Source organism: Perna viridis, chromosome 11, assembly GCF_037379345.1.
Source record: "Perna viridis isolate PV_CMFRI_1.1 ecotype Kerala chromosome 11, ASM3737934v1, whole genome shotgun sequence".
Taxonomy (NCBI): domain Eukaryota; kingdom Metazoa; phylum Mollusca; class Bivalvia; order Mytilida; family Mytilidae; genus Perna; species Perna viridis.
This window is the reverse complement of record NC_142455.1, coordinates 21,024,301-21,168,479: the sequence shown is the minus strand read 5'-3', so window position 1 is coordinate 21,168,479 and position 144,179 is coordinate 21,024,301. Positions and strand designations below refer to the sequence as shown.

The window sequence follows — 144,179 nt, the reverse complement described above, 5'->3', positions numbered from 1 at the left end:
GATTGGGTGTACATTAAATGATGAAACAATGTACTACTTAATGGAAAGTTCTGATTTACTGAACCAGATTGAATTTGCTTTCTTTTGCTTAAGCAAAATTATGGTTGACACCAAAATACGTTCTCTTTTATATTTTCGTCTGTTTCTTCGTTTTGTAATCAAATTAGGACTCACTTTCATTGTTTTTAATCGAATATTGATATTTTTGTATTTAACCGTACTTAACAAATAAAAATTAACAAGACTTATTCGAATAGGTTCACACCTGCTTTATTATATAGGATTTAATCACTCTGAAGACAAGACGATGTATTGTATCTAATATTTCTAAATACACGACATCACTCCACTCGCTATTCCGCCAATACCAGCTATAACACAGAAAGCAAACGAGAAATGGAGATACTTAACTTCTGTTGAGTCTATTGTAGCGAACAGGATTACTCCTATCAGAGCTAAGACACCTGCAAGAAAAAAGGTTCAGATCATCATGATGATTTTTTATAACCCAAGTTTCAAGCGAAAACAGGTAAACTATGATATGTTGTACATCTGTTTCAAGGAGTTACTTTTCATCAAAAGCAGTAGAACCAAATACGTAAGAAGTTACTACTTAGGGGGTTTTTAACGTCTTTGACTACCCTGTCGGGTCTCACACGGACGGTACTCAAAAAGTTTAGATTCAAAACTATATTGTATACAGGAAGTACTCAAAACTAAAACTTATCGAAACAAGGCAAATGATACAAACTGCACTTGCATTTTTGTTATCAATCAAAACTGTTTTTACCTCGTCATATTTTTCAGTCAACTTTCCACATATTGTGGTCGACAAATGTTTGATTTACCGAAAATATCATAGACTGATTAAGGGGAAGGGCAGAGTACCGGTCACCTCTCTTATGAAATTTAAAATAAAAAATGTAGTCGATGTAACTGTTTTTGAAGAAGAAGAATGGGTAATATAACTGAGTAATTCTATATTCTACATTCTATAATTGCATTGATGCATACAATTAATAATGCTTTAGTTCTGATACATTTTAGGAACATGGTCCGGTTTCATGAAATAATCCTCAACTAATGTTTTACCAATCAAATCAATTGAAATTGAACATTTGAGGAAAACCTTTATTTGAGAATTTCATTAAAACAAGGCCAGATAATCAAGTTCAATTATAACATTTGACTATGCGAAGGTTTGTTTGAATTTTGCAATTCGTGTTGTAGACTACTTTAATGAAACGATTATCATTAAACGAATTGTTTGTGAGATTTGGTGTGTTGTTCAGACTAATAATGATCTAAGAACATATTCACTTACCTCCGACTATACAACACACACCACCAAGCTTCTTTAAAGCATCATTATCTTTCATAACAAACATTTTGAGAACAACAAGCACGACTCCGACAAGGATAAGGATGAATGCTAATGTCTCCATGGCCTGGGCACCTTTGAATTGGGAGCATGCACTACCTGCCGCTAACAAAAATTAAGGATAATCAAAATTAAGTCTTTTTTATTTCTAACTTTGCAGAAAAAGAAAAAAAACCGAATTGAATTTCGAAAAGTATTGAACATTATATAAGAACGAATACTCCTCAGAATGATACTTTAAACCAGAAATTTGATATAATACCATGTTTTGAAAACAAGTAATGTAATGCTTGATGTATAATCCTTAAAGTAATTGGTTGGAAATCCAAAGTTTTTTTCTTCTGTTGTTCTTTTGTGTTTTTTGTGGGGATTGCGCAATAATCCAATATATATTTGATATAATCTAAAAACTTGATTGACAAAAAAAAAATGATGTAAAAGTATAATTGAAATTAATTTTATAGTTAACAGTTGGCAAATATGATATTAACATTTTTTTAAGTTCCAGAAATATACATCAAGAATCGCATTTGTTGTATACATGTGTATATTGTAAGTACATGTAGAATTTCATTCACCGCAATTATTTAGGACTTTGAGAGAAAATAAAAATAAAGTGTGGATATTTTTTTCTAGTAAAATAAGATAAATTATTATGAGGTTGAATAAATTATTTCAAGCAATCTTACATTAGTTTATTCTGAATTTATGACAGTTTTGATATACTTATACTGAAAGTGGTAATTATTTTGCTATTGAGGGAGGGGACTATGATGTTCATGCTTGATCAAACAATTTTCTGATCAACAATTCCCCTTTCAGTAATAGTGAAAAGTGAAAATGCAACGGCCCACCTTCTTCTATTGATTAAGTGGATGCAGTTTCGTTTTTCCGTAACGTAGAATTTTTATATCATCAAAAAAAAAAACAATCTTGCTATATAGTGTCCGAAAGCTTTGGAATACATAGATATCTCTGTTGAGTTTTGAAACTTTTTTTTAGAAAACATACTTTAAATTCCCTGCATCTGAAAGGGATGTGGAACATAGAATAATTTCTATATCTGCTTGCAAGGGGCTCATATCGTAGCATCTGATCAACATTGATTCCAAACATAGCAGGTTTTGACCAAGGGTGTACCTATTGTGTAAAACAGCGTTTAATTTGAACAATGTCAGAGGAATTCGAAAGGCATGTCAGCAGCGGTAGGAAAGAAAGGACACTAACGTCTGTCGGTCTGTGAAACTTGTGGGTTTGTAGGGAAAAATAATATTGTTTGCGTAACGAGATTATAGGCGGGTCCGAGGCGGGGTCCGTGTGGCATTTTTTCTTCAGATAATATATTTGCATGTTTAAGATAGCAACAGTGTTTTAGAATCAACATGTAAATTAATTGGTTATTTAACAGTGTAAGATTATAAATTTCACTTTTAGCCCCCATTTCCCTTGTAAATTTCTGGACAAGACACTTGTGACCAGTTATGAAACAAACCGCATATTAACCCGACGAAACTTGTTCAGTTAACTTTTATATTTTAAACTTTGAAAAGCTTTGTGAAATATTTTTTGAGGACTTCTTAACGAAAGACAATCTTTTCAGTTGTGTACAATTCAATCAATTTAATAAATATGCTTAAGTGTATTTTTATAAAAAAAAAACTTGATTCTCCAGTGGTTTTCAATTCTGTCTATAAAATCAATTTTTTCGAGAGTAAGTGGTCACCACCCCCTTCGTTTTGTATGTCGAAAGGCTCAAAGTCTTTACATATACTTACAACACGACGGCAACGCACCACAAATTGAGGATACACATAATTGCCACAAGCCAGAATGAGTTGAAACTGGGCCCTCCGAAGCATATATCCAAAATGGTGTTGCGAACCCGATTAGTTGTAACAGAAATGATATAGCAGACACCAAAAGTCCGACGACATTGATCATAGATGCATCCCCGAATATACCCATTGTAAAGTTTATAGGCGATGTGGATAACAATGTTATTTTTCAAAAACTGCTTTCGTAGTGAAGGGTCTCACTATTTAAACTACTTATACCTTTGTGATTAGTCAGTTGTCATATCCATTCCGATAATTTAAAACCTACGCATGACAAGTACTTGATATGGGAATTTGGAAATGATCTTTCCCACAACCTTTATTCTTCTTATCCAACTATAAAATTAAAACTCAGCCACTTTTCTTAAATGCGGTTTTAACTTCAAATCATATCAGACTTTGGATATTGAACAATTCTTGTGGCACTATACTTATCATTACATTACATGCCATAACTTGTTTGTATGTTTGTACTAGTCTGGATCTGGTATGTCAGTTAACTGCTTGTAGTGGATAGATTTAAAAAGTGAAGGTTCTGATCACACAAAGTACTTTTTTGCACCTGTCCCAAATCATGCAGGAATATCTGGCCTCTGTATGTATTGTTTCGTTTTCACTTTCAGTTTAATTTTATGTTGCTGGATCATATAGAGGCAATTAACTCTTTCGCTGTACCTGTGTTTTATGTGGTTTGGGGCCAACTGTGGTATGATGGTTTCTTCGTTGTTCATTGAAGACCTATGATTGGTCTTAAGCTGATAATTTTTTATACTTGTTGCCATTTTGTCACAGCGATAAAACGTGAAAGGCGGAAGATCAGATTTTTTTTTTAAATTCAACTAGTTGGGAAAATATTTTGGCTATAATTTCAACTTTTTGATGACAACTTTTCGGAAAGTATACGTATGCTTTGTGTGTCAATATTGGTGACTGAAAAAGAAAACGTCCGTAGAAATGAGAGTTAATTCGACAAAAGACCATGACCCTCCAAAAAAATCTTGGATCGCTTACCTGTCTTAAATGTTGTTTTTTCTATTAATACTTGTATATTTCTTTTCAAATGAAAGCTTGATATGCTTTGGTGAAATTGAATATGATACGAACATGTCACTGAGAGAGTTATGGCCCTACCCTTAGGTCTACCTCTTTAAAGCAACATTTGCACAAATATATATAGTTTGCAATGTTTGATAATATAATGGAAATCAGATATGTTATATGTATTTAGTTAAGAAACCAAAACGTATCAAAATTAACCGAAAACCTCCATCGCGTAATACATTCTTATTGCTAATGTACACACATGTATTGAACAGACATGTTTACACGAATATAGAAATATTCAAATATTTCGGTTATCTTTGTTTTCATTCAATTATCATTTTCTCTACAAATTTTGGAAAATCCATTTTTGAAACATAGGGATAGGGGATATTTAAATATTCACTTGGTCAAACATTTAATTCTTTATATCAATCTTGTATGAGGCGCCTTATATTTCTTCATTAATATTGTTAAAAAACAAGTTGTGATTGATATTTTTTATTTGAAAAGTCAGAAAAAGTTCTTTGCAAATATTTAATGCATTTCAGTATGGTAGAATATTGTCACTTTTTTGCTCGCGCAACTTGGTTACCCTATATTTAAAAATCAAATATTTAAAAAAGTGCTTGTCACATTTCACTGAAACTTTGCATATGCATTCAGTATCTGTGTAGGAAGATACCTGTATAGTTATTTATTTTTTCTAAGACAAAAAGTGACCATTTAGGTTACAGACCACCAATTCAACCAATGAGCATTCGGAACGTAGGCAAAAATAGTCCTACGCAGAAATTACCCCTGTTCCTCATAGTGCTGTGAAAAAAGTTCTCATCTTATTTAAAAAATTTAAACAGTTTCTGAAAGGAAAAACATTTCTGTACATTTTATAGGTGCATTTTGCTTCTTGTGATGTGAAGCCTAATCTCCATAATGATTTTTAAATATACCCCTATCTTGTGAAAACACTGGGATTTCCCATGCTATTTATAGACCCTTCACTTCCGGTGACCAGTACTGCACTGCAAGTCTGCTAACCCCACATGCCATTCTGAGGATTGTGAGCTGACATATGTAGAATCATGCTGATATATAGTCATCTGCAGGTTAAAGTTAAGGTAAAGTCCAGAGAAGCCATTGAATATTGTGAAATTAGCATAGAAGCCTATGGGAAGTGGAATTAGTGGTTTTTAGCCTCAATATTGCGATATTTAGACTGCCCACAGAACAGCGGTATTGACTAAGACCGTGATATAACCGAGCCGTAGGTTGTGGTTTTAACTTCAAATCACATCATCAGACTTTAAATATTGAACAATTCTTGTAGCAACATGCTTAAGATAACACTATATATGATGAGGAGATAACTTTGTGTATGTTTAAACAGTCTGGACCTGGTATGTCCGTTAACTGATAGCAGTCCCTTCCTGTTCATTTGTGTAACGTATAATCAGTTTCCAAACTTTATTTCTGTTTTGCAAGGAAATCAAGCCTTTTTGGGCTGATTTTATGTGTATTATTGTGTAATGTTTTTCCATAACTAGTGGCCAGATTTAAAAGGGGGAGGGTTATGATCACGCCAAAGTACTTAACCCTGACTCATATTTGCGTCTGTCCAAAATCAGGAACTTCTGGCCTCTGTTTTAAATTTTTCGTTTTCACTTTCAGTTTACTTTTATGTAGCTAGAGTACATAAGAGCAACTATTTCGCTGTACCTGTATATAATGATGTTTTGCAGTCAGCTCCAGCCTGCCCTGTGTTGTGATTGTTTCCTTGTTGTTCATTGAAGACCCATGGGTGGCATTGAATTGACATTATTTATCCTGGTGAGGTTGTTTTCATCATTTCCTTTCTAGTTATACTGCACAGCGAAAAAAAAACAAATGGCGGAAGATCGGAAACGTGCACGGTATTACGCACAAGAGAAATATTATTTTTTAATGGCCGTTCCAGATGAAGTTTCGTTACTTTTAACCGTTATTTGTTACTCCGCTAGCTCCAATCAAAGGATACCACTTCCAAATACAGTGTTTGTGATAACTTAAAGTATCGTGTATATATACTTAACTAAAGGCAAAATTTTATCCCTCCCATAAATTTAAAAACGAAAATAGTTTGCTGCATGACGAATAACCACAGCGGGCCGACCTAGGTACACTTCCTCATTTTATCGCATGCCATTTCGTCATTATACGGCAGGAGGATATTTCTGTCGGTCAACGGTGACCAGAAGTCACCACCTAATCACGACCTCTTCTAATACGCAAAATATAGTTCGGTGCAAATGAAAATGTTAGTAGAGAAAAAGATAAACATAACAGTGTATACATAATAGCAATAACAACAAAATATGCAGATTATAAAAAAAGCAAAACAGTATAGTTTTTTTACAGACAAACAGAAGCTGTGCTTGTAGCTCAACGTTAAATATATTACTGAATGATTGTAATATCATTAGTTGGCTGATTTCGCAAGATTAGCCTGTTAAGTGCAGTTGAATTTTATTTGACTTTTATAACATACATGGTTAATTTTCAATTTTTTTTAACTTTCTTAATTGACTATAAAAATATACAAATAGATTTTACATTCATTTACCAATGATCCATACGAAAATACATATAGATATAACATTGGTTACCATGGTCCCATATTGAAACATACATATTGATATAACATTGGGTTATCAATGGTCACCTATAGCAACATACATATAGATATAATATTGGTTACCCATACAGGGGCGGATTCAGGCGGGGGGTGGCGGGCGTGTCCCCCCCCCCTAAATTTGCAAAGCATGGGTTGTCAGGGGTGGATTTAGGCGGTTTTAAGTTACAACTTTAATTTCTTGCTAATTGTACCACAAAAGATATCTACATTGCTGAACAGATATCTACATTGCACCCACTCTAGAAGAATATTTCAAAAATATAACCTCAAAATATTTTTCCTGTGCGCCCCTCTAATCTAAAATCCTGGATCAACTCCTGCCATGGTCCCCTATAGAAACATTCATATAGATATAATACTGGGCTACCCATAGTCCCCTATAGGAACAAACATATATAGATATAACATTGGGTGACCATTGGTCCACTTTTCGAAAATACATATAGATATAACACTGGGTTGCCCACGGTCCCCTACAGGAACAAACATATATAGATATAACATTGGGTTACCCATGGCCCCCTGCAGGAACAAATATAGATATAACATTGGGTGACCATTGGTCCCCTATAGGAACATACATATAGATATACCACTGGGTTACCCATGGTCCCCTTTAGGAGCATACATATAGATACCTCTCTAAACTACTTAGTTACTTCGCAATACTATCTAGATACTTCTAACTAGTATCTTGCTGCGTTTTTCAAGTATCTAGATACACAAAAAATTCCCACGAGTATCTTGATACTTCAAAAAGCATATAGATGCTTCTCACATTATATAGATACTTACCACAACTATCTAGATGCTTATAACAAATTATATATTTAGATACTTCTTATTGATATCTATATACTTTGCAAAAGCATCTAGATGCTTCTAAAAGTATCTAATTACTTCGTAAAAGAATATAGATGCTTCTCACAACTATCTAGATACTTCTCACAAGTATTTAGATACTTCGCAAAAGCATCTAGATACTTATTAAAAATATCTAAGTAGTTGCAAAAGCATCTAAATGCTTGTCACAACTATGAAGATATTTATCAAAGATACATCGATGATATTATTTGGTTGTATCGTATTCATGTGAAGTAAAATGTACCAATATAATTGTGAGGATCATCTCTATATGACTGTGTGAAAAATATTTAGATACTTTAAGAGAACGTATGAAACACACAGAATACCGAGTACTTTGAATTACGATTTTATATACATTTACTTTCATGGTAAAAAAAATAGAATGATTCCAGCCTAACCTTTGCTCATGTTGTGTACAAATACAATTGAAATAACCTCCCCCTTTTTCTGCCTCTATAAAATAAGAACAATTAAAATAAACTTATCTTACCTCAAGTTACCTTACCTTACGTCAAGTTTTCTCCTGGTATCTTTTTTATTCTGTGTCTCTTTTCCCCGAGTAAACCTAACCCTCTGTAATAATACACGCTGCCTTCGAGATGTATCCTGTTAAAAGCCATTTCGGATGTTTGTGAAAGATCAATCATTCTTTTTTCTACTTTTAGGGCGCTTCAATTAGACACACACCTGTGATTCAGTGATATAACGATCCATTAATTAAACGCCATGAGCGAGGAGTAAATGGAAATTGTCTAAAAAATATTTTACATAACGCTCAAATTCTTGTATAACTGCTTCATGATATAACGAACCATCTATTAATCAACTATTTTATCTATTTATTTTTTTTTCATTACAGTCCTTTATTCTCATCCCCCGTGGATTTTTTTTTTTTTTTTTTTTTTTTGTGCATAACTTTGTCTCGTATTATTAAGAAAAACGATCGAAAAGATAAACTTGATTATGATTTTGACATAACATCCACTTAGGATATGTTCACGTAGTCACGGTTCCCTTGATACACCATATTAGCACCAAAAAATAAACGATAAAAAATCAAAAATAAAAACATGAAGTTTGTCCCAGTTTCAGCATTCAATGTTTACCCTTACGTCAATGATTCTGTTCTACGTTTGAAAGAATTGTGCTACACGAACATTCAATCACACTTGAAAAGTGCCGATTATCATTTAGAATGGGTGTTACACGATTACTTTTCCGGAAATCATCCATCATGCCGTTATTGGCGAGGAAGATTAAACACGTAGAACACTTCCTGCAAGAAGTATATGCATGAGGCCATTGTCTGGAATTACACTTTGATATAATTGGAGACATCTACCAACGTTTAGGACGAATTCCATTACCTGTTTGGAATCTTTCACAGAACTGTTTTCATATTTCATTGAACGCGACTTTGATCAAACCAGACGAGAAAGTTTAGGTTACTAGTATCCCGAACTCGTACTTATGAATGTGATGAATGTGTATTTTTTACTGAACTATCAATTGAACCATGATGTAGACCGGTATACGTGAAGCATTGTAATAGAAACTGTCTAATAAATCCAGTTCGTCTTCACCCCTTGTGTGTGCATTTTTCTAAACCGGTATCTCGATTGCATTTCGAATTCGAACTAAAATATTCTTGATTCGCATCGTTGTTTGAGTGTATGTACATTTGCCGCTTTTCAAATCGCTACCTTATAATTAAGAATATACTTAGTTTTAAGATGGGTCTACCATTGTAAAAAAAAGTGTTTCAACCATTGAACTTCCTTTTGATCCGTTTATCATAATTTTCGATTGCTTTAAATCTAATTTATCTACAAAAATTATGTGGGCCGGGGATTAATTCATCTTTCCAGTTCGAATTATTTTACTTGTAATTACATTTTTTCCCGAAATTCTTTATAGTTTGTGTCGCTTTTTACTCGGAATTCACGTGAGTGGCTTCGAGTATTGTAAGTATACGAATGACAAAGGGCTTCCGGCAGATAACTTCACGGACGGAAATGATGTCTTCAAATTAATGCGTGATTCTCTTTTAAACTTTAAATATTTCACCGATATCCTAAATGAATGATATTTCAAACATTTCTAAGTGTTAATTTTCAGCTAAATACTGTCGAACTGGTAAATCGAGACGCCAAATTATTTTTTGCCGCTTGTTCGCGTAATAATTTCAAAGAAACTTTTTATTTCTCAAAGACCCCAACTGGGGTATGTGAATACAAACTTGTAAACAATATAACATTTTTACAATTAAATGGCATACTGGATGAAACATACATATAATTTGAAATATCAAATATTAAAGTGGAAGTAATACAAATCAATGGTAAATGGAAGGCAAATTGTAATTGTAGTGAATTACAAAATAATATTTCAGTTTACTACAGACAATATAATTTTACAAAATTTTGCAACATTCATTTTAGTAAAATAATCATCTGAATTAAATAAATCATGAAATTTCACAGTATTTGGTTTCGTAATAAAATTATCTGGTAATAACCTTTTTCTTTCATCATCAAAAAATTTGCATTCAAACATGTAGTGGAATTCGTCACCAATATTATTCATATTACAAATATCACATATACGATCATCTCTATCTACCCCCCCCTCCCCCCAGAAACGCCCTTGTTCAACTGGCAATCTATTATTTAAACATCTGTAACTACAAAATGCTTTTCTCAAGTCAAAAGGAAGATCAAAGATAGTTAAAAGCTATCCTGATTCCCGGGACTACTGAATATTGCGATCGGGAACCAGTCTAGTTAAAAGCCAATACAATTTAATTGGAGTTATCTCTCTTTGGGTGGTGTTGGATTTTAAGTATGCCCCGTGAATGGTATTATAATCAAGATCATTTTATCAAGAAGCGTCACATTCAACATCGCCAGCTGCCTTTTTTTCAAGTTTAAGGTCTCAAGAACGTAAACAAAGGCAATAATTTTATTTTCATGATATTTGTGTGCATCTTTGTTTTGTTTTGCTGTAGGTTGCAAGGGAAATATGGGTTCAACACCAAAACATTCTCAAACCTTAGTCCAAGTCATGACCGGCACTCTAGCACATTGCTTAAAAAATAAACATCGGGAACCTATCTTGCAGGTTGCACGCCAAGCGACTTCCGAGTTTCAGCCCCTTCGGTGCTTTGATAACCTATACAGCGTGACAATCTATTTAAACATCTTGAATTGCGTAACGACCCTTTAACACTCTGCTGCTGGTTAAACCGGAAACGTAGTCTTGATATGAATGCCTTGAGAAAAGATTTGTTTCAAAATGGCGCCCAAACCGTGTCTCAATTCACCAGATCTAACTACTAACATGTTGTGATAATAATATTGTCCTCAGTTCCAACGACGGCTTAAAAATAAGTCGATAACTCAAAATACTCAACAACAAAAAGAAAAAAAGCAGTCCTATTAAAAAGATATTCTTTTTGTATGTGTCATTGTTAAATAAAAACATCTAGGGAAATAATTTCATTATCTAAACAAATATTCTCTAGAATTAGTATGTTAACAACCAATACAAAATTGAGCTTTATCTTCAATTTAAGTACTCGAAATTTTAACATTTGCCATCCGCCTCTACTTTCGTTTTACAATGAAGCCTGTAAGTGAAGTGTTCATTTTTGTCAAGGAGGTCTATTTATAGCCTGAACTTGACTCAGAGATCGTCCGCAACCAAATTACGTAACCAGGGTAGACATTTCAACATATAACAACCAAACTAACACTCCGCGGGTTATTCTCCTTGGAAAGTTTGCGTTAAGATATCGCTCAGCCGCCGATCATACTCTGGACATGTCAAACGTGATGTTTCTTTACTTACGACATTAAGGCTATTTAATATGTCACAATAATGTGTAGAACTGCAAGATTTCTTTCAATGATTATATGATGTTAACTATTTAAATTTTGACCCAGAGAGCTGGACTATTTTGTCAAATTGATCCGAACATTCGCAGGGCGAAAAGCTCAATCGAATTTTCGGAGCTGCAATGTACACTTTTTGTGTATTAAGTATAGATTATATTGGCGGATCCAGGGGCGGGTGCATGGGGTTGGCACCCCTCCTTTTTATTCACGGGGGGGTAACTTAACTGGTTAAAGGGTACAGGTGTGCGGCCCCAAAAATTTTTACTAACCCCATTTATATATTGTGACAATGAAAAACCGACACCCTTTCATATATATTTAATGAATTTATGTAACACATACATGTATATGAATGGTGTTTATCAGAATCTACCTATCACAACAGGATGCTGATCAGAACATTTGACATTTTATCTAAAGACATTATCATGTCCGAGCTAATTGGATTCCTTCCTGCTTATCAGTCAAGTGTTAATCTTTATTTACTTTGATGACTTCAAGGATGATTCAATTGATGTAAAATCATGTGTAAATATATAGGCTATAATTTGTAAATTTGAACCCCAATTACATATACTAAATTTCTGCCTTTTTCATATATTACTAATCATAAAAAGTAGACTGATATGGGCCGCACATCTGTACCTACCCATTGTACTTAATTCACACACACCCCTATGTTTTTATTGGAAAATTTCATGTGTGATTAACTTGATCCAAGGAATTTAACTTCTGTACATAAAATGCAAGCACTGTGTACATGTATGTTAATTACTACATGTACATAAATAAAATGAATGGTAAACACATGTACATGCATGTAGTAAACAATAAAGTATTTGAAATAGAAAATAAACATTAACAATGTCTCTGTTTCAACGGTAAGGATGAAAGTAGGTCTTGTGGTATATTCATCACATTCAGTAAGTAATCTTGAACTATCAAAAAGGGGGTATCCAGTGAAATAAAGTAATGTCCTTGGGACATGATTGGACACAGGAGCCATGACATTACACATACACGATGAGCACTTATACATGTTCCTAAAATCCAAACTTCCACACCGACACTTGACCTTTATCGCATACCCTATATCACGCCCATAGACCTATATCGCATACCCTATATTACACCCCTAGACCTGTATCGCATACCGTATATCACACCCCTAGACATATCTCATACTGTGTATAACACCCCTAGACTTGTATTGCCTACAGTATATCACACCCTAGACATCTCGTACTGTATATCACACCCCTAGACCTATATTGCATTCTATATCACACCCCTAGAACTTTATTGCCTTCTGTATATTACTATCTCTAGACCTATATCGCATACTGTATATCACACCCCTAGAACTTTATTGCCTTCTGTATATTACTATCTCTAGACCTATATCGCATACTGTATATCACACCCCTAAACCTATTTCAAGTTTCGCACATATCACACATATCACACCCATAGACATATATTGCATACCTTATATCACACCCTTAGAACTATATCTCATACCTTATATCACACCCTAGACCTATATCGCAGACTGTATAGCACAACCATGGACCTATATCGCATTCTCTAAATCATACCCATAGACCTACATGCCATGATGGCATACCCTATGTCACACCCCTAGACATATATTGCATACCATATATCACACCTTGCACAGAACACACTTGAAGTACATTTTGTATTGATAAAATACAAGAAAGAATGAACATGACATGTAAAAATCTGTTTGTTATGCAGTATCAACCCTCGACCTATATCACCCCATGGGACAGTGGCCCTTGAGTTGATATAGGGGTGTCCTGTTGATACTGTATCTGATACAGATTTTGGCATGCACTATTCAGTATGGAATTTAAAGAAATAGTAATACAATGTACATGTGTATTATATCCATGTAAGTCATAACTGATTATCAATATGGTTCTTTTTTAGTACATTGTCAAGATATACCAGATACATTTATTTAGAATGCAGATCATAAAGTAAGAAACAGGATGTTCATGACACATGAAAGACACAGTCAATTATGTTAGATATTCTATGTCAATGAAAGTGCTTTGAAAATATGTTGGATATCAAAGCTACCGAAAGTAGACATTTTCTAAGAGCTAATTTTCATGGACATTCTTACATGTACAATGTACTAAGTAAGTGTTGAAGGTATACATTATTTATTCATATACTTTGTATGTACACAGTTATTTAAAATTTTCAAAACTGGTGATAAGTATACTGTTTTTATTGTTAGTGTAGAACAGTGTAGTCAGATTTCTTAGCAAAATTTGCAGTTTATATTTGTATGTCTGTGAACAATAAAGTTACACTGAAAAATATATGTGCATGTACTATGGTTACTGGCAAATGCAGTACATATCAATTAAAGATTTCATACATGAAATTATGATATTTGTAATATAGTAACACATGTACCTAATTTGTTTTTTACTTTACAATGTGACACAGAGATTTTGAAATGGGGGTCCAAACATCATTATAAATCAGCAGGTAGCTAAAATCATACATGGAAGAAGCCCAAAAGCAATATCCTAACCAGCTTTCCATTTTCTGTATTTAAATGGTTTTTGTCTGGTAAATGAAATGACTTTAATTTATTATTCTAGTTCTAAACTCATTACTTCAAAACGCTTTTTATGATCTATCTGGTTATGAGGGGATGTTATTTTAGCGGTGAAAGGTGAAAAGTAACCTGTTCTACTCTGACTTACCTGTTATTAATAGTGATTGAAACAAAGATGTGTTCATGAGATACGCTGAACATTTTTCTAAAGTTTGTTAATTCAGATCAATTTGAATTATTACAGAGAAAGAATTTTTATTTTTTTTCTTAATTAATACAGCTGATAGAGATATTTTAAGAATAAAACCTAAGAACACAGAAATATAGTAGATATATACTATATTAACATTTTTAATGTATGAAAAACTATGAATAATGACAGAAATATTGTTTGCAAAATTTAAATCCACCAGTATTGATCACTGTGGGAATATTGACCAGGTGGTTTAAAAAACAGTAAAAACCCGGGGCTGTTATAACCACCCAACCTTTATTTTTGCCTGTTTTGCACAAAATTATATGTACATGTAACAATATTTCCCAACAAGAGATTTCTCCATAGTATATGGTTAAAATACATTTATTTATATTTATGAATTTACATTGTAACATTTTGCACATATCAGACACTTATGATTTTTCCCTTGATTTCTTTTCAGTGGTTATCACTTAGAAGTTTCACTAGATGAAGTGAGAAGAAAGCAAAACAGATCATTTCTGTGCTGGGACACTATTTAGGCATGAAACAAAGTTCATGATTCTCAAGTGCTGGTACATGTATGTGTAGCATGAAGCAGCTGTAAATGTATATGTCAACATCTCTTAATAAAAAAACTATAAAAACATTAAGCCTGATTTCTTAGCACATATATTTGTAAAACATAAGAGTTACTTGTATTGTAATCTTATACATATTTGTGAAACAATCATGTAGAAAAAAATTCTACTTCAAAGTGAGCACAAACAAGGGAAAGTTTTTGCTCATTTCTCCCTTGACGTTAGGCCTTTGTTCAACTTCCTCCAGCCTGTAGGATTCATTTCTACATCATGCATCTCCAAACTGAAATTTCAAGGTGTGGATCCATTCTTTCTTTGAAAATTCATCGAATATTGATAGTCAGTGATTTCTCCGGGGAATTCATATTATGTAAGAAATTCAGATTTAATTGTTAGGAAATTTGAGGACATCAACGTACTGTACAGCCAGGAATACCAAAAGCAATAATACAAAAGAAGGTCCAAATATATATATTGATAAACGGACTGTATAAATATACACTGCGTTTAAACAAATGGTTATTCTTTAAAAGGACTAAGTTTTGATCGGGTTATTTAGCTTACAATCTGGTTACATTAATATTTTTGATTACTTTGAGGTATTCCTTGACTCAGTGCCACAGCACTTTGATTGAAAACTACTAAGATAATAGCATTAGATAACACCAGTTTTTTTCCAGTTCATCATAATTTCATGTTTATTATATCATCTATTTTATGTTCATCGCTTGGATATTATTAAAGTTGATATTTAATTGCACATCTTTAAATGACAAAGGATTATCTGAAAACGCATTGTTCGAAATCAACTTGATACCGTGATCTTTGAAAATTTTATAAGATATTACTAAGACATATCTATAAAGAGTTAATCTTAATATCCGTGCGCCGACAGTTTATACCAGCATCAATTAAATCTAAGTGTGTAGTTAACACACACTTTAAGTAAAGTGGCTAACTATCAAAATCACTACATATTCCGCCCTTCTGAAAACAGAAAAATAAATAACATACATGTATATGTTATTATAGTATTTTACAGCGATTTTTAAAAAAAATTATAAAATCAACGAGATACATATTTGAGTTGTTCTTTTGCTGAATGAGAAACTCAAATTTTTTATTGCCATAAAAAAGTTTTGTTGCGCAACGGAAAATACTAACAAAAACATGCATTGTTTTTTTTGTAAAGAAGCTGTAGTCCCCAAACTTGTGGCGTGTTTGTGCGTATCACACATACAAAGCATAATTTGAATTGTCTTTTAGTATTTTTCCCCAAAATCGTTGACAGTGGGGTAGAACAGCAGAGCGGCTCATGTCACATCGGAAGTTACCCCCCCCCCCCAAAAAAAAAGAAAACCTCGATTTTTTAACAAACCATACGAGATTAGGAACAGGATGCTTATTTCATTTATGTAATTAAGGGGTAGCGCCCTGGAGCGTCAATCAATCAGCACGTAGTGTGTGCTCGCGGTGTGTGTGTATTTGAACGTTATACAGCTCGGTAAACGGAAAAAAGTCACAATTTTGGTAGGTTCTGTCAATAAACGTAATATATATGTGTTACATAGTGAAGAACGCTGTTTGAGTCGTGCGTAACAATCGGTCCGTCTAAACACTGCAAAGACCGGTCTTATTGCACTAAGACCATAAAAGTAGCACTAAGACCCATAAGATGACATTTTCAGGCGCGTAGCTGAGGTCAAATTGAAGTATAGGCAAAATTACGGCAGGGGGGGCGAAGCCTTCCCGAAGCTCCGCGGAGATATCGTTCTAGAGCATCAATTATGCCTCTCCTGGATGTATTTTATCTAAAAAAAAAATTGGCATAATTAAGTGCAGGCAAAAGCTTTTTGCCTAACGGCAGCTACGCGCCTGATTTTTTCGAAGTAAAAGTACTATCATTGGAAAGGTAATAAAAAAATGCATAGATTGAACTGGATTTAATACAATAAAAGTCATTGAATCATTCACTATTTAGTCTTTTGTGCAATTTCACCGGCACGTGCCGACAATCACGCGGGTGATAGAGCGTGACCACGGCTATTTGATGCCCATTGATCGTTAATTACGGCCAATGATGCGTACAGTATTGACCGTTCAAGCTTGGGTGTGGTGATTTTGTTTATTAGGGATAATCATAGATAAAACATTGGGAAAACTTTGAATTTCAGTTTAATTTTTGTACATTGTTTCGTTATTCTTTGAAGTTAAGAAAATATTTATGGAAAAATGTTTTTATTCTAAACACACATAAAGCATTTTGAGCAATAAAAGTAAATGTATATAAATTGCCAAAGTTTGGAAACGATATCTTAATTCAATAACAAAGTTTGATTTACACGCATCATAATTTCGTTAGTTATACTTTGAAAACTGCCATGTTAAGTCCTTGGTTTTCATTTAGTTACGAAAGCTGCTTGTCGAGACTACACGAGGTAATTTATTCACAGCAATAGTATCTTTAGGTCATTTTCTTTTTAAGTTTTCACCTCGTTTGAAATTAGAAAATAGATTTATTTTTTTCATTCTTACAGTAAGAAATAATAATTATTTCTTCATTGGGAGGGTTCGTTTCTCTCGCATCATACATTCCTATCACATATAAAGGCACGTCTACAAGAGACTATCATCTGTATAGACTTGTAATTGGCAGTGACGACGAAAAGGGTCTGACATACGTGATAGACAGGGTCTTTCCAGGAGCAACCCGATTACTATGCAAAAAACATTTAAAAGACAATGTTGCTGATCATCTATAGAACAACCTTGGTACAAAAGATACAGAACGGACCGACATAAACAAAATATTCAGTCCATGTGGTGTAGCCAAAGCAGACGACACCTTTGAATTGGACAATGTTAACAAGCTACATGCAAACTTAACTCAAAACCGCCTTAGGACCAACAGCAATTGTGAATCCATCAATCACGTTTTCAAACGGGCATTGGACTGGAAGCACAACCAATTCCATCACTTGTGAAGTCATTACATGACATTGCTACGAGTCCATTTCACAGACCTGGAAAGAACCTTGTTTGGAACAGGAAATTATGAACTATATGGTTAAAAAGATATGCCGTTACACATCAAACCTCAAAAACTGCCGGAGAGAAAGAAACTCTGTACCAAAGACTTTAATTAGACAAAAAGAATTATGCTAATGCTGTTCAATCCAAATGTGGAAAACTGGAAATGCCCACATACCAGAGACTTGCTACAAAACCCAATCAACGTAGAAGTCCTCATACAAATAGAACAGATTTTGAAGTTGTGCCATAAATGTTATTGATGTAATAATATTTGTGTATGTGTGTGTATGTGCTGTTACATGTATGTTGTTGATTTTATTGTTGTTAATGTCGGATAAAAGCTCTACAGAGCTTACGTTTTGTATGTTTAGATGCACCGACTTTAAATAAAGTTTCTTAGTCTTAGTCATAGTAATAAATATTTCACTATTATAAACTATACGACTTAATACTGTTTCTTCATACATTTCTTGTATAGGCTTTATTTCAAAATCGGCATTACGATTAGTCATAAAAAAAACAACAAAAATTGCACAGTCCTATAACAAAAAGTGCATTAACAAATAACCCCAAAAGAACATTATTTCAGCTCAATTAAAAAAAAAGATTGATTAATTCATTTAATATAATTAATTTAATGAAAGCCCCTTCAACGGGTGCGTATAAATTGAGCGACATTGTCTTTTCAGCGACTATCTTTTGAGCGACGCTTTTTGAGTAATTGCGTATATCATTTGAGCGACATCAAATCAATACAAAATATAAAAACGGCATATAAATTCAGCGACATATTTTTTAATTGATTAAATACAGATGTACATAAAATTCACATAAACGGTCCACCAGTTCGCACTGGTCAAAACTAGCCCTTTCTCGAATGTATTAGTTCAACTTCAGTGAATCGACCAGTACTTTTTCCCTTCTGAATATCACTCAAAAGATTAAACGACAATAAATACACATGTAAAGACAAAAATATATTAGTGAAATACATTTAAAATGGAGATTGAGAAGTACACAACGAATCGAGGGAAAGAAGGTATAGTTGTTGATGGATTTAAGTATTGACAAATCATATAGTGCCACACATCTTTGGAGATGTATAAAAGCCAAATGCAAAGCCCGATGCAAGACAGATTTAACGGATTTGATGATATTAAATGGACGTAATGAGCATAACCATGAAAAAGAAGAAGAAAGAAAGATACAGAGACACAACATCAGACAAGCTTGCAAGAGAAAAGCTGAAGACAGCATAACAGAACGGCCACACAAGCTAATAGTACATGAATTTGGGAAAACAGAGAACGCTAGTTTAGTCCCAGAAGATGTTGGCCTGATAAGACAAGCTGTTTATAGAGTAAGGTATGTTCAATAAAAGTATTATAATATGATCATGATTACTAAAAATGAAGAAAACAACAAAAGCGTTGTTCCATTGCTTATCTTATTATTAAACATATATGATGATTTTGTGTCATGTAAATTTATTCCATATCCTATGAGTTCCTAATATTATTTATTTGTTTATATTTTCAGGAGAAAGACAACTCCAAAGCTACCAAAATCAAGAGAGGAAACCCACGAAAATCTTCAGGACTACGATTTGATGTCTACAAATTTAGAGAAAATGATGTACGTCAATGATGCTGAGACGGGTATTATTATGCTGACTACAAAAAGCAATATGGAGTATTTTTGTGAGCCCATTGTGGAAATTTTTGGTGACGGGACATTCAAATATTATCCAAAGTTTTTCTACCAACTTTACACATTGCTTGGATATAAACACGGACGCTACATACCATGTGCTTTCTTCCTGCTTCCGTCAAAATCAAAGGAGTGTTATATCAACATGTTTCGTCATCTTATTACAGTAGTAACAGATTTAGGATTGAACTTTACACTTACCTCTATCCACTTGGATTTTGAAGATGCTGTTTTTTGAAGCTGCCAGAGAGTTTTGGCCAGAAGTTTTAATTAGAGGTAATTTTTTAAGCATAGTTTTTATTGTAAGATAAGATAGATACATGTAATTTAAAATATTAACGACAAATATATACTGATGTTATGTACGTATCAAATTTAAAACATGTACATCTAATTTCAGGTTGTCATTTCCATTTGTCCCAAGCTTGGTGGCGTAAAATACAAAGTCTTGGACTTGCTCAGGAATACAAATGTTCAGAGTCCGTTATAGGGAGATGGTTGAAAGTATTTTTCGGTCTCAGTTTTCTTTCACATGTTGAAATTGAGGAGTGCATGGCCTTTGATATTTTCTCAAATACACCTGAAGACCCACGTGCTACAAAATTTGCAGATTATATTGTGCATAACTATACAGAGGCAACCTCACGTTATCCTCCGATGATTTGGTCAGAACCAAGACTTGATGTTAAACGAACAACAAACGGATGCGAGTCTTTTCACAAGCAGTTTAGTGAAATGTTTTATAGCCATCATCCGAACATTTATGATTTTTTGGAGAAGGTCAAACTTATTCAGACATACAACAGTCTTAAGATAAGAGCTTCTATGCGACCAATGCTTTTGACTATTAACGAAAAGTCAAATGTGCAGCAGATGCGTGAATTCCAGGAACAGTACAGAACAGGCGATATCTCAAGACTTGAGTTCGTTAAACTTATGGCATACAAGTCTCAGCCGGTCATCAATTTATAACGATTGTGTACATAGAAGTTTTTAATAGTACATTATTTTTAACAATTGTAAAGTATTTTATATAAACTTTGTGGTTTCAGTGAACAATAAACAAACACTATATCCTGCTCAAAATCCTACTTCCACCTCCCCGTGGTGAGCAGGGGACACTGACTAACGGAAGAGGTAATAAGTATTTTTCTCGGGTAAATGTCGCTGAATTTAAAAAACAAAAAGTCGCTCAATTTATATGTGTTTTGTCGCTGAAAAGATCATGTCGCTCAAATTAAAAAAATGCAAAATGTCGCTCAATTCATCATCTCCCACTTCAACGTATTTAATTACCATTTAATTTATATTTCAAACTTATATGCTTACTTATCACTTGAAAACGAGCAAGATGGCGGCAGGTGGTAAAGGTGTAATTTGTTCGCTAGTATTTTTTACGTTTTTGAACAGTCAGCTCCTTTCTTTTGACAAAAAAGATGATCAGATATTTGGATATTCAAAGAAAGATAGTTTACAAGCTGATTTTACCAAATGTGTATCAATTAACAACAAAAACTTTTCATTGTCCTCGATTATGACCCTGATGAGTGTAAACAAACCAACATTGAAATCATCGTACAATAATAAGATAAACATTAACTTGTCATACAAAGAACCTTCGATAAAACTTTTTATGATTATAACGCTGCTAAAAAGTGGGGATATTCACCCGCAGCCCGGCCCAGCTTCAAAAAGTCAGACGAAAAAATCCAGAATACCAAAATTCCCTTGTTCCATTTGTCAGAAGGGGGTAATTGCTACAAGTAAGGCAGTACCTTGTGTCAGATGTAAACAAAAGAGCCACTTAAAGTGTACTAAATCGATTTCTTTGAGCCAGTATGAACAACTGGTAAAAAACAACGCATCGATTAACTATGAATGCAACAAGTGCACATTATCGAACCTTCCTTTCGACGGATCAGATATCGAATTAGAAGATGATATAGTTAGTAATGAATCACATGGCATCACTAGCAGTCCTTCAGGAGAAGACGATGAATGCTATAATTCCTTTAAATCAAAAGGACTTCACTTCATTCACTGTAACACAAGATCGTTACTCCCAAAAATTTCTGAATTGAGAATTATTGCAGAAAAAACACGAGCTGCGACTATATCAATTACTGAGTCGTGACTAGATAATTCCATTACGAATTCCGAAATACACATAGACGGATACAGCTTAATTCGTTCTGACAGAAATAGAAATGGCGGTGGCGTTTGCATTTACATCAGGTCAGACCTTGCCTTTTCTGGTAGAAATGACTTACATTCCGACAATATTGAGGCCATCCGGGTTGATATCCTCCTTCCACGATCTAAGCCAATTGTTATCGGCTGTGTTTATAGACCTCCAAAGCAGAATGATTTTTTGGAACAATTTGATGCAATCCTAAATAAACTTAACCCACAATATGAAATTTACATATTTGAAGATTTCAATATATGCTGGTTGCAAAATAACTCCAATGGGTACAAAAACTATAACAGTGTCTTCAGCCTACATAATATGAAACAGATTATTGATGAACCTACTAGAATAACAGACAAACATTCATCATTGTTAGATCACATTATCTGTAATATAAAAGAAAATATAAGCCAATCTGGTGTCTTACCCATTGGTTTAAGTGATCATTTATTGACATATTGTACAAGAAAGATATATAAAAAAAAGTGACATTACTTTTGTGGACAACTCAATTAAGATTAGATCTACAAAACATTATGATAAAGATATTTTCACAGAGTTGCTGACCAAAGTAGACTGGTCAAAATTATATCTTTGTAGAAATGTTAACAAAGCTTGGGGCATTTTCAAAGATTTATTTTTATCTACATTAGATGAGGTAGCTCCGATAAGAGAAATAAAGGCTAAAAAGAAAACTGAACCTTCGATAACATCAGAAATACTTGAGTTAATATCAGAGAGAGATCAGTATTTTTCTATTTTTAAAAGATCAGGTTGTGATCAGGACTACTCAAATTACTGTAAACTGAGGAACAAGGTACAAAGAATGATAAACAGTGTAAAATCTTGTTATTTTGAAAATAAGATAGAAGAGAATAAAAATAACCCCAAAAAATTATGGGAACAATTTAGAAATCTGGGTTATAGTAATAAGCAAAAAGATACTTCAAAAATTGTTTTAAATATTGAAAACAGTAGCTGTCATGATTCTCGCACAATTGCCAATCACTTTAACAACTTCTTCACTACTGTAGCTGAAAAACTAGTTGCAAAACTGCCAGCAGCTAAAGGGTTTTACAATTACATCTCAAATATTTTCCAAAATTTTTATAGAAAGGTTTTCATGAATAATTTATGTTTAGAACTGTCTCCTGTTACGGAGGAATTTGTTTTTAAAGAACTACAATCTCTGAATATTACAAAGAGTACGGGTCTGGATGGTATTCCCTCACGATTTCTTAAAGACGGAGCACACGTTTTGAATAAACCTATTACATTTATTATAAACTTATCTATTACCAGTGGCATTGTCCCTGATGACATGAAACAAGCACGTGTATGTCCAATCTATAAGAAAAACAGCAGGTTGGATGTCGGTAATTACAGGCCTGTAAGCATACTAGTTGTGATATCAAAAATACTAGAAAAATCCATATATTCACAACTGGAGAGATATTTGGTAAAACATAACCTATTATACGACCTACAGTCAGGCTTCAGATCTAACTACTCAACCAACACATGTCTAATACACCTACTAGACCATATAAAAACACAAACATCTCATGGTTTATACACAGGAATGATTATGCTCGACCTACAAAAAGCATTCGACACAGTGGACCACAACATTCTTTGCCACAAATTAAAATCTCTTGGTGTCTCTTCCACAAAATGGTTTCAATCGTACTTATCAGATCGAAAACAAAAAGTCGTCATAAACAGAACAGAATCTGAATTTTTGAATGTAACCTGTGGCGTACCTCAGGGTAGTATATTAGGCCCTCTTTTATTTCTGTGCTATGTCAATGATATGACAACCAGTATCAGCTCACAATGCAAACTTTTATTATACGCTGATGACAGTGCAATCTTATACTCACATAGAGATCCGGTATTATATCATCCAGACTGGGTCAGGAACTCCAGTCTTGTAATCGATGGCTGGTGGACAATAAACTGTCGTTGCATTTGGGTAAGACAGAATGCATTATGTTTGGCTCCAAAAGAAAGTTAAAGAAACTTACCCGGTTTAGTGTAAAATGCAACGACCATACAGTAGATTCACAGACAAGCCTAAAATATTTGGGTTTAAACATAGATCAATACTTGTCTGGGGAGTCTATAGTTAAAAATATTGTCCAAAAGTCTAGCTCAAGACTGGGGTTCCTGTACCGAAATGCTAAATGTCTATGAGAGGAGTCCAGGAAGTCACTTAGTGTGGCACTTATTCAGTGCCACTTCGACTTTGCATGTTCATCTTGGTATGCTGGTCTCAATAAAAAATTAAAAAATAAACTTCAGGTTGTTCAAAACAAAGTCATTCGATTTATTAAAAACCTGGACTCTAGACATAGCATAGATTTTAATATATTTAAAGACGTTGGTATTCTTAATGTGGAAAACAGGGTACGACAAATGAGGTTAAACCATGTTTATAAAATATTTAATAGAAAATCACCATCTTATATGAATTGTAATGTCACAAGAATTCGAGATTGTCATAACCATTTTACCAGATCTAGTGAAAATAATTTTTATGTTCCAATTATAAAGGGCCAACTGTTCAATCTTTTTATTATAATGCAATTAAAGACTGGAACAATTTACCAGCAAATTTAAAGAGTTTAAAAAATTCAGATGCGTTCAAACTAGGAGTAAAAGATTTTTTATTTGATCAATTGAAGCAAGCTCGGCATAAATAGTTTCATTATTATATTGTAATACAGTGGATTTTACTGTACGTCAGTACTTTGATTGTTCGAAGATGAGTACTGGATGAGGACCATTGTTACTGTTGCAGAGTGGCGCTTGCCGCCTGGACACTACCCTTGGTCAACAGCCATGAACTCTTCTTTGGACACTTAAAGTTTTTAGATTTTATTTATAATACTAGTGATTTGTTTCCTTTCAAGATACCCTGCCAAAGTTTTGAATTGTTATACTTTTTGTTCACCTCTAAGATTTTTACTCTATGAGGACCCCATTATAAATAAGCTATTTAGCTTTCATGGGCCATCCTTGATTAGATATCAACGTCTTGGGTTCTATATTTTTGACAGTTCAATTCTTTTATACTTTTAAAATTTTATAGACAATATATATTTGTATTTTATATTGTGTATATGTATGTTGTAAATTGTGTAACACATGTAATATGTTGATATTTAGTCGAAATAAATCATATCATATCATATCATACATGTTGCAATCTACTGTCAACCCACAATGCTTATTCAGTCGGCATCTAATCAGTCATGGTCTGTTATACACGGGATTGTCGGCACGTGCCGGGAATTTCAGCATATAAGACTACAAATCTAATGATTCAATGTCTGTTTTTATACTAAATTTGGTGTATTTGATGTATTTTTAAATAACTTTTCTTATGGTAGTACTTTTATTTCGAAAAAATGCCATCTTATGGGTCTTAGGGCTACTTTTATGACCTTAGTGCACTAAGACCGGTCTTTGCGGTGTTTAGACGTACCCCGTAACAATGCCTTTTCTCCGCAGCTTGCCGAAGAAGTCTGCTGAGACACTAACATCGCTGTACACAACACATGCAGTTGCACTGCAGAGGAGGAAACTGATGGACGCTGTAAACTGCTACCACAGTGGAGAGGATTATGGGTTTCTGTTAAATCAAATTTACTGTTTTTGTTGTTGTTTTTTTTTTTCGTCTTTTTTTTTTATTTTATATTAATAAAACTTGAAATAACTTGTAATTAATAACTCCTATAATGTTTGCTCCTGAGGTAGTGAGTTTTTGAGGAAAGCAATGGATACATAACAAAACACTTGAAATTAATAGTTACCGACCAGCATATTACCGTAAACACGACAATTTTGATGTATACAAGATCATACATGTATGTTGTCTCACTCACCTAATTTCCCCTTTTATTCTCAAAATGAAATTTGTCTTTGAGAAAAGCTAGGATTAAAAATTTATTACATAGTATTCACTTGAGAATATATGCATGTACAATGTACGTATTGACCATGGAATAGCGACCTCAAGTAGTAAAGCTATATTATATACAGTCATTGATACAGTACTATAAGATGAAAAGGTATTGTGGTTACTGAAGATACGTGTTTACAAAATTATTTTTTAAGTAAAACTGAAATATTTGTTTGAGAATATACTTTGTTAAGTTAATATCAGAAGTTAAATTGTAATTACAAGATCATCCAGATTCCTTTATACAGTTAGTTGAATATTAGTTTTCTTTAGTATCGCACAACCATAGACCTGTAACTATAGGTCTATGGCACTACCCGTGGAGACATGTAATGCAGTGGGTAGATGCCGAATAAATAATATCATAAGAAACAACATGTGCATGCAAAAATCAATAGAATGTATAAGAGTCATAAAATCTTGTATAATATTTATTTTTTTCTTCGAAAGATCTACCTTCAGTTAGGAATCTATGGACCCGACCACCGTTGACAATTGTTTTAATTTACAACGGCAGAAAGTCAGTTCTTTTTTGTAGGGGAGGTACCTATAGTTCATAATTTTATATTTAATTGTTACACAACGAAAATTCTTGCTATATTGTACATTGAACCCAATACCTTTTAGCATGTTCACGTTTTAATTTTACAGATTACCGCGTCTTTAAAGCATTTACTCCGGGCAGTAGCATTTTCTTTTTACGAAGGGTGCCACCTACACTCGTAAACAATTTAGGTTTCAAAAGAAATTAATGTCACATTTTAAACAAAATTAGTGAAAATTTAACTGGAACATCACCGGATTCAACCAAGAACAACGTCGAATTTAATTAGGAACAAGCTCAAATTTAAATGGGAACAGCCTCAATTTTAAATACGCTGTATATCCTAATTTTATCGTACACACCGATTCTTATCCGGGATACCCTAATTTAATTATTTTACTCTAATTTTAATGGCACAAGTCCGAATTTAACTCGGAACATCGAATTTTATATGTAAATCCTAAAAATTAGGTGTTTCACGTTTTAATTCGGTAAAACGTGAGGAAATAAGGCATTTTTTAATGATCAGTGTGATGACTTAAATATTACCTGTAATTAACTAAAATGACACTGATTAATGATAGGGTTTCACTTTTTCACACCTTTTATTACCCAAGCTGCCAAAATGGCTGACCGGTGTCTTCCACCTATTCCCACTTTTTAAAAAACATTATTCCTCCTATTCCCACATACAAGTTTCTTTGATGTTTTGATTTGTTTTTATAGTAATTAAGCCCTACATAAATGACACCTTCTGTTTACCTGTGTTTACCTTTATTTTGCAATTTTTGTGCATATTGTATATTTTTACATAAGTATGAAAGAGAATGAGATTTAAACAAATGGAACATAAATTTAAGATTTTATTATAACATGTGATATGATATTTAACAAAATATAAATATTATCAGAAACTGAAAAAAAACTAGACCAGAATCTAGACATTTTGATGTAATTAAATTACAGCTTTCTAATTGATTAAATAATTATGTATCCGCTAGTGTACAGCTTACTACCAGCCAAGAGCGAACTTGTATATACCAGATTTCTTACTCTACCCAAAGATTTATGTCAACAACATCAACTGCAACTTCAACCTACTACTATCTTTCTGGACTATGAGGTCGCCATACGCAACGCTGCATACTCCATCTTTCCTGGCATCAACGCAAAGGGCTGTTTTTTTTTTCACTATACTCAGAGCATATGGCGAAAAGCTCAGGAAACAGGTCTACAAGTGCCTTACAAAGAAGACAACAACATCCACCAATTAGTACGTCGTGCAGCTGTGTTACCACTCATACCCACTGCTGAGGTCGAAGACGTATGGTTTAATGCCCTTACTGATATAGATGATGTTGAAACAAACGCCAACTACGTTCCCTTCACTGACTATGTAACAACTTACTGGGTAGAGCAGAACAGACACTTATGGAACCACTACACAACAGAAGGTCCAAGGACAACCAATCACTTAGAAGGATGGCATAGTAAACTTAAGAAACATGTTCAACATCCACACCCAAACATATTCAGACTCATAAAACAACTGAAACATGAGGAAGCCATCCATGACTTGACTATGATTCAATACGCAGCTGGTGGTAAAAGAGCAGTACAAAAGAGAAAGTATGTAGACATCAACAACAGGTTAGCAGCACTCAAAACCAGACATCGTAACCAGGAAGTCACAACTGTCCAGTTTGGTGATGCAGCTTCATACCTTCTGCACCTTGACTAAATTGATGAACTGTTAAATTGTTATGTGAAAACAAAATTATTGTGTATGTTTAATATATATGATCTAGTGCTTAATATCGTAGAGACTGGTTGAATGAATGTGTTTAAACTGATATTGTTACTTTCTTATGTCTTATGACTTATGTATATCAAAAACTACTGATTCATTAATATACATTATGTATTCATATATATAACTGTTTATTTATATTTCCTTAAATTAAAGGTATAATATTCAAAATTTACTTGTTTCTTTTTTATTATATTTATGCAACAAAATGGAAATTCACTGACAAAATATATCATTTACCTGTCATTAATTACAAAATCAATTAACACCTAATCAAACATTGTTTATACAGTATAATCCTTTATCTACACTATTTTCCACCTATTCCCACATGAAAATTTACCTTTTTATTACCTATTTTATAAAAAGTGGGAATAGGTGGAATGAACCGGCTGACCAGTTCGAGTTTGTGAGGGTTATTCTCTAAGATTTATTACCGAACGGACCGACTAGTCAGTTGAGTGTTCGTGAAATCGAAGTTCGAGAAATCCAAGGTTATTTATATTGATTATATAGGAGAAAATTTTGGTACTTTGAATTGTGTTCGAGAAATCCGGGTGTTCGAGCGAGTGAAGTTCGACTGTACAATATTACAAACAATCATGGCAACTATGTGCATCTGATATGTTCAAAAGTGGCGGATCCAGGAGGACGGTTCGTGGGTCGGAAACCCCTATTTCAAGAAAATTCTACTAAATCGGCACATAATTTGGGCAAGAATAAGCAAATAATAGCCTGGAATTGTGCCACACACTTTTCAAAATCTCTGGGCCCGCCTCTGCTTTAAACATATTATCAATTTCTACTCTGTAGTTTCCAATTAAACAATGTATTACTAATTCACCCATAATTTGTGATAAGTACTGCAGGTTTGGCATTTTGATTTCAAAATGATATTACAGGGCTGTGATGAAATGAAAAAGAAATTCTTCTACATCTTGAATTTTTTAAACAAATAATTTGTTTGAGGAAGTATAACCAGGTTTGTTTCGCATGTCTTTTAAAAGTGAACGAATGATGTGGGGTCCCCATAAAACAACACTTCATCATTATTAACAAAACTGGAACAATTAACGCATTCAGTAAGTCTGTTTCGATAAATATTTGTGAATAAAATATCTTCATTTTCCATGTGTTGCTGAACACTGTCCCAGATCTATATAATTCCGATCAGCAGCAGGCACATTGAAATTAGTTTCATTTATTACCTCAATAAGCTATCGACTTGTAACATATAAAGTTTCGTCAGTTATCAATCAATCAATAATAATTATAATAACAAATACAAATAATATTTGAACTTGAGTCGGTTTTACACTTCTGAAATCTTGTTTAGTCGAGCATGTCACAGACACAACAACAACACAAGGTCGCCAAGAGTGCGTACAGACATGTCTGACAAGCTCCTCCACCACCGCTCCGCTCACGATCACGTACAACTACACTGTAATTATAAAAAAAAGTAGTTATAGCATACTAGTCCAATTCGCAATTGTGTTGCATTTTGTATATACATTACTGTCCTATGAGTGTATCTTGGTTTTGAGTTATTTTTTTTAAATAACCATTACTGATTATTGTGGTTACTACATATGAAAATGGTACAACCGGGAGTTTCATTTTATGTTCAGTTTACAAATAATACTCGAATGATGTACACAACGAAACCATTTACGTATGAGACAAGCAGCCTATGATTAGGCCAAGTAAACTTAATTGGTCGATTTTCACCCAACCTTCAATAAAGATATGGGGCGGGTGGGAGGATGCTATTATTTATTTTTTTTAATTATTTTTCTTACCAGAAATATGCTAGCCTAATTTCTGCTGTTTAAAGAATATATATGTCCTAAATCCACAGCTACGTCAGTTTCAGAGGAGGAACATCGTTTTAGTCATCAAGAAATGAAAGGTTGGTGTGCTGTAGTATCTAAATACTAGAAACTGACGCGAAAAATATCCTGTCCTCGTCCCATTTCTTCGGTCAGTTTTGAAGGAGCGGGAGGGAATGAGAATCTACTAAATTATTTTTATTTGGCCTTATGACGTCATTATTTGACCTTGGCTATACGTTGGTCTCTATAGAAGTCGTTTAGTCTCGACTGTTGTTAATGTTCTCATATCTAAGTTTTTCGATCAAGTATAGTTCTAACTACGAATCATTCAAGTGATTAATAAATCATATTCTCCCCGTGAAAATGTTTAAATTGGTCACCCTTTGGAACCCTATGAAGGTAATGTTTTCTACACTTGAAAGTGCCAGTGAAAGCTAGGTTTACTAAATAGGTTCATGGAAAATCTACTAAGAAAAGGGCGGGAAATTTTTCCTCTACCCCGGACTTGACTTTATATGAGTAACTCGGCCGGTGTTTCTAGAAAAGCAGAAAACGCTTATTCTATTGGTGCATCTTGTCCATGTTACCAGTTTTGGGTGGTGTCCGAGTTGCTCATTTACTGTTGTTACTTATATATATTATTATATATTATTTTAATTATTTTATGTTCTTTTGCTGTCTTCTATGTCTGGTCTTTGTCCCTGGATTACATTCTTTTGATTTCAACTAGAATCTTGGTTACCTTGATTACTCTTTCACTATAACCAGTCAAAAATCACCTAACAATGAACAGAATTTCTAGGGAAACACTTAAATATTTATATTACTACAGATAAACATTCAAAAGTTTGATGATTTAACTCTGCATGATATTTAGATGGAACCGTATTCGAGTTTGGAAAAGTGCTGGTGGTATGTATGTAAAAGTAAAATTTACAAGTTGTCAAGACGCTGTACTATGCAGGAATATAAATATTTAGTCTTTCCACTAACTGCCTTAATTCAACAATTCCCAAGGAGGTTAGTAAGAGCTTGCTATTTTTTTGCATAGAGTGACTATATACCATCTATTTTCTTAAATTTAATACCATAGAACTTACGTTTGTGGCTGCTGCACGTAGTAAGGCTGGGGGCAACTTTGCTGGGGGTAACCCCCTCCATGGCCGTACGGGTAAGATGGCTGTGGTGCACCATACCCTGGAGAAACATAACTGGGTTGCCCATAACCGGAAGGAGGTCCATACGACATGGTACCACTATCTCAGTTAGTTTATACTGGAATAAATACAGTTACATATGAATTGCGGTATTCTTGAACCTGTTACAACAAATCTTTTTATTTTATGAATAAGTTACGCGGATCAATCGTGTTTATTTTTTTCTTTTCTTTTTTTTTTTGGGTTTTTTTTTGTTTTTTTTTTTTTTGTTTTTGTTATAGGAATGTCTGATTATTTGATTATTCAGTTCATTTCGAGCATTTATGGAGCAACCAAATAGCCTGGAACCCCTTTTCGAAATCTCCGAAAAAGGTCAGCTCAACAAAATAATCTCTATAGTATATGAAGGACAGAATTAAGATAACTTATTAACTCAAATCTCTTTCGTCGATGAAGCTAAATTGCATGGAAATGCTTTAAACGGTGTCGCTTTGTCACGTGCGCGTTTCATCATTTCTTGTATCGTTTATTTACGAGCATTCACTTAAATTTCTGGTTACACTATTACTCTTTATTTTTTATAGTATCCAAGTGGTACTTTCATTCACTGAGTGTTACTTGGCACCCTTTAGTATGTCAAAATTGAAACCCTTTCAAAATGAATCGTAAGCGAATATACTGTCCACGATATTAATGAAACATCAAGTTGCACACGTCGTCGAGATAGGTAAACCTCCAATCGTACAGGAAGTTGATATCAGACAGCAACCACGATTGCTTACAATGTGGGGCACCTTTATAAAGCCAAATAATATGTACTAAAATTTGGAATCAATCTATGTAGGAGAAGCCTAAAATTTTGTTGCGTGACGAAACTTCTAACGGATCGACGGACGAACAAAGTGATTTCAATACACCTCCCACTCGCTGAGAGATGGTATAATTTTACGCACAACTCTGATGGCTGTGTGACTGTGAATGGCACCAGTTGAGACACATCAAATATACAACAAAAACATTTATAATCTTCGTCGAAGTTATTTCGCCCCATGTTTTAAAATAAACTTTCAACCAAACTTTAAAAAGTGCAATAACTTCAGCATATCATTCAAATATAAATCTCTCCATGCATCTTACCTGTTAACTAGCATGTACCTATATACAAACAACGTGATACAGGTATAAATAGAATAATACTTAATGACTAATAGCTGAATGAGATGGTTGTCTGAAGAAATTTGACATAACTACACGAGAACATTAAACAGTTTGCTTGAAGGTTGTGGATACTGCGTAGTAAATTAATCACGACGTGAAGTTTATTGGTGTATATTTGTCGATGCGATTACAATATCCTCGCAATGTTTACAACAGCCTTTGGTCTTCACTGTTATAAAAAAAGGTAATGCGATGTTTTATCAACGTATATTTGTCGATAAGAAATCAACACTCTCGCTATCGTCAGGACGACCAACGGTTATTACTACAAGTAAATGCGAAGAAGATATATCAAAGGGTGTGTTCGTCAGATAAAATATTCAAAGATGACGTTAAGAATTGAATGAATTCTTATTTTCAACAAGAATGTACCAAATTTCAACCAACTACGAAAAGTGGTACAGGCGATTTAAGTACATGTACCAGTCCATATAAAATTCAGACACTGTCAAAGGTACAGGTGATTCATGGTGTAGAAAAACCAACCGAACAAACCGTGTTTTTTTCTTCTACATAATTTTATGTTATATTTTCAAAATTCGGAGTCCTTTCTGGGTTCAGATCTGTCTTTATGAGAAAACCATACATTCATCTACCACTAAAACAAATCAAGAACGATAAATCCCGCAAATTTCAATGTTCATGTACAATTATCACTTAAGTGCAACTACCAAATGAAAAACTATAAGTGTTGTTATATTGTCTGTAACTGTTTCTTTACAAAAAATAAAATACATGAATCACCAGCTGTCTGACTTCTTTATCAAGACTGCTACTTGCATGTTATAACTTAATTACCGAGTTTTAATAACCTAAGTATAGTACGGCTATTTTTGATGTCATTTTGTAGGTAAATCATCAGATTTTTTTTTTGAACACTTGTTGAACTTACTTATTTTCACAATTCTAACCACCACACATTTTCTAATGTCCCCATATCTAGCATGATGAATTCGCGGTAACATGAAGTAGATACTTTTTCCATTACAAAAATAATGATCACATATGAGAGATAACTTTTAACGAACTCGGATATATGTTAACGAAGCAGGAAATGGGTGGATCAACACTCATGGTAAACGATGAAGCTGCTTGTTGTTGATACTATAAACTATTGTCGGAATAGCCTTTTACATCTTGCAATTCTCTTCTTTTTGACTGGTTACTGGTATGTCCGGCATGGCGCCAAATCAGACATACACGTGTCGGATACTACTTAAAAAGCCTGAATCGCTCACCTTGCCCAATAAACAACATATCATTTTTGTAAAAGCGGCCATGTTTTTTCTAGGATATTTTCTGACGCACCTAACTAAGGAACAGTCATATCAAATTCATTAAATTCTACCCAGTAGATGTTGAGGAGATATTTTTTTTTCAAAGTAATAACATTAAAAAATACCGAAAAGACATTGAATAAGGCAACATGTGTAACTCCAACATGGCTTAACAGGTTAACACGAAAATTTGACCACAGATAAATCTCATCATGCTGAAGATTTTATTTATCCCTGTTAGAGTTTGAGTGATCAAAACCTAACGGTTTTGGAGATATATGCGAAAAACTTCTGTCTGATCCCTATTTAAAGTAGCAGCAGCTATGTTTTTTGGACCGATTAAAAAATCCTCATATCGGTTCTATGCAGAACACCCTAAGGAATATTCATATCAAGTTTTGTTCCAATTGGTCTTGTAGTGTCAGAGGGGGAGACTTTTGAAAGAAAGAAGATTATAAGTGGCAAAAAATATCAAAAAAAGCAATAACTCCAACCTGGCTGAACAATCTACACAAAAATTAGACCACTGATAGGTCTCATCATGCTGAAAAAATTTCTCCTTGACAAAATTCTCACAGACCTAACGGATTTGAAGATATTTGCAGAAAACTTTTACCAGACCCCTTTTTACTATTTTTTGCAACAGTGGGCATGCTTTTCAACAGATCAAAAATCCCCACATCATGCATAATACCCTAAGGAACATTTATACCAAGATTGGTTCAAATTGGTCCAGTTGTTTCAGAGAAGACTTTTGAAAAATTGTTAACAATGATGGACGCCAAGTGATGGCTATAGCTCACCTTGCCCTTGGGACAAATGGGCTAAACGTAAAACGAAAAGTGTTATCAGGGTCAGAGAAAAAAATCGGACTACAAATACCACCGATCCATCATACCATGGATGTTTGATATCGTGCCGCCAGTCAAAAACATGTTTGGCTATTAAGAAAAGATTGCGCTTCTAGCTACTTAAATGGTTGAAATTACCCTCGTTCACATAATACTATGAACTGAAGTCACTATTTCTTATGAGGAAGATTTTTTATTATGAATACCCCTTTACTGAGTATACAGTCTTAAAAATTTCTCGAGTCACAATACGACGAAAATAAAAAGTTACAATCGCGAAAAATGTACACCTCTGTCAAAACACAAACTTAGTAACAAACGATAAATCAAACATAACAATGCCCTCAAGTAAAATGAACATGCAAAGCTCACTAAAAACAGATTTGGTATTGATTTTTGTGTTAAGTACTTCATCCTCTATAGTGTTATAACGACTTAGTTATACCTGCGCTATTCTACTGCACCAGAACTATTAGATCCAAATGTCTTTAATCCGTAAACTTATATGATTTTCAGATACCAAACATAATTCAGATCCGAAAAGCAAAGGTTAATGAACAGTATCACTATGTTTGAATTCAGTTTCAATACCTGACCTTTCTCCAATTTGAAAAAGAAATTGTACCAAAAAAAAAAAAAAAAAAAAAAAGAGCGGAAATACGGCTTGCTAGCAGAAAAAAACAAGCATTTCACTTCTTGTGAAAAAACAATTCACCAAAACAAGGAACTGAAGATAATAACACGTAATTCCAAAGGATTAATGAGTATGACCGAGAATTGGTTTTCTGTATGATTTGAGATGTCAAATGTCAAAACGAACGCGTTTGTAGTAGAGATTTTAGGTATATTGACTCCTTAAACGTCTAATGGGATTTCAACCAAACTGATTTATAGAAATTTATAAATACAGAAGTTTTCTGTACGCTCTACATAATGAGTAGTCTCTCATCAGCAGCACTGGAACCAAATACTTCATACAAAGATTCAAAAATAAATTATATACAAGAAGTAATTTCGTAATCGGAAGGAAGCTAAATCTACCACCGATGAGGGTTCGACCAAAGTATGTCAGTGCGCTACAACACTCTTGCACCGTGTTTACTACAAAGAATTAAGCCTCAGTTGTTTGCCAAGAAAGTTTTTTGGCGTACCAAAATCCTCAAAACCACGTTTTTCAATAGTAACCTGTATTTGCGTTGCGTAACTTTTTATGATCAATATGACATCTAATTAATTACATGTAATCAATAATGATTAATCTGATTGTTTATGATGAAATTATTACTTGATATGATCACATAACTACTGTTACATGTATTTTACTCCAGACAAGGGACGAAAAGAGGTATGTTTGGAAATTTCTTGCAGCTTCCATAATACACGTATACGTTTTCTTTCAACAATTAATAAGCTAATTAAACTGCAGCTGTTGCCATATCAGGTAAATAACACTTTTTTTATTCATCCTTTCACAGAGAAACATTTTAACTTAATTTTGAAAGTTAATTAGTTCACCGAGTATTTATTGTAGTACTGTCGTCATATTTCATCACGACCCAAAACATGCAAGGCTTAATATATTCTTAATTTCAATGGTAACTCCAACCAAAATCTTTGAAATTGATGAAGTCGCAAACTGTTGGAAATTTTCTAAGATTTAAGTAATTTTTGAAGTTTTGTGGTGCTCAGGCCAGAGATCATTAGGCAGCTATTATAAGATACCTTGAATTTCAAATAAAAAATAACTAGGATTAACCACAAAATGTAAAGAAAGGATTTAAGGAAGAATAAAAGATAAGTCCCTTCTTTTACTATTTCAACACCAAAACATTTATCTATTTCACCGGGAATAAGATTCTCTATCAATGTACATATTCAGGTTACAATACTTGTCTTATTGTGTAAGCTTAATTCATTGTAGATGAGGGCAAGTTTAATTGAGAAAGGAATCGCTCATCCAGTGTTCCCATTTGCATACTTTGACCAAACTGAGAGCTCTAAAATTCCCCCACCTCCACCATTACCAGCAGTTCCTGTTCCACCACCTCTTCCTCCACCGAGAAATATAACAAAGGAAAGCAGCACAGAGGACAATTTGTATCACAATGGACGGACAGTGACTAAAGACATAAAGAATGTGGAATGCCAAACATCACCATCTTTAAATAGGGCAAATATAAAAACCTTGATACAGGATCAGAAACAACAACAAAGTACCAATGTAAACAAAATCACTAGTGAGGTTACCACTCAGCAACCAGTAAATCTAACAGAGCATAAAATACGACATCAGGAAGTAACAGTGTACTATGATCAAGCACCATTTTTTGAAAGCTTTCAAATATACCAAGGCTATAACCCTAATGATATGAAGACATACCCTGTGACTTTTGAACCCTCAGTGATGTGTATACATGACAATGACTCAAAGTAAGTTGGCTACAATATATGTGGTAACAGATTGTCTACGTTACTGAAAAAAGCTTCATACTAACTTAGTTATCATTTGATTATCACATTTTGTTCAAAATTCAGAAAGTTATTTAACATATGGCAATAAAAATTTAAGTGTGTCTTAGGTTTGCCTAACTGGCCTGCAGCTAGCAAATTTTGTGACAAGCAAGTCAAAGTAAAACTGTGACCTTATTTTGGAAGTTTTACTATCATAAAGGCAAGTCAACTTTTCCTTCCCTGCAAGATTCCCATTAATTTGCCACTTCTTAAATTGCACTGATAAAAACAGAATTATTGCCTCTTTGAAAGAAGGTAAAAAAAGATGGAAAATAAACTCCAACCTACCCTAATTTTTGAAGGCATGACACATGTATTGTTTTGCCTAACATAATTAATACAACTATCTAATTTTAAGCAGTAATCTTATACACAAGAAAAATTGCAACATATCATGAATAAAATGCTTCACAAGGCCCAGTTTGATGTGAGCCAAAGGTCAAACCCTGAACAGTTGGGGTTAGTATGGACACCATTCCAACTTGGTACAGCTTTCAATTTTGATTATGATTAGATATTTGACACAGGATACAAATTTTATAATAATAAAAGTGATTACTTTTTTTGGCCCTATTTTGTACCCAAAATGGTTCGAGTCAAAACCTTAAAAACAATCCCAACCTTCCTTTAAGAGTATGGCACCTTGTACAATTTCAAAGTGATCCATTCCCTTTTACCCATACTCAAGTTATCATCCAAATTTCACCCAAAAAAAATTGTGTTGCTACCCCTGTAAAATCCCTAATTCTTACTTAGCTTACGTCACAACCCCAAAAATCAATCCCAGTCTTTCTTTTGTGATATGGAACCTTGTAGTTAAATCTAAATGCAATATATATATATGTATTCACATATACTCAAGTTATCATCCAGAAATCAGATAAAAATATTTCTTTCTTTTGGTCCATAATGAGCTCAAATGATTGTCTGGACATCAGGAAAATGCATGTCTCTTGCCCCTAATATCTAAAATATTCAAGTCTTTTAAATGCTAAAAAGTAATCCCAGACTGACCTTGTAGTATAAACTATTGTGGAACAATATCATAGACATTCCTATGGTTTTACTGGAGTTACATAATTAAAATCTATGAAATGCTTAATTTTGCCCTTTTCGGCCCCTAATTCTAAAACCGTTTAGGCTATAATACCCAAAATCAGTACCAAACCCCATTATATAGTGTGAACCATTGTAATAAAATTTTATAAAGATCAACCAACTAAGGCAACTAATATTCAAGTTAACACACAGAAACCAAGCTTCTATGGGCAAAGACAATATGGACAAAAACAATAGTGCCACACCAATGTACTTCAGGAAATTGTTTCAGTCTTACAAAAATGGAAAAAAAATCTCCTACCTATTCTAGTTTTTGAAAATACAAAAATACCATTATATATATTGTGAATTTCGATATACCGTACACGTTTCAAGAAATACTTTGAAGAGAACTTTGATATCAAAATTTTTGTCATAACATATGGTAAAGTCATACTGGGGTCATCAGGTTTTAAGCATAAGTGTTTGTAAGAATCAGGCAAACTGGAAAAAATCAAAAACATACATGTCAAAATCGTATCGATCGGACAATATAATATCACTCAAGGATACTTTCTTATTTGAAAAGACCATTATTTAATTACAGCATCACTGGCTTTGCTCAGAAATTTTTCAACAGAATGTTTGAACAATGAGGTTTTTGACAGTTATCTGTCCTTAAAATGTTCATTTTCAGTGCATTTCAATGAAATTATAACGCAATATGCCAAAATGATATGGAAAATATGGTCTTTTTTCCTTTATCTAATGGTGCTTATAGTCAAATTACACTAACAAAATGATGGATTTCATACAAAGATTCACCCACTGCCTGATTCTTACACTTAGAGGTGATAAAAGTTTCAATGCCACAGATGCCATCATCACTTTTAACTTACAACTTCCGAGTACACCTATTTTGTAACAGCCATATATAATCAACTTACAAAGAGTTGAAGACAACATGACAACTGATGTTACCAGTCTAAATTTTTCTACAGGTCTTTAGTAAGGTATTGCTCATTTCACTGTCTTCAGAAAAATGTGCTTTGATAAATTTGTTATACAAATATGAACAGCTTTGAACCATTATCAACAAAAATCGAATTAAAATAAGTCGGAATATGAATGTATTCTATTTACAGAACCTACGAATCAATACAAGGCAGTACCACTTCTACCTCCAGTACAGAAGATTTAGTAAATCCAGATGTCACATGCTCAGAGATCAAACACCATTTTTGTTACTATATATTTTGCTGTGGGATATGCTGTGATTAATGAACATTTTCAACTTTGAATCACTTTAATAAGAATTTTGTCTTGAAGTCAAATTATACAAGTAATTGTTTTACTTAACTTACTAAGCTTATAAATGAATCATCTACTTATCAACAAACAATTCTGTAATGTCTCAAAATAACATTGTATGGTATAAAGCAATGAAATGATAAAAAAAAATGAAGTCAATGGCAATAACTGAATCTTGAAGACACTTATTGATAAATAATTGATATCTATGCTTTGGCTACAGAAAGAACTGTACATTTTTTGATGGATAGAAACATTTTAGTAATGTAAAAATCTGATTTTGAGATATCTTTTCATACTCTTTCTCAGTAAGAAGTGAGTAAAATCAATAAGTGACAATTGTTAAGTAGAAAAAATAAGTCACAAACATACCAAATATGTCATTCAGAGTGAATTGTATTTGAAGCAGAATAATGGAGATTCTATCAACAATGAGAATTTTTTTATTATGCATGGATATCAGTCTAACTAAAATAAGACCATTTGTATTTTTTTTTTGGGAAGGTTATAGAAGATGATTTCTCCATGTTAATAAAAGATAATTATGCTACATTGAGATAAACAAAGCCTGACAAGATTTAGATGAAAAGGAATGACCTTCCCAGCTTGAATGCAATTGGTCAAGAAAATCACATGACTAAGGTCAATCTAAACTGACCTCTGAACAGGCATTAAAATTTAAGAAATGTCAAATTTCAATTAGACTGCATGAAAAACATTCTCAGCTATCAGTATGTTGCTGATCGAAAAAAAAAATAGATTTGTGTATATTTATGGTAATGTGTTTTAATGATTGCAATATACGCGCATGTCATAGACCTGGTTCCCTGTTTGTCTGTACTAGTATGTGTCTTGTCTACAATAGTAATGTCAGTTCAACTGTTGTCTTCAGTAGCTCAGTTTGTCTGAAGGTGAATGTTGATTTGTCCTGGTTAATTTGTCCAGAGTCTGTCAAAATCCACTGGCAGAACTGTCGTAATACATGTAAAATTGTCTGTCAAAATCCACTGGCAGGGGTATCGTTATAAAATTGTCTGTCAAAATCTGCTCACAGTCATCAAAGTTAAAATGTCTGTGGAAAGAAGTACATAAACATATATATACATATATACATAATTTCAAGATATCATAAAAGGTGGTTATCATTGTTACCCTACACAGATTAACTAAGCATTTCTAGGTGGACTTTCTGAATGGAAATATCACTGAGCAATATATCCTAAAACCTAAATTATCAAACAAAAGTTTCAGAATGGATTGAATATTAAACCCCAAACCTATCAAACTATCAAAAAGCAGTTCATGCACACAACCATTCATCAGAGAGCAAGGTGGGTTGCTTTTTCTGAATGCTCCTTCAAAGTATCCATAAAAATTAATTAAGGATCATTCTTTCAGCAGTCAAACCATTGTTGTAATAAATTCAAAGTATACACATGTATGGGTATAAAATAAGATGAACCTTTAAACATCTGCTGATAACTCATTCTAATCATCTTAAACACAATTTGAAAACACAACCAGAAGTTAAAAAGCATTTTTACAACTAAACAATTTAACCAGACAATTCATAAAATTTGTTCTGAACATTAAACTAGTCTCCTTTAAAGCATTGTACAGTATTTTTATCAATGTATCCAATGAAATTTTCAATGCAGTTTTATTTTTGATATATATGTGTTAAGAAATGTAAGATGAAAATAAAACTGTTGTGAAGTTGAAGAATGACTGGATTTTAATACTGTATGAAAGATGATTAATTGCAGAAACCATAAACAAAACAAGATATTGCATGGTATGCCCTACTACAAATACCCCTGATCAATCATTTATGTCAATCATGGAAAAGGGAGAGGCACTGTACAACTCATCATCTAAAAGCTATATACCAAATATCTAAGCATTCTCCCCAATAGAAGCTGAGAAATCTGTTACAAAAATTTCCATTATGCACCACCCCAAAAAATTACTAAGACGATCAGTAAGCAGGAAGTAGACAAGCAACGAACCTGAAATGGGGAGACATGGTAAAGTCATCACGCAAAAGCAACATACCAACTATCTTAGCATTCCCTAAAACAGAAGCTGCAGTATCTGCTACAGAAAAGTGTGGCAGACCAACAGCAAAGGCAAATGCAATATTGCCTCCACTCTAATGAGTGGGGTTTTAATTAGGGGAAAATATTTTGCCTCCAGTTCTATTACTATGCATGAATTAAAGATGGAGTTACTCATATATACACTGAAATCTGAATAAAATGGCAACCTGTCAACACCAGGCATTATCAAAGTCCAGTTATGTCAGTTTTAAAATATTCTAAAACTGTGTAAACAGACCATCTAAACTGGGGAAAAAATCAGACCAAGGATGGCTTGGTATGGACAGGTTTCATTGTAGTCAAATGTGTACCTATTTGGTGAGATATCATGTAACAGTATACAATCTTCTCTTAGTACCTGTTTAAATCAATTCAGTACCAGTCCATATGAAATTCAGACACTGTCAATGGTAAAGTGATTCATGATGAAGAAAAATCCACCAAACAATGTCCTTTTTCAGTCAACATGTGCTATATTTTTACATGACGATAATGATTTCTGTATTTTGATCAACGGTTTTGTGAAAATAAAACATTTATCTCCCACTAAAGTCAACCAAATCAAGAACAATAACTCTTCAAAAGTGCCAATTTCACATACAATCTATATAATTTTTATCTCAAAAGTGCAACAACCAAATGAAAAACTAAGACTGGTTATGTAATCAGTAACTGTTTCTGTTTATGAAATAAAACTGAATACGGTGTTGTTTTTGACATGCATGAATCACTTTCTGTCTGATTTTTATAAGGACTGCTACTTAATACATGTATTAATCAAAATGCAGAAAGTTTTTTTTATTTATCTTACCTTTAATTAAGTTCTCTGTTTTTTGTATGGTTCATCGTCAAAATCATTCCTCGATGGTCTATCTTCATGCCTGGTTGGTTCGGCTTCAATAACTTTAAGTCTGTTCCCACCAACATTTTGCCCATGCAGTATTCTAATGGCTTTCATAGCTGATTCTTCACTTGCAAACTTGGCATAACCATAGTTCCTGGCTGCAATTATAACAACTTTGCATAATTTTAATTGCATTACATCTTTGCAACTACATACATTTGTACCATTACAAAAATAATAGCAATTTCTCAAATAACCATATATTTGCATCATTGACAGACAGGAGTTGTTCAAAGGTCAATTTTGTCCAAAGTTTGGTTGATTCATAATCAGGCATGCTAATTCAAGAACGGAAACATTATGAAATCCAATCTGCTGTTTTGATACTTTGATGAGAAGTTAACACATATACATATCGATTTACGTTTAGTCAAAAAACAATTTGAGTGACTTTAATGTTTACTTGGTAACAGATAGTCATCAATGAGATTGCCCTTCTACAGAAAGCATCTCTCAGGACAATACTATACCTTACACCAGAAAGACATTAATGAGATTGCCCATCCTACTGAAGTATACCTGATAACAGAAAGACATCTATGAGATTGCCTATTCTACAGTATACCTGCTAAAAGACATCATTGAAGTTGCCCAATCTACTGAAGTGTACCTGGTAATAGAAAATCATTAATGAGATTGCCCATTCTATAGAAGTATACCTGGTAAGAGATAGACATCAATTAGGTTGCCCATTCTACAGAAGGCATCTCTCAATATTTTTTCTGGAGTGCTAGATGGCTGGCAAACTATGAACAACCTTTTGGCCACATGGGTATCATCAGGCAGCATCTTCTTTGGGGTAGGAAGGGGTATGGGACAGTATCCTACCCTCTCTGTTTCTGGGGCAGCCTGGGTATGGGTCAAGACACGATCTGGATTGATTCCTGCCTTCTCTAATACCAGAGCTGCCTATAAAGAATTTCAGTTCAATTGCACAATTATATGTAAAATTAAGTATATTCTTTCTGAAATCTGATTTAGACTGTTACAATTACATGTAATTTACAATTAAATACTTTTTTTAACCAGTAACAATATAATAGTACCCATATTTAAGATATAATAACACAAAAAATAAAAGTTGATTTTAATTCAACAAAGCAAAGATCAGACAAAATGAATTCAAAATCACTTGGAAATTGCACACAATGTATATACGCAAAAATCAATTTCAAACAGTTTAGATTGGTAAAATATGAACTATTAGTTTCTGCATAGAATTTCAACATACTCTTCTGAATGTTTCATCACCTCTGCCTTTTCCACCTCCATAACCAGCATACCTAAAAGTAATAAATACATTGTTCAAATCAAAGTCTAATACAGTATAGCAGGTTATAAAAGGGTGTAAAATTTGACAATTTTGAAGCAAAATAGTATTCATAAAATTTTGGTGTTTCTAATTTAGGCATATGATGATAAGTGGTGCACTAATTACTTAAAGAAATTGCAGACTTTGCCAACAATACACCAAAATTAGCACCCTGCTAAACATGCAGTGTTAAGATCAGTATGAAAAAATTAATAACTGGATACATGCAAGGCTCATGGGTAGAGCACATTTGTATGCATAAAGGAATTTGTGATGCTAAGAAGCCAATTGATATGTGTATCAAAAGAAAACAAAATGATTCAAAAGTATCATTTAAATGGGATCCTTACAATCTTTTTATACATTCTGTTCTTCATAATAGCATATTTGTCATTCATTGTTTTAAGCTATTGGTGGCTAATTTCAAGATTTTACAATGAGAGAAAATATTTAGAAGGCAGTACATACATGTATTTCAATGTGTGGTAACAACTACAAGCATCAAATCTCAACAATTGCATCCATTTGAATGTATATGTATAAACTAGAAATACTGGGAGTAAAACTCACAAAATATTGGCAAAAAATAAAATACCGAAGCGTCAGCAATGGCATGATTAAAATGCATCAAAACCCAAAATGGCAAAAACCGTGAATACACACAAAGGATACCCTGCCATAATAATTTTAACTTGAGTTCAAAACTGAAGATTATTTAAAGGTCATAAATGTACCTGACACATGTGTCTTACGGTGATTCACCCACAAATCGAAAATGGAAGGCCTACATCAAAGATATAAAGTTCTAAACAGGCAGTGTGATTCCTATATTAACCCCCCCTCCCCACACACACACCCCAAACTTTGTTTGCGGGATTTATAAAATACTTACCCATCAAATCCTATACCCCCAAGTGATCTAAGATCAGGAGGTCGTGGTGGTTCATCTGCATATCTTACAACCAAGGGGCTCCCAATGGGATACTCAAACCCATTCAATTTATCTCTAGCGTAGGATGCACACTGTGCGCTGGTATAACGTGCATAGGCTTGACCTGAAATGACAAAGAAAACCATTTATGTAACACAAGACATGTTTCTACTCAACAACAAGTGTGTCAGCTAATTGCAAAGAGATGGGAGACCATGTCCTAGGAAATACAGTATAACATAAAATAGAAGACTAACCAAGACATTCACAACCATGTATGAAATGTCTCTGAGTTTCAGAACTTCACAACCAACAGTGGATTTCCAATATGTATAAAATTGTTGACTGACAAAGCATTTTTTACATTGCACAGGGAAAGAACATTTAGGATATTTTTCTATACAAGAAAGTACCAGAGACTTAATAGAAAAAAAACTTTTTAGCTATTTTATTTTCTTCTATTATGAGTAATTTCAGCCAAAAAATCTAACCAATAACAAAGGACTGTTCCATTTAAACATATGAGGTATTAGCGGGGGGTGGGGAGGGGGGCCCTTTTTAATCTGAATATGGATTGTGGTATTGAACTCCATGAGGTGACCTCTTGATGACAAATTTAAAACAGTGGAGTGGACAGATGAATTGGAACATCTTACAATCTCAATTTTAATCATGTATAAATCTTGAGACAGGGTTTGCATCAAATTTGGTAAAATTTGGACCCAAAACTGGAACATCTTACAATCTCAATTTTAATCATGTATAAATCTTGAGACAGGGTTTGCATCAAATTTGGTAAAATTTGGACCCAAAACAAGAGTTGGAAAATCACTAAAACTTCTTCTACCAGTTAGTTCCATGGCAAAAAGTATCTTTGCACAGAAGCTTGAATGTTTTAAAGGAACAGCAGTCTTTACTTGATGACACCTTTTCATTCTTTACAACACAGGGCAAAATCAGTGTCAACATCAAGTTGCATGCATTATCGTCGTCTAATCTCATATTAGGTGTATCACCACATGTACAGGAAGTCGACATCAGACAGTAACTAAAATCACTTAAAATGTAAGCCCCATCTATATAAAGCCACACACAAAAGAAGAAGAAGCGTTCAAGGCTCTTATTGGCCTGAAATACAACTGAAAATTAATCAAGTGGTGAAACTGTTAATTGTGAATTTGGGGACTTGAAACTATAGCAAATGAGAAAATATAAGGACTTCTAAAAAATCCTGTATTATAAGCACAAAAGAATTGCTTGAAGTTTACTGAAATTCAAATATTCAGGTAATTTTGTACTTTTTGTCATTTTCTTGCCATATTTCTGGTAAGGAAATGATGTCCACATCCAAGACACAATTCCATATTTAATGAATACATCCATTACTACAAAGTTAATCATACATTGTATGTGAAAATATAATGTTGTTTCTTTGGTGAGAACATAATTTTCTGAATGTTAATATATAAAAAAACCAAACAAAATTGACAATTCTTTTACCATGATATAAAGCTACAAAACATTCATTTTCCTTATATTTGTATATTTAGCTATGTTTCAAACAACTTCTACGTTATTAAAACAAAGTTGACAGTTTTAGGCCAAATTCATATATTGCCACTACACCTTTGAAACAAATCCATCCGCTGGGAGTCAAAAGGACTGTGACGGAATATGGAATGACAGACAGAATGACAAATGTCAATTTCGAAGACTGTCCTAACCCTGTAAGGTTTACTTTTACCTGTTTGTTCATTCAAGTCACAATACTCTAGTCCAGGAATGAGACTAAACAATCGGGTCAGGTACCCTTGTGTCAGCCCTATTGGACATGCTATGTGAAGCCTGGTGGACCCCACTGCTGGATAACTATCTAACAAGTCCATTGGTCTCTCACCTGGTAAAAACAGTCAAATGAAAATATTGCATAGAACTTAAAGTCATGACATAGCCCAGAAGTGTCTCACTTGGCTTTACTGAACCAACATGAACATAGTGTTATTATCTAAGGAAGGATTGGTTTGTCTTTTTTAATCAACACATAGTTTTAGAATTCATAGAACAGACTGACAAAATATTCTATATAAAAGAGTGAATAACACCTCCGTTTTACATGGATAAAATGAGTGCATGTCCTCAATACTTCAAATTAATTTCAATTTTACCAACCTCCCATTAATAAATAAAAAAGTAAAATGTCTTACTTCATGAAAATTTTTCTAATTGAAACATCATTTACAAAGAGATTTAAGTTCTTACCAACAGGGTATGCTCCTCCTAAGTCATCCATCATTTCAGAGTGACCTCTCTTCATTCCTGAAACAGACACAAAAACAAATAGAATCTTACATGTATATCAGTTCAAAAGGCAAAATAGAGAAGTGTCACAAGCATGAAGAAAGAAATAGTCAATTGTTAGTTTTCCTTTCCTCGTTTGTCTACTCCGGACTTGACATTTTATGAGCAACTCGGTGGGTGTTTCTATAAAAGCAGAGGATGCTTACCCTACCGGTGCACCTGGTCCATGCTCCCAGTTTTTAGTGGAGTCCGAGTTGCTCATTTGCTTTTGTTACTTTGTATATATGATTTTAGTTACTTCGTGTTCTTTGTTGTGTGTGTCTGTTTTCCGTGTCTGGTCTTTGTCCCTGGATTGCATTCTTCTGATTGCCACTATAACTTTGGTTCCCTTGATTACTCTTTCAAAGCTTCATCAAGGAATCTATATCTCAGAGTTTGAGTTTTTCTATTATTGTTAAATGTACAAATCTAAATTCAATTTATTCCATGGCAGATCATAAAACATAAAATGATCTAATATTGAAGAATTATTTCAAAAGAAACAAGCACCTACTGTGACATTTATCCCTACTGACAATCCAGGATTTTTATCCATAATGAGACTATTTCATCATCTTTTTAACACATGTGGAAGAAATCAAAGGTTTTCAATTGAACCACTTGCATATATGTAAAGTCCTATTAATTTCTTCTTTCTAACCATACTAAATGTTATTTCTCACCTGGTTAATTTGACAAATGATGAGGAATATAACATATATTTTGTGAGTTTAATTTGTGATGTTATCTGAATTTTATGGTATGCAATATGTAAGCTTTCACAAGTATTAGAGAAGAATTCATATATTTTTCTCTGTGATTTGGTTGTTCTATCAATAAATGTAGTTTCTAAATGACTAAATATTTGTTATAGAACACTATATATAATGTGATATGAATAAGTAATATGAAAAAAAATGTTTTTGGGATTAACTGGTTTCACTGACTTAGTCAATAACTGAAAATCAACCTTAATAACTTATCATTTAACAAAAAATCATAGTTTCTTTTTTTCTCCAGAAAATCACAATAATTTCCATTCCAGTAATGCTCAGTAGTTCCAATACCTAATTTGATATTTACACAATGCATTACCTCCGCTATCATTATCATAGTGTGATGACCATCTGGAGTCTCTATAACCACTCTGGTAATTTGATATTTACACAATGCATTACCTCCTCTATCATTATCATAGCGTGATGACCCTCTGGAGTCTCTATAACCACTCTGGTAATTTGATATTTACACAATGCATTACCTCCTCTATCATTATCATAGCGTGATGACCCTCTAGAGTCTCTATAACCACTCTGGTAATTTGATATTTACACAATGCATTACCTCCTCTATCATTATCATAGTGTGATGACCCTCTAGAGTCTCTATAATCACTCTGGTAATTTGATATTTACACAATGCATTACTTCCGTTCTCATTATCATAGTGTGATGACCCTCTGGAGTCTCTATAACCACTCTGGTAATTTGATATTTAAACAATGCATTACCTCCTCTATCATTATCATAGTGTGATGACCCTCTAGAGTCTCTATAACCACTCTGGTAATTTGATATTTACACAATGCATTACTTCCATTATCATTATCATAGTGTGATGACCCTCTGGAGTCTCTATAACCACTCTGGTAATTTGATATTTACACAATGCATTACCTCCGCTATCATTATCATAGTGTGATGACCCTCTGGGGTCTCTATAACCACTCTGGTAATTTGATATTTACACAATGCATTACCTCCTCTATCATTATCATAGTGTGATGACCCTCTGGGGTCTCTATAACCACTCTGGTAATTTGATATTTACACAATGCATTACCTCCTCTATCATTATCATAGCGTGATGACCCTCTGGAGTCTCTATAGCCACTCTGGTAACCGGGATAAACCTCTCTTGGATCAAACATTATCTCTGCTTCTCTTTCTTTGGGTGGTTTAGGATCAGCATACTTAGGCCTGAAGGCTATTAAGTAAATTAAATTGTTATAACAATATCAATCTTTATACTTCAATATTTTTCCATTCAAGCAGACTGTTCTTACATGCCTAATATTTTTTTTTATCATCTGTGCAAACTGCCCTATTTAGTAAGATTGACATCAACACCAACAATAAAATGTCATAACTTAAAAATCTTGGCAATATTCGAGTTAAGGAAGAATTCACAGAGGGATAATAGAGAACAAAACTTTATTACAACATATATATATTATAGGTTTTATTAAGACGGAGGATGGAGATTCAAGTAAGAACAATTTTCTTAAATAAAGTTGTCTATTCTAGTTATTCAACAAAATAAACATGACAAATAGCTAGTCATTCATAAATACCGTATTTTCCGGACTATAAGTCGAATAGCCTAACTTTGACCAAAAATGATGAAAAAAAATAGATAAGTCGAATTCAGCAAATTAGTTGATGGTCAGACGCATGCATTTATACCATAGGTGTCAGTGAAGATCCAAGTTGCGCAGTTTGTTTTCAACAGCATATTATTGCAGCGATGTTGCTAAGCAGTAATATTTCTGAATTAAATTTATACTTGAATTTTTGTTAAAGTGTTCTTTGTCCATGTCTTTTATTGAATGGTGTGTCAACGGCTCTGAAGCCTTAAATCATCAGGTGTACAAAACCGTAAACATGTCAAACGTGGTATTACGAAATATAATAAATTTGTTTGGTGAGTTGGTCATATTTACGATCGGTAATTAATAAACAATATTACCTGGTATTACGAAATATAATAAAATATATTTGTTATCTACAAATTTGGTTGCAATTAGCCATTTAGGTAACACCTTAATTGATGATAATATGAGCCACGTGCAGATGTGTTATGACATACTGTAAATTGGGTATAAATTTGCCAATTTACAGTATGTATATTAAAGGACTGACAACTCCAGAACAATTGATTATGTCTTTCCATTTAAAAAAGAGTTTTGTTAATGTATCTTAATGAGTTTGTTTATATATTTCACCAATTCAAAGTTTCAAAATTTTTATTAACATCTTCGTATTCATTCATATAGGACAGCTGCAATGATCAATAATACTGGAATTCAACCGCTGGTTTGACTGTTTGAGTGACGGCTTTCGTTGATCGCAGTTTACCAAAAATTTTGAATTGAAACAACCAAAAGTGAACTTAACAAATCTAATGAAATGCATTGAAGATGAACATTTTTCTGGAAAAATCCTTATACAAGTCGAAGTGAACGATAAGTCGAGGTTGACACTTTGATGAAAAAAAATATCGACTTATATTTCGGAAAATGCGGCACTTGATATTAGAAGCTGGAAGCATATGGGTAAAATGTATGATTAATGAAAAATTACAATGAAAAACTAACGCTAGGATGACTGTAACGAAGAATCTTCTTTTTCTAAGGATGACCATAACATGCCACAAGAGATGTCAGTAACATGAGAAATACTTCCTGATAAGAGTTAGCACTTTACCATAATGATAAACGTTGAATTGCAAAAGATTTCCCTGATTAATGTTAAAATCGATCAACTAAATAAATTCATTCAAAATGGCTTCTACTACAAGCGGTGTTTTGTACAAATTACTGAAAAATGACACCTTAAAATATTTAGCATGTTGTATCAATGGATTCCACAATCCATCTCTGTATGGTCATCCCACATTCTTTAATACGGTCATACCGCCAAAATTTTTACCTTGTAATTTTTCATTAATCATGTTAATAATACATTTAACGCATATGCTTCCCACTTCAAATATTAAGTATTTACCCCAGTGACAACAGATATCGTAACACATTATACATGTATTAACAGTATTGCCTAGATTTAGATTTACCGAAATACATTATTTTCTTTAGATTAAAATTCTGCACTATAGACATTAAAAACATTATGTGTAGTTATGGAGTAAGCAAGTAGCCATATTTCATTTTCAAATTGTGAAAATTACTTTCCTGTGTATAGTTTCAATGATTTTTACAATAACATCTACTGTTCACTTACATGAATCACAACCTTCAAAAGCAAGAGCAGCATGGTATGGGCGATGAAATCTAACATACCCAAAACCTTTGTTAGCACCAGATGATTTGTCAGTCACTAGTGTCACTGAATCAATGGAGCCAAATTGCTGAAAAAGAAAACAAAAAAAAATAACCAAAGTTGTCAAGAACAAATTATTCAAATTTTGATGGCTTTGCAATTATAATTTCTTTAACTTTCAATTTTGAAACACAAAGAAGTATATCAGAAAAAAAAATCTATTAACTGTGAAGGTTTCTCAGAAATTTAAGTAGTACTCCAGCTAACAATCATGCAAAATGTGATTCATGGGTATAAAGCCATATTTTTATTGTTGATATTTTGTTTGAAATGTCATAGTAAAAGGAAATAAACATGTGGTTTTTTATACAACCCGTGCTCTTAGGAGATAAAAATTATATAGAATGCACTGTAGATTTCAAAATTAAGGGAGATAACTCTAAAAATGGCGCTCAAATATAATAGAATCTACTGTATTTTCAATGTCGATTATCTCCTAAGAGCAGGCAGATCTGAATGAATAATTGCACATTTCATAGTATAGACCCATAAAACAACTTAATTACAAAAAAAAAAAAAATATGTAGCCTTTTTTGGGGTGTATGACATTTTTCAGATTTTGCATGATTCTTACAAAGACAGCTACTTAAATAGTTGATGGAATATTCAAGAGATGTTCACCTTTGTTTTTAATGGCAGTAATACAATCGAGGGAAAGTTGAATTTCTTGTTTTACCAAACCACAAGATCCACTAAAATTGTAAAATATGCATAAAAACTCTCTTCTTGAACAATTATTTTACAATTTTTAAGTGAGCAAAAAAAAATAAAATGGGATTTAATAAATATTTTATTAAAATGGCGTCATCAGAAAAAAATTAAGAGCTTCACAAAGCACAGTATAATACAACCACTGTGGTCGAAGGCACAAGACAAAATAAAAGTTTTTGATAAACTTTTAAAAGCATAGAGACTTACAGTTCCATTATGGATACAATATAGTACAAAATATAAAATTTATTTCAACATTTTCAAAATTGGACAAAAAATAGAAAATAATGGGATGTAGCCCTCTGACCCCATTTAACTCGAAAAACATAAGAGATGTCTGAAATCTGATTGAATTTCATTTTTAAAAATGCAGCAGGGATTTTTGTAAGGAATACAATTTTTTTTTTAATTTTTGAAATCCACCAAAAATCAACTTATTGATTGATACCAAAAAATAAAAAAGTCGATTTTTTGGGGTGTAGCCCAATTTTGTACCCCTTGAACTCCTAAACAATTAGAAATAAGCCCACCCCTGTAAAAAATTTTCAAAACAGAATTTCAAAAGGAACAGATTGACATCTGAATAAAAAAAATTCGGATGAACAAAAACCCTTCTCTATTCTCTTATTTTCTCAATTCTAATGACACCTATTTTTCCCATTTCAGCCCCTTATTTCCAAAAGGGGTGGGGCAAAAACCTCAAAATAATAAAGGGCCCTCTGCCATGACCCTAAGAACATTGAGTGAAATTTCAAAATTTTACTGAAGTTCATGGATGCCAACAGCTACGCCATGATGATACCATTGTAGGACCGAGAAAAGTTTTTGTGGTTGTATAAAAACTACATGAAAAAATACTATGTGTCAAGTATATTAATCTTTTTAACAAACCTCAAACTCCCTTCTGAGATCATCTTTTGTGAAAGATTTTGGAATAATGACAAACAATCGAAGAAACTTCTCATCTTCTTTTGGATCTCGGACAGATCCTTCTCTTTTACTGCTAGCTATCATTACCTAGAACAGATTGTAGAGTAATGATCATCAAAAAATGTGAAAGAAAAAGTAAAGTAATGTATTAATGTATGCATATGTACCTTTACCCTTCATAAATATTTTAAAAAATAAAAAAAAAAAAGTGTTTTAATTTCTTTAATTCTTATCCTGTGAATTCTATTTTTTTTTTTTGTACTTAACAAACTGGCTATGAGAGGGTACTATGCTTTATATTGGTACAGTCTGTAAGTTCAATTTCTGTGAAATAAAACATTCACCAGGGAAGAAAAACAGTTTTTATTGCACAAACTTCTATATAAGGAGAATAGGTATGGTGTATATGTCAGAGACAAAAACCCCACTAGGATGAAAATGTCAGTCCAAAGCCATCCATTGGTTTTCAATGAACGAAGAGGAAATCCTCATACCACAGGACAGGCTGCAGCTGGCCCCAAGACATCATTATACACAGGTACAGCGAAATAGTTGCCCCTATGTACTCAAGCAACATAAAAAGTAAACTAAAGATGAAAATAAGACATACAGAGGCTATAAATTCCTGGCTTGGGACAGGTGCAAAAATTGTGGCAGGATTTAAGTACATGTACTTTAATGTGATCACAGCCCTCCCCCTTTAAAATCTGGCCACTGTGGAAAAAAATATTACACAATTGTTTGTTCTTATTTTGCATCAAAAAACTTTCTCTTAGATGACATACAAGCATGGTCAATACAGGCTTTACTGTACAGACACTATTTCTCTCAGATGACATGCAAGCATGGTCAACACAGGCTTTACTGTACAGACACTATTTCTCTCAGATGACATGCAAGCATGGTCAACACAGGCTTTACTGTACAGACACTATTTCTCTCAGATGACATGCAAGCATGGTCAACACAGGCTTTACTGTACAGACACTATTTCTCTCAGATGACATGCAAGCATGGTCAACACAGGCTTTACTGTACAGACACTATTTCTCTCAGATGACATGCAAGCATGGTCAACACAGGCTTTACTGTACAGACACTATTTCTCTTCGATGACATGCAAGCATGGTCAACACAGGCTTTACTGTACAGACACTATTTCTCTCAGATGACATACAAGCATGGTCAAAACAGGCTTTACTGTACAGACACTATTTCTCTTAGATGACATGCAAGCATGGTCAACACAGGTTTTACTGTACAGACACTATTTCTCTCAGATGACATGCAAGCATGGTCAACACAGGCTTTACTGTACAGACACTATTTCTCTTCGATGACATGCAAGCATGGTCAACACAGGTTTTACTGTACAGACACTATTTCTCTCAGATGACATACAAGCATGGTCAACACAGGCTTTACTGTACAGACACTATTTCTCTTCGATGACATGCAAGCATGGTCAACACAGGCTTTACTGTACAGACACTATTTCTCTCAGATGACATACAAGCATGGTCAAAACAGGCTTTACTGTACAGACACTATTTCTCTTAGATGACATGCAAGCATGGTCAACACAGGTTTTACTGTACAGACACTATTTCAAGATTAAGAGTAACAGAACGATACTAAGATAACAGTTGGCAATCACAATTCTACAATTTTAAAAGTTAAACATAAACACAAGTCAAAGAAAAAAATGTGTTTCTACTAACATGCTCTATAGAACTAGAGTTCGTACCTAGGCAAAGCATTTTTTTTTTACCAAAGTTTTTGACTGGATTGTTTTAGAGACAAATTCAGACTTTACTTGTGCTAGTAAAAAAATGGCCAAAGAATTTGAGGGTATGCACAAAACATCAGAGTCAAGTTCATTTGAGATAGTAGGGATAGTGGAAATACTGGTATTTTTTTTGGCCTAGTCAAGCAATGTAAACATGGTAAAGTTTAATTATCTTCACTGTAGATATATGTTGATCAACTGCTGAAATAGTAAAAGTCTATACAAATAAATGTATGTGTAGAACCAATTTGATGCATGGTACACATATACCGGTAATAAGTGTACCCTAGCTGACTTAAAGTGCAGCATATTTATATCTGTCAATGAAGTGCTGACAAAATTGTACTTCCCTTAGCCACGGTGAAACATGAACTAGACCTATTTGGTGTACCTTCAAAGGTTTGGAATCTCCCTCAAGTGTTTTTCCATTCATTTCTTCCATTGCTAAAGCAGCTTCCGATGTCTTGGAAAATTTGACATATGTAACACCTAAAAAACAAAGCATAAAACATAATCCAATAGTACATTTATAAGGGAGAAACCATTTGATTTTTATAAGGAAATAATCTTATTGTGGTTCAGAATATTTCCTTTCCTTCCCATTCTAATAAAACATGCTACATGAACAAGTTTAACAATGTCATGACTGCCATGTTTGAACATACATGTAATATGTCTTCCATTTGATTTGAACATCAACAAGGTGTCAAATTAGAATAGAAATTATTCTTGAAGGCCATGTTTATGTTATCTTACCATGGGTTTGCAATATCCTGGTGATCATATTTTCCCAGATGATAAAGGTTAAAACAATCGTAAGTGTAAAAACAGTCATACATAGTAAGTCATGATATCATAATAGACTTAACTATTGTGATGACATAAATTATGACTAATTTAACTTTTATGATGTTTTTGTGAAAAGGCCTCCAGATCTATAAACCACTAAAAATGAAGATTATCAAGATTACATTTTTTACATGTACACTGTTTTGTTTCCCAGGTGTGTCCAATGAGTTCACTCAGTCACTGCATTGAAATAATACTAACTAATGAGAATAGGTATAGGTATAGTGTGTATGTCAAGGAGACAACAACTCCACCGGGCCCAAGGCCACCTGTTGGTCTTCAATGAACGAAGAGTAAATCCTCGTAACAAAGGGCAGGCTGCAGCTGGCCCCAAAACATCATCATACACAGATACAGCAAAAGAATTGCCCCTATACACTCAAGTAACATAAAAAATAAACTGAAGGTGAAAACAAAACAAGACATACATGTTCATGTACAGAGTTTGTACATGTATGTTCAAATGTACTTTCAAAGAAAAGTAAAAAATAATTGAATGTTTTAGCCAAAAGCTAAATGCCATTGTATATGTACCTTGTATTCTCAAGCAATTGCATGTAAGTAAAAATACTTTATTATATAAAATATTCATTAACCCAAATAAAAAATATATGTCGTTCCAGTCACCTCTTTGAATGAAATAGGTATGGTAGATATGGTAGGTAGGAATTTTTTTTAACAACTTGTGAGGTTGACTCGTTGCTAAATCCTGAAGATGACTGGCTAAAATATGAATTACAATAACTGATCACTAGACAATCATCAAATGAAGCATCAACTGGCATCAAGTTTACAGCTTTCAGTTGTTTTGTGGCTACAGCTGTAAGCAAGTGCACAGCCAATGTTATTTACTATTGTAAAAACAGGTTCCGGTCTGGAGAAGTAATGAAATAAATTTAAAATCCAGATTTCCAGAAGTGGGTACGGATGGTCTGTTTTTGACAAAAAAAGTCTATAGAGTTGCCAGTAAAAACAAGGGTCGGTTGGGCAACTGGAACTTTACATATTTTTTTATTTCACCTTATAATGTTTGAATTTAAACAGTAAAACATTACTGACCTGCATGCGCTGACAAATCTCATCTTACAGCAGAGATATGTTTTTTAGACATGTGCATTAATTTTGATTTTGAATCTAAATTTGAATAAGTATCAGTTTGACCTGGGTCTTGGTCTACCAATTACATGTAGTATACACATGTATACAAATGACATTTTATAGGATACCTTGGAGGTAAAAACAGAGCTCCAGAATGACCAACCATACAAGTAGTAGTACTAATTTCCTCTGACCCTAAAACCAAGACAAATTCCTCTTTTTTTATTTGATTTGGATACTGATAAGTCAAGTTCGGTGGAGATTAAGTGGTACTGCAGAATACTGAACTTCAAATGCTTTTAACAACTTACAGTTTGAAATTGTACATGTAACCTACAGTGTACCTTGTCTGATTCTGGATTCATTTTTCTGTGTTCTGATACCATATTCATGACAAAAATTTCATTTTAGTACAGGCATTTTACATGAGAGACCCTATTTTGTTGACATTTTGAACTGTTTACATGTGAAATCATGCAAAATGAGAGCTTGTTACTTTTGGAACAGAACATACACATGTAGAAGACTTTTTTTAGACTGGAATCTGATACAGTAATAGGATAATTAATAGGAAAGAGTGAATAACCAAAATATTACCATGAGTGCCGAAGAATGCCTAGATTTAATGAGTGTGCAAAACTTGTTCCGCACATGAGTTAAAATTTCAAGCGTTCTTGGCATGAGTGATTGTATTTTGTCACAGGTACATGTATTCATAATAACCAATTGATTATCCTATTCATCATAATTATAGATTTTCTTCATAATATATTGATATTTTCAACATGAATTTAAATTCTGTGATTGGCAGACTGATACTGAAGTTGTAATGTTTTGATGGGAGAAAGTCCGAGACACAAATCACAGAATTTATCTCACAGTGTGAATTATCAAAATTTATTACACATGGAACGAACACAAAAAAAAAACACTGCTATCTATATAATAATTTCTTTTATTATACCTTATATAGTAAAGGATTAATTCTATTGGATGAAATTTTTTATAATCACATGACATAGATTAATTTGGATATTTTTTGTTTTAATCACAAGAAAGGTTGAATAACCCCCAAAATTCATGCCATCATTGAATAACCCTATTATTCACCTGTGAATAACCCATCAAAAATAGAAGAGCAGGTGAATAACCCATCTTTGCACATTTGAAACCATGCAATTTTTGTCAGTCCTTCAATTATTTGGTACAATAAAACAATTATGGCACTCTAATTCAGTGCATATCCAACATTGTCAACTACACTAAGGTTATTCCTCTCGGGCTAAAGCCCTCCGGGATAAAACAATTTTGGATATTCACCTCCTCAGAAGGTCATAATTGTATAAAAATTCCACTGAAAATTATGTAGGTGCTACCATTTCTTTTCAAAAAAGTTACGATTAAGCCCTGCCTACAAACTCATATAGATTAATTTAACATGTAAATGGTTCTAACCCTAAAAGAGACCATCAATATTAAAACACTGAAACAATAGGCCCTGGCACCACATAAGTTGAAAAATACCTAAGTCTGAGAATAATGGTAATTCAAATCAGTCTTTGAAACTGAAGACATCCCAAACAGTTAAGAATTTTCTCAGACTTAGGTACATGTACTTTTCAAGTTTGGTGGTGCTGAGCCTGGGGCTGGGGCCAGGCCTCTTATATCTCAAACATTTTTAAGCTAAATTTATAGTATTTTCCTTTGATCTATTGTTTTTGTCTTTGATTTTTTAAATGTTGGACAAATCTCATGCATTTGCGATGTCGAAAGCTTGTCACCCCTGAGATAAAAATGAAGGGTTGCAGGGTCAGAGGAAATTCCGAACCGAGTTTATTTTGGAATGCATGCAGTGATAGGGACTACCATATGCCATAGTCGCATTTCCTCTCAAAATGGCGCATTGAGTGACTAATGTGCCACGTCATGTGCATGCATTAAGTTTCCATCATTGATGGTGGAGTGTTGTCTGCTACTTGTGGCAGTTAAAATGGCATGAACATGTCTTTTAACAAGGTTTTTATCAGCTACATGCGGGTGTTTTGATCGCCACATTTTTGAGGGGATTTGAGGACTTGGGAATGAGATGGCTTTTTGTTGTGATTTGTTGAGATTGCATATTTTTCATCATTTACGCGTTTGAAAGAAAGAACAATGAATATTGTATTTTTAAAGAACTTAAATAACACATTATATTAATATCAGAAAGGTATGTTCTGGCGGCCCCATTTAAAATTGAAAATGCCACCAAAGACATTTTTTTAAGCTTCATCCAAAACAAAACAAGTTATCTTTTTGCAATTGTTGTGGAAACTGACTTGGCAGCTGAACATGATTCTGATATTTGAAAATACTGATGATAGTGGAGTCATGTCATCTGGTCCTTAAGCCCTAACAAAATATTTCCAAGATAAATAGGCAAAAATCTAATTGTAACTAAACAAAGAAATAGGTTCTCACCTAAACAACTTAGGGATGTGTGTACTATCTGCAGTGAAAATTGAAGTTTGTTCATGCTACATTTTTCTGCAATATTTACACATAGCTGGCCATAGTTCTATTTCAAATTATGTCCCATGGTCTTTTTAGGATGCCCCATAGAAATTGAAAATGTCCCATTGAAATGAAGGTTAAGGGGGCCATAGACATAGTCCCATTGGCAAAATTTTTAATCCCAATCACTGAATGCATACATGCTCATCGATTCCCAAAACCCATGCTCATGTTACAAAGTTTATTGACTAGTTAAAAAACTACAGCAAACATTACGATTAGTATAATTATGTCATCATTAAAACCAGACATGTCGGTAGTTATAAAATATTTTTCCAAAAAATGGCAAAAATCACCTTTGTTTTCATTTGTTCGTTTGTCTTTCACGACCCAAATATCTTCGATTGTACCAAACCGCTCAAATTCCCGTTGGAATTGATCTTCAGTCGACGATCTGCTGCACAAAATGAAGAGGCGGCTGTTGGGGGGACGAACATCCTCTTGAAGTTCTCGATGTTTTTTGTCGTAAGGTTGGTAGTTCGCCATTTTGTCTAAGACTAAGTTGTCTTCCCTTGAAAACTTACATACTCTGACGTATTTTCCGCCAATGTATAGGCACACTTCAGGCGTACATCTGCATTTTGAAAAGTATGGGAAATTGATTTTTTTTAAGTGAATTCAAAGTGAAAGTTTTAAATTAAATTTATCAACAATTGTAGGCCCACAAAAACAACAAATATATGTAGATCTATAAACTGGTCTATGTAACGAACTGACCTACATTTTATGTATGCACATTTCTGAATAATAACCACCAGTTTGACTAGTAAAATAAATGAAAATTATAACCCGAATGATGTTAACTATTTTTTGAAACCAATATGAATTTCTTCTAAATGAAGGAGTCATGCATTTCACATGGTCTCTTTCCTTCCAAAACCCCGGTGCCACATAAACGTAATTGTACAAAACTTATCTGCTAAATCTTGCTCTTAATTTATTTCTTGTATTATGAAATATTTTACACTGCGGCTGGGACGGAATAAATACATTAACTTGACATGTTTAGATATAATCAATGGTTTTATTTTTTACTGACAATATTGTATTCTGTTTTGTTATATATACATTATACAGACATGTTTAATCAGTGAGTCGTGTTCCTCTCATATAGCCGATTTATTTCTATACTTTTATTTGAATCGCAGTGCATGGCTTCCTTCGAAACATTATCAGTTGCACGAATTTGATAATACTTTCAGTTATCTTGGTGACATCTGACCGGAAATAATCGGAACACCCATCCCTACATTCCCGAAGCACCTTCCTATGATATTTATTTTGCTCGTACGTATTCGTAATAGAGTGTCATCCTATGAAAGCAATAATAAAATTCCTTACAGAAAGCATTTGCACAAGGGGTATCGGTATCGCAAACTTCTATAAACATTTGATAAGTTTTATCACTGTTACAAAACTTTGATACACATATGTGATAGCACTTGCAGGTTCCATAATTAAAAATGGTAAATTGCTCTCACATGAATTTTTTACGGAAATATAGTCTACAAAGCACATTCTTTCGAACAAAATCCGATGTGTATATCGACTGCCCTTAATTGATTTTTATTTTAAATACTATTTTCAAAATTGTTGTTTGCTTTCAGAAATAGAAATACTCGATCCCAATAGCACCCTTGGCTAGGTAATAAACTAACCTTTTAGTCATTTTTAAGTATTGCACTTGATAGAGTGTTGCCTATATAATACTCGATGTTACTACCCCAAATCCACTCCACTAGAACTGTGAACGATTATATCTGCTGGTAGTTTTTATGGAATTGTCATTCTTTAATAATATGTTCTGAACAACCTTTCAGTAACTGCGAGCGTTCTCCAAGTAGATGTATCTCATTTGATCTATATACATGTATGGTGTATGTTGAGGTATTCCATGGAGATAATTGGATGTATTATTATGGTGCTTGTTTCAGTTCTTCTTTTTACCTTACCTTAAATGGGGATGGTTAAGGTCTTATAAACTACCTTAATTTCACGCGCTTGTCCACGTGCAGCCATTAAATGTTTATAGCTTATTTTTGAAGTGTCATTATTCTGTTACCGTTGATTTAATTACCTGTTGTCGGGGCATTTCAGAGCTTACTTAAAGGTTTGTTTACACTTGTTGAAGACCATTTTTTGATCTTTGATAGTATTATAAATATTTTTTTTTTGTATTTAGGTTGATTGCTGATCAGTGTATTTAATCATTTTCATCATATCTGTTCTTTTTTTTTCTCTGTCCAATCATTCAACCCACCTGTATACCGACAGGGAGTGCACAAGTCGTAATAAAAGATAACGCCTTTATTCTAGGATTGTTGAATTTAACTATGATTTGCTATGTCTGGAATAAAATGCAGAGGCACATGGTATGTTCAGCCCCTTTACGAGAGAGGTTTGGTCACAGGGCATTGCTCCCACTATCAAGTATGCAGCTCCCCTCCCTAGTATATAACCACATCCCTGCTAAAACGTCCTAACGGGACTAATACCCTGCAGTCTGTTGTACTATGTACATGTACATTTGGGGACAAATGTGGGCACACGATTTACATTGGACAATATTTATGGGGGATAGACTAAGCACTCTTGGCACACAATTTTGCTGCCATTCCATAACACCCAACTCCAAAAAGGAATCAGTACATTTTTTTGTTGTTGAAAACACAATAACAGAATATGACAGCAAATTTACTGACAATATGCACACATCTCTGTGGTAATTTAACACTCCATTGAGTTTCATTACACTATCCTGCAAGTTTAAGATTTGCTTTAAAAATCCAACAGTCGTCATTTCTACAATTTTTGGCCAAACATAAATCCCTGACAATATGTATATCCCAATATGGTGATATGGTAACTATTAATCTACAAGTAATCGAGGAGTTGTGGACAACGCATCAAACCACGTTTTGCTGAAAAGCGCCTACATATAAATCTAACAGCCGCATCATATCTACAATTTTTGCCCAAACATAAATTCCTGACAATATGCACATCCCAATCCGGCAATTTAAAATGCAACCAAAATTCATTACAATCCTGCGAGTCGTTGAGGAGATGCGGACAATGCATCAGGCATTGCTGAATTTTGCTGAAACCGCCTAAGTATCAACAATCATTTCTACAATATTTGCCCAAACTTAAATTCTTGACAGTATCTGTCCAATACGGATCATGGCGGGAGCACGTACTTTTCAGCTGGCCCTATTTATTTTATGGTTTTCAACTTTTCGCATCAAAAGAACGAGAAATTACATTGAACGAGAGATCTTTGAGCAATGCGAGAACAAAAACACGACAGTTTTTTCCTCACGAACCTTCTTCACAACTTCAAATGGGAAAGTTTTATTCAGACTTTTAAACAGGAAGTCATCTTTTACAATTTGTAAACAAAAAGCAGCTGCAAATTATCATGATGTCCACTTCAGAACTTTTTATCTTTTACAACTACTGATCATAGATGGCGATGTAGAAGCAAATCCTGGGCCCATAAAATACTCATGCCTCTCCTGTTCCAAAGCTGTGAGGGCAAATAAGAAAGGGCTACTATGCGATTTTTGTGACGTCTAGGTTCATTTAAAATGCACATCATTATCAATTGAGCGATACAATGAACTAGACGGAACATCTGAACCATATTTTTGTGAGAGACCTGTAACAATCGCCTCCCAAAATTTAGCAACTCGTTTTTCTCTTCTGGCCAAACACCGTCCCTGTCAAATGACTTGGCAAATGTGAGTACCAACAGCATAAACTCACTCAACATAACATCAGACGTAGATACATCACATGCAAGATCTTTCGATATATCAGATGAAGACCCTGACTAATTTGATACGAGCACACATGGGGACATTTTCCAAGAGCTGTCCGATATGAGGAAAAAACACCCAAAGCAATTTCTATGTGCATACCTTAACATCAACAGCCTTAGAAATAAAATTTGCCATATAAAAGAACTTCTTCAACGAGGCACTGCTGGCATGCTTTACCTTGCCGAAACAAAAATTGATAATTCTTTTGTAGACTGTCAGTTCAAAGTAGACGACTACACCTTGTGGAGAGCTGACCGAAATATCAATGGTGGAGGAGTGGCTGTGTATCTAAGATCAGACATTGCTGGTGACAGAAAGAAACACCTTGAATTTGAACAAATAGAGTCAATAGGTATAGAACTTATTCTTAACAACAGAAAATGGTATATTAGTGGTGCATATAAGCCACCGTCAATGAGTGATAGTGTTTTCTCCAATGACTTTAAAAAATACATGGAAAAAATTACTTGTAACAATGATAACTTCATGATACTTGGAGATTTGAACTGCGATATTCTAAACATAGAAAAGAGTTTACCACTGAAAGACCTATGTGATATTTTTGATCTTACAAACCTTATTAAAGAACCTACATGTTTTTGTAAAGGGGGAAACCTCAAGTTTTGTAGATGTTATTCTTACAAATGGACCTTAAAATTGTAGTAATACATGTAATTTTGGAACAGGCATTAGTGATGTCTACAATCTAATTGCCTTTCAATTCAAAGTAGAAATTCCACCTACAGTGAAAACTAGTAAATTTTATAGAAGTTTCAAAATTTTTGATAGTGAGCATTTTTTAAGAGACCTAGAGCAGTCAGATGTAGACAATTTAGATTATACAAATGTAAATGATGCATATGAGGTTTTTAATAACAATTTCATGGATGTAAATAACAAGCATGTACCATTGAAAAGAAGAAATATTGTAAGAGTACCAGCTCGTTTTATGAACCGCAAATTGCAGCAAGCTGTATTTGAGAAAAGAATGCTTCATAATGTATTTAAAAGCAAAAGAGACTCTAAGTCGTGGGAAAATTATAGAGTACAAAGAAATTTGGTAAATAAGATTAAGCGTGAATCTGTGAAAAAGTATTTTATAGAAGCAAAGACTTTAGGCCCACCATAAAATCTTTTTTGACTAACATAGGTAGCTATTTCGAATCAGATATTGTAATTAGAGAAAACGATCAACTGCTAACAAATCAGAAAGATATTAGCTGTGTATTTAATGATTTTTTTTATAAATGTAGCCAAAGACATAGGAAATGGTACAATTCAAATAGATAACAATCACCCCAGCATTACTAAAATAGATAACAACCACCCCAGCATTACTAAAATAGATAACAACCACCCCAGCATTACTAAAATAGACAACAACCACCCAGCATTACTAAAATAGATAACAACCACCCCAGCATTACTAAAATAGACAACAACCACCCAGCATTACTAAAATAGATAACAACCACCCCAGCATTACTAAAATAGACAACAACCACCCAGCATTACTAAAATAGATAACAGCCACCCCAGCATTACTAAAATAGATAACAACCACCCCAGCATTACTAAAATAGACAACAACCACCCCAGCATTACTAAAATAGATAACAACCACCCCAGCATCACTAAAATCAAAGAAATATCAATCAAAGAAAATGTAAATGAAGTACACTTCAAACCTATCACAGAAGCTTTCACACAAAAACAGTTTAACAAAATAAATGTAAAAAAGGCTACTGGTTTTGATGAAATCTCACCTAAAATTCTGAAAATAGCTGCACAAGTAGTAAAACATCCAATTACCAACCTGAACAACATGACCTTAGAAACTTCAGTTTTTCCAGACAAATTAAAAATAGCACAGGTGGTACCAACCCACAAGAAAAAACAGCACACTAGAAAAAGGAAAGTACAGACCAGTCAGTGTACTACCAACCATCTCAAAACTTTATGAAAGAGCTATTGAATCTCAGATATGTGATTTTTTTAAAACCAGATTTAAAATTTTCTTGTCTGCTTTTAGACCTGATCAAAATTATTGAAGACTGGCGTAAATCTTTAGATAAAAATAAGTTCACTGCTGCTATACTAATGGATCTGTCAAAAGCGTTTGATTGTTTACCGCATGATCTGCTCCTGCTGAAATTGAAAAGTTATGGTTTGTCTGAAAATGCCCTATATTTATTAAATAGCAATCTTAAAAACAAGGAGGCAGTGTGTTAAAATTGGTTCCATATGCAGTCGTTTTTTGGACATCTATAAAGGTGTTCCACAGGGGTCAATTTTGGGACCGGTCCTTTTTAATATCTTTATTAACGATATATTTCACTTTATTTCTAAAAGTGACTTATATAACTATGCTGATGACAATACTTTATCATATAGCGGCAATGATCTACAAAATTTTGTAAATACTCTGTAACAGGAGAGTAGTATTTTAATCAAATGGTTCTCAGATAATCATATGAAAGCCAATCCTGACAAGTTTCAGGCTATTGCGATTGGCAGTAAGACTAAAAAAGAGAACATTATTTTTAATTTAGATGGTAATGATATCCTCTGTGGGGATGAAGTTAATCTACTTGGTATAACATTTGATTTTAAATTGAATTTTAATAGCCATATCTCTGTTACATGTAAAAAGGCATCACAACAATTAAATGTATTAAAAAGAATTGGAAATCATCTAAGTAAATTTGATAAACTTACTGTCACCGCATTGATTATTTTGATTATTTATATCAAAATACTATTTGGAATTTGAGTTTCATTTCATAATTCATCTTCAATTCATTTCGTCATTTCATTCATCATGACGTACTTTCATTTATGACAAAGGACACTGCATGACGACATATATGAACAGTCCATAATTTCTGACCAATGGCATGATGATACATGTATAGTGAATTTCAACCGTGTCCAGCTATAATTTATGTCCCGGGACAACAGAAATACTGGTATCTACTATATTCATTGTAATTTGGAAGAATATCCAGACTTGAAGATGGATGTTTGACGAGTTTCAGTATATTAACCAGAATTTATATTTATTACGTGGATTATCGTTTATGGAGATTATTTCCAGATAATTATTCACAACAGACGGGTTGAGAAGTATTATATATATAATTTTGTGGAAAGGTATACATGAATTTTATATTATTTGTGTATTGCGGAAATCTGATTTATTCTTGAATAATTTTTCATTTCGATTAATGAAATGTGCTGATAAATACGAAGGAAGAGCGGTTTTCCGATCTACATGTTATATAATCTAGATGGAGTAATTATATACTAGTACAACACCTTCAAAGGATTGTGTATTCCGTATAAATTTTCGTGCACGAAGACCGTACTGCCGAACAATGATCAACGACAGAGCTGAGGTCAATTATTTACGGTAGAACTAACTTTTTAAAGTCTTTCAATAAATGAGAATTTAATTGTAACATTTTAAATTTTGAATTTTTATTGATATGAATTGATAACAGAAAAATACAAATGATTTGTTTATATTATTTATTTGACCATATTGTCTTTCATTGATATTGACGTTTGAAACTCTATTTTTCAGAATTCAGAATTTGAATATGATCTTCACTTTGCACTAGCACTTTGTAATAGTACAGCTGCTGCGTTTGACTGACTTTGACAGATCATTGGTAAGTACAATCATTTCATCATTCATTTCATTTTCATTGATCATTTCCATGTTGATTTTAGTTGAATTTGAAAATTTTGAAATTAGTTTTATTTGAATTTGAATTGTGATTAATATGGCAACGGGTGGTAAAGGATCCCCAAAAGAGGAAAAACAAGGCGAAGTGTCTATTAGCCCAGAAAAAATAGCTTTGATGATTGATATTATTAATCAGCATTCAGGTTATAAAGTTGTAACCGCGGATGAATTTGAACAAATTAGAAATCAAGACCCTTTTAATGATATTACTCAGTCTACTCCGAGAGTAAGAAGAAAGCAAGGCCCTGCCCCTGTCCCTGATTTTCATGAAACGGTACACAATGATAACCCAGTTAATTATTCCCAAGCTAAACCTAGAATACCCATATTCTCTGGTGAGGAGAAGAGCGAAGTTAACTTCGATGTTTGGAAATACGAAGTTAAATGTATAATTAGAGAGGGAAATTATAGTGATATAATATTATTACAGAGTATTCGGGGTTCATTAAAAGGTAAAGTTATCATTGTCAGATGATGCTACTCCGACCCAAATTTTAGATGAACTCGAAGGAGTTTATGGGAATGTTTTCAGTAGTGAAGCATTGCTTCAAAAGTTTTACAGTGAAAATCAGCAACCAAACCAATCTTTTGCTGAATATGGCATGAAGTTGGAAAGTTTAATTCAATTAGCTGTTGACAAAGGTCAAATAAATCCTCAAGCTAAGAATGAAATGTTGAGATCGAAATTTTGGTCCGGTCTTAGAGACCCTTTATTAAAAAATGCAAGCCGGTATAAATATGACACTGTATTGCACTTTGACCAATTAAGAAAAGAGATAAGGTCTATTGAAATGGATTTGTCTAATTATTCAAAGGCAGAAGGTATAGATAATAAAGTACAACAAGTCACTGTAGCTCAGCCAGGTAAATAAATATATTTGTTATTATATGGACTCAGCAGTTATATGGCCATTATATAATAATTGTGGACTTGATTTACTGCGACATTACAATATATTATTCTTTTATACTGGCAAATTTCAACTATTGTCCATTAGTATGGCATTTTTGTAATGAAAGCTGTACGAAAAAGTTAGAAAAGATTCAAGAAAGGGCGTTACGCTTTATTTATAATGATGATAAAAGTGCATATGAAGAGTTGTTAATAAAGTCTAAGATGCCAACCTTAAGAGTTAGACGATTAAGATTTTTAGCTATACATGTATATAAAATAATAAACAAACTTAGTCCTGTATACTTACATGAGATGATAACTGTTAAAGAAAGTTCTTACTCTTTTAGGTATACAAACTTGGTGAACATACCAAGAGTAAACACAACCAGGTATGGCCTGCACTATGTCAGCTATGGGGCAGCTAAACTGTGGAACCAACTTCCAAATGAATTAAGAGGGGACATGGGCCTTGATCAATTTAAAAGTTTGATAAATAAGTGGGAGGAGAAGGGATGTTCTTGTTCCTTTTGACAATAGTTTGGCTTACCCAACCGACAGATGCAATGTCATCTCCTTAAAATCTTTCAATTTATTATTTTAATCTTGCTGGCATGATAATTTTAATGCTTTTAGCTGCTAGTAAAATCTGCTTATAATTTTAGTCTGCATTGCTTTTATTATAGTGTTTTTTTTTTATGTGCTTGATTACTTTCATGTTATTTATAATTTGTATGTCATGTTGATTTCAGTTAATATGTATGTCTTGCGTTTTATTTATGTCGATTTTAAAAGCTCTATATGTTTATTGTTTGATATATATCGACTTTAAATAAAGTTTACTTGACTTGACTTGAGTATGCAGATCTCCATGTCGTTATATTACATCATACAAAGTTTCTTTAGTATACTATTGCTGCTTGGGCGTTAAACACCAACAATCAATCATTTAGTACACTGCCGCAAGCTGCTTAGAAAATAGTTGCGGGCAGAAAGACGAACGGACAGACAGGATGACACCTATATACACACCAAACTTCGTTTGCGGGGGTAAAATAAACTAAATATATATATAAGTTATAATCATGTAACCGAATAACTCTCTACACGCTGACGTGCTCCCAAACAGTAAGAGTTGGGAAATGCTCTCGGACCCAAGTGGGGTCTGAAAGTAGTCCAGAACGTCAAAACAGCCCAGCCGCGAGTAGGACATACTCGGAGTATGTGGTTGGGCTCCGTTACCTCCAACCACTAAGACATCTACTAACACGATCGCCGTGAGAGGCGGTCGTGTGAGATCCGTAAGGGCAGTCAAGACCGTAAAAACCACCAATCATTGTAGCCGAATGACTCAGCTTTCCACTTGCGGTAATACTTACAGTTATTGGGTTAAACGTAAAATATGTACTCCTACCCCACCGAAAATTCGCTTAAATTATTATATTTTTCGATGTAAAAATGTCGTTCATATTGAGGCAATTTTAGCGGAGTTTGGGTACCATTATTTCACCTAAATTACCATTGAGGTAAATTGAAGTGAAATTGTTCAAATATACTTGGGCTCATTTGGAAGCTAAAACACTTCAAAAGAGTTATTCCTAAAGAATGCTTCGGACCTTTTTTTATTATCGCTAATTAACCGTCCCTAGAGGCTTGTTGGTGAACTCGGAAGAATGTATTGATCTGTAATGGTGCGTTTAAGTAATGCGCATCCAATGCAAATTCTAACCCACTTACGCGTTCACAGATTAAGTCGGTGACGCACGTAAAATGAATTTCCAATGCCAATTAATGTGAATTGAAATAATGCGCAATAATTTATTGAATTTGCTTCTGGATACGCGTGTGAACGCTAAGCAAATTCAAATGCGCATTGATGCAAATTCAAAAGACGTGTGAACCTTCATCGACGTGTTCAATGCGCGTTGACACAATGCAAATTGGATTTGAATTGTGTGATCACAGCAGTTTTAACCCTCATGCTGTATAATCACAAGCGAAAATTTTCAATGAAATCATAAACAATATACACGAAGTATGAGTTTTTGTAGTAGAACTTACACTATTGTCAACACAAATTTTAATTTCTCCACTCTCCACAGTGGAGTCACAATTTCCAAAATTGTCTGTAATTAACTTCTTTTGTCTTTATGCCAAGATATATTTTATGGTTTTAGTAGTTAAACAACATTTCTGTAAAGGGTAGAAAAAATATTGAAAGCTTTTGAAATTTGGCAATTTTATCCTGGTTTCTACTTTGGTGGAGTCACAGTGGAGGACATAAGTGACTCCACTGTGAAGAGTGGAGAAATTAAAATTTTAGTTGATAGTAGTGTATATTTGAGAACAATCTTTTATCTCAGGATTTCATTTCTAACTTAGAACAATTGCTTCTTACTATAATATTCAACTTAATCATATTTTTTATTTGCTCTAAACAATGTCATCTGGCTTTGTCGGACTTAAAGTAGTCTGAATTTCCTCTGACCCTGCAACCCTCCTTTTTTTTCATTTTGATACTGATATGTGGGGCTTAATCTCCAGCTTTTTGTATGGCACATCGTTCTGACCACACCCCGATATATCAATATCCAAATAAAAAAAGAGGAGGGTTTCAGGGTCAGAGGATAGTCGGACTATAAAATTAGAGGTCTTATTTTTCCGAGTCTGTCCAAATAAATTGTTTGTTGGGGTTTAACGTCCGAGCAGCAATATTTCAGCTATATTCAGACGATGAACATGAAATTGATGATAAAATGAACATGAAATCATGAAATGAAAAAGGAATGGGACACAAGGACAATGGGGTCGACAAATTTTGACTGCCACTGGAAATAGGGAGAGGTGGGTAGGGTCGGGCAATTTAGCCTCCTGTGGCGGAGCCCTATGGTTCCTACTCCGGGAGAATACCACAGTAGGGTTCTTTAACGTGCGAGGAACGTGGCATCTTTCCCAACGCGGTGCACCACTATGATTTGCGGTCAGGTTTTCCGTATTATAGCCTGACAACCCCAGCATTTAAAAGGCCAGGGGTACCCCATTCCACCACCTGGGGCACACATCCCAGTTACTTTGTGGGCAGAGCGCCCTAACCCCCGGCTAGGATTCTGAGCACTATTTAGTCGCCTTTTACGACAAGCTTAGCGATGCTGCATACCTATTCTTTTAACACCCGGACCTGCACGGGGCGTCAAAATGAAATGATTGCTCTTTTCCGTTACTGTCCAAAAGACCCCTACTCCAACAACATAAGACGATGGATTTCCATTAGGGTGACAGAAAGTCAGAAAATAACTTGTCTGAATCTTTGGCGTTGCTGGAGTTACATGTGAAAGACCCCACGGTAAATATAAGATGTGTTTGATACCCCAATACACAAAGTGGCACGATGTGATGCCCCCCCCAAAGAAAATTGCGTGTCTATCCATCCACCTGCCCCCCCCCAACTGTTTCCAGATGATAACTTGAGAATGGATCAATGATTTTTTTAAACTCAGTACAATTGTTCAGTATCATAAAATACAGGTTAAGTTCAGCAAAATCCAAAATGTAATTTTCGAGTTCCGCTCTTTTAAACATTTGCCATCCCCCTTTTTCGCCATTACATGAGGGATTATCGTTCAATGTTCCAATAATGCCCTATTTTTTTATCTACTGTACCAGGGAATCAAATTCATCACATCTTTAACTCCATGTGCATGTACATGTACTCACTTAAATAATTAAGGATAAGTTTTTTTTATAAATATCAGACCCCACAAAATTAACTTTCATTACAATATTAGAAACAGTTTACGATAACATGACCAGTCATACATGTATATGTAGTTTGCGGTACAATGGTTGTACTTTTGAAATAAATACATTGACATTGTGTATGAAGTAAGTACATGTACTTTGCAAGAGTGATCATTTAATATTTTTGCAATTTAATAAGGGGCATGAATGTATGGTTTCTCCTTCCTACAGATCATTATACAAAAAACTACATGTATAGTTAATCATGAAAACATTGCAAATATACACCAAAAAGTATTGTTTGTTAAGTGCAGTTTTCTGTACCTTGTATCCCCCATACCACTGGTGGTGTCTAAATTCCATATGGTCGGTATTTAAGACATATGGTGCAATCCTGTACTGAAGACAAGTTTCTACAAATTTTAATAACATACATGTACATTCATGAGAAATTTGGCAGTGATTCAGGAAGCTGTAACAGTATCATTACATTCACGATAATATTATAACATTTGTATTAACACATTTACCATAGACAGATCGCGAGCCAACAATTCTTTAATTAATTGTTTAAACTCATAAAGCAATATAGTTCAATGAATAATAATTAGCATTAAGCATTATCTTACTAACAAAAATAGTAATGTGCGCATTTTTCGCATTTTTCAAGAGAAATATTTTTGGGCTGCATGTTCTGGCCCCCATTTGTAAATCTTTGGATCTTCCAGTGATTATAATAAGTGCTTGAGAAGCAATGACCCATTATATTTTATTATATAAGCCCATTTTTTTGAGGAACTGGGTCCAGTTTCATAGAAAAAAAAAATCACAATTGGGATTTTCGGCTAGTCTTTGTGTTTTCCTCAAATCTTTAATTGAGCAATCTGATTGGTTGAAATTGACATATTTTTGTTTTTGAAAAAATCCAAGCCAGTGCGGTAAGTTACAAAATTATGCTGCCACATGCCAATATACATGTATTTTATCAATGTTAATGGTTCTGCATTGATAACTGAAGATCACAGACCTAAGACTTATGTTAATTTGTTTCCAAGTCAACTAGAAGTGGATTAATCAAAAGAGAAAAAAATATATAAACAAACATTAAACAAAAGAGTGCTTCATAAGATGGGATTTTAAATTTCCTCGTTGAGTAAATGATTTTCCACATACATCACACCCAAAGGGGCGTGTCCCGGTATGTATTCTCTCGTGTTCTTCCAAATTAACCTTCTGATGAAATCCTTTCCCACAATAGGAACACTTGAACCTTGGTTCCTCCCCGTGAACTCGTTTGTGGCGGCGAAGATGGTCATTACGCTGGTAAGATTTTCCACAAATATCACATCTGTAATTTCTCTCACCAGAATGTGTCAGTTCATGACGATGTAAGCATTTCGTACTATTGAATGTTTTCCCACATATTGCACATTTGTGTGGTTTGTAACCTGTATGTGTGCGTTCATGGAGACGCAAACTTTCTTTCTGAGAGAATCCTTGACCACATGATTCACATAGGAAAGGCTTTTCACCAGTATGTGTTCGTAAATGACTCTGAAGCTGATGCATCAGCCTATAACAATTACCACATTCCGTACATTTGTGTGTCTTTGGTCGACAATGCTTTTTCTTATGTCTTTGAAGCTCATTATCACTGACATAAACACGTCCACACGTATCACAGGAAAATTCAGCATCTTCTTCATGGATTTTAACATGGTGTTTTAAGTGTGAAAATAAGCTGAAAGCTGAGCCACAAAATTTACATTTATAAGGCAACTCTCTGTCAGCAATTACATTGCCACTTTTACATTCATCTTCCGAAAAATTTACCATTTTGGATGCAGGAATTGACTTGTCAGTAAATGCATAAGTCTGACATCCCTTCTCAATTTTAATTGAAATTTTATTCATTGCATGTTCAGTTGCCTGTTCTATTTTGCACCCCTTATCTATACGAAGCCCTGAATCACTAGAAACAACAACTCCAGAACCCTGCTTAGAATATTCAGCCATGCTATTAGAACAGCTAACCTCTTCTAACTTTACAAATGTGTTCTGTCTAGGAATTTCTTCGGTTACATCAACTGATTTCACTTTCTGTAGATCTAATCCTTCAACAGTTTGAAAAGTGCCTGCTTTTCCAGAATCTTCTAACTCATGCCTTAATGTAAAAGCCGAAATGTTTTCACTGTTAAAATTTCTAACAGTGTTCAGTTCTGTGTCATGTGAATGCTTTTCTTGCTTTAATGCCTCATTAATTTCTTTTAATGTCATAGCTCCTGAATCTGGTCTAGCTAAAAAACGCTCTGTCATTTCTAAATAGTTTATTTCTGGACTTCCTGCCCTTGGTTCATTCTGCATTTCCAAGGTTTCTGTATTTGATCCTTGATCTAATATGGACACTGGGTGAATGAAAGGACCTGTCACTCCACTGAAATTCATTTTCAGACATTAACCTAAAAATATAGTGATCTACATAAATAAAAGCAGCAAGTAAAGAAGCACAATTAGTTCCCATTGGAATGCCGACCGTTTGTTGAAAAACACATCCACCACACTGGACAAATATGTTGTCGATTAAAAATTCCAGCATTTTGTAAACATCTTCCTCTGTATATTTGGAAGATGATTTGGAATTATTTCTTACAAAGTATGAGGAATCTCTACCAAGAACTATATATTTGTATCTAGGTTTACCATCTTTTTTGGAAAAACAACGATGCATACTGTTTTTAAGTCAGGATTTTAACTGAGTATGGGAAATAGAAGTATACAGTGTTGAAAAATCATAGGTTTTAATGCTATTATATTCAGATAATAGTCTTGTTTCCAAAAGATCTTTCGAATTTTTCAGGATCCACATTGAATTAATATCACTACGGGAGTAACAAGTGTTGTGGTAGGACTGCAGACCCTCTTTGACAGTTGTGAGTATAGAAGTTAAAAGTTTTGAAAGAGGTTTGGTGGTACATTTTGCAGATCCAGCTATGAAACGTTGTTTGTATGGATTCTTGTGGAATTTAGGAATCCAGTACATAGATGGTAAATTACAATCATCATCCTTGGTAGAGAGATCAAAAGAGGATAGCACAGATTTATGGTTTTCCACAATCTCTTCTTTGGAGAGTGTGGTAGCAGTATAGGTCTTATCACTGCTAATATTTTCTACGTCTACCTCTGATAATAAACATTGGATGTAAAATGTTTTTCAGACAAAAACAATATTGTTTTGGGCTTTGTCTGCTGGTACGACAACATATTTGTCATGTATAGTAGACAATGTTTTTGCTACATCTGGGTCTTTAAAAACTGATGTAGCCTTGGCACTCATTGACCTACTTAAAACTTTCATTCAGTTCAAAATTAAAGACCTCACAGCCTTTAACCACTCTGACAGAGAATCAATGTCTTCTTGTTCTCGTTTTATCCATTTTCTTGCATAGTCCTTGACGGCATCCATAAGAACTTTAAAGTTTAATTCCAATTTATGGAGCGTGGTTCACGGTACTTGGGACCTTTAGAAAGGATATTACGCAGAGATTCGTTTTCGATGATGGTTAAATCTCCCGTAACAACATGACCAGAAGGACCATATTTGAATGGAGAGGTTTTGCAAGAACAGTCAGGTGGTTTAGCCTTGAAGTCTTCAATCTCGAGGTTCTGCAATAGCCTTTTATAATTGAAAATTTTGGATGCAATGGGTGAATTATACAATGTACAAAATGTACATGTATCAGTTTTCATAACAAATTTTGGTTGCTTTCCAAAAATTAACTGTCAAAACTCAGGTTTTCAAAATCAGGCACTACAAAACTTGTTGTAAAAAAAAATAAATAAATGTACATTTTTTCAGCTGGTACAGAAGAGAGAATCTAATCTGGAAAGAATCTAATCTATTCAGAGCGGTTAAAGCATGCATTTTTCACCTTTTTACCACAAGTATTGCATCTATTTATGTAAGAATGCTCTACTACTACTTCCCAAATGCAAACTTTCCACCAAGTTTCACCTTTTATTTTTAATAATACACCAAGGAAAAAAGTCATGTACCAAAAAAGTACAAAAGTGACTGTCCTTACACATGTTACGAAGAAAATTTTAAATTTTCTTGAGCCAAACAAATAAAATGTTTGATTAAAGATCATATCTCAGTCAAACTAAATTAATCTTTTCTGGTCTTGAATGGAGGTGTTTCCAATTTTTTTTTAATTAAAAGAAATGAATATGGATTAAATATTCCTGCCTTCATTGGAGACCTGATATTGTTCCAGAAATGTACAGACTGCTACTTTTAACAGAAAAATAAAGATGGACGACAGTGGTAATCTCATAAAATTTTAATAATAATTGATTAAAAAAACTTTGGTGTATGGAACACGAAAGTGGACAACAATTAATATTTTGTACAAAATCTTCTTTAAAATATTAAAAAATATTTTTGAATATCAGAAATTCATTTTGTAATATTAAAAATTGATTCCTGAATACAATGTGAATAATTTTATAAAAAATGTCACACATTTTGTTATATAACAAATTTTGAATTTGTAATATGAGAAAATGAATTTCTAATTTTACAAAATGAAATTCTTATATTAAAAAATCACTTTTCAATATTACAAAAACCATGGCTAAGATGGACTATGGCTGAAAAATTCTGTGGCTGAATCATTCTATGGCTGAGATGACTAGAAAGCACTGCCACTGGAGCTACATGTACCTGTGACGGTAATATGAAATTTCAAGTACATGTATGGTGAAAATCATGGTGCTAAATTTTAAAGGCAATGGCATCTCATATTGTATGGCCTTTTCTATATTGCCTTGATATCTGTTCTTGATCATGATACATGTATGCACCTGAAAAAGGCTAAATGGTAGTGAGCATGCTCATAATTCTGTGATGCACTTCAAGTTCAATAATTGATGTCAGTATGTCATATGCATATCCAATTTAAATGCAGGCTTTTGTGTAATTAGAACTACAAATGTAAATGTACAAATGTAGCATATGCCCATTATGGGCAAATGGGAACTGCACTAAAGTAGTGGAATTGCCATTGCCTGTGCATCTACCAATTTATCAATCAACAAAAGAGCCTGTTATTAAAACAGAGAACAGAAGGCGAAGAAATTAGGAATAACTCAGCACCTGCTCATTTTATTGTATTACGATGTTTGGAGTTTGACATGTCAATATCCAAACTGTACGGTTACTATGATAATCTGTTGAATCTTTTCATAATAAAAAAAAATTAGTGATGCAAATGGTTGTTTGCCGAGCTTACCTCAATAAGTACTCTGACAGCAAACATATACAGAACAGTAGTCTGCAGGTAAATAGTTGAACAAGTATCACAGTGCAGAGATAGCCAGTGAATTTCTAATTATTTCCCTTGAGATATATGTATCTACAAAATGCGAAACGAAATCGAAATGAATCGTAATGAAACGAAAAGAAACGAACAAACTGAAATTGAAATAAAAGTTATATTCAAGAAAAATTATACAATCAGTTTGTTTAATGGGGTTAAGTCAAGATAAATAAAACTAGTGGAATCCGGGTTGTTTCGCCCTAATTCCGGTTCGCACCTAAGTGGTTTCGCCCTACTACTTGTTCGCCTTGGGTGGTTTCGCCTAAATCTTGTTCGCCCTGGTTTTTTGTATATCAAAATTAGACAGTGAAATAAACTAAGTCAAATGTAAAACTGCACAAATAAAAAATAAAAATAAAAAATAAAAATGACAAACAAAAGCTTTGATTTATTTATTTATTAAGTATATTTATCAATATGTATTGTATAACACAAATCAGGCAAATGCATCAGATAAGCATGATAAAACAGATTATAATCAAAATAAAGTTTTAATGAATAAAAACATAAGAAAAAAATAACAACAATAACAATTGCCCTGTCACGTTAGCTAACATAAAATTCTTAAAAAAATGAAAACGAATATGCTGTTTACCAGCTGACACCACGTGGAGGTGTGACTAGGACCTTGAGAATAGAACCCTTTGTCAACCTTTTTTTTCTTTTTTTTTTAAATAAAAATACAAATTTAAAATATATCTCTATTTTCCCTATTCTCTAATAATTCTGTAACAGCACTTTTTTATAACAGTACTGAAGTATAATGCAAATTTTCATTGTAGTGCCGGTTTACAACATTTTTGTTAATTTGTATGTTTATTTAGCAATTTATATATACGTGTGAATTGTGACTCGTGCCTAGGTACACCTGACGTCCGTTTACATATCAATTAACTTGTATGAAAAAACTATAAAAATAACCAAAAATATAGGCATAATAGAAATTAGGTACAACAAAAAATATTTATTTTGGCCGAAAAAGAATAACATACAATAACATGTACAAGATATCACATAAGGACAACAACAGAAATACACGTATTCATGCAAGTATATAAGACAAATTACAAGTATCCGCCGAAATATATCAAGCATATAATATAAAATAATAGAAAAAAAAAACAAAATTATGCAAAGAAGTAAAATAACAGGGAGGGTGGGAGTTTGAAAAATAATTTCGTCAAACCACTCTAACAATTTCTAACATAATGACGAAAGTATCGGAGTGGGTAGTATTCGACTATACACTGAACTGTAGCGATATATGACATACCAGATCTAAGGGGAATAACTAGAAAAAAAACAAGCAGACAAAAATTGCTTGTCTTTGAAATTAAAAAACGAACCAATAACTAGGCTTAATAGAAATTAGATACAATAAAAATATTTATCACATAAGGACAAAAACAGAAATACACGTATACATGCAAGTATGTACGACAAACTACAAGCACCTGGCGGGCCACATAATAAAAAAATCCGCCAAACAAGCCCGCCAAAAAAAAAAAATTAATTAATTAAATAACAAAAAAGAATAATATCAAACTGAGGAGGGACAAATTTAAGAGATGAGACACTCCCATCAAAATTTTTCCCCAAGCAGGAAGAATAGAACACTTCTTCAACTGTCTCAACTACCCAGGAAATGAGGCGCAAAAACTTTCCTGAAAGTAGTGACCATAAAACAGCCACCAAATAGAACCCAAGGGATGAAACAATACCTTGAAAGTTCTACAAAACAAAGGAATTGAACTCTTCCTTAAAGGTTTATGATCAAATAAATAAATAGATAAGACAAAATGAAAAGAAAAAAGATAATAAAACATAATATAATACATAACAAAAACATACATCTACATATGATTGATGACATGTTGAAAACATCTACGAAGCTCATACTGGCCAGCTTCATTAAGGTGGAAGCTTATACTGGCCAGCTTCATTAAGGTGGATGCTCATACTGGCCAGCTTCATTAAGGTGGATGCTCATACTGACCAGCTTCATTAAGGTGGAAGCTCATACTGGCCATCTTCATTAAGGTGGATGCTCATACTGGCCAGCTAAATTAAGGTGGATGCTCATACTTGCCAGCTTCATTAAGGTGGAAGCTCATACTGGCCAGCTTCATTAAGGTGGAAGCTCATACTGGCCAGCTTCATTAAGGTGGATGCTCATACTGGCCAGCTTCATTAAGGTGGAAGCTCATACTGGCCAGCTTCATTAAGGTGGAAGCTTATACTGGCCAGCTTCATTAAGGTGGAGCCCACCATCCTTGATAGCAAATAAAGACCTGATAGGAATACCCTTGTAAAAAAAATCTCTTATAAGAACGAACGAAATGAACATTGTACGAACTACAAATTCTACATAACTGTAAATTAATAGTTTTGCATTTCGCACCAGTAGAAGAAAAATCGACTGGTCTAGATAAAGAGGACAAAAAGAAGATACGAATACAATCAGAGGAGGATTTAATCAATAAAATTAATTCTCGAAAATCTGCTAAAATCTTATCAACAGGATCATTAACAACATCATTAGTGCCTAAGGGAACAATTTCATGTGAATAATTGGATAAATAAATCTCTCTATTCTTAATCATATGCTTCATATTGTTAGCCTTAGCTCCACTGATAGCAAGTAGATCCCTGTAAAAAATGTCGTCTCAAATATTTGAGTCTGTGAAAACCAAAACTCTCTTACAAATAGGATTAAAAAAATCTGAAACGAAATTAAATCGAATTTAAATTGCCATCTTTTTAACTACCGAAATTTTATCTTCCATTGAAAATTCTAAATAAATTTTGTCTGCATCGCTCGCGCAATCTCCGTGTAACTCAATGAGTTCGCTAGTCACACTAGCTTGGAAGGCGAAGGTTGCACCCCCTCTCTAAAACTATGAGAGGAATATAACTTGGAATTTAACCCAATTTTACCAATCAGATCCTTCAGCTTGTACTGAAATTGAGAGTATGTAACAGGAACTAACTTGACTGCCCGCAAAGAACTATCCGGTGCAGGAATAATGTTACACATGCAAATATATGCAGAAACTGGACAAAGAATAGAACCAGGTATCCTAACTAACGGGATTTTAAGTGTTCTATTACCTAATTGCATTTTAGTCCATTCAAATACAACTATAGCAATATCATGCTCCAAGAACACTTTACCTCTGGTTAACTGTTTTCTTTCAACATATGAATGAATGGAATCAGGTACTAGATTAGATTTCCTTGACATAGGGAAAAAGGCAAACAAAAACAAGCACCAAAAAAACGCAATCAGAACTGTCATTTAAATTAAAAAAATAAAGCCATCTTTAACAACAAATTAGGAGTGATAAGAGTGCGTGGCGTGGAAGATGCTGCTTAACTCTGTAGAGGGTTTATTCTGGCTATTCCAACATTCTAAAATTTATAGGTAAAAATTATAAAATCCATGTAGGAATAGCCAGAACGGTTGTATAAACAAGGGATTAAGTCTGTGTATACTGTAAAAACAAAACTTTAATTGGAATTTTAGATGTGTTGGAATTACCTTCCCATTTTTGCTGTATGTATGAAATTTTATTTGGGATCTGTAAAGGTTTCATGTGAAAATTCATATGAATTTTAGACTTGCAAGTGTTTAGGTGTCATTTAAAGTTTTCTTTTTTAACAAATAAAAAAATAAGATTTTTTTTCACGATTTTATTAAATATTCAATATTCATGATGACAATAAGTCATTGATAATACACACTTTATAAGTACATAATATTCAAGCACTGATAACATTGTAAATAAATGAAAAAGCAGTAAATAAAGTTAAAGTACACATGATTTGTTTAAAAGAATCATACAATAAATGCATAAATAAAACATACAAAGCACAACAGCTCAAGCACTAATCAAAAGTTCACAAGTCTACTCTAGATGCAAAAGATGAGAAGTAGCGTAAGCAAACGACTGATGTGAGTTCCTGGTTCTGTAGACGAATCTTTAGTGTTGTCAGTCTGGAGTCGATCTCTCGGTATTTGCGTTTTCTTGGGACACGTTTACCATCGGCTTAGTACTGGAGCAAGGTGCAGGCATGGACGTTTGTTTATTAATTAGCTGAATTTAATTTTCAGTCTCTATCTTCTTTCCAATATTTCAACATTTTAAGTCTATATTTTATATGTTTATTACCGTGAAAAAAGTTATAAATTTGGCAAAAATAGCCCCACATTTCTCTAAAACACATTATAATTTTGCTAATAAAATGTTTAAATCCAATGTTGAATCCCAAATTTACCTGTAAAATTAATTAGGCAATAATTACTAAAACAACAAAACCTACTAAAACAACATCCATTGTTCTCTGCATGTAGGATTATCCAGGATATATATTTATCAAATGTTGGAATAGCGACACCCTGTAGAGGACTTTTACAATAATTTTAAAAGCAAAATTATCAAAATGCGGAAATGGATAATCCAAGTATTGATGCCTAACTTTCACTCCATGAATGTAATTTTTAACCGACTCGACTGATTTAAAAGAACGGCTTAAATCTGCGCACAGCAACAAATAGTATTCAAACTAACAAGAACAAACGTTAAGTTGAAATATAAGCAAACCAATAAAAACGTCTCATCTGAACTAAAAGATTTTTCCTAGATCCTGAAGCATAAGCTGCTCTAGACGATGCTCCTACATCTTTCTTTAACTGTTTATATTCAGAGTCTGATATTATTAAAATTAAAGAATAATGATATGACAACGACTTTAAAAGCACTGACTAACTACAAGATATGAGAAAACTCAAAAAGCTTAGCGTCTGCACTCTTAAATTGTAGTTCTACTGAAACTGCGTCATAAAATAACTTTCGCGTTTGAAAATTCATCTGATAAATGCCATCTCGACAATTAGTCCGCCAATATTTTGCGATATATGACATATCAGGTCCAAGGGAAATATCTAGGAAAAACCAAGCAGACAAAAATTGCACTGCGTAATCACTTGTTTTTGAGATTTAAAAACGAACCCATTTGATTTTAAGCTCTCTAAGTGAAGAGTCTGGGTTCAAGTTGCTACTTTTGTTCTTTTGTTGTACATATGTTGTGATATTTGTAGTTGTTTTCATAATTTGGACGAAAATGGTTATCAATATTCTGTTAATCGATATCGTCATGGTCTCTTTGCTTTTATAAAATTTGTCAAAATCTTAAGGGTGAAGTGTATAGGATGAAGGAAAAAAGCATACGCTTCGATAAAAAGCTGCGAGTTAACTTGTTTTTTTTAAATTGGTAAAAAATATATTTAACAAATATCCTTTATTTCTAACAAAATACTTTTAAGAACTGAACATATAGCTATAACACAAAATAAACAAAAACAAAAAACAAAACAAAAAAACAAAGATTATAACTTATAAGATTATAAGAAAGGACATTCTCACCTTTAGCTTAAAAAGGGTATGATCTTTTTTACCGTAGAAAGTTTGGATTTTTAAAATTTCTGACAATCAACATTTTGGTTTTCCGCTTGTTTAACTCAATTTTTCAATAGTTTCACTATTCGTATTCGAGGTTTTCGCTCTTTAAATTTACCACCATTTTCTGTGCGCCCCGATCGTTCAACTCGGACAAAAACTACTTTAAGTCCCTTAGTTGAAATTCCGGATCAGCCCCTAAAATCACGCGATGTAGCCTACACTGTAGCAAGACCAAACTATGTTTGTCCTCAACGCAACGCGGAAGGGAACATAGAAGTACGGAATGGTGTCCTTGCGTCTGCCCGTGCGTGTGATCTTCCGTCCGTCATGCTTTGTGGACTCCTCGATAATTCCTCTACTAGCAGAAAAAAAAATTGGTGAGACTCTAACCCCACTTTTTGAAGACCAGGTCCAAAAATGCATATCTACACATATTGAGCCAATCAAAAGTGCTATCGATGAACATGAAGAAACACAAAGAAAAAAAATTGTAAACAATTTGTATGGATTCAAAAAGTTGATCTACAGGTCAGAGAAAATTCAAACACATTAGATATGTGGGACTCAGCGGATTTTGTTGAAATTTTACAGTATTGTTATAATTAGTCACTATATGTTACAGTAGTATATGATATGTCATATCATATCATACTGTGTTTCTGCTTGTTTCCAATGCGGTGCTAATTTGAGTCCTAGCATACTTTCGCACATGTCCGATCTAGTTCTAATTTTTAAGTTAAGTATTTGTTTTGCAATAAAATGTTGAAAACATTCAAGCATTGTTTTTCCGCAGTTTTTAGGTTAGTCAATACTTCACATCCGTATAGGGTAGATGGTAGCACTATAATGTTTTATACAAACGTACAAGAACATTCGGGGTAATGAACTTGGAATGAAGTTCAACGCAAAGAATGCATTACGCTCTTTCCTGCAGGCATTCGAAGTGCGTTCTAAGGATTTAAACTCATAGTTCATTTACACACCTAGGTGAATATAGTCATCTTGTATTGGAACTAACTCATGGCTTATCTTCCACGGATAAAATAGTTTTTTTGTTACGAGAGTTAGCGATGAACTGTAGAACTGCTGATTTATCAGCATTGAAGTGATTGATTGATTGATTGGTTGTTGGGGTTTAACGCTATATTCAGGCGAAGCATTGAAGTGAAATCTCCATTTATGAGCATACTGCGAGCACACATCAAGCATTTTCTGTAACCCCAAAGGAGACAAGGCAATTCAAGAAAATGTCATCAGCTAGTGCAGGGCAACAACTAACAACATGATAAACACCTGTGCTATTATTAAAATCTTCTAAGTTAGTTAGCATTTTATTAATAAAGACTAAGTAAAGCAAACATGATAACACCCCCCTTGTCTTACCCCTTGCGACATAGGAAAGAAATATGAACAGGACTTAGCAACAACAGCGCTATACGTATCAGAATGCATATCATTAATTATACACCACAACGTTTCTGTTATCCCTAAATTATACAGTTTGTACATTAACCCCACCCTCCATACTGAATCAAATGCCTGTTTACTATCTAAGAATGCTATATAAACAACTAAATAAACAATTAACAATTTTCATGATTAGAATCCTAATTTTCAAAACTTTATGTCTTTCTTATTTTATATATAATTTTGGCTCTGTAAAATGTTTCATTTACATAAAATAATTCATATTGTGTATGTGAATTCATAACTCACTTGAAGAATAAATTTGAAACGATATTTATATGTAAACCTCTATTTTCATATAAAATTGTTTTTAAAATTTTATGCTCATATAGTCTGATTACTGAATATTTCTTGAAGAAAATCCATGGATAAAAAGAGTTTTATTGGCAGTGTAGGGAACCCAAAGAATTTTTCAATTATCTTAAAACGAAAAAGATATGATAATTTAAAGTTGATGCCCAATGCAACTCAATGGATTTTTTGCCAACCAAAACAAAATCACAGGTAAGTGATAACATCAGGAAGAACTCTCCTATATGAGATTGCCGCTTATGAAATGAAATAAAAACAAACATGAAATTATCTTAAATAATTTAATTATTCCGCATTTGTATCGAAAAATAATATATGTAATTTAGAAAAAAAATGTTTATATATTTTATATATTTTTTTTATTGATAGCTTCTGACCTGTCAAGGAAAACGGAAGTCGCCAATAGTGCACAGCGACTGGATAAAAATTAAGGATCCTAATTTTTAATTAAATAACGTTTCAACAATCGGAACTCCTCAGCTTTTCTAGTTACACCGAAAAAAACCTCGGAGGCACTAGGCGGAATAATTTGTCCGGATTCTAAAATTATAGTATTACTGGTTGAAAATTTTACCATTACTTCTTTACCTAGCTCCTCGATTCGCGCCAGAATTCTCGACATAGTTATTGTTCTTTATTTCTTGTGATATCTAACCAATTTGTTCAGCGTCACCTGGTGGATAGAACTACTTTGAGTCGCGTATGACTACGATTCCGGCAATTTTTTTTCAAGAATAAATTCTCCTTTCTGCATCCGATGTTATTTTTTAGGGTAGCGGAAATGACCGAGTAGTTCCTATTGAACGTTTCTTCGGATTGGGGAAGGTAACGTAAAAAGAGAGCACCAGGTCTTTGCAATCGAAACACCTCAGACTTTCTAGTTACACAAAAGAAAAATTCTTTAGTATAGCGGAAATGGCCGAGTAGTTGTGATTGCAAGTGTTGGCTTTTCGGGATTTTCCAATACCTGGGAATTCCTTCAGACTTTTTGATTTAGAAAGGCTTAACGTTTCATCATCCTGACAATTTTCCCGTGGAAAATAAGTCTTGATCTATAAGTTTACAGTCGCTACATTATCAATAATGACTATAAAATAATTTTTATTACAATTTGATAAATAATACTTAGTATGACTGTAAACAAACACCATAGATATATAAAAAATACACTGTCGTATGTGCAGCTATGATGCCAAGCTTGAGAAAATATAGCTCCTTTACTAAATTTTAGGCCCAGGCTTCATACATGTCCTTGAAATAAGACCCCAAAATTTTGTATGATATGACCCGTTATGTCGGAATACACAAGTCATTTACGGCACGATTGTTCACTACCAAAAATAAGATATACCAAGAATAAGCTTAAAGATCAAGATAATTTATAAGTAGATAACAAACATTGCTGTTAAAACAATATAACCATGGTGACATATTGAAAAACTATTACCGAGTTTTCTCTTTAAAACAAATCAGGGATGGCTTTCAAAAGCTAACAACCGGGTGCTTTGTTTAGTAAATTATCAGACAATCAGAAACAAACTGCCACAGTTAAGGGAAGGGCACATAGGGGAGGTGTGATTTTTATTATTCTACAGCTGTTGTGAGGATTACCAACAAGCGTGCATATATGTGGTCGCCATCCAAAATGATTACGTGAGTTTGTGGATACATGTAAATAATATCATTTATATACAAAAGAGCGTTTATATTGGGCTTTACATGCATGCAACTCTGTACATTCAGTTCTCTTATTATTATTATTAATATTTTTAATTTATCATTAATTGATTTTAAGATGCAGATATTAATTTCAATTTGTTTCTTTCCTTTTCGAATTGTTTCATTTAGCTTCGAATTCATTATTTTAGTTTTGATTCGTTTTGTTTCGGCTTACAGTTTATAGATACCATTGGATCTGTGTAACTTCGCCCCTTCAACGTTTCATACCTCTTCGACTTGAACTTTACAGCTCTTCCGACCCGACAAGATTAAATATGAGTACATTTCCGTGCGTTATGCCGAATTACTGGAGGCATAAGAAAATTGAAAAAAAATGACGAAAAACAAAAACAAAAACAAAACAGAAAAATAGCAAAAAAAAAAAAACAAAAGACAAAACAAAACAAAAAAAAATAAAAACGACAGCCGTTAAGGAAGGCGAAATATGCGATTAGTAAGAAAATGAAAACAAACAAACAGGCTTTCTAACAACATTTTGCGAAAAGCAAGGGCATAAGTTGAGGCAAAATGATATATACAAAAAATAAGGATGCGCTTTTTGACAATATGAGCTCATATCCAATGATAAAGAAAACAATGTGTACGCAGCGCAGCTCCACAGGGGTGAATCCAGGATTTCGGGATAGGAATTGTGAAGGGCTGAGAGAAGCGAGGCATGAACATTTTTTATGAAATATTTGCCGAAAATCATTTAGATTTCATGCTTAAACTTTTCCGCCATTTTACACTTTATATTCTTTCTTCATATTCCATTCTCCTTTATCATGTACTTCAGTGATTTAAAGTATTTTCCACCCTTTGTGGTCAAATTTGGATTTTAACATGCTCGCAGAAACTATGTGCTTCTTTGAAGCTCACATGTTAAAAATCTTCTTTTTTTCCATCTCAAGTGAGGATAATGTTGATGTCTCGCACTGTTGCGCTTGGGGCAAGGATTGATATTCTATTTACACTTTTCTACTAGTATTTATTAATTCAATTTGAAATACATTTTCATTCCATTTTTTATTTTAAATTTTATTGTCTTTATAATCTCCTAAAATATATTTATTAGAAATTCTGAATTATTCCTGAAATCACTACCACAAAGTGTGAGAAGACTACCACAGTTAAGGAAAGCGCATATGGGGAGGTGTGATTTTTTTCATTCTACAACTGCTGTGAGGATTACCAACAAGAGTGTATTGAAAAACAATATGTGCTGTCGCCAGCCAAAATGATTACGTGAGTTTGTGGATACATGTAAATATTATCATTTATATACAAAAGAGCGTTTATATTGGGCTTTACATGTCCGGGTGTCAAACGAATAGGCCTGTAGCAGCGCTAAGCTTGTCGTAAAAGTCGACTAAATAGTGCTCAGAACCCTAGCCGGGGGCTAGGGCGCTCTGCCCACAGAGCAACTGGGTTGTGTACCCCAGGTGGTGGAATGGGGTACCCCTGGCGTGTTACATGCTGGGGTTGTCAGGCCACAATACGGAAAACCTGATCGCAAATCATAGTGGTGCACCGTGTTGGGAAAGATGCCACATTCCTCGCACATTAAAAAACCCTTCTGTGATATTCTCCTGGAGTAGGAACCATAGGGGTCCGCCACAGGAGGCTAAACTGCCCGACCCTACCCACCTCTCCCTATTTCCAGTGCCAATCAAAATTTGTCGACCCCATTATCCTTGTGTCCCATTTTTCATTTCATCATCATTTCATGTTCATTTTATCATCCACTTTATGTTCATCGCCTGAATATAGCTGAAATATTGCTGCTCGGGCGTTGAATCCCAACAAACAAACAAAACAAACATGCATGCAACTCTGTACATTCAATTCTATTATTATCATATTATTATTATTATTTTTTTTTTTTTATTAATTGATTTTAAGATATTGATTTCATTTTGTTTCTTTCCTTTTCGAATTGTTTCATTTAGTTTCGAATTCATTAATTTAGTTTTGATTTCATTCGTTTCGTTTCGATTCATTTTGTTTCGGCTTACAGTTTATAAATACCTTTTGGTCTGTGTAACTTCGTCCCTTCAATGTTTCGTCTCTGATTGACTTGAACTTTTAATAGAGCTCTTCCGCCCCGACAAGATTAAATATGAGTACATTTCCGCGTGTTATACCGAATTACTGGAGGTATAGGAAAAAGACAACAACAAAACAAAACACAAAAAAAAAACACAAAAAAACACAAAAAACAAAAAAAAAAAAAAAAAAAAAAAAAGAAAGCCGAGAATGAAATAAAACGAACAGGATTTCAAGCAGAATTTTGTGAAAAACAAGGGCAAAATTATAGAAAAAAATAAGGATGTTCTTTTTTTGACAAAGTCTTAGGGGTTATATCTAATTATTAAAATAAAGGGGAAAATGTGTACGCAGCTCCACAGGGAGAATCCAGGATTTCGGAAGAGGAATTATTAAGAGCTGAGTGGAGCGATGCACAAGCATTTTTTGGTGAAAATCATTTTACACATTAAACTGTTTCTACATATTCCATTCTCCTTCAGCCTGTACTTTAGTGATTCAACCTATTTCTCTGTTCTCTATGGTCATATTTAGATTTTTACATGTGAAAAGTGATTTTAGTGAGATAATGTACAGTGTAATTATAAAGTTATAAAAAAAGAAATACGAGTACTGAACTCTATACCAACCGACTGCAGACTCACATGCTGATACCTTTCGTAAAATCGCTTTTCGTCTTACATGGTGAGTGGTCATCAATTTATTTCATTTGCGTTTAATTGGTTGGCAAGTATAATTTTCATATATGGCAAAAAGGACAAAAACCCCGCCTTTACTCCAAAATGGCACACATGCACCTACATATTTTTAAGTACCATTCTGTGTAAGAATCAGGCAATTGGTGACACGTCATTTTTCTCCATTTGGTTCCTTTGCTTCAAATATATTTAAAACATCTAGAAAACAAACAGAAAAGCTACATAAATTTATCCTGAAGCATCAATGACGAAGATATTTTCTAAATGCTTGTATAAGGAAAAAATACGGGAAAATTTCCCTGCAATTTTTCCGAAATGCATTTCAACTAAATGACATATCAATATCTTAAGTATAAATACTTGGATGATGCAATAAAATCTCTGCCTATCTTTTCTTTATGTGCCACACCTGATGTACATTTTGCCTGATTCTTAGAAAGATAAGTACGAAGGCTTTTATTAAGATTTTTTATAATTTAAAAACAAACGCCTAAGACGCAGACCTATAACCTCTTCACTCTGCTTGCTTATAGGCTGCAAAGCTTTTCAATAGCGAATATACCCTCTGCATAGGAGATTGTCTATTGCAGACTACTTTATTTTGCTCTTGTACTCCAGCATTTGAATTGCGTTCTATCAGCGGTTTTCCCTGATTTCATTTCCCCGACATCCGTTAATTAAGCTAGCTTTAATGAATAAACAATGTCGTTTATATCTGGGGCGCCGCATTCATAGTTTTAGTTCAGGTGGCGTGAATAGAATCAAAGGACTAGCAAAGGTAGGCTAGAATATTTTTTTTGGATTATATAGAATGTGTGAAAAACCAAGATTTCGTGCATGCACGAAAAAAAAAATTTCTCAAGTTTTAGGGTGGGGCGTACGCGCCGGATCCTCCTATGAATTCAAGTCTAATTATATAGTCGGTTAATTTCTATTTGAACAGTGTGTTCTGTATATTTTATTCGTGTCATGTCTTGAGATGTACATGTACGCGTGTATATGTGCATAATCACAGTCTAAATATAGAGAAAATGTATTGTGCTATTGTTAATGACTTTATATGTATGAGAATACGTTTCATTTTCTATGGACTGTCTCTGTCACTTGATTTATCTCTACTACATCGTCTTTTCGTATCTCCTCCAATTAGAAGTGGACGACGGCTTGGTAGCACACACGCATGTACTCTGTGACTTTCATCAAAAGCGGCCTCCACTTTACCGTTTGACACGACGATCCCAAGATGACTTGCATTGACCGTATGTGCTCCCCTCCTTATTCTAACGTTCCAGTTCATTTCAATATCCATTTGGACAAAATTCGTTCCAAGGCGTAAGATGGATGTTGTTGGCGACATGCGAAGAAATTTGTTCCTTGTCTTGACTATGACGTCACCTTTGTTGGTTTGAATGATTTTGAAACCGTTGATTCTTATGCACATTCCTCCTTTATCGGCATTCTTTTCATATTCCGCTCTAGAAATTATATCAGTACACTGATTCAGAATATCTGGATTTGATTGGTTCTCTGTGAATAGAAAATTAACAGACTGGTCTTTCGACAGGTCTGAGAAGTCGGGAGATGATTCATCTATTTTGTTGTAGTCAAACTTGTAGCATTTAAAATTGTTTGCGAAACTGATGTAGTCTGTTGTCATCTTGACTTTCCTTCCGAGAAATATATCTGTTTCAGTAGTCGTAGAATCTTGCATTACATGAGCTGCTGGGTGGTACAAGTAACTAGCATTTCCTCTGTTATTTATAGCACCTACAAGTTTTTGTTGGTGACTGACTAAACGAATAGCCTGTTCAACGGTTGTTTCTACTGAAACATCATGTTTCATCAGTACTGTGATAAGTCCAGTAGTAGAAACATAGATCGCGGGATACTGAAATTTCTTCTTATCTGCAGCTTGCTGATGAAACATTTGTAGCACATTTTCATGGTATTGGTGATAGTCAATTGAAGGTTGTCGAATGTTGTGAGATTGTTCGTTTACTTGCGTGTGTTGTAACAGATACTCTGTTTGGGGTGCTTGGTGATAATGTCGTTTATTGTAATAAATTTGCGTAGGAATAAAATTTGTTGCCCCTTCCTCCTGTGCTTCCTCTCTAGGGCTTACATTTATTCGATTGCTGTCTTGGTGGTCCCCAAGCTGCAACTGTTTTTGCAATGCACCTTTTACTGTATTCTGAAGATCTGTTGTGCCAATGACATTAGGTTGACACTCACCCAACTGTTTCTCTTCTCCGTCTGCACTTTCATCACGATTGTCTGTACCATTTAAAGGTTGAAATGGCGGTTTTGTATTTGTTGGCTGATTATACACTTGGTTGCCTGAGTTTATTTGAAAGTATGGGACGTTTTGGCATTGTCCATCTGCATATGAATATGCTGAAAGCGATGTTTGAGATGGATATGGATAATATGAAAAAGAACTGTACATTTGGCCGTTGTAAATAAAGTAAGGTGGAGCCCTGTTATAGAACGGTGACATTGGAGTTTCGTTGGATTGAAATCTGTTGACTTCGACAAATTGTTCACAATTTTCAGGATTTCCAGTAAAAGACAGCCCACTTTCTCTGCTTTCACAACTTGTGTCACTTCGAGCAAAATTTGGATCTTGTATATTCCTTTCAGTTGTTGTGTTTTTGTTTATTTGAATGTTTCCAAAGCACGTTGACATACCTTCTACATCTTCAGATGTGTTACTCTCAGGATTTCTTGCAACCATTTCCCTCGCAATGTTCAGTGCAACAATGTTATTAGAATTTCCGTTCTCTTCGACTTTGTCCATCATATTTGAAATTTGAGCTAACTGACGTCATAAAGCAGAAAGAAAACTAGCAACGTCACAGTATTCAAGAGCACCTTTTAGTGTTGGATCTTGGCGCCATTTCCCCGATGTAATTATGCCAGTAGTTAAGAGGGACCAGTAATATCAAATTTTAGATCAACAACTTACAAAGAAGAACATGACAGACTAAAAATCACATGGAAAGCAGTAATTGACGACTTCAAAAACAATAAGATTACGCTACCTTTATCTAGTCTCAGAGTGTTAGATAGAAATGGAAAGCAAGTCAAAGTGACACAGGAGAATTCAGGTAACCGTCAATAAACATGACATTGTATGGGCTTTTGACTGATTGACGGACAAGGTGGTCACTAATTGAAGCAAGGAGTTAAATGATTGAAGTAAATAACAAAGAAATATTCTAGCTTAAATTACTTTTTGTGTGTTTTTATATCTTTGCTGTTTCTTTGAAAGCTTGGCAATATATTCCTTTATAATTACGATAACAACTGGACTATATTTAGGGATTCGGATAGTTCTATATAATGTTTTACAAAAATGTTAATTATGCCATGCCTTCTTTTGAATAAGGGTTTTTCAAGTACTCGAAAGTTCATTGGTTTAATTGACATATTCACTATACGGGTTGAATAAGGTTTGAAACAGAAAAAAAATCATCAGCTCAGAGGATTTTTATAGCAGTTTACTATAAAACAAGTATTATCTTAAAAAAAATAGCCGACGAAGTAAAATTCTACCAAGTTTCTACATTTCTATCAAGAAAATAACACATAACACGCAAGTTTAAATTTTCGATACAGTTTTTTTAACGCCACGAAATTATCAGTATTTGATCAATTGGGAAACAGAATTGCGATCAGGTGACTTGCGATTTCATAGAAGAGAGTCCTTAAGGTCAAAAGGTAAAAAGCGAAACTATACAGACTGCGTTGAAAAAAATCCTTGACAGCGCAGGTCAGATTTTTCAGTACTTTGATTTTAGATTATGCACAGAGTTACTCCCCTTGAATCAGTAGCAAACAAACGCTTGTTTTGAAAATGGATTGATGAAACAAGGTGTTCGCAAAAGATGCTTTCTATGGAAATAATTAAATTGAAATAGCTGCCACAATGTAACAGAAATGGGAATTTACAACCCCTTTTACTTCGGAATATGTGTATTTGTTTGGATTTCATCAGCTAATTCTGGTAAGTTTATGATGGTGGGACAAAGTATCATGACAAAAAGAAAAAAATCAATACACGTGAGAAACTTCAAAGGCTTGATTCTTTACAACAGAATGACTCATCTTTGAATCTCATTAATTATTTATTTCGATTTGTTTTATTTATTTTCGAAATATGCAGTAAAACTAACCATAGCTGCCAGTATACTCAGTTACATTGTAGTACATGTATATTAAGTCCCTGAAGTCGTGAAGAGGCGATGTATTTTAACATCAATGTAGTTGCATAAAAATGTATGTATTTATCCTACACAGTGTACAGTTGTATATTGTTTGATTTTGATTTTCAGAATTAATAAAAAAAATAGCAACTCACACTGACAATTTATAGAAAAGAAACTACATCTTTACATTTTTAGATGTCATTTTGGCTCATTGTTTGGATTGACATTTATTGCTCTAACAAAGTTGTGTACTGTGTGAACTCTATAACTTACAAGGCAAGGTGAGTTCACAAATGTGAAAATTTTAAAGACCGTATTGAAACATAAGTATACTCAACATTCAACAATCAAATGCAGGGGTACATTGTACAACTTGTACAACTACAAGAGCAGAATAAAGTAGTTTGTGATAGAGTTTGAGAAATTCAAGTCTTTCTCACAAGTGGAGTGTAGCGCAACCAGTGAAAAGACCAAGAATTTCTCATACAAGTGAAAGATAACCTGATCTTTGACCTTAAATGAGTATAAGAACCTGTTTTTTCCAAGTAAACATGTATATTTTGTTCTCTTCTCCTAGAGAGTGCCACCATTTCTGGAAATATACATTTGTACTTACAAATGTAATAGTGACAATAAATTTTCTCTTGCTTTTGTTTTAAATATGTCTACAGTATGACACTAAGGCGTTTCATTGGTTTAGAGAACATCATGATTTTTTCAGGTAAACATAAACCTGTGTGACCACGTCAAATAAATATGCATGTAGTCTCAACTCACAAAGAGCCATTTCTGGAGGAACTGAGCTTTAAATCTATCAGTCACGCCATTACACACATTATTTCTTGATTTTTTTTCAGGTATTAAGGTAATTGTGTAAGTGTATTTTGATGGGTAACAGATAATCATGGATCTGCAAAAATGACTATTGAAAATCTTGTTTTCTTGTTTTATGGACATTTATGCTACATGTACATTTGCACATATACTGTACATACATTGTGTATATAGTACATGTATTTAATCCATTATATTTTTGTCATCAAGACTAAAATCATTGTCACAAGATACATGTACATGTAGTATAACCATGGTGAGTTCACCCTATGTCAGAGCAGTGTTCTAGGATTTTTCAGAAATTGAGGTTTCCTCAGAAAAAATCCATATAAAATCAACTTTCCCACAGTCAATGACTGCTTTCCTCACAAAACAAATCCTTACAGCATATGAAGTTTTCAACTTGCCACAGGAAAGTGTAACTAAGTGCATAACTTTCCCTGACCCAAATTTCATTTGCTCCGGGTAACAGGGAAATAGGAATCCTAGAACACTGCAGAGTCAAGAAAGCAGTTAAGGACCTACATTTTATGTACATGTAGTCCTAATATCTTTTATGTACATGTTGTCCTAATATCAAAAATACAAAGTAACCAAAGTTCTTTACAAAAAATGTTTATATTTCTTTTTGTTCTCAGAAACTTGCCTAAGATGTAACTTGATAAATCTGGTCTGCATTAAAACTTTATATGCTACTGAGCATACAATTTCCCTTTGAAATTTTCTCTGGTAAAGTCATCATTAACATGTTGTGTTAATTACCTGAAAAAATCATGATGTTAGCAAAACACATGAATGAACCTTATTATCTTTACTATACCTATATTAAACAAAGTATGTTTTTTTCTTACTAAGTAGTGCATTTTGGTATATTGTGTATTCAAATGAACTTAAAACACTAACAACAATTTACCAAGGTTACACTTACAGTGTATACAATTCTCTTTTGTTTTGTAACTGTTTGGTTGTAATGACTGCTAAAACAGTACTAATGTTACAGTAATGAATATTTACATTGTATTTACACATTTGCACATGTATATTACAGGAGTTTATTGACCCCACAATATTCATGTTAATGTAATTGTACATTGTAGGTTGGATTCTTGTTTGTTTTATTTTTAATTTTGATCAATACAAAACATTTTACAATTTTATTCTTTTATAAAAAAAGAAAAAAAAATATACAGAAATTTACTGAAAAGAATCATGAAATATTTGTGCCTATGCCATATCAAAAAATTAAATTTATGATTTGATTTCCTGTCGCAGTCAACCAGCTGACTTCCTGCTGGGTTTACCTTGTCCCCTACTGTGCTTTGATCTGTTGTTCCCAGGTTGTGAGTTCTAAGACAGGTGTCAATTTAAAGAGAGATTTAATAACAAAGCTGTTGCAGTTGTGACTGTTCTCTACTTTGTGACACAATACTTCTTAGTAATTAATAAAAGATTTAACTCCTAAATGGTTCATTTTACATGATAAGGCCAAATAAAATTAATTTGTAGATTTTCATCCCCTTCCGTCCTTAAAAAATTGTCAAAAATAAAAAAAATTGGGGTGAAAATCAGGATTTTCTCATGTCAGTTTCTAGTATTGAGGTACTACATGTAAAACGCACAAATCTTTCATTTCTTGGTGTAGCCATGGATTTAGAACATATCTATACTTCAAGTAGCAAAAATTAGGCAAGCAAATATCTGGTAAGGAATAAAAAAAAATGAATTTAGGCCAAAAAAAAAATTGTGTGTTTACTGTCACTTGCTGGGAAAAAAAATAGGGTCGGTAGGTCGATTTTTTGTTGTTGGTTTTGTTGTTTTTTTGTTTTTGTTTTTTTGAGGGGTGGGGGAGGGGGGAGTTCAATTGTAGTTTCTTGACTAATAAGCTACATAGAGAGAAACAAGACATTTTTAATGGTGTACATGCTTGTCTATCAGCTAGTTTTCTTTTTAAATTGTAATTTGTTTCATTATTAAATGGTTTTATATATGACAGTTTTGGATACAACAGGCAATTACACAAAATAACTGACATTTACATGTATGTCAAAACCAACAATTTTAGCTTCATTAGGCTCTTCAAACAGGTAAAAGTAAACTGTCTAACACTGAAAAATGTCACTAGTTCTTCAACTGACAATGCAGGAGTAACCTCAAAATTATTTGGAAACCATACTTTACATGAATCATTGTTTTTCAAATGAAAATCGTCACTATCGTAATATTCATTGAATATAACAATGAAATTTCTTGAATTGCTAAACAGAGCTATGACATTTTTGTCAGCTTTTAAATGGGTACACTATGTAAATTAAAAGTTAGCAACAAAATGCTGGAAATTCTGGCACTGGAGGCCGCCATTGTTGTTTAATACGATAAATACCGGTACTATTGATGGAAAAGGCATGAATCTCCGCAATTTCAGAAAATTGCCAATAAAAAAGTTGGGGTCGGGGCGTAAAATGAAGGTCGGTCGGGTGACCATAAACACACATATTATTTTTTTGGCCTACTCCCACCTGCCCCATATATTTGTGGTCTACCATTTAAGTTGACTTGGCCTTATCAACTATTTTGTGATGGAACTACTGAAAATTTAGACATTATAAGAAATACATGTATGCACTACGTGTACATTGCACATCATAACATAATTGATATATTGACAACAGTGAAAGAATTAAGCAGTAGACCTACGGACCAAGTCTACGTAAAATCAAACAGGTCTATGATGAAATTGGCTCAATTTCCTTTGAAATATACACTGCGGTCTACATAGAATTTTGATGGGTCTATGTTGACCAAAAATTAAGTTTGTAACACTGTTGATATTATAAGAATTGTGGTTGATGTTTGTAAATCTGTATGTTGCTTTTGTAATGAAAAAAGTAAACATGTATAATATACCAGACATGATTACATCTCCATTCTCCAAAGTGGAGTTTCTATTTAGCACTGTGTCTCCACTAAAGGTATAAACTGAAATAAAATTGCTTCATTTTAGTACGTTTCAATTATTTTTCTATACTTAACTGAGATAAAATGAAACTACATGTATGAATCATTAAACATATTTTTAGTATGTAGTCAGTTGTAGACATAAGAGTTGAACTATTTGTCAAGACAAATTTTTAAGTGTGTCTCCACTGTGTTAAGTGGAGACTGACACCACTCAAATAATGTCCATTGTGGAGAGTGGAGGAATTTGAAAATAATGTTGACAGTAATGTATTAATGTTCATTTACATAGATTGTCAAATGATTTACATGTATATGTATTATTTTGTTGTAGAAACTGATATAGCTAAATTACTAGAACATCCATATAACAAGTATCTTTGGGATAATAGTCCAAGACCATCAGAGATAATCTTCCCTAAGCGAGTCCATAAAAAAGCTGATCAAATTGGTATTTCTACCCGGGAGAAACATATCAGTCACCATGTAAGCATGCTTAAATATTGAAAGTATATTTTAGATAATGTCAAACTTATGATGGAAATAAGAGAATTAGTAAAGCTCTAGAGCACTGGCCATTTCTCCATAATTGGTAAAACCATGTGCATGCACTGTATGCTTTAAAGTAATAAAGGTCATACTCAATGTACATGTACATTTTTGTACTTTTTGCACTCATTGTAATACATTGTACATATGTACATGTAGGTACATTTTTTTGTATTGATTAACATGTTAATACATAACATACAAAAATGTATCTCCACAAACAAATTTTAACCTATGAACTTTGAAAATTAGAAGCTTATATTGTATTATGTAAATAATGCATGTAATTATAAAGAAGCCATGTTGTTCTGGTAATAGTGTACATGTACATGTTAGTCCTTTTGTTGGAGATAATGTGAACTGTTCATGTACAGTATGAATATGTGTATTTATATCAGGGTACTCATGAACATTTGGAGCATGTCACCTTCCAGTTAATGGTCAATGGACAGCAACAGAAACTCAGATTGAAGAAAAATGAGTAAGTAGCAGATTTTCAATCATGAGTTTAATTTTGGTCATCCATTAGACCAAAAAAAAATATGTCTGTTTCCTGCTACCCTGCCTACCCGAAATTTTTGTGCTTACCCTAAACATTTTATGGCAATTTTGGCTCAAGCGCAGTTATCAACTTAGTCTAGATTATTTCCCCATTAACTCAATGTAACTTTTTAAGAATTTCCCTACCTATCTTGCTGGTATCAGGAAACAAGACTATTATTTTTGTTGGCCTTAGTGATCAGAATTATGTACATAGCATTTTATTACTTAAACATGTACATGTAACTTGGGTTACATGCACATTGTAAAGTATGTGTGCATGCATAACTTTCAAATTGAAATTGAAAAATAAAGCAGGGTAACATTTTTTGACAACTAATTAGAACTTTAATTCAGAAAAGGGTTGCTTCATGAAAGTTCTTGGACAAATATTTGGTTTTAATATATTTGATATGACTTATCGGTACATGTTCATACCAGGTGTATGAACAAGATCACTGTATAAGTAAATTTCAGGCAGAATTACATGAATACATGTATGAAGGTCACGTCTGTGAACAAGACTTTTGAAGACTCTCCCTTAAGACCAGGTTTAGAAAATTTGATCAAGTTTAGGTAGTTCTTTTTTAAATAAACACAGTCACGTAAATTGTCCAGTTGGTTACTTCATACTTATGTTTCAAATCTTTATCTAAACATTATACATGTAATTTCATTGTAAAACCTGTTATGATATTAGCTGATTTTTTCTCTCCATAAGAATCTGACATGTAAATTTCTAATTATTTTGTTTTAGTGCTCTGTTGTCCTCTGGTATCCAGGTCAAACATTATTTAGAAGAAAACCAACAGATAATTAGCAAGGTAGGTACTGCATTGTATGAACAGTATTCATTTAAGTACCAGTCTTAATGAAAATCAGACAGGTGGTGATTTATGCCTGTCACAAAGCCACTGAAATCACTTTTATTTCTAGTTCATAAACACTTGCAGCCCACATAACCAGTCTTACTTGTAATTTGTTGTTTGGATGTTGAACTTTCAAGATAAAAATTGTATTGATTGTGTATGAAATTGGCACTTTGGAAGAGTTATAGTTCTTGAATTGGTTTGATTTGGCTGATGTTTGTCGGAGATGGAAATATGGTATTCTCATAAGCAGAAAGGACTATTATTACATAAAAATGTAGCATCTGACTGAAGATGCATTGTTCTGTGGGTTTTTCAACACCATGATTCACCTCTACTGTAGGCAGTGTTTGAATCTGATATGGACGGGTACTTAATTAAGTGCCAATCCATATTGACTTAAGACACTGCCCATGCTAAAGTGATTCATGATAAAAAAAAACCCACTGAACAAACAATGTTTCTTTTCAGTCTACATATGCTATTCTTTCACATAACAACCTTCCTTCTTGAGAAAACCATACATTCATCTCCTATAAAACCAAATCAAGAACGGTAACTCTTGCAAATTTCCAAATTCATACACATTCTACATTTGTATATAGTTTTTGGTGAGGGTTGCACTTATGCAAATCAGCTTATAGAATGTGGGGCAGTTGGCAGATGGGAAAATATATTAGTAACATTTTTCTCAGCTACTATATATTTGGTACACAACTTCAGTATGTGGTCCCATATTGTGGAATGGGACTTCATCTCTGTCACACTACTACTTCCTGTTTACCAACCTTGTGTATTTTTCAACAATTTATAGAAGCCTGGTCATTTATCTTAGGTTGACATGAATCACCTCTTGTCTGATTGGTACCTGAAGCTTGCATGATTCACTACATACATGTTATCAGGGGTAAAGATTAGAAAATATAAGCTGATAGCCCAGACCATATTTTTGTTTAATATATTCTGTATGTACAACTAAATTTTCCCCAAAAGTTTGGTAGCCCAGCTCAAAATCTGGTAGCCATAGGCTCTTGGTCAACTGCTAATATTTATCCCTGGTTAGCCTTATATGATCTACTAGTACTTATTTTTGTGTATAGGACAGAAAGTATTTATTCAATAAATACAATATCCTAGCTGTGCAGAGGTGTTATTTTCTTATTCAAAGCTTTTTGGCCTCAGCCATTTTAATAAATACATGAGTGGTAATAGGGTTTTAGGTCTGCAGATGGCATAGAGTGAACTAAATTCAAAAGTACTGATTTGCTCAGCAGGTGTCAGAAGACTATAATTGAAAATAATCTAATTCCATCACACCAGCTGTGCTCTTCCTTAAAATGGGGTTAGCTCTGGCAAAAATAGCAGGTGCTTGCAACATACAAATGCAAATATGCCATAATTTGTTTTTTTTTTTTTCTATCTAAATTATTACAGCCACATGTGGTAGTCTTCATTTGCTTATACATCTCTTTAATGAACTATAAAAGTGCATTTCATGAATCATTATATTTTATACGATTGATGAGGAGAAAAGTACTCAGCATGTTATTACAAACTGTTTAATAAGCTTAGATGTCTATGTTGACTTTTTGATACATATACATTTACATGTACATGTACATCTAAATGTACCTGCACTTATAGAGAATAGATTAATACATGTAGTCCTTTTTTATTAGTTTTTTCCTGGAAATGAGAATTACATAGATGTACATGTTCATATGTATACATATACCATTGAAAGATCATACATGTACATTACCTAAAATGTACATGTACATGTATGTAGATGTCGCATGTTCTTGAAACTACATTATTGTACATGTAGAATGTACTGGATAAATTATGGAAGTGCATTAAGATATAAGGCTGATCCTTGTAACTGCATGTATACTGTATCATAGGATCTGAAACTTGTATAATTAATAGGTTGCTCTAGATACCCAAAAGCAGAAAATTTAAAATTTTCAAGAGAAAATTAAGTATTTCATAAAAAGAAGTCTGTGAGATGGACAGGATTTCCATGCCATTCACCTTGGGCATGTGCAATTTTGGTTACATTATTTAATTTTATATATTACATTCCGCTTTTCCTGTTTAATTGAAAGCAGACATTGATTGTGGAAAATAAAGTTTTCTTGGAGCTTTCTAGTAGGAAATGAGGAACTTGAAAACAATCTTTTAACACTGTAAGGTTTTGTGAGGATGAGACAACCTCAAATTCTTACCAAGTATACACTACTTCAGAAAAAATTGACCCTTTTTATTCAGTAAGTTATCAATTAATAAAATGTAAGTATCAAATGCAGGGCATAATTTTGTAAAATGACGAAAATCTATTTGTTTCTTTCTACTTTTTTGCACGTGTCTATATAAAAGAGAACTAATGTATGGTACTGTAGAATAAAAGATCAAACCAAATTCTCTGAAAATTTAAGTGATATTTATGTAAGCACTAATACTTATGTCTGTGTATATATTTGGTACCTCATTCAAATAAGATTTATTTCATTCTGTTTTAAAATTATGAAAAAGAAGGGTATACAATATTTTAATCATAACCCATCACAAAGTGATGTCTAGTTAGTTATTTGATAATGTTTAATTGTCATTTTTGGCATAAGACATAATATGAATCAAATGGGGAAAAAAGTATTGATACAGAGTACATACATGTATACAATACATGTATGTTGCCAGAAAATATCAAATTTATTTGACAAGCTTTAGAAACAGTCAGATGGCAAGGGTTCCCCTGCTGATCTGACTGTTTTAAAGCAAGAACAAATAAATATAATGATATTTTTCGTTCATGTATTGTTTTTATCCTGCAACCACATTTTCTATATAAACATGCAAAATTGGTCCAAAATAGTCTATTTTTTTCAGCAATCTTTTTAGTGTGGCGGTCTGCAAGGGACCCTTAAACTTGTTACCTGTTTCCTGTTTTTGACATTGCTCATAACTGAAAAGGTAACCAGGAGACGTTATTATGAAGTGGAGAAATGAAGCTTTGCATTATTTGACACCCTTTATTTGTATAGTAGAAAGCTTAGTTGCAGGATAAATGTATTCGAGTGCAGAGTTAATATTCAAAACTTGAAGTAATCTTGGACAGTCCCACTTTTTTGTGGTTGGTATTGATTGTTTTGACAAAGGCTGCAGATCGTTTAGATTCTCATCATATGAAAATATTGATATTGTTAATAAAAGCATCTTTTTGCCATAGCTTCGTCCTCATAACAGATATGTGATATTTCACTCCAGCTGTACAGATAAGCCAAAATAAAAGAATGAAATAGGCTAATAGTTGTGGAAGTTGGTATTTACCAATACAAAAATCCTTTTACATAAGTGTGACTGAAACAATCAGCTTGCCTGATACAAATTTTGTGAAAAGTATGCCAAATGTCCTAGGAGTGATGAAGGAGAAAATAGAGGCACTCATGGAGCATGCCAAAGATTGTCATACCGACAAAATTAAGTCAATTTCCAACACAATCTATATTATTTTTTTCTACTTGTCATCATAATAAATTGATAAAATGTGTCATCATCCTGTAATAATTTCAAAAGGCAAAGTCAGTCGACAAATTATACCAATAGTTGACTCTGTTTTCAATTATTTGGGTGGGGAAGCAACCATTGATTAGGATTAAAATCTTGAGAATTGGTTATTTTATATGATTTTCAAAATTTCAGTGGGTCATTCTTCAACAGACTTAATAAATATTTCTGATTTTAATAGCATATTGGTAATATATGGGTGACTCCATGTAATCTCAATCACTGAGCAAGCATTGACCATTTACATGTATTTCTAATATTGTCATTTTGAGCTTTACTTGGTATCCTAGTGTGCTATTCAGTTGTTTTGATATGGCATGGCATTTGTCTGTAGTGAGTAAATTTCCTCTGCAGAGAGAATTGATTTCTATCATTTTCTTGTGTAATACCCATTATCTGTGACAGGATATTGATAAATGACATTATATATCTCCCACAAGAAACTCGGATCCTTTAGAACTTTCTACAGTCTCATATGAACTGAGAACAGTATTCCATTTAGTATAACTGGAGACTGTAGGATTTGTCACATTGTGTATTAATAGATTTCATGATTGTCGGGATAAAAAAAATCAATTTAAAAAATCAATGTGATCTGGGAAGTAACGTACATTTGTTAAGTTAAGCAACAAACATGATTGTCAGGGTCTTTAAAATGAAGGTTGTGCCTTTTTAAAACTTCAAAAAAATTGATAGTTTCAAAAAAGCTGTGACAGTGTTAAAAAAGAACCATTCAAACAATTGAAAATGTTAATTAATGCCCACAAGTAAAAAAGTGAATTGTAAAGCTTGAGCATAAACTGTATTTCGGAGGCATGTAACAGGTAGCTGAGATAGTCAAATTATTATATTTTAAGGTGCAACATGTAAAATATGGCTAACCGCTATTGATTCTTCAGTCATTTGGTCTTGTAACTTCAAAGTATTAATACACCTTAAAATGTTCTTTATTTGCTATATTTCAAACAGTCATGTAACTTTTATTGATAACTTTTATATGATTAAAGAAATATATAGGAGGCAATTTTTACTGTTTAGTATGCAGAGGGAGTATTTCTGTATTTACAGTTGATAAGAGTTCAAGTGCATCAATAATTCTGATTTACTTTGCTTAGGAAATTGTCTCAACTTACACTATTTTGCAAATGGATCCAAAGGACAACAATTGCTTACCCAAAAACTTTCTCCATACAACAGTTATATGTGCATTATATATGTACATAATGTAGATAATGTACATTGAAACTATTATTCACATGTAATTGTTTACAAATACCTTCAGAAAGATGATACAAATATTTTTGCTGCAAAATGCTACTTAAAAAGCAGCCACTAAATACAGAGGAAAGTCATGAATCTATTTATGATCAATTTTGATCATTCTATAAGCGTCCCTGCAACAGGTGGTTTTCCTTTCATATCAGTTGCCAGAAACAGTGCTATATCTGCTTAATTACAGATGATTTGATTTATGAAATTTTCCTAGTGTTACTGATTAGTTAAGAATCATTTAAAGTGTGTCTTTAATTACTTTCTGACACCATGCCAGATAACAATGAGTTCTGTGTTGGTCTTTGTCTTGGTAGATGTTCAGGCTTGAAAGTCCTTTGTATGATTCATTTGATGTTTAAGATAACTTTATAACAAAACCAGTGGACCATATTGTTATCAATATAGTGAAATTTTGGGACCATAACCATGTATATCATCCATTTAGGGGGAATATGTGGAGAAACACCACGTAATTGGGTATTTAATTAACCTTTTTAGCTCTCCTGGCCAAAGGTCAGGTGAGCTATTGCCATCACTTGGTGTCCATTGTTGTCATTAACAATTTTTCAAAATTCTTCTCCTCTGACACTACCTGACCAATTGGAACCAAACTTGGTATGAATGTGCCTTAGGGTGTCCTTCATAGAACTGCTGTGGGGATTTTTGATCTGTGGAAAAACATGGCCACCATTACTAAATATAGAACATAGGGGTCAGACTGTAGTTTTTCACGTATATCTCCAAAACCGTTAGGTTTAGCCAAGTTCTTTCAGTTGCTGAAATGACCCTTATCATAAGGCCTTCAAAAATCATTAGGGATTAAAGTTGTCGGGCGACTCCTTGTAAGAGTTATTGAAAGATGGAAAATGATGATTTTTTATTTGTTTTTTTTACAGTTTTCAGCCAATATTTTGTAAACTATAATAGATAGAAAGAAACATTTAATTGCTGAAATGATCCTTATGATAAGTTACCCAAGACTTCTTGAGTCAAAATTGTTGGACAAATCCTTATTAAATTTATTGCCATTGGAAGACAAACTTTAATCAGGTGAGCGATTCAGTCTCCTGGGAACGTCTTATTTAAAAAAAAAATTGAAATCACTCCACTACTTGTACACTTGTTTTACCCACCAGAATGGGGATATAGAAGGATTAGCTGTAATGTAATACAATGTAATGTAATGTAATATATGTGATTAAGATAGTGATTTGTGATATATGCTTGTGACTGTCTGAAGAAAACAGCATGAATGACTTAATCTTTTTTATGAAATGTTACATTTTCCATAGGACCATGCATTGTTTTGTAATGTTTTAATTAACATAACCTCATAGTTAATCTAGTTTTTATTACCCTGTAATGTTCTATTTTGTATTCTTTTCTCTCTCTACAGACTGTAGAACACTGCTACTACCAAGGAACAGTAAAGAGAGATGACTGGTCTAGTGTTGCTGTATCCACTTGTCATGGAATCAGGTAAAACATCCATCCTATGCACTCTTGGTCTATTCTTAAGTGACTCATGACGTTACTGATAAAACCTGTTTTGGTCTTGCAAAATTTGACTTGCAATCTGTAAACAGTTAGATACAAAGATAGTATTGTTCCACTCAGTGCTTCATACCAAATTATGCATGTATTGCTATGACTAAATGGATGTATTTGGCATCCAGCTGTGTGTCCCTTAGGGTCGTATGAGAACTCGGTTATGATCTGAGGCGTGTTACAATTTATTTTGCAGCAACTTTAGTCTTCATGGAAGGAAGCTCCTTTAATACACTTTCCTCTATTTTCCTTTATCTCAGTAAAAAGTGTTGGAACTTTCAACACATAAAAATGTGAGACAGGTTTCATGTGTTTCAGCACATCAGCTTATTGTCTTTTCTATAAGATTTCTTACAGCAACATGACATAATGTAGAGATATTTGTCAAATAGATTTTATTATTGATAGCAATATAGAGCTGTTGTTTTGCGGAATCAATTATTGGAGCCTCAAGTGTCAGAAATTGCCGTCAATTATTTATAGGGAAATTTTTTTTTTTTAGAATGGAAATTTTTGGCTGATAGTTCAAATATGCCACTTGGGAATGCAATATATAAATTTAAAAATGCTGAAAAAAGGGGGTTTCACTAACCATTTCTTGTCATTTAGTATGTTTGAGATATATGTATTTAAATGGACATTTGGGTCTGACTCTCATAATGTACACAAAAAAATCTTTTTCATGTGTCCCTTTTATTACCAGAAATCAGTTTTTCAGTATTTGTTTTCATATGATAATGATTGATATATAAATGTATATATGCCTCCCAGAAGATGTTGACTTCATTTGACAGAGATTATATCAAAACATACTTTCCTTTGGAACTGAGTTCATTTTATCCAGTTACAGACTCAAACTTAGATGGAGAAACTGTTTTTGCCAAGAAGCTGTATTTGTCATAAAGTTTCCAAAAATACAGAATCAGTATGCTAAGGTTGATCTGCAAAGATAAAACCTTCTATCATGTCAGTACCTACAAACCACTTAACAGTTACAAAGCATTTTACTTTGGCAAAATGACAAGTTATTAAATATACAAACATTAAAATTTTAGAAATGTTTTTTGAGTCCTGAACAGAATACATGTGAACAGATTTGGCTACAACTGAAGGAGTCTTGTATATGTGTACATGTATGCCAATAAATTCTTCAAAATTATTGATTTTTATATAAAATCAAGAATGGATTGTGTTGTATGATGGCTTACAATTGTCTGTCCATCCGTTGTAAGCATATGACACCTTAACTTTTAATGCTTTGTTCTATGTACTTCAAACTTTACTCTGGTTTGTTATGATGGTCTAAGGGTGTATATTTTCATGCTATATGTAATTATCTTCTAAATTTCATGAAAAGGGCATTTAAGAATAAATGTTAATAATTTGGGATTTACAGTTGTTACATTTATATACATGTGTGTGTAAAAAAATTCTCAAAATTATTCTTAGATGAATATCAACCATTATTTGCTCATTTAAGTACATGTACCAGTACATGTACCAGTACATGTATTTATGCTAATTTGCAAGATATTCCATGTAAGACATTTACCTTAAGATATTACAAGTGATAGAAATTGTGTAAATGAAACATTAAGCATGCAAATGTACATTTACACTGGGAAAGTAAATGAAAAGAGTTTACTACTGGTAGTTCTGTTTCTAAATCTAGTAGACAAAGATACTTACCGGTACATGTATCCCTTTGAAAAATATAAAACCAAAAAAAACCCAGAAAATTGGTGTCTAGTTCTGCTGTAGTAATAATCTGTAATAACTGTTTTTTCTTATTGTACTATATAGTTTATAATGTTAAAATGCTGTTTTAGTAGTATTGTTTAAATTCCATTATCTGGTGTTTGATTGATGCTCATACATTTGCATGTTGTTTTAGCAGTAGAATATTAAGAATATTTGTAAATTATGTCATCTTATCACAAAATTATGCTGTAAAACAATATTGACTTGATAATAACAACCCATGCTGCTTTAAACATGGTACTTTCCAGTTATTTCATGAATATTGTTAACAGATTTTTTGGTTCAAAATAAAAATTATTTTTTTAAGTGCAGGAAAATATTTGTCATCTAGTGATCCTTGCAGATTTAGTGATTGCTCAAGATGCAAATATGACCTTCTTATAGCTACTAGTAAAACACTTGTCATTGATATGCTCTTAGGGTCTGTACATTAACTGTACTTGTTTTTTAAAACTATGAACTGAAAAAAAAACCCCAAAAAATGTAGACAAACAGTATTTACACCACATAATTTAAACCAAATCTAAGTGCAATCTGTTCCCATTATGTGCATGAAAGTGCATTCATGGGTAATGAATGTGAACTTCAGACATTATGTCATCAAGGACCTTCATACATGTGATTTCAGTAAAATTATAATTGTGTCCTATTGATAATTCTTCAAACAGATTCTAATCACTGGAATTATCATGGAAAATCAGTTTAGCATACTTAGTATTGTTGCTTTAAGTCATGCAAATGTTTTATTCTCTGTTAAACTTTACCTGTGGCTGATCAGATAAAATTAAAAAAATGTTTGAATTTGTCTTAATCATACTTAATCAAAAGAATTTGTTGCATTTTATAACTGTATGTTGAACTTTTTTAGAAAGTGTGATACTGCTTTATTTTTTTCTTTCTTTAAAGAAATTATATGAAAAATTTGGCTAACCTTTGCCTATAAGTTTACTTACATTCCCAATTTGGTGATGTACAGTAGTACATGTACATTTGTATAACATACATGTACCGGTGTTGTCATTTTGGTGGTGTACAGTAGTTCATATACATTTGTATAACATACATGTACCAGTGTGGTCATTTTGGTCTGTGAAGAATCAATTTTTCAAATAATGCCAAATTTTGACTCTGCCAATATTATCTTGTGTATCATTTACCCAGATAATGTTGCTGATATTATGTCATAACAATGGATTTTTATAGTAAAGTTATGTAAACCTGTTATTTTCTGAAGTTGTTGGTTATTTCATACTGCCCAGTTTAGCACTGATCCAATGTCTGGGACCCTCAATTTCTGATGCAGCACTATTGAAATTTAATTTACCTACGTCCTGAACCTCCAGATTCCATGATTCTCTATAAGAAAAAATATTTGTGAAGAATTGTGCAAGATTTGTTTGAATAAAAGAAGTTTGTATCCTGAATTATTAACTTTCACATTTGTAGAATTCAACATTTAGAAAATTATGCAATTATTATTCATATCATCTCTGAAGATCTAAGATTTGGTTAATAACTGGGCATAAAGTTTTTATCATAATCATTGCAGATCTATTAAAGAATGCTTTGTTTTGTATCTGATAACTCAACTTTTCCTGGAGCAAATCAGATAATGAAAACTCATTAGGAATCAATTGCTATTTAACATTTATAGCATATATTGTTCGAGCCTACATTCTGATTTATTGAGTTCAGTGTTAGCTAATGCTATCACAGTTCAGTCAATATTTACATTGATGCTGATGATTGCATGTATAGGAATTCTGCTGTGATTTTCTGCTGAAATAGGCAGGTCATTCTATAGATTCAAATGGTTCCTTACATTCAAATATTTAAAAAAATATATGCTGAAAATCTTTGTGCAGGCATGAGACCACAATTAATTTTCAAGTGCATTTCAATATACACATTTGAGCAGATTAAAAAATTCCACTGGTGCAAACTGAATAAAACTTTTCTGGCCTAAAGATATGTAAAAACAGGATTTTATATATAAATTGTAGAAAATTTTACCATCATTTTCTGAAATTAATACATGTGAACCGGAGATGGGGTAAATATGGCAAATGAACTGAGTTGAAAGTCCTAAATTTTAACCTTCCTCCACTGAACCAAATCACAACTTTTAGTCAGAATTGATTAATGAAAAAAAATCCCATATAATTGTAACCTATTTTCTACCAATTTGAGGCAAAACTTCAGCAAATAAGTTTCTAGTAAAAATATGAAAAAATGTGGAAGGTACGTACAACAAAGTTGGAACTATTTTCGTATACAATGAAAATCAAGGGGAATCAATTGTGTTCTTGTACCTACAGGTAGGAAGTGGCCTAATCTGTCAATATCTGTTATTTTAATTGCTATCCGATAGCATTGATATCAAAGAATATTCCCTGTATAATAAACTTTTATAATTCACATGTGAAATAAGTTCTGTATTTGCACTCTCATATTTTTTCCAAACCAACATGTCTTGTGACTTTTACTGTAGTTAATGCTGCTGATGATATGGAATATCAATGAGCCTATTAACAGATTCAAGAGAAAATCAACATGTACTTCGTACATAATAAATAAGATAACCAACTGGTCATTGGGAATAGCCAGAATATGATTAATGCTTAAAGATTTTAGCTTGTGCACAAAACAAGTTCTATTTACTGGTAATTCTTGGTGTTACCGTGCTCGCCTTTAGCCACTAGCTCGAAGCCCGGTCAGTAAAAATGATTTGGGCTAGTGAAATGAAGTGTACATTTCTTGTTTCGGGCTAGTTGAATCCTGTACAGTCCTCTATTATTCGGGCTGGTCATTGAGAATTTTGAAGGAAAGGATTGTGTTCATCAACACTCATGAACATTATTTTGACTTTTCTCTCTGTTGTAACAATTATCCTATAAATGAAGCTGAGAATATAATGTTTCATGTCTTTAAAGTTCATTGTGCTTTTTAACAAGATGAATATACCCGGTACCAGTAGTTAATAATTAGTGTTGATGTTTATAAATTCTTACTTATTTAAGTGCAATCTCACAAATTTAAGAACAGAGTTCTACCAAGCTGAATAGATTTTTTTGCATAATAGTTGCCATGTTTTAATTACCTTTGATATACTGCCCTGAGAAAGATGAGGTTATTACCTCACTAATTGATTTCCTTCAAGAAATTGGTGGCAATAAAATGATTGTGTTGGTGTGATGTGAAGGCAGGCAGGAAATAATAAATTGCAAAAAAATACAGAATCTCATAAAATTAGTTTTCATTCTGATTGAACCCATTTAGGTCAAAGTAATGAACTCTGGGAAACATGCATGCAACATGATTCACTTTTACTATAAAATTGGGAAATTGGTTTCTTAGCCTTTTTTTAATAATAAGATTTAATTCTTCAATCCTTGATCTCCATAACTCCATTTGCCTTGTAAAACCCTCTCAGTCATCATAAGTACCTTCATCACTGTATTTTGACCATAGAAAAAAATGAATACATACATGTATTATTCAATATATCTGTAATGTAAAAAAAGAATTTTATTTCTAAGAGCAAGTGACTCTTTACTTGAGCTCTTGGGTTGAAACTAAAGGAATTCTTTCAGTAATGTAATGCAGATGAAATTTATTGATCAGAGGCTCAGAGAAGTTATCTTTTCATCCATGCACATATGGAGCAGATCAAAAGGATGTTTTACATATAAACTACAATGATATGTTTGGCATCTGTAAAGATTAGGCTACAGTATATTGTTTGTTGTCATTGTGGTAGAGGTTCATTCAAGTTTACTTTCTTAGAATCTAAACAGATGAAACAAGATAATTAGTTGTTTCTGTTTTGTTGTTGTAATTGCTGCCCAGTGGTTTTGTTGCCAACTGTAATGTGTGAATGTAATTATTTTAACCTACTGCAGGGGTAAAGATTAAGAAATATAAATAGGTAGCCCAAATTAAATTATTTTTTAATATTTTCTATATGTTCAACTAAATTTTATCCAAAAGTTTGGTAGCCCAACTTGAATACTGTCAAGCCATGACCTCTCATAGAGGGGCATGTAGGTTTTTCTGTCTGTCGCTCTGTTTGTCTTATGACAAGTGCAGTACTAGTACCTTCTAGGGCCCTATTTATAGAACCACTCAGTCAGAGAGGGGTATGAAGGATTTTCTGTCCTGTCACTTTGTTTTGTCTTATGACAAGTGCAGTAGTAGTACCTTCTAGGGCCCTATTTATAGAACCACTCAGTCAGAAAGGGGTATGTATGATTTTCAGTCAGTACATATGTTACATGTACTTTGTTTATCACTGTTTGAGTTCAGGTTTAATTGAGCTATGAAAATAAGGTCATGTCATGGTGGAGCTTATACTTGTAACACAAAGTATGTCATTTTGTTCTTCAGATCAGTGTCACACCTTTTCGAAGAAATACAGAGGTAGATACATATTTTAGTAGCTGTCCATACCAAAAAAAATATCAGACAGAAAGTTGTACATGTTGGTCCAAACCAATGAAATTCATGTTTATTTCTCATACGAAAATGGTTACAGACCACTTAAACATATTTTTAATGTAGAAATTACATAGAATGTACATAAATTTGGAACATTTTAAAAGTTATGGTTTTTTATTTGGTTAGTTTAAATGGGAGATTAATGTATATTTTTCTCCAAATTACATTTATGTATACAGAAATGACTATATTTATGTAAAAATATGGTCCATGTAGACCAAGACCACATCACTTGTTTAGTAAGTTTTTCTACACCGAGAATCCCCTCTTCTATTTTTAGTGTCTGAATTTTATATGGATTGGTACTTACCGGTAAATTGTATAAGATTTCATTAGCTTGCAGTCTTTTCAAAGGTTCAGTTTTTTTTTTCAGGACATTCGGTCCTGTGATGACATACTATTTTCAGGACCTAACCAAGTTTTACTGTCCATTTTGACCTGAATCAAGAATGAATAATATTGGAAATTTTCCGGAGTTCTGGTTTGGTGCTTCTGGATTTTTTTACCGGTCCTGTCACATTTTTACCAGTGATATCTGATAGTCCAACGAACCTTTGGAAAGACTGAGCTTGTTTGACTTGGAAGGTTTTATGAACATATTAACAGAGGATGAGTTTATCCCATTAAAATAGTTGTCAGAATTTGTAAACCAAAATTCTAAGCAAAGGTTGTAAAAAGAATATGGATAAAGGGTTGAAAATAATGAGGCTTTACCACACCTAAAAGTATTTGAAAATTTTCCAACCTAAGAACAGAAATTAAAAAGAAGTTTTATCAGTTTTTATTCAGAAACAGATGTTAAGTTATAAATATTTTGATTTTTAATCAAATAAGTTTCCTATGATTTTTCATCTGTTTTTTTATAGATTACTTAAAGCTCTCTACTGGTACTGTAATGCTCATGTTTTTAAGCTAAATTTTGCAGAATGTGAAGAAATTACCTCAGAAATTGGCTGATATTCAAATTTTGTGTCTTGATAGTTCAAGATACAGTTCTTTCCTTTGATATAATAGCATAAGCTTCTGTTGCTGCAAGTATGTGGTAATGTAATGGTGATTCTGTCCCTATCCACCAGAAGAGATTTAAGCATCAGCAGTATAAAATTCATAACCTTTGATGCCCTAAATGCCAGACAGTAGTTTTTGTATGAAGCTTTTATCCATGTGTCTTTACTCAGTTTAACAACAACTGGATGATGATCTTAAATTTTTATGTGCTTTCATTTTTGTGGGAGTCTGACAAATTTTGAACATGGCTGATTGTTTTTGCACCTTGCTTCATTAAGGTTGTGTCACATTCTTATTGAAGCACTACAGGCTGCCTACTTCTCAAGTTGTAATTGATTAGTTGTTTTTTCTGCACTAAACCTGGCAAATGCGACTTAACTCTGAGTATTCTTGAATCTTTTTTTAAGCTGACTTTTGTTGTTGGTCTTACTTGTCTTAGCCACCACACCAGTGTATGGAGGTATAACTTGTCTTATCCATCACCTGTGTTCAGGTATAACCTGTCTTAGTCACCACCTGTATTCAGGTATAACCTGTCTTAGCCACCAAACCAGTGTATTGAGCTATCACCTGTCTCTTAGTCACCATCTGTGTTCAGGTCTAACCTGTGTCTATGACCACCTGTATTGAGGCATAAATTGTCTTTACCACCACCTGTATTCAGGTTTATTCTTAGTCACCACCTGTATTGAGGTATAACCTGTCTTAACCACCTCCTGTATTGAGGTATAAGCTGTCTTAACCATCTCCTGTATTGAGGTATAAGCTGTCTTAGGCATCACCTGTATTGAGGTATAATCTGTCTTAAAATGCTTTAAACAATGCTATTATTTAAATATCCTTATGTAGTGCATTCTATGTAAAAAGACCTCCTGTATTATGTGACCATGATTTTGCTCTCCCTTGGAAGGACACATAAGGTTTGACTGTAGTTGTCTCTCCTATTTATAATGACTTACCATACATGACACAATAGTACATGTATCTATTTCATATAAAATAAGATGCCATACTCACTCTTCCACACTGCATATAAACAGCAACATTTGATGATATTGGTCTGTTTACTGCATGGAGACAGACTTTTTATGTGATGGTATTGTTTGGTTATGACTGCATAGAATTCCATTGAGATTCAGCTCTTTTGTATGATTGTATTGGTTTGTGTCACCAGAACAGGGAGTAAGGCTAGACTGATCAAAATACAATGCAACCTATATTATCTTATATTAAAGGGATCTAGAATAAATTTATAGATGACTTTTGGATGATGTAAAGTGGCACACATTTAACCATGCACTGGACTATATTTTCCAATTAAAACCATTATGCCAAGGTAGAAAGGAATTGAATCCACAAATATAAAGGCAAGCCCATAATTAAGTTGGTACAACTTAGCTACTATTTGTTTTCCATTTTAATACAATTAAAAACTGTTATTTACTATGATTTATTGCAAAGCCATGTAAATAAAATATGTATTGGCCCCAATGACATGTGATGCTTCATTTTATTATACATTGTACTTCCAGAAAACAAACTTTATGGTTATATACCTTGTCTGTCTGTCTGTCTGTCTGTCTGTCTGTCCATTAATTATTTGATAACATTTCTTGTAGCCACAACTCCTTTTATTGGGCTTAAGGAATATTGATAAAATTTTATAGGATGATTTGGTATCATATCATCATGCTATTGTACATGAAGGAATATAATCATTGTTGGAGCTAGGACTCAAAAGGAAGATAATCCAACTTAAGGAATTCACATTTTACTCCGTTTGAAGTGGGGGGATATATTATTTGTGAGATTGCCCACAGTATTTTTACTTTAACCTGTATATTCCAACAGCCTATCTTCTCTGTTTTAAATATCTAGTCCAAAGATACATGTATGTTGTATTAGATAGGTTGAATTGTGTATGTTTTCATTATATACTTTGCTCCAATATCATTCTCTAATTCCCCTTCAGTGTGTCATATTGCAATGACTATTTCTACTTAATTCACATCTGTTTACATCTATATCACAGTAAATGACCTGTTATCTTCGTTCATAATAATAAAAATATGATAAAAAGTCAGTTAAATTAACATAGATCTTCCTTATTGAATTTGTTGATCGAATTATTATTCATACAGATATATTAATGTATACATGAAAAAAAAAAAAAAAGAAAAAAAAAAAAGAAAAAAAAAAAAGAATTTGATGATTTCATAAAAATCTGTTTCTTCATCATTATGGTATTCATGGAAGTAGATATTGAATAAATAATGTATTGAAGTACAAATTGCATGGTACGGTATTATATTGGTGAATAGTGAAGTCAGCAAATGGAGTGTTATTAAGTGCAAGAAATAAGAAACTGTATTGACGTTAAGAAAAGAAATACAAGCATTATTTATGCTAGAGAATACATTCTGATGTAATGGTGCAAATACAGATGAATGTATAGATTAATTTTTTTTTTGTATTCCACTTGATTTATTTATACAAAATCATGCATTTGTTATTGTAGGGATATGTTAATTACTCTTATAAATATTTGAGACAACCTTGATGAACGAGTCCGGTTGGGGAAAAGAACAACTATAGTTTCTATCCATCTTTTCATGTCTGTTGCTATTCATTTCGCTTCCTTCCAGGTCTTTTATCAATTTGATAAAGTTTCTGTGCGAGTCCCCTACACCAGGTCTTTTTTTGGCCTCCCGCTTTTTCCATGTCCTTGTTAGTTTCAGTCTACCACTTTTGGTAAACAAGTTACTGGTATCAAACTGGGTTAAGAATCCTGAGTCCATTGTGTTTTCATTTATAGTATTACTTGAACAATGGACAGAAAAAGAAAACGTGCTTATTCTGTGTCAACATCTAAAATGTATTTTTCTTTGTTTCAGAGGAGTTATCAATTTACACAACAAAACCTATGTAATACAGCCCCTGATAGGTGGAGATGAAGGGGTAAGTAAGAGGAAACACAAACATAAATAACAAAACTTATGTAATACAGCCCCTGATAGGTGGAGATGAAGGGATGTTAGAGGAAACATCATCATAACCACCAAATCTCAATTATATGTATTCAAGCCACAATTAAAATAAAGCTTATTTCCCTTTACCGGACCCTAGCTCCTGGCTTCAGATAGGTAGGTAGGGAAAATTGTTTTTTTTTCTGCAGATTTCGTATGATTCTGTGAAAACAGTGATCAATGAAGTGAAAATTTTTTTTAATTTTTGTCTAGAGAATGGCAATAAAATTATTTGGTTGTGGCCAATTTTTATGGGTAGGTAGGGTGAAGGGAAACAAATGTAATTTTTAATTTTGGTCTCGTAGTAAAAATGTAGATCTAAAGTAGAAGACAGGACTATCTTGAACTTTTTTTTTTTACCAAGAGCAAGACTGATTAAATGGCCAGAACATCAATGACAAAAAATAAATTAAAATAAGATAAAAAAATCCCTTGAATTTTGGAGAAAAAAAAAACTCCCAAAAGATAAATTTATTGCGTTGTGTAAAAAATGGGTAGAGGTTAAGTTAAGCACTTTCATTTTTTGTCCTTGTCTTGAAAGGTATGCTTCTTTGAGATAATGACCACATACAAAATACAGACAATTGTAATTGTGATTTAATTTAAAAACAAATATCACAGTGAATGCATAAAAAGTATTTTACTAAAAATACCATATGTTTGTAGATACATCATCCTCATGTTGTATTTAAAGCTTCTACCTCCAATACTGAGACTTGTGGTAAGTAAACATAGAGTTGTAAGAAATTAGGACTTCAAATATTGGTCAACAATTATAGTATTAAACAAAATAATGATTTACACAAGAATATTCTCAGAAGATAAAACTTCCCCGGTATTTTTTTAAGGCAAAGTAGTCTCAAGTTTTATTTATGTGTCAATATTAAACTTACATTTATATTATTGATGCGCTGAGAGCAGTTTTTTAACAAAAAGATTTTTTTGTAAAAGGATAGGCTCCGTAGAAACTGTTGACTATCGTAAGTGCTACCTATATTTGTAAGTTAACAGTTTCAACAGAGAGTATCATTAAACCAAAAAAAAATGATTATATTTCCCAACTTGAAACTTAAAGGAAGAGGAAAAGAATCAAGGTTTTTGTATTTTTGCCTGAATGATTGAATTACTATGACGTGTGTTAAAGTACTTAATTTGAGGATACTAATTTTTGTAGATTAGGGGAGATACACAAATTCATGGGTTCTTTAATTCATGGTTTTGATGTTTTCAGTATACACATCATTGAGAATCTCCTTTTCTTTAGGAACCAAATTACTTGGTTTTGCCTACTCATGAAAACCATGAAATTTGGTACTCCACAAACAATAGTACTTTCACAGTTCTTGTTTTGTATTTGCATACTTTTGTCTTACACAAAGTGAAAACAACATCTATTCAATTTACTCAATAAGGTAATGTAAGTTGTTGAAACCTTTTAGGGAACAATGTTGGACAGTGGAGGAGTTTCCAGGATCTACATCGTGGAGAGTTCATCAGGAGGGTCAAGGCAATGAAAGCTAAGAAGGTTTGTTATAACTTTACAGTATAGGAAAGCATTGAATTTAAGTGTTCAGATAAAAAAGGTCTTGCATAGAATTGCCACAAATCTGTACAGCATCAAATATATCTACGTGATTGTGCAAACTGCTTCTGTCTTCCTAAAGGAATGTGTTGTAAAAAAAATTGATTAAACGCAACAGAGTTATGCTCATACAAATATGTCTATGGGGAAACTTGTAGCACAGTCTTCCTTGTTCTGTTCCACATTAAGTAAAGGGCATGGTCTTTTTTCTTAGCCTTTATCATTGGAAATTACTGATCCCTACCCAGTTGTGTGTGGAATTGAAATGTAACAATAACTTCATGTTCCCATATCTCAGTAGTGATTGCAAAGGAATTCTTGCTTTTACTGGACATTTGACAAGTAATCATGATAAATGCCATATAAAATTTGTTTATTATAAAATTATTATTATTATCAGACAAACAGAATTTTACTGGACATTACCTTTGGTCTGACAAAACTTTGGAATCACTATGATGAAGTATTTTCTACCTGACTGCTTCATTCATTGAAGTACAATGAGAATGGATATGGGGAATATGTCAAGAGACAACAACCCCAATCCAACGGGATGAAAAAAATGTCAGCTTTGATAATATCTTAGGTAAAAAGCAAGGTCAAATTGAACAGATCATTTCATCAGCACACTCCCTCACATCAATAAGAAGGATGATATCATCAGTACCACTAAAGATGCTTATTTTATAGAAGAATCTGCAGCTTTTTGTTAGTCTATGCATCAATGTGTTCTAATTTTTTTTCTAGGCCTATAGAAATGATCCAGACAAGACAGCTAAACATTTGAAACTAGCAATGGTCATAGATTACTCAGTGGTAAGGTTGTGTAGATAAAAGGATAAATTTAATTGCCCTCCTGACAGTGATGTCAGTAGTATTTTAAGTATCAGGAAAAAACGAAAAAGTAGCAGGTAAACTGATGAAAATTTTGCAAGAGTTCATCCATTTTTTAAAATAGAGTAGTTGTCAAAAGATGAGCAAGTAGCCATCCAATTTTGCCAGTTGATGGCTTCTGTTGACATCTCTGCTCCATGATGATTTTTCAGTAATGTCCAATGTACATTATACAAGTTTTTTTTTTTTGTTCTTTTTTTTTATAAATGAAGGCATGATATATCTGCAAAATACCAATGTGGAACATAGCATATTTATGTTGGAGGCTTGCAGTTGTCTAATACATCATAATTACTTTTTCTGATGTTTAAAAGTTGTGAAAATATTCAATTTTTTTTTTTTGAAGACAACTGCTATAAGATTACCAATAAACCTATAAACTCAGAAATGATTGCAAGGATTTTATTATTATGAAAGATGTGACTGAAAGAAAATTTCAATAATTAAAACTCGCTTAAGGAAATTTTTAATATAACTAATATGGGAATGTGCTATATTTATTGCATGCAGTAACTTATGTATTTACAGTAGTTCACTTAAACCTCAGTAGTCCTTTCCACAAAAAGTCATAAGTGTAAAATTAGTCGTAAGTTATGATGTCATAATAAGTCAAAGTATTGTGACGTCACAACTTACAACTAATTTTACTCTTACAATTTTTTGTGAAAAGTGCTGTGGATTTAAATAACATTATGATTTTAAATTTTAATAGTAGAAAAAACACATATACCATCATTAACTAAAATACTTTAAAATTGTTTGCATTTGATATTTACAGTATTCAAGACTGAACCTATCACATAAAGAAATGGTTAACTTTGGTTTGCAGTCAGCTAACATGGTAGATTTGGTAGGTATTAATGTCTGTTTCATAACCAGCCTGGCATAACTGACAGGTAGTACAGAAGGTAACATACAGACTTTTTGTACCATGCTCAACTTCTTTTAATTAGTCTTCTGAACAAGGTTATGTTTCTACAAGGTTAAAAGTCATCACTACAGAAGTTTTATGGTTGTCATTATGAACTTGTTGATTATTACAGTGTATCCATCAGTACCATGGGAACTGATTTGTTCACTGTGTCATAGTTTTCCTTTTCCCTTTTGTCTACCCTAGACTTTGTATTTTATCAGCAACTCGAAGGGTGTTTCTAGCAAAGCAGAGCATGTTTACTCTACCAGTGCACCTGGTCCATGCTCTCAGTTTTTGGTGGATTCTTGAGTTGCTTATTTTCATTTGTTTCTTTGTACATGTTATTTTTGTTATTTCATGTTCTTTGTTTTGTGTGGTTGTTTTCCTTGTGTGACCTATATCCATAGATTCTATCCTGTTGATTTCTGCTCAAATCTTGGTTCCCTTGATTACTCTTGTTTACGCCATTCAACATTAAATTATTATCGCTATACTCGGCGTCACATAAATAACATACTGTTAAAATTTGAATAAAAATATTTTCTACGACTTTATTGACACCTACCGTCGTTTAAATTGTCTGAAATGACTTGCTCATTCGTTTAGCCAAACGGCTTCTCCCTGAATAAGTCGCTTTTAGCTTAAATCATGCGTAACAAATCCTTACGGGAAAATCCCATACTAATATCCGCCATGTTGGTTTCTACGGGACGATTTGTTTACAAACGAAGTTCGTAAGTTCCCGTCGAACTCCGGTGACAATCGTCTGCTTGATTAACTTCTCGGTATTGTACGTTGTTCGCGTAAAATAAATCCGAGATATCCGAAATAACGCCGAAATGCATTCTGGGTTCTTCGGTTTTTGGACAAACCATTTAAACGTAAACAACATCTCCTAGCAACCCGATCACTGTAAACATGGCCGACTTTTTACAATGTAAATATTGGCACCTAGAATTAAAATCTGACCGGAATTTAACGATTCAATGTTTAGGGAGAAGCCGTTTGGCTAAACGAATGAGCAAGTCATTTAAGACAATTTAAACGACGGTAGGTCTCAATAAAGTCGTAGAAAATATTTTTATTCAAATTTTAACAGTATGTTATTTATGTGACGCCGAGTATAAACATTATTTAAGAACATGGATTAAGTACTTCTCCATCTAAGAATCAGGCAAAATGTGTATAAGGTGTGGCACATGAAGAAAAAATACACAGACATTTTTTGCACAATCCCAAGTATTTATACCTCATAACCTCAAGAAATTACTTTCGAAGTATTTGAAAAGTTTGACTTTTTTGAGATATTGATAGGTCAAGTTTAGTTGAAATACATTATGGAAAAATGGAGGGAAAATTTTCCCAAACTTTTCCCTTATATAAGCAGTCAAAAAATACATCACCACTGCTTCAGGATAAATTTAAATAGCTGTTCAGTTGTTATCTAGATATGTTGAATGTATTTGAGGCAAAAAAAGACCAAATTGAGAAATATAATGTGCCATCCATATCCTGATTCTTACACAGAATGGTATGTAAAATGTCATTTTATAGCTATTTCCATGAATGTTGGTCAGTGCAAGTATATATTTCAATATGGCTGACGGAAGCTGAATATTTGAAGAATTTTCAAAATATTTTCCATTTTCAATTTTATTATTCACTTTAGTACATGAAGCCCCTTGGAATTCGTACACCAGTGACCTACTTGGAATATTGGAATGCTGGTGATAGAATGGCAGTATCAACACAGATACGAGAACTACTGAAATCTTTTCTAATGTATAAACAGTTTCATATGATGAATGTTGACCATCAAGCTGCACATTTCATTACGTAAGAAATAAGTTGTAATTAATTTTTTCCCTCTGTTTATTTTCTGAATACCCTGAATCTCTATTTATTTTCTGCTAAAGATGGACAATTCAGATATTTTCACACTGGATTTTTTTCCAAGAAAAAGGGGGGGTTATAATTGCAATAATTAAAACTACAGCATTTATCTTAAAGCTGGCCTTATTTTGATATCTAAACAATCAAAATTGCAATGATATGCACATAGTGTATAGATATGGCTTGATTCAGTCGGATATTAAAAAGGCTTTCTGTATTATTCCTGTATATATATCTATATTTGATGCATTACAGACATGTACCATTAGAAGATAAATCTGTTGGACTGGCCATTCCTGACAGTGTGTGTACAAATAGAGCAGTGGGTATTAGTCGGGTTAGTAGTATGCTCATTTTAATTTAGATTGGATTTTTTTTTAATGTTTATATCATAGCCAGGATTTTACAAATCCCTGTACATTACCACCTGACAAGGGAAAAGTAGAGGAAAAATGATATAAACAAAGAGAACAAAGACTGCAATGTACATATTCATATTTGAAATCTAAATAGTTTGATAGTATTGTTTGCCATTTACATTTTTATATGATTTATGAAAGAATAATAAAATAAAACATGTTCAATTGCAATATGGTAAAAAATTACTGAAAAATGACATTGAGAGGGGCCCAAAATCTCTCATGATTCGTAAGTTTACCATTTTTAATTGCTATCTGATATTCGAAGGATTTACATTGCTCAATTTTGCACTGAACTCCAATAATGTTCGGTAAAGTTTCATTTAATTTACATATATAAATATACTTTTTTGCCATGAAAAGCAATAAATTTAGCAAAAGTGATTCCTTGATATAACTTAGGAGAATGTTGACTTTATTAAGAGGACAGTTCACAGAAAATAATTTAATGATATTATGAAAGCATTTCTAGAACTGATGAGTCACTCTACAACTATAAAATAAATGTTCTACTGTTTCCTCATCAGTTTTACAGAAGGGGCATAATTTGGATTCCTTAAGTTTTATTTTATACAAAAAAACTATTTGTCAGAATAATTCTATGTAATAATTTATACTGAAAGTTGTATAGGTAGGAATCTTAACATGTTTTTTTGACAGTAACAAAATATTCAGACCGATCAACTATTTCAATATTTAAACATTCTTGCCATTTAAAATTTTTTGTGAAGGTAAATTTACAATCTTATAGATTAAATTATTGTACACAAATTTGGGTTTTTGACATTCCATTAATTTCTTTACAAATTTGTCTGTAGCTAATACAATACTATTAAAGTTATACTGACCGTTTTTTTTTATTGTGTTTGTGGTGTCTTTAGGATTGCAAGTAGACTATTATATTGTAAAAAGTTGGCATAACCTAGATTTTGTTGCATTTTGGCAAAAGTGCGGAATTCCCTTGATTGCTTGTCAAAGAAGTCATATAAGTGATGAACTCCCTTTGACTTCCAAGCAGCATAAAATAACATATCCGATACTGGACAAAAGTTCAATATATCCAACGACAGTATATCTTCAACTTATTATCAGTGTAAGGCTTTACTCTCTACATACAGGCAAAACCATCCCTCCAAAAATCATTTTTTTTATTTTTGGAACAATGTCTTTAAACTTGTCTTTTTGCAGATAAATCAATTACTGTCCTCCATAGGCTTTCAACAATTTTAAAAGAATTTTCTGCCAACTACCCTCTATGTTTGAAAGAAATCGCTTTATCCAGCTAAGTTTCAAATATAAGATGAATGACTTCAGATGAATCATTTGTAGTCCTCCATGGTTTATATCACCAATAAAAGTGCTGTTTTATTTTGTCTGGTTTATCATTCCATATGAAGCTATAGAACTATAGATAGTAGTACAGGATATTATTCAAATGGTAACAGAAAAGGACTTCAGGGGCTGAAAGATGCATGTACACTCCTTGAAATGTCATGTTTCCTATTTTAGCGTTCGTGCATTGTTTATCGTGCGTTTACACATAGTTTTGGATTTGTTAAACACACGATAAACACATGATAGAAGCGTTCATTTATTTTTGTACTTTGATTAATTACTTGATTCAACTGTTATTTTTATATTTTTTGCTATGATTAATTTATATAATTTCATTAATTTTATTTTCTATTTATTTTATTTACTATTTTTCATCGTTTGTCTATGGTGTGTATAAATGCACGATATGAGCATTCGTCTATCGTGCGTTTAAATGCAGGCTAGGAGCGTTCGTTTATTGTGTGTTTAAATGCACGCTGGGAACATTTGTTTATCATGTGTTTAAACACACAATAGAAGCATTCGTTTATCATGAGTAAGCGTGTGTTTGAGTATCATGCATGCAGGAAACCTAAACGTCTCAAGGAGTGTGCATCAGTTACTGTCTTGTGCCAGAATACTTTCATGTAAAATGTAAAATTTTTTTCTTATATTGTGATTGAAAGTGGGGGTATTACTACTAAGCCATCACTCACAGATTTCTTGTTATTTCTCATACTGTCTTTTTTTTTGTACACATATCTTGTAAGCCAATCTCTCCTTCACTGCTGACAGGATTTTGATAAAATTTTATAGTAAAGTTAAGGATCAGACAGTGAGTGTAAATGGTCTTAAGAATTCCCAGAACTTTCACCAGGAAATTATGTTAATGTTACTGTAACAATACTTTCCTTATTCACAAGTACAGAGAATGTTGTAGGTTTCCAGTGTTCTAGAGCCACAGCAATTATCTACAATCTTGACTCACATGATAGGTCATAATCTAGGACTTAAGCATGATGAAGATGGTAAGTATTGTATCAAATTCTTGGTATGATGCATGATTGATGGTAGTGTAGGATCTTCACATCTTCTTTACAGATATAACATCAGAATAATGCATACCAATTTATGGTGTGAATATTCATTTTAAGATATTTTTCAGTTCAAATAAAGAGATCAAAATAAGTATTTTAGCTATGGTATACCGGACCATATATAGATTTTTTTATGGAATTCATTTATTCTGAAAAAGCTTGCGTTCTGAATTACACACAGTGTCTATTTGATAAATGCCACATTCTGTAGAAGTCAAATTTTTCTGTCTAGTCTTTCAATGAAGGATGTGTAAAGCTTATAATTTTAATAATTATTTCTCAAATGCAATTTCAATGTTAATTTGCATGTAAGCCTAACAATATGGCCTATACAAAGTATGTAAGTAGCAGCCTTAATAAAAATCAGACATGAGGTGATTTATGTATGTCAGAAAGCCACCAATTTCACTTTTATTTCCTATTCAGAAACACAGACAGCATAGCTAGTCTTAGTTTATCATGCAGTCATTGCATTTTTTAGATGAAATTTATAAAGATTGCATATGAAATTTGTACTTTGAAAGAGTTATTGTTCTTGAGTTAGTTTATTTCTGCAGGAGATGAATGTTCTTCTAAAAAATACAGTTCTTAATACACAAAGAGTTGTATTTTTGAGAAGAACATTCATCTTCTGCAGAAATCAATGAACTCAAGAAATTACTATTGTTACGTCAAAATATATCATATGTAGACCCCTCCCGCCAAAAAAAACCCAACTAACAAAAATGGTGTCTGTTCAGTGGACTTTTCTGCACCATGAATCACCTTTACCATTAGTAGTGTCTGAATTTTATATAGATAAGTATTTAAATTAATAATAATTTATATTACTGTTTCTATCAGTCAAACCAAGGGAATTGTATTACAGAGGTAAAAATGTTGTCTTTTATACCTGTTTAAAGCACTGCATTCAGATTTTGTTTTTTTCTGTCTCACTTATTAAGAAATTTTCAAGAGGTTGTGAAACTTACCGTTATTTTTTTTAGGGGTCTTGTTTATAGTTGACACAAGTGTACATGTGTTCATTGTATAACGATTATGGAAAATAGAAAATATTAATCACATGGGTTTATTCAATTCTTGCTTGTATGGCACAGCGACTGGTGACACATATTTTTTGTTGTTTCCTTGTTGTATGGTATGCATGAACAAAACTTGCTTTATATACATTCCCAGTGATTGTTGTTTGTATGGTTAATATGCCAATGCTCTTGGAAGCAAATAAAAAGGCCATGACTTCAAGAGTTTGGAAGAATTAGATGTGGGAGAACTAAATTCACCAGGCATGGTTTGTATCTGGGTCCTAAGTCCTAACTGTATTAAGATGAATTTGGGAATTAAGATGCCTTTTTTAATTTTAAGGAGTTAAATGAAAAAGAATAAATCCATTGGCACACATTTAAAGCTGTTTCCCCCACCTTCACTTATATGAAATTTTGTTATTCTATTGATTTGGAACACATTATATAGATCATGAAAAGCTCCAACTGCTTAATGCATAAAGTGCTGTACAGTTTAGTGTTTGAGAGGAATAATTGCTTTGCCAGATATTGAGGCATCTCAGTGTTGATATGGCTACCGCTTTTACCAATGCTTCAGTTAAGAAAAGCTAAGTACACATGTACTGAGATTAGCATACATTTCCAGCTTTATCCTTGGGTGTCCTGGTAAATTGAAGGCTAGAACTCTTCATTTTATAATGAAGTAAACCACATGTAGTTGTGAATTGATTTGTTTCATTAACATATGAATTGATCTTCCACTAATTTTTAAATCCTTATATTTCTTTCTTTATTAGAAATAAACTAAAATTTGAACTTATCTGTTTTTTTTTTTGTTCAATTTTTTACCACTCATTATTTTACAAATATTTAGTGCAGTCATGTGGGCAGTAGGTGCTTAAATGCTGTAAACTTAACAACTTTATTTTCTCGAGATTAAACACTAAAATCTGTCTAGACCTGGGTGAGTAGTGAAACTTCCAATCATGTAAAGATAGCTGAAACAAATTGACTGAAAATATAACATCATGTATTAAACACAATTTCCCTGTACTGCTTGACATGGTTTGTTTAATATTACTTGTATCAATGTGCTAATAATCACATTTACAGTGCATATCAGTAAAATTCGCTAATCTCATTGGATAAACGGTTTTACTAGTGATGTTTCATGAATCCATGAAACAAATCCTTGAACTATTTATAAAGGCCACACCATTAATTAAGTGGACTACTTTTATTGATCAGCCACACATTTAGGACATGAAACACTAACATGCTTCATTATAAAAAAATGAAACATTCAGTTCTTAATGAAAGCTTATAAGTGTATTCTATATACAAGAGTGTGATCTACATTTAACAGTGGAAAGATGCCAAACCAGTAATCAGGGGTCTGGGTCGAATTTGAACCATCTCCCTCATCAGAAGCAAAAAAGAAAACAAGCTTAATGTTGGTAATACAATGTTATGTTTTTCTCCGATTTATCCCTTAAAGTTTCATCCTCCTATTTCATGGGTTGTGTTTATACCTTAGACACTCTTAAAAAGAGTGTGTTTATGTCAATAACACATTTTGTCATGGTTTTCTATAGGCATTTTTATTTTACAGGTGGATGTGATTGCCAGGACCATGCCGGGTGTATTATGTCAACTGATGTCTTGTAAGTCATCTGAGGTTAAGAAATACAGTCATGGACGATATATAACCAGAACTTAGTCTTATCTATTAGAAAAAAAAATAATAGTTGATGTTGCCTCTTTTGATATGGCCCAAGTGAACTCAAAATGAATGTATTTAGGATTTTTGCTCACTTTACGAATTGATATAGACATGGTGATGATGCATACCACCGATTTTATGACAAATTGTGTACAAGCACAGTAGAGCATTCTACTTGATGTTTGTGTAATCATTAAGCTTTTATTTGTTGTTAATGATTTGAAAACTGTTCCATACTATGACAAAAATACAGAATGTTCATGGAATGACATGGCACTGTACAATCAACACCATGAAGACTCCTAAAATAATAATGATTAGCCTACTTTAGCCAACATAGTTTGTATACAAAGACTAGGAAAAATTCAGTGTACGGCTGTATATTTTTAAGTCCAAAGTTTAGATTTTACCATGAGCATTTGGTATTTGTATTTCTACAATATCAAGACAGGTGAAGATTTGAGTCTTTTTCGAGAATTTTCAATATTGTACTTTCAAGAAGAAATGTAATCATCAACTGCTTGGTTAGAGTCTGTTTCTCTAATTTTTGTAATAGCGTCTTCATTACAAGCAAGACTTAAACATTATGCACATTAATAAAAATAAATAAATAAATGCTGAAGAACTAGGGGACTAGTAGAAATAGTTTAATGACATTGGATTGATAATAGATGTGACTTGGTCAAACTTTCAGAAAATGTTTCAAATCATAATTCAGGATTCATGCAGGCTAAATGTTTTGGCACATAGTGTAATATTTTCTCTTCCTGCTGTTACAGAACACGTGCAGACACCATTCACTCTCGGCAGTTCTCTAACTGTAGCAGAGAAGATTTAGATGTAGCTGTCAGTTTAGATATCACAGCTTGTCTTGGCTCTGGTCAAAAAGATGTAAGTAGTAATATTACTGATGGTCTGGTAGTAGTGTATTATTTCGATATTATGCATGTTGGAAAATTGACTTGTGACTGAACCCTGAATTTACCAAACCTTGCTTTACCTAGCATATTCCAAATTATTTGATATGTAATAAGCTTTCTAATTTGTTGATCTTCTTAGGGCAACATAACATAAGCTATTTCGTATAAACTAATTTTGTGGTGTGATTTTGCAAACAGAAAATGTATTTTATTTACGGATCATTATTTATAATTTGGACTGGAGTCAATTGAAAATTAAGCGGTGAGGGCTCTTTTAAATTTTACACCAAGTTTTTCTTGCATTACCAACTTACATACAGTTTGTGTTTGTTTATGAAGAATTAACTTCCCTAAAGTTGGTCATAGGGCATAAATATATCAAAAAATGAAAACAATCTTTTAGCATCTTATCATTGCAACCTACCCAATTAAACTAAACAAATCGTTTCTTCCTTCAGGGTTTTTGTTTTTTGTTTTCCTTTTTTCACGTATTAATGAGTATGTGGTATTTCAGTACATATGTCTTTCCTTTAAATTACATGTATTGATGTTTTGTATTCAGTATATAACCCTGATAACTTGATGATTGTAGTCAGTATTGACAGTATTTTTACCTGTTTCACCAATGGTGAAAGAAGGTCTATTACCACTTGACTTCACCTGTCATGCTTAGGGGATACCTATTTTGTGCATTAGATTTAGGATGGCCTTCAAGTGTCATAATGTCTTCAATACATGTATTAACTTTAACATAACAGTGGCTACTTTTAATTTTAAACAAAAACTCAATTAGCACTGGAAACTAATTATCTCCCACAGCAATGTCTCATGCTTGTTATATTTGCATGTTGACCATGTCTACCTTCCATATCTGAAGGTAGTATTAGGTTACTGTAGGCTTTTTGTTTCCAAGTTTCTAAATATCATCAAAGAATACCAAAGTGTCAATAATTTCTCAATCTGACAAATTTCTCAAAAATCCAGTAAATATACTTACATGTATTTCTCATTTGAGAGTATGATAAGTTGATTACAAAACTACTTAATGTTTAGTTCGGAACAGTTCTGTAATTTTAATTTACCATGTCTTATATACCTGTGAACTAATCTGTTAATCTGTACATTTGTTGATGAGTACCTGCAGGTGATGATTATGTTTGTGCTAAAGTAATAATACCAAATGCCCTTGGGTTGATTTTAAAGATAAATATATTTTGATTGTCTCCTACTTTACAGTACTACATTGCTAATGTTATACAAGTAAGATATCTGTTATGCTTCTCAATTTTATTATGAATTTCTGCATGACAATAAAATTCTGTAAAATTGTCAATTTTTCTGTTACACAGTTGAACAATTTCCAGTGCACTGCCTTATAAAATCATTATTTGTTTGAAATCCAGATGTTCACGATGAATTGCTTAGAATATTTGTCATTGTATTTTCTGTAGATAATCAAATGTTGTGTTATGATTTTTTTGTTCTTTGTTTTATGTGGATCAATCATTGATAATAGTGCAGATTAAAGAGCACAATTCATTCATGTGTATTAGCATGAGTTGATAGGCATGTTTTATATCATTGTCTTTTGTCATCTCCATTGCTTTGTTAAAGCTTTGATTTGCAAATCTATATTTTCCAGCACTTTACTGGCAGAAGAAAAAATCATATAGCATGTTCCTTGAATACTCACTACTTTCCAAAACTGTTTAGAAAAGCTTGGTCTGTAGTACTATACCAGGAATCACTGCTTGATTTTATTTTTTAGGTTGAAAGAAATGGTTGTTGAATATGATTTTTTATCTAAAATTAGGATTGTGTTTTCTTGTTTGATAATAGGAGCATTTCTGCATTTATCATCAAATATATATTTTATTGGTGTATCATTGATAATTTATCCAATTTAGCTGACTGTTGTTAGATATAACATGTGGGACATCCGTATAATTAATTTCCCTGTAATACAATTTATAATTTATACTTGTAGATGGCATTTACTCAGGAATGTGGTAATCTGATTGTTGAAAGAGGGGAGGAGTGTGATTGTGGTTCTCCTCAGGTAGTTATCTCCCTTTCATGTTGACAAAAATGCATCGTATATGTCTTGTATAAAGCCTACTTGTTTCACTAGCTGTGATTCTATAAAGTAATACATATTATAAGTGATTAATGAATGCACTAAGAGTGGTTTTAGAAATATAAACAGATGCCAAATAAAAAAATCACTATTTCATGAAAGTTACCTTTTGATCAGGGGCCATATTTCTTACAAGCTGGAGAAATAGGAGGAAAAAAAACATATTGCGGTACTAAATTCAAATTCTCCTCATTTATATGCCTTTTGCAAAAATTCACATTTTATTTTCATATTCTAGGAATGTGCTGTAAGAGATCCATGTTGTGATCCAGAAACCTGTTTACTGAAAACATGGGCTCAGTGTAGAACAGGATCCTGTTGTCATAACTGTACTGTAAGTAACAAAGATGTTGAAAAACCTGTTTTTCTTTCCTTTTCCATTTTTTCCAATCACAAGTTTTTGCCAATGTCCACAAATCTTCATCACATACATTTAGTTATCAGGTAAACAATTTGAGTATGTAAAAACGTCACACACAGACAAAGCATGTCCACAAAAGAAGTTTAATTTCTCCGCCCAAGTTATTTTTACAAACAAAGAATGTCACTAGCAAAATACAGGAAATGAAGTACATGTATAAATGAAATGTAACACAGACAATAAATGCATGTTTGTAACATGTTTTTTTTTCCATTTTTTTTTACCAAGAACTTGGTATCAAGTATTTAAGTAACCTTGTCGATGGGGATCATTAAATCTAATATGAATTGGGAAATACATGGTTGTATTTAAGTGATATACCTTTGTATTGGTAGTTCTTACCCCGTCAGTATGTATGTAGAGAGAAGTCAACAGAATGTGATGTTCCTGAACTTTGTACAGGTCATAGTGGAGAGGTCAGTATGAGATAAACTTGAATTGGAAGGAAGATTATTTAACATGTTTAGGCATAATACTCTCCAGAATTAGCATTGATCCCGTGATCCTTACTTCGTTTCTTTTGCTACAAAGGTAAAAATGCATCCCTTGTTCCTAAAACCGCATGAGCCTCATGAATGATGAGCATGTGTGGCACATATGTAGTGGATAACACTGCAAAATAATAGGTTGCATACCTGTTAACCCTCCTATATATTGAGGGAGAGTGTGTCTCCTGTGTAGGAGGCTAATGACTCCCTTTTTGTAAGACTTCTCAGGCATTGTATAGCTGCCATTGAAAAAAAAATTCATTTGAAGATGAACAAATGCATATACATTCCCTGAAATGTTCATCCTTTCATGAAAAATCTTTTCTATAAAATTATTGTTTTCATTTTCCACTTCATTGTTTTATGTTTTTTTTTTGTTTTTACTAATAATAAATATTTTAAAGTTTCAGTTCAAAAAATTTTGTAACGCAAAATCCCCCATATAAGATAGCTAAAATATGGGAGATCTCCCACATACCTACTCTATAATGTTAGCAGGTATGCAGATGGACTAAAAAGAAGATAAAGTTGAAAAGAGTTGCAAACTAAAGTTATTTCCATACATATGTACTTATCAAGCACTTAAAAAATAAAATACAATTGATTATTTCTTGTATGTACTTGCCTTGAGCAAAATAGGAAATATTATTAAATAAACCTTCAGGAAAGCAACGATATTGTCCACAGCATTACAGTAAAATTTGTTTAGCCATAGCTGAAGATTTTACAATTTTAACGAGCTCCTTAGATATAAAGCTGTGATATGAAAATTTTTCTTTTAAGATACAGTCGACTCCACTTAATCGCATATCGCTTAATTGCATATTTCGGTTATTAGCATAATTTTCTCCTGCACAAAACCATTTCCTATTATTCTATTAGGGAAAAAATCGCTTATTTGCATAGGCCTTAGAATGCATTTCGGTTTATTGCATAGAGAATTTTGCCTCGTCCAGGTAAAGACAGGTTTTCCCAAATTCTATTTTAAGCCTTCGGGTCATAAATATGTCAATCATATTTATTGTTGTAAAAACTAGATTATCATCAATCAGGAGGTGTTAATAATGGATTAAAAAATCATGGACATAAAAGACAATATAAATGATTTCTAATTACATTAAAATAAACAAGCACCTAGGTGAACAATGAATTCTGACGACATGCCGAACATCACCTTATGATGCGGCTTGAGGTTCGGCTTGGGGTATTTTTTGTCCCTATTTAAATTCTTCCGACTACAAATGATTATCAATGTAAATTTAATTTTCTTTAATGAGCTGAACAGTTTTGAGTGAGCTTGGGTTACTAGGCATAAATATCATACGAAAATTAAAAGTCATTCATTCAGTACAATGTCTAATGAAATTCAACTACCCTAAGGTGCCTCATACTATCCACTCTTCATAGGAATACATCGAGGTCAATGACGCGTATAATACACAACTATCAGTGTACAATGAACAGAGGAATAAAAACACACAGACCATTTCAAAAGCCCAAAAACTGCAAACATTGATGAATATTACACTGAATCCTGCCTGAAATATGGGATTTGTTTTCGTAGATAGGTCAGGAAATTACTTGACTATTTATAGATGAGAAACACGTGGTTTTACTTATAAATACACACAGCGTTAAGAAGGTCAATAAACAAGACAAACACAATATATATTATTATTTATTGATAAAAGAACAATACAATGAGAAGGTCTATAACAATTAAATACCAGATCAGAAATGTTGAACAGTGATATCCCTGGTTGATCCACAGTATCGTCGTCTTACCTGAACTCGCACTTCCGGTAAAATCGTAATTTCGGTTATAAGAATAGCCCGGTTATTTGCATAATTTTTACTGGCAAATAGGCTATGCAATTAAGCGGAATCTACTGTATTGACTATGATTGTTTCAGTGTCCCCACAACAACTACATCCAGGATGGTCATCCATGTGGTAACAACACTGGATTCTGTCTGAGTGGTAACTGTCCTACCATGAGCATGCAGTGTCAGCATATTTGGGGAGAAGGTTAGTGCCATATTTTTTTTTTTTTTCTGTGGGGGGGGGGGATTATTTATGTCAAGTTTTGTGCATTTAACATGGATACAACATTAAAAACAGACTTATTTTGGCTAAAAAGTCTGTTTTTAATGTTGTATCCATGTTATGAAAGTTAGATAGTATGTCTGTCTGCATGAATTCTGATTTCTTCAGTCTGCTGGGTGGGGAAAAATACTGGCTCTTATGTTTTCACTGTCTCGCCCCAAAAACAGAACTGGAGTAGAATTTTTCAGTTCCACATTTAACCATTTTATTTTCTGCACATAACTGAAATCTTGTTCTCAAATGCATTTTTGAATATGTGTATTTATGCAAAATAAAAGGTATAGACACATTTTTCCAGTTTTAGATCGAAACACTGTGGCTCCACATAGAGTGGAATTGTTGAGATTAATTTCAATTGAAGTGTATTGGTGTTGGAAAATTGATGTTACAATTTCAGGTTATCTAGGGAATGAGTGGCCTTCTTTAACTTCTCACTTAAAATAAAATTTTATGTTGTATAACCTGTGTTATATATCATCAATGTCATTAATTTATTTGTAGAAGCCTCCGGTGCGAATGAGCAGTGTTATGAGAGGTTCAACCCAATTGGTAATTTCAATGGACATTGTGGAAAAGATGAAGTGACAGGATCTTATGCAAAATGTCTGCCTGAGTAAGTCAAACTATTTCTAGTATTAAATTAGTATTCCTAATGGTGTAATATTTTTGTTTGGTTCAAATTTTTGTTAAACCTTGGTACATCCACCCCCCCCCCCCCAAAAAAAAAAAAAACAAACAAACAAACAAACAAAAAAAAACAAAAAACAGTAACAAAAACAAAAAAAAACAGAGAAATAACTTCAGCTGATGTATTTTCATTGTTGGTACTTTTCTTTTTCATAAACAAAAATGAAACCAAAAAAATATCTTCAAAGCACCTTTACTTTTACTTACTTGTATTCTATACTGACATTAAATTTGAATGTGTTGTTAGCTAGTGGAAGCAGGTATCTCTAACTATGTTTCTCCCATTATAAACTGGCTATTAAACCACTTGGCAGTGATTAAATTTCTATGTGTGATTTTTCACAATTTACAAGTTCTCTATTAATATCGTGGGAGAAACCTTTTCTCCTTTAGCTTATTCTTGATTTAAACATTTTTTTTCACTTTCTATGGTAAAATTAAGATTTTAACTGGTAGGCTAACATTTTCAACATACAAGCTTTAGCTAATTGTTTTTAATTTTTTAAATTTTTTTTATTTCTTTTTGAATATAGTCCAGGTTTTTACAACATCCCCCTACACCACTTCCTGACTAGAGTGTAGTAGGGTTTTGTAAACATGTATATAATCCTCACCATATTATATTAATTTGAAAGATGGCACTTGTCATGTTTACTCACTCTGTCATGCTCAAGAAACAATTATTCCATGATACATGCAGTGTTAGCTAAAGCTTATGTGTTGAAAATTTTAAATTTGCCATCTTGAGCAGAGTAATAATTATTTAAACGACTCATTATGAATCAATATTTATCCATCTGCTGTCTCATGAATGAATAATTGGTGCACTACACTGTCATGGTGATAATCTGTGTCATTACTCATTTCTGCTAGAATATAATTTGCAGAATACATCAATAAATCTTTAAAAAATTAAAACTTCATAAGTGATCTGAGCATGTCAATGATACAATGTAGGTTTCACTAATGATGTATCAATTTTTTATGTACATGATTATTAAAAAAAAAATAAGGAAGAAAAAAAAACACATACAAAATTATTACATTTATGGAAACACATAAAATCAAACTTAAAATAAACATTAGACTTTGATGCTACTGATTTCATAGGTAAAAGGTCTGAAAATACATGTATTGCAGGTTTGGACTTAATGTGATTTGAATATTTCTATTTACAGAAACATCCTGTGTGGTTTATTGCATTGTGCTGGAGGAACTGTAGCTCCATTGTTTGGTTCAGACAGAAATTTCATGAAAACAACCATGGTATCAAATGGTGTAGAAATAGCTTGCAAGTAAGTCGGGAAATCAAAAAGAAGGCAGATATGAGTTATTTAAGTTTGGACACAGATAAATCTAAGTTCAAATAGTGAATTTTTTATATTGATTGCCAGTGTTCTTTACCTTTGGCTATTCAAATGTTATTCATATCCCATATGCAGTTGCTAGAATATGACAAAAAAATACTTTTTCTTTATAAATAGTGGTAAATACATGTATGAGGGTCTTTCATAGAACTGCTTTTAATCAGTGGAATTGTTTTTTTTTGTTTTTTTTTTATTTATTTATCTTCAAATTTCATTATAGCCATGCTTAATTCTTAATTCACGGGTCTTCTCTCTTTCTTTTTTGAGGATGCCTCATGGCCTCAATTTTTTGCGAAACCAATAAATTAAAAACAGAAATTCCCTCTTCCTCAACATTTTTCATGCCTCATCATTTAGATCAGTAGTTGAATAGTGCTTTATCTACCTTAATTGTGATATATCATTCTGATCCACTTCCAGAGTTATCCATGGACCAGCTGTATTAAACCTGCCTAACTTTGGACTGGTACAAGATGGCAGTAAGTGTGGTGAGAACAAGATTTGTATGAACAAACAGTGTCTATCTACTGCAATGTTACCTCCCCTTAGATGTCCAGGGACTATAGATAATGTAATATGTTCTGGCAGAGGGGTATGTGTATTTTGAAAATAAGATATGCTGTGGAATGGCTTAGTTGAATGTAAATAATAATAATGAATAAATGAACCATAGCCAGGTTTTTAAGGTTAAAATGAACTACATACCAATAAAATACAAATAAAACAAAGACAAGGTGCCCTTCAAAATTGATCTGGATCAATCCACATCAAGATCAGCTTTGAAGAGCACCTTGTCTCAGTGGTGTGTGTTGGCAGTTGTCAGTCTTCTTTTCAATACTTTTTTGCCCCTGACAAAGGCAGTAAGGCCAAAAATTTCAGCCCATATTCTTTGTATTTTTTACCTTTTATTTGTATGTATTTTTTTTTACCTTTTAAACCTGGCTATTCATTATTTTTCTGTGTATTTTAGTGCTTCATGCCATTTGATTACATTTTACATGTGTATATTAAGAAATAAACATGTACATGTATTTAGTAAGAAATGTATACAGTGTTCATGTTGAAATTTAAACACAATGTGTTACAGGTTACAGACCACCAATTCAACCAATGAGCATTCAGAACGTACGCAAAAATAGTCCTACGCAAAAATTACCCCTGTTCCTCATAGTGCTGTGAAAAAAGTTCTCATCTTATTTAAAAAATTTAAACAGTTTCTGAAAGGAAAAACATTTCTGTACATTTTATAGGTGCATTTTGCTTCTTGTGATGTGAAGCCTAATCTCCATAATGATTTTTAAATATACCCCTATCTCGTGAAAACACTGGGATTTCCCATGCTATTTATAGACCCTTCACTTCCGGTGACCAGTACTGCACTGCAAGTCTGCTAACCCCACATGCCATTCTGAGGATTGTGAGCTGACATATGTAGAATCATGCTGATATATAGTCCTCTGCAGGTTAAAGTTAAGGTAAAGTCCAGAGAAGCCATTGAATATTGTGAAATTAGCATAGAAGCCTATGGAAAGTGGAATTAGTGGTTTTTAGCCTACATTAACCTCCAAATTCAGAACATTTAGAAAGGTTTTGAAATCTTGATGTTTAATTAAAAACTTTACCCAAGTGTGGACAAGATTGAGCTACAGGAAAACTAGACCAAGTGAAAATTGTTATGTACTTCTGTTATTTGTCAGAATGATATCATCTGTATTCTGGTATATGTATATAAAAATAATTAATTTCTTTGTACCAGTCCAATAGATGAGATTTTGTAGATGTTCTAAGTGAAGGTACAGAATAAGGACCTGATTTCCTAAAGAATCTCAAATTGAGATTTTTCTGAACTCAAACTTTGACCAATCAAATCACTTTGTAAATGAAGATTTTAGGAAAAACTTCAGGAACTGAGGAAAATTTCAATTTGAGATTTGTTTATGAAATCTGGGCCAGTTTTTATATTGTTCATGAGAGAATATGTAAAATAACCTTTTTTTTAAACATGAATCTGTTTGTAAACAAGGTCATGAATTACATCAACACATAGTCCACTTTTATTGTCATTGTGGCATAATGCTGCTAAAGCTGGTACATGTATTAAAAAAAAAAGTACAGCCACTGAAGAAGTCAATCAATTGTCTTTTTGTGGCTTATATGATATATCCTTGTTCCTTAGGTCTGTACACAGCAAGGGTCTTGCTTTTGTGATGAAGGTTGGACTGGATTGGATTGTACAGTCAAGGACAACATCTCCATGACAACAGGAGTGCTTCTACGGAAACCAACCATGCCAACTACCCCCTCCACAACATACGTTAGGATCACCGAGAGGTCAACCCCCTTGACTACAACTACAATTATAACTGCTCCACCAGTTGCTGTTGTTAAAGGTAGACTAAGATAAAAATTTGGGAATATTCCACAAATCTTATTTCATTATAAATACTATCAACTATCTCGGTTATTTGATAAGTTGTGCATTGCCCCAATTACAAGAGATGGATGTTCAATTTTTAACTGAGTCATACCAAAAGCTTTCAAAAATTGCATAAAAAAGATGACCTAGCACATTAGAGACATCTTGGATAAGCATGTTGGTCTTGTTTAAAACTCCACCTGTTTGACTCATTTATGATTTTTATCCTGAACTGCTTAAAATATTTTTAAATGGGTTTTAACACAAACAGTCAGTCAACCAAATACAGTATTTCATGGCTGAATATAATTGTTAACAGGAAATTTTTCCTGTAGTTTGATAAGTGTTCTTTTTATTGATGTAAATAATGATGTAATCATGATTAAAAGCCCAACTGCTTTAAAATTTTGCGTAGGGTACATTTTTTTTAAAAATTTTATAGAATTAATTTGGTAAATTATTTGTGTATGCTCTCTAATGCAGCTGACAGTGGTGGTATCAGTACAGAATGGCTGATCATCATTTTAGCATCAGTTGTAGGATCACTGGTTTTCTTAATGGCTGTAACTTTCCTCTGTTATAGGTAAGAAATATAGTAAGGATTGTGAAAATTCTAATTTTTAATATGAAAAAGAAATGACACACTAAAATGAGAACATTATACTTTGAAGTGGATTTTTTTTTAGAAATGTGAGACATGGAAAGTCAGTGATGATGTCTTGGTGAAATTGTAGGATTTTCATTATTAGGCATTTCATTCTTAAATTATCATATTGCAGAAATGTAGTGTATTGGTATCATGTTGTCATTGTTTATGTCATAGTCATTCAATGGCATCCATATACATTTTGGTTTCCAGACAATACCTATACATAGTCTAGGAATCTCTTTGATATTGTACCACGAGGTACCTAATCAGAAAAGAAATAATGGGATTGATTTTTTGGGGGTTATGAATTGAACTGTTTAGAAATAAGGGGCCAGAAACAAACATTTTCATGATCTCTAGTCATTAACTTGACTATTAGTGAAGGGGTCCTTTGATATTGCACTACAATGTGCCATATTGCAAAAGGAAGGATGGGATTGATTTTTGACGTTGTGACTGGGGCCATTTATGAATAAGGGAGCTAAAAAGAAACCAATCTGATTCATGTGAAATTCTTATCTTTTGTCAAATATTTTATCACAAGCAAAATTCAGATTTTTATCAAGCTTAAAAGGTGTGTCCATACTTGCCCCAACTGTCCAGGGTTTGACCTCTTGGGTTGGATCAAACAGCACCCTGCAAAGCAGTTTTGGATGGTTATATAGAAAATTATCAGACTCACACTTTGGTCTGTCAATTCTCACAAAAAAATTAACTAAATCTAGTTTTCTGTGTGTCAATATTTTGTGGTCAAGTTAGATTTGCTTGTCATTTTTTAATAACATTTAAAAATAGTACCAAGTAAAAAGTTGTTATTTCAGGAGAACCAGCCCTGTGAAGAACAGATTCTTTGGAGGAAAGGGGAACAAGTCAATCACATTTGGAGCTCTACCTCAGTACAAGTAAGTCAAACCTTTAAATTCAGTATAAGTAAGTCATACCTTTAAATTCAGTACAAGTGAGTCATACTTTCCCTACCTTTAAATTCAGTACAAGTCAAAGTTTCCTTACCTTTAAATTCAGTACAAGTGAGTCAAACTTTCCCTACCTTTAAATTCAGTACAAGTAAGGCAAACTGTACTAGTGCATGTAAGTTAATAAGTTAAGCTTTCCATAGCTCAGGAGAAGGATAATCAAACACACCCCCAATTATGATACTACGAAAATACTTTAATTCGTGGATACCAATTTTCGTGGATTAGGAAAGAATTGCAAATTCGTGGATTCTTGAATTCATGGTTTTGATGTTTTTAGTACAAAGATCAAAGGGAATCTCATTTTTGTTTGGAACCAATTTTCTTGGTTTGGCCTACCTATGAAAACCACAAAAAATTAGTTCCCCATGAACAATAGTATTGTCACAGTAATTTTTATTTATGTGACTTTTAACTGTAGCCACTGACCTGAAGTTTTAGGAGAGTGAAGTAGCCTGTTTCTTGTGTTGCTTGTATACACATGTAGATAAAATGATAATTACATATTCAAAATTCACCTACAATATACACCAGCTCATGTGTTGATTACAAAGAGCAACAAAATAAACAGATTCTTTCTCTTGTAAACATAATTTTTTACCCTGACACACAAAGAGATGAGGTTTCAAATGAAATCCTCTGAGAAGTTGCGTGTCCGTCAGTCTGTTTGTACGTCTCTGACAGTATCCAGATGTTAACCTGATAATTGATCTTTGAATTTCTTTGAAACTTTGCACATTTTTTTAGTATTGTGAAATACAGGTTAAAGTAAACTTTCAGCAAAGTTCAAATTGTAGTTTTCCAGTCAGCTATTTTGAAAATTTCGCCATTCCCTATTTTCACCTTTACATGTAAGGTATCACTTAAATTTCCATTTGTACCCTATTTTTTTATTTATTGAAACTTTACTAGTATTTCCAAGTTTAAAAATGCTACAATAATTTAAAATCTAACTGAAACACTTTCTAATATTTCACACAACTAGAATTTATACTTTCAATAAGACATGTTTTTTATGATACTATTACATCTATTTTAGGCAACGTGGTTGGTTTGGCAAGAGAAAGAAAGGAACAAGTGAAGAGGAAAGTGATATTGGGGAGTTACCACCCCCTCCTGTAATCATCTCAGATCCTAACTCTGCCATGCCAGAAAGAGGCATCCTGAAAAATACTCGCAAACATAGTGATGGAAGTAGGAGTAGTGACACAAATACTGGAACCGGTGGGACAGATACTGGTGATCAGGACAGTGAGGGTCCATATGGTCTTGAGACAGAGGATGACGAGGCAGAGGAAATCCAAGAAATTCTTAGTAGGAAATTTGATCCAGAAAAATCAATGGAGGCTTTAGATCAGATTATGGATTCATCTAGTTTTGACTTTGTTCTTCCATCACCATATTTTAGTAGTATTGGGACTGGAACTGAAAGCTCTCCAACAAAAAGACATTATGGTTATGAAATACCTCAGTTTTCATCATCACAACAGACACCACAAAGACCATTTTTCTGGAAAAATAATTTATCCTCCCCACCGAAATCTAGGGTAATAAGAATGAAGAACTTGGATGAATTAATTCAACAAATTGACAGACACACAATCGACTTATCACCTTCTCCAGATGAGCTTCAAATGCAGATCTCACCATCAACCTCAGAAGATGTTCGTAGCACATCAACTGAAGAAAGACAGTTCAACAATCCGCATTCTCCACCAAGTCCTTTATCTATTGCTAGTACAAGCACAAGAGATACCTACAGGCCATTTTTAAATAGTCAATGGACAAAGTACATTTTACGAAGAAATGACGTTGATGAGATGGGTATGGATGTTTATGGTTCTGAATCTCCAATGCCACAAATAAGTATACCACCTCCAATGAGCCCACTGAACATTCGTAGTATATTGAATTATACCCAAAACTCACATGGAAGGGACTTGAATGATACTCCTAATGGTAGTCAAACTGGGGATTGTGGGTCCTTCCATGGAACGACTAGTTCACGAAATGGGTATGAGAAAAGTTCAGGCTATGGTAGTGAGCATGATCCCGAACATTTTAGTATGGACGAAATGTCTCGAAATCAATCTAGATCTGGATCCTTGTCCCCACCATCTTACAGTGCTGTCATTAGGGCAGGACCAAATAAAATCAAACTAGTCTCTGCCAAAAAATTACATGACACTGGCATTGCTGATTCAGAAGATCTACACAAACTTTTACAAGAGCTGCCGAGGAAAGATGCTGGACCAAACCATCATAATTTAGTGAAGTCTGAAACAGGTACTCCACCCAAAGAAACTGACCCCTTGTTAGAAGGAAGGACTGAAAACGATCAAGATATTGTAGATAATGCTCCTTGTATAGACTGTAGTGTGGAAGAAATACCTAATGCCAAATTACGCCGCAAGAGTCGTGCCTCAGTGACAAGTCAACTGATGAATATAAGCTTTAGTCAAAATGGGGATAATTTTGATGGCGTTGAAATGGCTGACAATGAACACTGTAGTGCCATGGATGAGAAAACTGTAGCAGTTACTTAGTTGTTGTTGATATTTAACGTATATTTGTATGGTTTGCAGTTGACATATGCTTTGATTTCTTTTGGCTAAGAAGAATATACCTGAAGATATCCAATTTGCTATTGGTTGCAGGCCAGTATAAACTTGGTGAAGCATGTGAAACATGTTCAGAGAATTTTGAATCAATAGGCCAGTTCTATTCATGTAGCTGGAAAGTGGTTAAAGCATACAAAGTTTTGCTCACTAATCAAAATTGTGATTGAGGAACTTCAGAAGATTTTTTTTTTGGCCAAAATTACTTTCCAATGAAAAATGAAATTCAAAAGAAAATTGTGTAAAAGTGGTGTACATTTCATTTGTCAGTGTAACTATTTAAATAACAGCCTGATAATTCAAACTTTGTATTTATTTTGGTGCCAATTATAAATCATCTATATGGAAGTTAATGAGTATTTCACATCATTATTTTAGAGTGTTTGTTGATTCAGATCATTCATTGATACAGCAAAACCATGTTACATTGTGTTCTTGATAATGCAGCTTTTGACAGTATTAGTAGTGGAAGATCACCTATCATTTGAATCATTGTGGTAGTGTTTGATTTCTAGTAATTTCTGTAGCTTTTTAAGGAGGTAGACCTAGGGTAAAGGACATAACCCTTGAAATCAGTGATATGTTTGTATCATATTCAATTTTACCAACGCATTTCAAGCTTTCATTTGAAACAGAATGAAATCAATCCAAGTCACTTTGATGCTTTCGTGAGATTGATACAAAATGCTGAATACAAAAGTTCCAATGATTTTTAAGAGCTGTGTCCCTTACCCTAGGTCTTCCTTCTTAAGTAGTAGTATAAAATAAAAAAGGTATCATGTGTATAGAACATCACTTTTGCTGCTTTTAACTTTGAAATGATGGTCAGTGGGGAATCCAGAGATTTTTAAAAGTTGAAAAGGAGCTAACACATAGCCCATAGTTTTCTCACCAAGATGTATTGGAAAATAGTAATTATATTTACTTTTCCTTTATATTACAATACTAAATAACAAATTCACATGATTATTGATTGAATGAACTACATCCCTTTCTGAATATCTTTAAAATTGTTACACTTTATAAACATTTTCAATTTGATTAAGGGGGTATAGGGTTCTTGAATCACCTGTGGTAGTTGTATTTCCCTATATTGTTTTTCAAATGTCATTGATATAAATAAACCGGTTACTCTTGCATTGAAAGATGCATTTGGTCATTGCAATCAGATTGGATTTCAGTTGTAATGCTTTCACTAGCAAACAATCAATAGTTCTAGGAGAGAGCTGCTCTGTACTGAGCTCAGCTTATTGACATGGTTAAATGCAGCAACTTCTTTTACATATTGAATCAATGAGATATGTTTTTTTTTTTTTTAATTACAAACTGCTTGTCGCTGTAATGTATTGCTTGTATTGTGCTCAGTATTTTTGTGTAATCTGTCTCCTATATTTCTATGTTTATTTGAAATTATATTGTTTTCCATTGCTATATAGTTTTGCATTCTCAGATTAATTATCTTCTCCATGAAATCTTTGCAATATGACTCATTGTTTGTATTGTCAATATTACATACATGAGCATGTAGCTGGAAAATACATGTATAACAGGCTTCAAGTAATTGTTATTTCCTACTAAGGACTTTAGGGGGTACACAATGTATATTTTGATCTTTAGGTCTTTTTATTTTCCCAAACATTTTGTCCCTTTAGATGGTGTGACATCATCATATGTGTTGGTATTAAAGATGGTTTGAAATTTTCAACAGAAAAATTATAATATTTTTTTTGCTGAGCTGAAAAATATGCCCAGTGAGGTTTCACCATCATGTCAACATATCATGCATGTACTTGTATATTTTAGTTTTGTGTCATCTACTTATAGAATTTTTTGCCAACATTTACAAAAGGATCATATGAATATTTTTAAAAAATTGCTTAAACCAGAGATTCTAATATTACATGCTTCAAAGCTCTTTAGACCACAGCTGTTGTAAACATATGACCAACGTCATAGATATTTGATGGTCTTTTTCAGGACGTCATAGATAAATTTTACCCAATTTTACAGATGTCACGAAGGAATTTTACTCCAAAACAGTTGCCATTTCTTGCAACATATAGGCTGTATCTGTTCAAAAATATGAAGAAACTAGTCCAATTAGAATCGAGATAAATCAAGGAAGCTTATTTTATCATTGTTTTACGAAGTGGTGGCCATCTCTGTCTTTATTTGACCCCTCTATATCACTTGGGATATAACAATGTGACATAAATGGCCAGCTCATGGTAAAACAATGATAAAATGGAGTTTCTGTGATTTATTTCTTAAACTAAAGGAAAAAATGTCAGTTGACTAATTATGTATCAGTACAAAATTAATTGTAATACAGACTTCTGTTTCAATGGGGTAGACACTGAATTATATGTTGATGACAAAAACCTGAAACATTTCAGTCAAACTAAATGTTGTCCTTACATAGGAGTTGACCAAGTAATACTTGTACAAATGATCTTCATCTAGCAGATTAAGTTCATCAAATAGTATAATAGTATTTCATGTAGACATTTAACCACTAACCTTCAACTTCATCAGAAAGTCATTTCAATTTGTGTAATAATATATTCCTATGATTATGTTGATAAAATGGTTGTATTTTTCTTTTTTTTTTATTTTTACAGCATTATTTGTTAATTCTGTAGATTTTTTTTTAATATTATTTAAAATTTTTAAATATGAAGTTTTATTTTGTTACCTTTATTTTTATATTTGCGTTCTATTGTACCATGTAGTCTTGTATAGTAACTTTCATTGGTGTTTTTTGTAGCGTTTATTTCTTTAATATCACTTGAAAATTTCTTTTAAACTAATGGCAGTTTTTTTTATTTCAGACTTGATTTCCCCCCCCCAAACTTTTAAGCAGAGTTATTCTTTTTTTAAGTCAGGTTTTTGTACCCTATATTTAGATACTGTTTTTTTATTGGCTCTGAAAATCATGTCTGTTATTTATGAAAATGAAGCTAAACCCAATTGCTCTGATAAATTAGCTTATAGCAATTTGTAGGGGCAGATTTAATTTTTTTTGTAGCAGAAGGGTATTTGAAAGAAATCTCCATAAAACCAGGGGTACCCATGAAGTTTCTGAAAAATTTTGCATTGAAAATAGGAGTATATTTTCAAAGGTATTAAAGGTTGACAAAGGCAGCAGAGCAAAATGGACTGAAATCTTCTTTGAAAATAGGGTTGGTGGGATGGATCTGAAAATTTATTGTAAAAAGGAGGGATACAGAAAAAAGGGGGTTCTAGACTTTTATTTGCTTTTTTCCCACATTTTGTAAAAACCTTGCACTATTTTTTAACTCCAGAAGTCCATTTCTAGATCTTCTGCTGGTTTGCTGTGAAGAGCATAGGAGTAAATGATTTGAAGAAGGATTTATGGTGATTAAATTCAATTAAAAGTTCACAATAGACAGTTTTAAGGAGAGTATTGAATGGAACACATATTTGTGACAGAATGACATTTCGTCTAGTTCTCATTGGATGTG

At 33.1% G+C, this 144,179-nt stretch overlaps 9 protein-coding genes and 1 pseudogene across 14 annotated transcripts in view; 5 read left to right on the top strand and 5 right to left on the bottom strand.

Annotated features, from left to right (window-relative positions):
• The window catches only part of LOC148603318 (uncharacterized), a 10,494-nt gene extending 7,057 nt beyond the window's left edge, over window positions 1-3,437 (bottom strand). Inside the window, exons 1-3 of one of the 2 annotated variants that reach the window (XM_088551274.1) lie at window positions 3,157-3,428; window positions 1,325-1,486; window positions 246-464 (exon numbers count right to left, since the gene is read on the bottom strand). In XM_088551274.1, coding sequence (XP_088407400.1) covers window positions 328-464; window positions 1,325-1,486; window positions 3,157-3,346 — 489 coding nt within the window. In that variant the 5' untranslated portion in view covers window positions 3,347-3,428 and the 3' untranslated portion in view covers window positions 246-327. Of the gene's footprint in view, window positions 1-245; window positions 465-1,324; window positions 1,487-3,156 lie in introns of those variants that run through there. The other variant, XM_088551273.1, reaches the window with a different exon arrangement.
• A 15,679-nt stretch (window positions 3,438-19,116) lies between these two features.
• Window positions 19,117-20,035, top strand: LOC148603317 (uncharacterized). Its single transcript, XM_088553387.1, has 3 exons — window positions 19,117-19,468; window positions 19,643-19,855; window positions 19,981-20,035. Exons 1-3 carry the CDS (start codon window positions 19,155-19,157, stop codon window positions 20,033-20,035), a joined length of 582 nt encoding a protein of 193 aa, XP_088409513.1. The 5' UTR covers window positions 19,117-19,154.
• LOC148603316 (uncharacterized) lies at window positions 19,993-20,871 on the top strand. The gene is made up of 2 exons (XM_088551272.1): window positions 19,993-20,089; window positions 20,214-20,871. Exons 1-2 carry the CDS (start codon window positions 20,038-20,040, stop codon window positions 20,783-20,785), a joined length of 624 nt encoding a protein of 207 aa, XP_088407398.1. The 5' UTR covers window positions 19,993-20,037; the 3' UTR covers window positions 20,786-20,871.
• A 6,632-nt stretch (window positions 20,872-27,503) lies between these two features.
• On the top strand, window positions 27,504-28,416 carry LOC148603315 (uncharacterized). The gene has a single exon (XM_088553386.1). It carries the CDS (start codon window positions 27,504-27,506, stop codon window positions 28,254-28,256), a length of 753 nt encoding a protein of 250 aa, XP_088409512.1. The 3' UTR covers window positions 28,257-28,416.
• Window positions 28,417-29,510: 1,094 nt separating this feature from the next.
• On the bottom strand, window positions 29,511-59,678 carry LOC148603313 (RNA-binding protein 45-like). 2 transcript variants are annotated; one of them, XR_015916245.1, is made up of 13 exons: window positions 59,451-59,670; window positions 55,046-55,143; window positions 52,827-52,952; window positions 51,126-51,252; window positions 48,949-49,092; window positions 47,029-47,085; window positions 46,514-46,666; window positions 44,731-44,893; window positions 43,758-43,809; window positions 43,186-43,435; window positions 42,434-42,624; window positions 31,261-31,435; window positions 29,511-29,769 (listed from the first exon to the last, which is right to left on the bottom strand). XR_015916245.1 is itself a non-coding variant. In XM_088551270.1 (12 exons), the coding sequence occupies exons 1-11, from the start codon at window positions 59,638-59,640 to the stop codon at window positions 42,440-42,442; spliced, it is 1,545 nt and encodes a 514-aa protein (XP_088407396.1). In that variant the 5' UTR covers window positions 59,641-59,678; the 3' UTR covers window positions 39,500-40,595; window positions 42,434-42,439. The 2 variants fall into 2 exon arrangements, 1 of the variants encoding a protein (XP_088407396.1); XM_088551270.1 differs by lacking the exons at window positions 29,511-29,769; window positions 31,261-31,435 and adding an exon at window positions 39,500-40,595 and having other exon boundaries at window positions 59,451-59,678.
• Window positions 36,585-39,493, top strand: LOC148603314 (uncharacterized). Its single transcript, XM_088551276.1, has 2 exons — window positions 36,585-37,093; window positions 39,358-39,493. Exons 1-2 carry the CDS (start codon window positions 36,585-36,587, stop codon window positions 39,491-39,493), a joined length of 645 nt encoding a protein of 214 aa, XP_088407402.1.
• Window positions 59,679-71,759: 12,081 nt separating the features above from the next.
• LOC148603312 (uncharacterized) lies at window positions 71,760-76,764 on the bottom strand. Its single transcript, XM_088551271.1, has 2 exons — window positions 76,651-76,764; window positions 71,760-73,818 (listed from the first exon to the last, which is right to left on the bottom strand). The coding sequence occupies exon 2, from the start codon at window positions 73,802-73,804 to the stop codon at window positions 72,464-72,466; it is 1,341 nt and encodes a 446-aa protein (XP_088407397.1). The 5' UTR covers window positions 73,805-73,818; window positions 76,651-76,764; the 3' UTR covers window positions 71,760-72,463.
• Window positions 76,765-78,590: 1,826 nt separating this feature from the next.
• LOC148603311 (uncharacterized) lies at window positions 78,591-79,981 on the bottom strand (annotated as a pseudogene).
• Window positions 79,982-89,383: 9,402 nt separating this feature from the next.
• LOC148603310 (uncharacterized) lies at window positions 89,384-91,262 on the bottom strand. The gene has a single exon (XM_088553322.1). It carries the CDS (start codon window positions 91,239-91,241, stop codon window positions 89,526-89,528), a length of 1,716 nt encoding a protein of 571 aa, XP_088409448.1. The 5' UTR covers window positions 91,242-91,262; the 3' UTR covers window positions 89,384-89,525.
• A 1,011-nt stretch (window positions 91,263-92,273) lies between these two features.
• On the top strand, window positions 92,274-140,914 carry LOC148603309 (disintegrin and metalloproteinase domain-containing protein 22-like). Of its 4 annotated transcripts, XM_088554065.1 has the most exons (28): window positions 92,274-92,447; window positions 96,773-96,924; window positions 97,386-97,468; window positions 98,285-98,351; window positions 104,632-104,714; window positions 114,944-115,007; window positions 115,742-115,796; window positions 116,515-116,600; window positions 117,405-117,473; window positions 118,330-118,401; window positions 120,134-120,300; window positions 120,613-120,694; window positions 123,031-123,118; window positions 124,031-124,057; window positions 125,801-125,852; window positions 126,691-126,802; window positions 128,068-128,091; window positions 128,819-128,890; window positions 129,207-129,302; window positions 129,725-129,805; window positions 131,791-131,905; window positions 132,485-132,596; window positions 133,849-133,965; window positions 134,458-134,629; window positions 136,214-136,427; window positions 136,937-137,036; window positions 137,924-138,004; window positions 139,116-140,914. In XM_088554065.1, the coding sequence occupies exons 1-28, from the start codon at window positions 92,381-92,383 to the stop codon at window positions 140,620-140,622; spliced, it is 4,017 nt and encodes a 1,338-aa protein (XP_088410191.1). In that variant the 5' UTR covers window positions 92,274-92,380; the 3' UTR covers window positions 140,623-140,914. The 4 variants fall into 4 exon arrangements, with proteins under 4 accessions (XP_088410191.1, XP_088410193.1, XP_088410192.1 ...); XM_088554067.1 differs by lacking the exon at window positions 124,031-124,057; XM_088554066.1 differs by lacking the exon at window positions 128,068-128,091.
• The last annotated feature ends 3,265 nt before the right edge of the window (window positions 140,915-144,179 follow it).

Excerpts from the sequence above, each read along its gene's own strand:
- LOC148603317 (XM_088553387.1), top strand. The coding sequence starts at position 19,155 with ATGGATTTAAGTATTGACAAATCATATAGTGCCACACATCTTTGGAGA. Across the intron at positions 19,469-19,642 it reads CAAGCTGTTTATAGAGTAAG|GAGAAAGACAACTCCAAAGC; the intron begins GTATGTTCAATA and ends TTATATTTTCAG. Across the intron at positions 19,856-19,980 it reads ACATTCAAATATTATCCAAA|TAGTAACAGATTTAGGATTG; the intron begins GTTTTTCTACCA and ends ATCTTATTACAG.
- LOC148603316 (XM_088551272.1), top strand. The coding sequence starts at position 20,038 with ATGCTGTTTTTTGAAGCTGCCAGAGAGTTTTGGCCAGAAGTTTTAATT. Across the intron at positions 20,090-20,213 it reads GCCAGAAGTTTTAATTAGAG|GTTGTCATTTCCATTTGTCC; the intron begins GTAATTTTTTAA and ends ATCTAATTTCAG.
- LOC148603315 (XM_088553386.1), top strand. The coding sequence starts at position 27,504 with ATGTATCCGCTAGTGTACAGCTTACTACCAGCCAAGAGCGAACTTGTA.
- LOC148603314 (XM_088551276.1), top strand. The coding sequence starts at position 36,585 with ATGAGGGCAAGTTTAATTGAGAAAGGAATCGCTCATCCAGTGTTCCCA. Across the intron at positions 37,094-39,357 it reads ATACATGACAATGACTCAAA|AACCTACGAATCAATACAAG; the intron begins GTAAGTTGGCTA and ends TTCTATTTACAG.
- LOC148603313 (XM_088551270.1), bottom strand. The coding sequence starts at position 59,640 with ATGGCGAACTACCAACCTTACGACAAAAAACATCGAGAACTTCAAGAG. Across the intron at positions 52,953-55,045 it reads GAGATTCCAAACCTTTGAAG|GTAATGATAGCTAGCAGTAA; the intron begins GTACACCAAATA and ends AATCTGTTCTAG. Across the intron at positions 43,436-43,757 it reads GTGATGAAACATTCAGAAGA|GCAGCTCTGGTATTAGAGAA; the intron begins GTATGTTGAAAT and ends AATTCTTTATAG.
- LOC148603312 (XM_088551271.1), bottom strand. The coding sequence starts at position 73,804 with ATGAATTTCAGTGGAGTGACAGGTCCTTTCATTCACCCAGTGTCCATA.
- LOC148603310 (XM_088553322.1), bottom strand. The coding sequence starts at position 91,241 with ATGATGGACAAAGTCGAAGAGAACGGAAATTCTAATAACATTGTTGCA.
- LOC148603309 (XM_088554065.1), top strand. The coding sequence starts at position 92,381 with ATGGGAATTTACAACCCCTTTTACTTCGGAATATGTGTATTTGTTTGG. Across the intron at positions 125,853-126,690 it reads ATTATGTCAACTGATGTCTT|AACACGTGCAGACACCATTC; the intron begins GTAAGTCATCTG and ends CTGCTGTTACAG. Across the intron at positions 129,806-131,790 it reads GTACAGGTCATAGTGGAGAG|TGTCCCCACAACAACTACAT; the intron begins GTCAGTATGAGA and ends TGATTGTTTCAG.